We start from the raw sequence: 144179 nt of genomic DNA on the forward strand, positions 1-144179 counted from the left end.
ACACCACAAGATCAGAGCCAGAGCCTCTGCTACCTTTGGGGCTGTAATGCTGGACAGGGCCACAGCTTCAGGATAGCGGGTAACATAGTCCACCACTGTCAGGATATATTTCTTCCCCAATCGGCTGGGTTGCACCAGAGGACCTATAATGTCCACAGCAACACGTTGAAACTGTTCCTCGATGATGGGCAGGGGTTGCAATGGTGCTTTGGAATGTGCTCCCGGATGCCTCATTCGTTGGCACACGTCACAGGTACGACAGTATTGGGCCGCAGACTGTTAGATTCCAGGCCAGTAAAAGTTCTGTGTAAGTCTTTTCTCAGTCCGTTTCCTCCCTTGATGCCCAGCCAAGGGGATGTCATGGGCCAGCTCCAGTGTCAGGATTCGGCTAGCTGGAGGTGGATCCTCTGTGTCAGAGAGGGATTGGCGTGGACCGTGTCAGTGGACCGGTTCTAAGTTGCTACTGGTTTTCACCAGAGCCCGCCGCAAAGCGGGATGGTCTTGCAGCGGCGGTAGCAACCAGGTCGTATCCACCGGCAACGGCTCAACCTCTCTGACTGCTGAGATAGGCGCGGTACAAGGGATTAGGCAAGAGCAAGGTCGGACGTAGCAGAAGGTCAGGGCAGGCAGCAAGGATCGTAGTCAATAGCAATAGCAGAAGGTCTGGAACACAGGCTTTGGACAACACTATCTCTTTCTCTGGCACAAGGCAACAAGATCCGGCAAGGAAGGGAAGGGGAAGTGAGGTATATGGACAGGGAGCAGGTGGAAGCTAATTAGACTGATTGGGCCAGGCACCAATCACTGGTGCACTGGCCCTTTAAATCTCAGAGAGCTGGCGCGCGCGCGCCCTAGAGAGCGGAGCCACGCGCGCCAGAACATGACAGCCGGGGACCGGGACGGGTAAGTGGCTTGGGATGCGATTCGCGAGCGGGCGCGTCCCGCTATGCGAATCGCATCCCCCTCGTGAATGTCAGTGCAGCGCTTCCGGTCAGCGGGTCTGACCGGGGCGCTGCAGAGAGGAGAACGCCGTGAGCGCTCTGGGGAGGAGCAGGGACCCGGAGCGCTTGGCGTAACATCCAGGAGCTGTAGTCGGTACATTTGGGGGACGATATGTTGTCTGGTAGATGCTATGGGGACGCCTTTGCCACAGGCCTTCACTACATGATAGTATAATCCTTTTTTCCCTGGTTATGTTGTCCACATGCTCACCCATCTGTCCGTTTTCTGCCCTTAATCTAATGGCTGCCAGGGTAGGATCATTTTCTAGTGCCTGCTTGAATTCATCCTTGTCCCAGCTCCCTCGAAATGTAGTAGTAATGGATGCAGGGTTTACCGGTTCTGATGATGGTCCTGGGGGCGGCTGGGGTTCATCCTCTGGTATCTCCGGCTCTCTCCATGCTTGGGCGGCTTGTTGTCGGGTGATGGCTCCCACAAAGTAGCTCTTTAACTCCCCAAGGTCGTTCCCCAGCAGAATATCAGCAGGAAGGCCGCTCATGAGTCCGATCCAGCACAGCTTTTCTCCATGGCCATAGTCCAAGCGTACAGAAGCTTTTGCTATGTATTTGCGCGTACCACCAGCAAGTTCTATTGAGATACCTGGACCTTGATAAATGGCTTCTGGACGGACCACGCTGGGGTCAGCAATGGTCTGAAATGCTCCTGTGTCCCGAAAGCCTGACACCTTGTTGCCATGAATGAGGACATCCTGCAGGCGGCGCTGTCTTTGCTCGGGGTAGCTCTGGGCCAGCGGCCTTACTCCATATACCCCAGGAGGAGTTCCTGTTGTACAGGGCCCATTAATCCACTCTGGTGGGGGTGGTGGTAAGTCCTCTTCTGATGCATAGGAATGCACAAGGTGTACGGGGCGATGGCCCAGTGGCTGACGTTCTCTCCAATTCCTTGCTGGACAGGTAGACTGTAAGTGGCCAGGCTGCCCACACCCGTAACACCTCCTTTCTGTGATTACTCCAGGTCGAGGACAGGTTGTGGGGATCGCAGGTTGGTTGTAGGGGGTTGGGTTGGCCCTTTGGATGGTTTGAGGGGCTGGTGTTAATGGTGGGGGTCTTTGTGCTGGAGCAGGCTGAGGTTTGTTCTCCAGCAGTCTCTTCCATTGAGGCTTGATAGTAAGCATCTCATCCGCCAGGACTGCGGCTCTATCCAGGGAAGGTGGATTTCTCTCTTGGACCCACTCCCGTATCTCTGGGGGGCACTTGGCATAAAACTGTTCTTTCAGAATGAGTTGCAGAACATCCTCCTTGAACTCGGCCTTTTCCGCTTCCAGCCATCGCTGACAGGCGTAGGACAGCTTATAGGCATACATCCTAAAGGAACCTCCGGTAGCAGCTGGAAGATCCCGGAATTGGATGCGGTATGATTCCGGGGGGATGGCATAAAAATCCAAGATCGTTTGTTTGATGATGTCATAGTTGCGATTCGACCGCCTGTCAAGGGACCTATAAGCTTCAGCAGCCCCCCCCCCTTCCAGGAGCTGTGCCAGTACCCAAACACAGTCCGAGCAGGACACCTCCAGCAAACTGCTCAAAGTCCTTGAAGAAGCCCTCCACATCACCGGAGGCCTCATTAAACTTCTTAAAGTCCTTCGGTGAAATCCGTCTAGGTTCCTGCCTGCTCATGTTGGTATGGCATTCCCTTGCTTCCCGTGTCTCCTGCCTCCTGGATGCCCGGTCTATAGCTTTTCTCCGGTCATCTATGGTGGCTTCTGCACCCAGAACAGCCATCTCCTCTTCATACCACACCACTCATGGACTTTCAGTAGTGCGGGCCCCAGGGTTCGCCTAGGGGATATCTGGGAGGAGGTGGTCTGGGTGGCATCCTCCAGGGCTATAATTAATTGTTCCTTAGAAAGTCCTTTGTATTTCAGGCCCAATTCTCGAGCCTTCTCCTGTAGACTGTGTGTGGTCCAGTTCCTGAACTCATGCCCTGCATTGTTCTCCATGGTGCTGCGCTCTGTTGATCCCACCGCTGCCACCAGTTGTGACGGGGTTCAACACGTAAGGATTGTCACAAAATCAACAGAGCAGGAGATGGTAGAACAGCACCAGGTTTATTGGCAGGGACCACAAAACACAATCCACACGATGAGGGGTGATCCGGAGTCTGGGCAAACAATGGGCAACAGAAGGGCACAGTCACTGGGCAAACTATGGGCAACAGAAGGGAACAGTCACTGGGCAAACAATAGGCAACAGAAGGGCACAGTCACTGGGCAAACAATGGGCAACAGAAGGGCACAGTCACTGGGCAAACTATGGGCAACAGAAGGGAACAGTCACTGGGCAAACAATAGGCAACAAAAGGGCACAGTCACTGGGCAAACAATGGGCAACAGAAGGGCACAGTCACTGGGCAAACAATGGGCAACAGAAGGGCACAGTCACTGGGCAAACAATGGGCAACAGAAGGGCACAGTCACTGGGCAAACAATAGGCAACAGAAGGGCACAGTCACATAAGTCCACAGCTAAGTCCACAGATAACAGCTCCACGTCTAGTGATACCTCGAGTGTCCTGGGAGGTTCGGTCCTCACATCCGCTCCTCAGTTCTCAGGGGTCCACAGCTAAGTCCACAGCTAAGTCCACAGCTAAGTCCACCACGATTCCTTGTCCCAGAGGGCGGCCTCAGCCTCAGCTCCTCTATCCCAGCAATTCTCCAGATTCTGGGGCACAATCTCCAGGGCAGGTTGTACTGGCAGCCACTCTCACCCCAGAGATCAACACAGCAACTCCATCAGATGACTGCTCAGCTATCGGGGTACTACAGGTCCCAGCAGGCTCTGTACTAGCATCAGCTCCTGTTTCTGGGACATCACACACTATACCCAGAGTCCCCCACCCAGCTCTTCTTATCTCCCCAGATTCCTGTAGGGGGAGGGAAGGCATCTTCAGCATCTCCAAGGTGTCTGCCCCAGACCTGAGGTGGGCACCAGGAATAATTTGCATTCCTTTGGTCAATATCCCCCCCATCTTCTTGTGTCCATCCAGCCCCCACCCAGACCAGACATACACAGCAGGGTCAATCCACATTCCTCTGCTCAGCATCTCCCTGTGTCCATCTTATGTCCAGTTATATCCACCATGACAACCCCTCCACCCCCCAAACAATGTGTATGTGATATTTGATGTGACCCCTGTATGATATATATATATGTGAGGATGTGTATGTGATATATGATGTGATCCCTGTATGATATATATATAATAAGTGAGGATGTGTATGTGATATATGATGTGATCCCTGTATGATATATATAATAAGTGAGGATGTGTATGTGATATATGATGTGATCCCTGTATGATATATATAATAAGTGAGGATGTGTATGTGATATATGATGTGACCCCTGTATGATATATATATATATAATAAGTGAGGATGTGTATGTGATATATGATGTGATCCCTGTATGATATATATATAATAAGTGAGGATGTGTATGTGATATATGATGTGATCCCTGTATGATATATATAATAAGTGAGGATGTGTATGTGATATATGATGTGATCCCTGTATGATATATATATAATAAGTGAGGATGTGTATGTGATATATGATGTGATCCCTGTATGATATATATAATAAGTGAGGATGTGTATGTGATATATGATGTGATCCCTGTATGATATATATATAATAAGTGAGGATGTGTATGTGATATATGATGTGATTCCTGTATGATATATATAATAAGTGAGGATGTGTATGTGATATATGATGTGATCCCTGTATGATATATATATAATAAGTGAGGATGTGTATGTGATATGTGATGTGATGCCTGTATGATATATATATATATTATAAGTGAGGATGTGTATGTGATATATGATGTGATCCCTGTATGATATATATATAATAAGTGAGGATGTGTATGTGATATATGATGTGATCCCTGTATGATATATATATATATATAATAAGTGAGGATGTGTATGTGATATATGATGTGATCCCTGTATGATATATCACATACACATCCTCACTTATTATATATATATCATACAGGGATCACATCATATATCACATACACATCCTCACTTATAATATATATATATCATACAGGCATCACATCACATATCACATACACATCCTCACTTATTATATATATATATATATATATATATATCATACAGGGATCACATCACATATCACATACACATCCTCACTTATTATATATATATATATATATATATCATACAGGGATCACATCATATATCACATACACATCCTCACTTATAATATATATATATCATACAGGCATCACATCACATATCACATACACATCCTCACTTATTATATATATCATACAGGGATCACATCATATATCACATACACATCCTCACTTATTATATATATATTATACAGGGGTCACATCATATATCACATACACATCCTCACTTATTATATATATCATACAGGGATCACATCATATATCACATACACATCCTCACTTATTATATATATATCATACAGGGATCACATCATTTATCACATACACATCCTCACTTATTATATACGGTATATCATACAGGGGTCACATCATATATCACATACACATCCTCACTTATTATATATATCATACAGGGATCACATCATATATCACATACACATCCTCACTTATTATATATATCATACAGGAATCACATCATATATCACATACACATCCTCACTTATTATATATATATATATGATGTGATCCCTGTATGATATATATAATAAGTGAGGATGTGTATGTGATATATGATGTGATCCCTGTATGATATATATATATAATAAGTGAGGATGTGTATGTGATATATGATGTGATCCCTGTATGATATATATAATAAGTGAGGATGTGTATGTGATATATGATGTGATCCCTGTATGATATATATAAGTGAGGATGTGTATGTGATATATGTTGTGACCCCTGTATGATATATATAATAAGTGAGGATGTGTATGTGATATATGATGTGATCCCTGTATGATATATATATAATAAGTGAGGATGTGTATGTGATATATGATGTGATCCCTGTATGATATATATATATATATATATAAGTGAGGATGTGTATGTTATATATGATGTGACCCCTGTATGATATATATAATAAGTGAGGATGTGTATGTGATATATGATGTGATCCCTGTATGATATATATATAATAAGTGAGGATGTGTATGTGATATATGATGTGATCCCTGTATGATATATATATATATATAAGTGAGGATGTGTATGTTATATATGATGTGACCCCTGTATGATATATATAATAAGTGAGGATGTGTATGTGATATATGATGTGACCCCTGTATAATATATATATAATAAGTGAGGATGTGTATGTGATATATGATGTGATCCCTGTATGATATATATAATAAGTGAGGATGTGTATGTGATATATGATGTGATCCCTGTATGATATATATATAATAAGTGAGGATGTGTATGTGATATATGATGTGATCCCTGTATGATATATATATATATAATAAGTGAGGATGTGTATGTGATATATGATGTGATCCCTGTATGATATATATATATATAATAAGTGATGATGTGTATGTGATATATGATATGATCCCTGTATGATATATATATATAATAAGTGAGGATGTGTATGTGATATATGATGTGATCCCTGTATGATATATATAATAAGTGAGGATGTGTATGTGATATAAGATGTGATCCCTGTATGATATATATATATATATAATAAGTGAGGATGTGTATGTGATAAATGATGTGATCCCTGTATGATATATATATGTGAGGATGTGTATGTGATATATGATGTGATCCCTGTATGATATATATAATAAGTGAGGATGTGTATGTGATATATGATGTGATCCCTGTATGATATATATATAATAAGTGAGGATGTGTATGTGATATATGATGTGATCCCTGTATGATATATATATATATATAATAAGTGAGGATGTGTATGTGATAAATGATGTGATCCCTGTATGATATATATATAAGTGAGGATGTGTATGTGATATATGATGTGATCCCTGTATGATATATATAATAAGTGAGGATGTGTATGTGATATATGATGTGATCCCTGTATGATATATATATAATAAGTGAGGATGTGTATGTGATATATGATGTGATCCCTGTATGATATATATATATATAATAAGTGAGGATGTGTATGTGATATATGATGTGATCCCTGTATGATATATATATAATAAGTGAGGATGTGTATGTGATATATGATGTGACTCCTGTATGATATATATAATAAGTGAGGATGTGTATGTGATATATGATGTGACCCCTGTATGATATATATATATATATATATATATATATATATATATATATATATATATATAATAAGTGAGGATGTGTATGTGATATATGATGTGATCCCTGTATGATATATATATATAATAAGTGAGGATGTGTATGTGATATATGATGTGATCCCTGTATGATATATATATAATAAGTGAGGATGTGTATGTGATATAAGATGTGATCCCTGTATGATATATATATATAATAAGTGAGGATGTGTATGTGACATATGATGTGATCCCTGTATGATATATATATAATAAGTGAGGATGTGTATGTGATATATGATGTGATCCCTGTATGATATATATATAAGTGAGGATGTGTATGTGATATATGATGTGATCCCTGTATGATATATATAATAAGTGAGGATGTGTATGTGATATATGATGGGATCCCTGTATGATATATATAATAAGTGAGGATGTGTATGTGATATATGATGTGATCCCTGTATGATATATATATAATAAGTGAGGATGTGTATGTGATATATGATGTGATCCCTGTATGATATATATATAATAAGTGAGGATGTGTTTGTGATATATGATGTGATCCCTGTATGATATATATAATAAGTGAGGATGTGTATGTGATATATGATGTGATCCCTGTATGATATATATAATAAGTGAGGATGTGTATGTTATATATGATGTGACCCCTGTATGATATATATATAATAAGTGAGGATGTGTATGTGATATATGATGTGACCCCTGTATGATATATATAAGTGAGGATGTGTATGTGATATATGATGTGATCCCTGTATGATATATATATATAATAAGTGAGGATGTGTATGTGATATATGATCCCTGTATGATATATATAATAAGTGAGGATGTGTATGTGATATATGATGTGACCCCTGTATGATATATATAATAAGTGAGGATGTGTATGTGATATATGATGTGATCCCTGTATGATATATATATATAATAAGTGAGGATGTGTATGTGATATATGATGTGACCCCTGTATGATATATATATAATAAGTGAGGATGTGTATGTGATATATGATGTGATCCCTGTATGATATATATATAATAAGTGAGGATGTGTATGTGATATATGATGTGATCCCTGTATGATATATATAATAAGTGAGGATGTGTATGTGATATATGATGTGATCCCTGTATGATATATATATATATATATAAGTGAGGATGTGTATGTGATATATGATGTGATCCCTGTATGATATATATAATAAGTGAGGATGTGTATGTGATATATGATCCCTGTATGATATATATAATAAGTGAGGATGTGTATGTTATATATGATGTGACCCCTGTATGATATATATATATAATAAGTGAGGATGTGTATGTGATATATGATGTGACCCCTGTATGATATATAAGTGAGGATGTGTATGTGATATATGATGTGATCCCTGTATGATATATATAATAAGTGAGGATGTGTATGTGATATATGATGTGACCCCTGTATGATATATATATAAGTGAGGATGTGTATGTGATATATGATGTGATCCCTGTATGATATATATATATATATAATAAGTGAGGATGTGTATGTGATATATGATGTGATCCCTGTATGATATATATAATAAGTGAGGATGTGTATGTGATATATGATGTGACCCCTGTATGATATATATAATAAGTGAGGATGTGTATGTGATATATGATGTGATCCCTGTATGATATATATATATATAATAAGTGAGGATGTGTATGTGATATATGATGTGATCCCTGTATGATATATATATATATAATAAGTGAGGATGTGTATGTGATATATGATGTGATCCCTGTATGATATATATAATAAGTGAGGATGTGTATGTGATATATGATGTGATCCCTGTATGATATATATAATAAGTGAGGATGTGTATGTGATATATGTTGTGACCCCTGTATGATATATATAATAAGTGAGGATGTGTATGTGATATATGATGTGATCCCTGTATGATATATATATAATAAGTGAGGATGTGTATGTGATATATGATGTGATCCCTGTATGATATATATAATAAGTGAGGATGTGTATGTGATATATGTTGTGACCCCTGTATGATATATATAATAAGTGAGGATATGTATGTGATAAATGATGTGATCCCTGTATGATATATATATAATAAGTGAGGATGTGTATGTGATATATGATGTGATCCCTGTATGATATATATATAATAAGTGAGGATGTGTATGTGATATATGATGTGACCCCTGTATGATATATATATATAAAAAGTGATGATGTGTATGTGATATATGATATGATCCCTGTATGATATATATATAATAAGTGAGGATGTGTATGTGACATATGATGTGATCCCTGTATGATATATATAATATGTGAGGATGTGTATGTGATATATGATGTGATCCCTGTATGATATATATAATAAGTGAGGATGTGTATGTGATATATGATGTGATCCCTGTATGATATATATATAATAAGTGAGGATGTGTATGTGATATATGATATGACCCCTGTATGATATATATATAAGTGAGGATGTGTATGTGATATATGATGTGATCCCTGTATGATATATATATATATATAATGAGTGATGATGTGTATGTGATATATGATGTGATCCCTGTATGATATATATATATATATATAATAAGTGAGGATGTGTATGTGATATATGATGTGATCCCTGTATGATATATATATATATATATAATAAGTGAGGATGTGTATGTGATATATGATCCCTGTATGATATATATAATAAGTGAGGATGTGTATGTGATATATGATGTGACCCCTGTATGATATATATAATAAGTGAGGATGTGTATGTGATATATGATGTGATCCCTGTATGATATATATATATATAATAAGTGAGGATGTGTATGTGATATATGATGTGATCCCTGTATGATATATATATATATATAATAAGTGAGGATGTGTATGTGATATATGATGTGATCCCTGTATGATATATATAATAAGTGAGGATGTGTATGTGATATATGGTGTGATCCCTGTATGATATATATATAATAAGTGAGGATGTGTATGTGATATATGTTGTGACCCCTGTATGATATATATAATAAGTGAGGATGTGTATGTGATATATGATGTGATCCCTGTATGATATATATATAAGTGAGGATGTGTATGTGATATATGATGTGATCCCTGTATGATATATATATAATGAGTGAGGATGTGTATGTGATATATGATGTGATCCCTGTATGATATATATATATATATATATAAGTGAGGATGTGTATGTTATATATGATGTGACCCCTGTATGATATATATAATAAGTGAGGATGTGTATGTGATATATGATGTGACCCCTGTATGATATATATATAATAAGTGAGGATGTGTATGTGATATATGATGTGACCCCTGTATGATATATATAATAAGTGAGGATGTGTATGTGATATATGATGTGATCCCTGTATGATATATATATATATATAATAAGTGAGGATGTGTATGTGATATATGATGTGATCCCTGTATGATATATATATATATATAATAAGTGAGGATGTGTATGTGATATATGATGTGATCCCTGTATGATATATATATAATAAGTGAGGATGTGTATGTGATATATGATCCCTGTATGATATATATAATAAGTGAGGATGTGTATGTGATATATGATGTGACCCCTGTATGATATATATAATAAGTGAGGATGTGTATGTGATATATGATGTGATCCCTGTATGATATATATATATAATAAGTGAGGATGTGTATGTGATATATGATGTGATCCCTGTATGATATATATATAATAAGTGAGGATGTGTATGTGATATATGATGTGATCCCTGTATGATATATATATATATATATAAGTGAGGATGTGTATGTGATATATGATGTGATCCCTGTATGATATATATAATAAGTGAGGATGTGTATGTAATATATGATGTGATCCCTGTATGATATATATAATAAGTGAGGATGTGTATGTGATATATGTTGTGACCCCTGTATGATATATATAATAAGTGAGGATGTGTATGTGATATATGATGTGATCCCTGTATGATATATATATATATATAAGTGAGGATGTGTATGTGATATATGATGTGATCCCTGTATGATATATATATATAATAAGTGAGGATGTGTATGTGATATATGATGTGATCCCTGTATGATATATATATATATATAATAAGTGAGGATGTGTATGTGATATATGATGTGATCCCTGTATGATATATATATGTGAGGATGTGTATGTGATATATGATGTGATCCCTGTATGATATATATAATAAGTGAGGATGTGTATGTGATATATGATGTGATCCCTGTATGATATATATATATATATAATAAGTGAGGATGTGTATGTGATAAATGATGTGACCCCTGTATGATATATATATAAGTGAGGATGTGTATGTTATATATGATGTGACCCCTGTATGATATATATAATAAGTGAGGATGTGTATGTGATATATGATGTGACCCCTGTATGATATATATATATAATAAGTGAGGATGTGTATGTGATATATGATGTGATCCCTGTATGATATATATAATAAGTGAGGATGTGTATGTGATATATGATGTGATCCCTGTATGATATATATATATAATAAGTGAGGATGTGTATGTGATATATGATGTGATCCCTGTATGATATATATATATATAATAAGTGATGATGTGTATGTGACATATGATATGATCCCTGTATGATATATATATAATAAGTAAGGATGTGTATGTGACATATGATGTGATCCCTGTATGATATATATATAATAAGTGAGGATGTGTATGTGATATATGATGTGATCCCTGTATGATATATATATATATATATATATATAATAAGTGAGGATGTGTATGTGATATATGATGTGATCCCTGTATGATATATATATAATAAGTGAGGATGTGTATGTGATATATGATCCCTGTATGATATATATAATAAGTGAGGATGTGTATGTGATATATGATGTGATCCCTGTATGATATATATAATAAGTGAGGATGTGTATGTGATATATGATGTGATCCCTGTATGATATATATAATAAGTGAGGATGTGTATGTGATATATGATGTGATCCCTGTATGATATATATATAATAAGTGAGGATGTGTATGTGATATATGATGTGATCCCTGTATGATATATATAATAAGTGAGGATGTGTATGTGATATATGATGTGATCCCTGTATGATATATATATAATAAGTGAGGATGTGTATGTGATATATGATCCCTGTATGATATATATAATAAGTGAGGATGTGTATGTGATATATGATGTGATCCCTGTATGATATATATATATATAATAAGTGAGGATGTGTATGTGATATATGATGTGATTCCTGTATGATATATATAATAAGTGAGGATGTGAATGTGATATATGATGTGACCCCTGTATGATATATATATAAGTGAGGATGTGAATGTGATATATGATATGATCCCGGTATGATATATATAAGTGAGGATGTGTATGTGATATATGATGTGATCCCTGTATGATATATATAAGTGAGGATGTGTATGTGATATATGATGTGACCCCTGTATGATATATATAATCAGTGAGGATGTGTATGTGATATATGATGTGATCCCTGTATGATATATATATAATAAGTGAGGATGTGTATGTGATATATGATGTGATTCCTGTATGATATATATAATAAGTGAGGATGTGAATGTGATATATGATGTGATCCCTGTATGATATATATAATAAGTGTCACGATGCCGGCTGGCAGGTAGTGGATCCTCTGTGCCAGAGAGGGATTGGCGTGGACCGTGCTAGTGGACCGGTTCTAAGCCACTACTGGTTTTCACCAGAGCCCGCCGCAAAGCGGGATGGTCTTGCTGCGGCGGTAGTGACCAGGTCGTATCCACTAGCAACGGCTCACCTCTCTGGCTGCTGAAGATAGGCGCGGTACAAGGGAGTAGGCAAAAGCAAGGTCGGACGTAGCAGAAGGTCGGGGCAGGCAGCAAGGATCGTAGTCAGGGGCAACGGCAGAAGGTCTGGAAACACAGGCAAGGAACACACAAGGAACGCTTTCACTGGCACTAAGGCAACAAGATCCGGCAAGGGAGTGCAGGGGAAGTGAGGTGATATAGGGAAGTGCACAGGTGAACACACTAATTGGAACCACTGCGCCAATCAGCGGCGCAGTGGCCCTTTAAATCGCAGAGACCCGGCGCGCGCGCGCCCTAGGGAGCGGGGCCGCGCGCGCCGGGACAGAACAGACGGAGAGCGAGTCAGGTAGGGGAGCCGGGGTGCGCATCGCGAGCGGGCGCTACCCGCATCGCGAATCGCATCCCGGCTGGCAGCGGAATCGCAGCGCCCCGGGTCAGAGGACGTGACCGGAGCGCTGCCGCGGGGAGAGAGAAGCGAGCGCTCCGGGGAGGAGCGGGGACCCGGAGCGCTCGGCGTAACAGTACCCCCCCCCTTGGGTCTCCCCCTCTTCTTAGAGCCTGAGAACCTGAGGAGCAGACTTTTGTCTAGGATGTTGTCCTCAGGTTCCCAGGATCTCTCTTCAGGACCACAACCCTCCCAATCCACTAAAAAAAATTTTTTCCCTCTGACCTTTTTTGGCAGCTAAAATTTCTTTGACCGAGAAGATGTCCGAGGAGCCGGAAACAGGAGTGGGAGGAACAGATTTGGGAGAAAAACGGTTGAGGATGAGTGGTTTGAGAAGAGAGACGTGAAAGGCATTAGGGATACGAAGAGAGGGAGGAAGAAGAAGTTTATAAGAGACAGGATTAATTTGACACAAAATTTTGAAAGGACCAAGATAGCGTGGTCCCAACTTGTAGCTAGGGACACGGAAGCGGACATATTTAGCGGAGAGCCATACCTTGTCTCCAGGGGAAAAAACGGGGGGAGCTCTTCTTTTCTTATCCGCGAACTTCTTCATGCGTGATGAAGCCTGTAAGAGAGAATTTTGGGTCTCTCTCCATATGATGGAAAGGTCACGAGAAATTTCATCCACAGCGGGCAGACCAGAGGGCAAGGGAGTAGGGAGGGGGGGAAGAGGGTGACGGCCGTACACCACGAAAAATGGGGATTTGGAGGAAGACTCAGAGACCCTGAAGTTATACGAGAATTCGGCCCATGGGAGGAGATCTGCCCAGTCATCCTGGCGGGAGGAAACAAAATGTCGCAAATAATCACCCAAGATCTGGTTAATCCTTTCTACTTGTCCATTGGACTGGGGATGATATGCAGAAGAAAAATTTAATTTAATCTTGAGTTGTTTACAGAGAGCCCTCCAGAATTTAGACACGAATTGGACGCCTCTATCCGAGACAATCTGCGTAGGCAACCCGTGAAGACGAAAAATGTGTACAAAAAATTGTTTAGCCAACTGAGGCGCTGAAGGAAGACCAGGAAGAGGGATGAAATGTGCCATTTTGGAGAATCGATCAACGACCACCCAAATAACAGTGTTGCCACGGGAAGGGGGTAAATCAGTAATAAAATCCATACCAATCAGAGACCAAGGCTGTTCGGGGACAGGCAGAGGATGAAGAAAACCAGCGGGCTTCTGGCGAGGAGTCTTATCCCGGGCACAGATAGTGCAGGCTCGCACAAAGTCCACAACATCCGTCTCCAGAGTCGGCCACCAATAGAAGCGGGAGATGAGTTGCACAGATTTCTTGATACCCGCATGACCTGCGAGATGGGAGGAGTGACCCCATTTGAGGATTCCGAGGCGTTGGCGAGGAGAAACAAAGGTCTTTCCTGGAGGAGTCTGCCTGATGGAGGCAGGAGAAGTGGAGATCAGGCAGTCAGGTGGAATGATGTGTTGCGGAGAGAGTTCAACTTCTGAGGCATCCGAGGAACGAGAGAGAGCATCGGCCCTAATGTTCTTATCGGCAGGACGAAAGTGAATCTCAAAATTAAATCGGGCAAAGAACAGAGACCACCGGGCCTGGCGAGGATTCAGCCGTTGGGCAGACTGGAGGTAGGAGAGGTTCTTGTGGTCGGTGTAGATAATAACAGGAGAACTTGATCCCTCCAGCAGATGCCTCCATTCCTCAAGTGCTAATTTAATGGCTAGAAGCTCTCGATCCCCGATGGAGTAGTTCCTCTCCGCTGGAGAGAAGGTCCTAGAGAAAAAACCACAAGTGACAGCATGCCCGGAAGAGTTTTTTTGTAGAAGAACAGCTCCAGCTCCCACTGAGGAGGCATCAACCTCCAATAGGAAGGGTTTGGAAGGGTCAGGTCTGGAGAGGACGGGAGCCGAAGAAAAGGCAGACTTGAGTCGTTTAAAGGCGTCTTCTGCTTGAGGAGGCCAGGACTTGGGATCAGCATTTTTTTTTGGTTAAAGCCACGATAGGAGCCACAATGGTAGAAAAATGTGGAATAAATTGCCTGTAATAATTGGCGAACCCCAAAAAGCGTTGGATAGCACGGAGTCCGGAGGGGCGTGGCCAATCTAAGACGGCAGAGAGTTTGTCTGGATCCATCTGTAGTCCCTGGCCAGAGACCAAATATCCTAGAAAAGGAAGAGATTGGCATTCAAACAGACATTTCTCAATTTTGGCATAGAGTTGGTTGTCACGAAGTCTCTGAAGAACCATACGGACATGCTGGCGGTGTTCTTCTAGATTGGCAGAAAAAATTAGGATATCGTCCAGATATACAACAACACAGGAGTATAACAGATCACGAAAAATTTCATTGACAAAGTCTTGGAAGACGGCAGGGGCGTTGCACAGTCCAAAGGGCATGACCAGATACTCAAAGTGTCCATCTCTGGTGTTAAATGCCGTTTTCCACTCGTCCCCCTCTCTGATGCGGATGAGGTTATAGGCGCCTCTTAAGTCCAATTTAGTGAAGATGTGGGCACCTTGGAGGCGATCAAAGAGTTCAGAGATGAGGGGTAAGGGGTAGCGGTTCTTAACCGTGATTTTATTAAGACCGCGGTAGTCAATGCAAGGACGTAGGGAGCCATCTTTTTTGGACACAAAGAAAAATCCGGCTCCGGCAGGAGAGGAGGATTTACGGATAAAGCCCTTTTTTAGATTCTCCTGGACGTATTCGGACATGGCAAGAGTCTCTGGGGCAGAGAGAGGATAAATTCTGCCCCGGGGTGGAGTAGTGCCCGGGAGGAGGTCGATAGGGCAATCATAAGGCCTGTGAGGAGGTAGAGTCTCAGCTTGTTTTTTGCAGAAAACATCCGCGAAGTCCATATAGGCCTTAGGGAGACCGGTTACTGGAGGAACCACAGAGTTACGGCAAGGGTTACTGGGAACCGGTTTTAGACAGTTCTTGGAACAAGAGGACCCCCAACTCTTGATCTCCCCAGTGGACCAATCCAGGGTAGGGGAATGAAGTTGAAGCCAGGGAAGTCCAAGGAGAATTTCCGAGGTGCAATTGGGGAGGACCAAAAGTTCAATCCTCTCATGATGAGATCCGATGCTCATAAGAAGGGGCTCCGTGCGGAAACGTATGGTACAGTCCAATCTTTCATTATTTACACAATTGATGTAGAGGGGTCTGGCGAGACTGGTCACCGGGATGTTGAACTTGTTGACGAGAGAGGCCAAAATAAAATTTCCTGCAGATCCAGAGTCCAAGAAGGCCACTGTAGAGAAGGAGAAGGCAGAGGCAGACATCCGCACAGGCACAGTAAGACGTGGAGAAGCAGAGTAGACATCAAGGACTGTCTCACCTTTGTGCGGAGTCAGCGTACGTCTTTCCAGGCGGGGAGGACGGATAGGACAATCTCTCAGGAAGTGTTCGGTACTAGCACAGTACAGGCAGAGGTTCTCCATACGGCGTCGTGTCCTCTCTTGAGGTGTCAGGCGAGACCGGTCGACCTGCATAGCCTCCACGGCGGGAGGCACAGGAACGGATTGCAGGGAACCAGAGGAGAGAGGAGCCGAGGAGAAGAAACGCCTCGTGCGAACAGAGTCCATATCTTGGCGGAGTTCCTGACGCCTTTCGGAAAAACGCATGTCAATGCGAGTGGCTAGGTGAATAAGTTCATGTAGATTAGCAGGAATTTCTCGTGCGGCCAGAACATCTTTAATGTTGCTGGATAGGCCTTTTTTGAAGGTCGCGCAGAGGGCCTCATTATTCCAGGACAATTCTGAAGCAAGAGTACGGAATTGTACGGCATACTCGCCAACGGAAGAATTACCCTGGACCAGGTTCAACAGGGCAGTCTCAGCAGAAGAGGCTCGGGCAGGTTCCTCAAAGACACTTCGGATTTCCGAGAAGAAGGAGTGTACAGAGGCAGTGACGGGGTCATTGCGGTCCCAGAGCGGTGTGGCCCATGACAGGGCTTTTCCGGACAGAAGGTTGACTACGAAAGCCACCTTAGACCTTTCAGTGGGAAACAGGTCCGACATCATCTCCAGATGCAGGGAACATTGGGAAAGAAAGCCACGGCAAAACTTAGAGTCCCCATCAAATTTATCCGGCAAGGATAAGCGTATCCCAGGAGCGGCCACTCGCTGCGGAGGAGGTGCAGGAGCTGGCGGAGGAGATGACTGCTGAAGCTGTGGTAGTAACTGTTGTAGCATAACGGTCAGTTGAGACAGCTGTTGGCCTTGTTGCGCTATCTGTTGTGACTGCTGGGCGACCACCGTGGTGAGGTCAGCGACAACTGGCAGAGGAACTTCAGCGGGATCCATGGCCGGATCTACTGTCACGATGCCGGCTGGCAGGTAGTGGATCCTCTGTGCCAGAGAGGGATTGGCGTGGACCGTGCTAGTGGACCGGTTCTAAGCCACTACTGGTTTTCACCAGAGCCCGCCGCAAAGCGGGATGGTCTTGCTGCGGCGGTAGTGACCAGGTCGTATCCACTAGCAACGGCTCACCTCTCTGGCTGCTGAAGATAGGCGCGGTACAAGGGAGTAGGCAAAAGCAAGGTCGGACGTAGCAGAAGGTCGGGGCAGGCAGCAAGGATCGTAGTCAGGGGCAACGGCAGAAGGTCTGGAAACACAGGCAAGGAACACACAAGGAACGCTTTCACTGGCACTAAGGCAACAAGATCCGGCAAGGGAGTGCAGGGGAAGTGAGGTGATATAGGGAAGTGCACAGGTGAACACACTAATTGGAACCACTGCGCCAATCAGCGGCGCAGTGGCCCTTTAAATCGCAGAGACCCGGCGCGCGCGCGCCCTAGGGAGCGGGGCCGCGCGCGCCGGGACAGAACAGACGGAGAGCGAGTCAGGTAGGGGAGCCGGGGTGCGCATCGCGAGCGGGCGCTACCCGCATCGCGAATCGCATCCCGGCTGGCAGCGGAATCGCAGCGCCCCGGGTCAGAGGACGTGACCGGAGCGCTGCCGCGGGGAGAGAGAAGCGAGCGCTCCGGGGAGGAGCGGGGACCCGGAGCGCTCGGCGTAACAATAAGTGAGGATGTGTATGTGATATATGATGTGACCCCTGTATGATATATATAATAAGTGAGGATGTGTATGTGATATATGATGTGATCCCTGTATGATATATATATATATAATAAGTGAGGATGTGTATGTGATATATGATGTGACCCCTGTATGATACATATATAATAAGTGAGGATGTGTATGTGATATATGATGTGATCCCTGTATGATATATATATATATAATAAGTGAGGATGTGTATGTGATATATGATGTGACCCCTGTATGATACATATATAATAAGTGAGGATGTGTATGTGATATATGATGTGATCCCTGTATGATATATATAATAAGTGAGGATGTGTATGTGATATATGATGTGATCCCTGTATGATATATATATAATAAGTGAGGATGTGTATGTGATATATGATGTGATCCCTGTATGATATATATAATAAGTGAGGATGTGTATGTGAAATATGATGTGATCCCTGTATGATATATATATATAAGTGAGGATGTGTATGTGATATATGATGTGATCCCTGTATGATATATATATATATATAAGTGAGGATGTGTATGTGATATATGATGTGATCCCTGTATGATATATATAATAAGTGAGGATGTGTATGTGATATATGATATGATCCCTGTATGATATATATATGAGTGAGGATGTGTATGTGATATATGATGTGATCCCTGTATGATATATATAATAAGTGAGGATGTGTATGTGATATATGATATTATATATATATATATATATATATATATATATATATATATATCATACAGGGATCACATCATATGTCACATACACATCCTCACTTATATATATATCATACAGGGGTCACATCATATATCACATACACATCCTCACTTATTATATATATATCATACAGGGATCACATCATATATCACATACACACCCTCACTTATTATATATATATCATACAGGGATCACATCATATATCACATACACATCCTCACTTATTATATATATATCATACAGGGGTCACATCATATATCACATACACATCCTCACTTATTATATATATATCATACAGGGATCACAAGTGAGGATGTGTATGTGATACATGATGTGACCCCTGTATGATATATATAAGTGAGGATGTGTATGTGATATATGATGTGACCCCTGTATGATATATATAATAAGTGAGGATGTGTATGTGATATATGATGTGACCCCTGTATGATATATATATAATAAGTGAGGATGTATATGTGATATATGATGTGATCCCTGTATGATATATATAATAAGTGAGGATGTGTATGTGATATATGATGTGACCCCTGTATGATTTATATATAATAAGTGAGGATGTGTATGTGATATATGATGTGATCCCTGTATGATTTATATATAATAAGTGAGGATGTGTATGTGATATATGATGTGATCCCTGTATGATATATATATAATAAGTGAGGATGTGTATGTGATATATGATGTGATCCTTGTATGATATATATATAATAAGTGAGGATGTGTATGTGATATATGATGTGATCCCTGTATGAATTAGTCCCCCTCCTTCTTTTGTATCCCCCCTCCAGCTGATCCAGTTGTCTCCCCTTCCCCTCCAGCTGATCCAGTTGTCTCCTCTTCTCCTCCAGCTGATCCAGTTGTCTCCTCTTCTCCTCCAGCTGATCCAGTTGTCTCCTCTTCTCCTCCAGCTGATCCAGTTGTCTCCTCTTCTCCTCCAGCTAATCCAGTTGTCTCCTCTTCCTCCTCCAGCTGATCCAGTTGTCTCCTCTTCTCCTCCAGCTGATCCAGTTGTCTCCTCTTCCCCTCCAGCTGATCCAGTTGTCTCCTCTTCTCCTCCAGCTGATCCAGTTGTCTCCTCTTCTCCTCCAGCTGATCCAGTTGTCTCCTCTTCTCCTCCAGCTGATACAGTTGTCTCCTCTTCCCCTCCAGCTGATCCAGTTGTCTCCTCTTCCCCTCCAGCTGATCCAGTTGTCTCCTCTTCCCCTCCAGCTGATCCAGTTGTCTCCTCTTCCCCTCCAGCTGATCCAGTTGTCTCCTCTTCTCCTCTTCCCCTCCAGCTGATCCAGTTGTCTCCTCTTCCCCTCCAGCTGACCCAGTTGTCTCCTCTTCCCCTCCAGCTGACCCAGTTGTCTCCTCTTCTCCTCCAGCTGATCCAGTTGTCTCCTCTTCTCCTCCAGCTGATCCAGTTGTCTCCTCTTCTCCTCCAGCTGATCCAGTTGTCTCCTCTTCCTCCTCCAGCTGATCCAGTTGTCTCCCCTTCCCCTCCAGCTGATCCAGTTGTCTCCTCTTCTCCTCCAGCTGATCCAGTTGTCTCCTCTTCTCCTCCAGCTGATCCAGTTGTCTCCTCATCTCCTCCAGCTGATCCAGTTGTCTCCTCTTCTCCTCCAGCTGATCCAGTTGTCTCCTCTTCTCCTCCAGCTGATCCAGTTGTCTCCTCTTCCTCCTCCAGCTGATCCAGTTGTCTCCTCTTCTCCTCCAGCTTATCCAGTTGTCCCCTCTTTTCCTTCAGCTGATCCAGTTGTCCCCTCTTTTCCTTCAGCTGATCCAGTTGTCTCCTCTTCCTCCTCCAGCTGATACAGTTGTCTCTTCTTCCCCTCCAGCTTATCCAGTTGTCTCCTCTTCCTCCTCCAGCTGATACAGTTGTCTCCTCTTCCCCTCCAGCTGATCCAGTTGTCTCCTCTTCCCCTCCAGCTGATCCAGTTGTCTCCTCTTCTCTTCTTCTCCTCTTCCCCTCCAGCTGATCCAGTTGTCTCCTCTTCCCCTCCAGCTGACCCAGTTGTCTCCTCTTCCCCTCCAGCTGATCCAGTTGTCTCCTCTTCTCCTCCAGCTGATCCAGTTGTCTCCTATTTTCCTCCAGCTGATCCAGTTGTTTCCTCTTTTCTTCCAGCTGATCCAGTTGTCTCCTCTTCCTCCTCCAGCTGATCCAGTTGTCTCCTCTTCTCCTCCAGCTGATCCAGTTGTCTCCTCTTCCTCCTCCAGCTGATACAGTTGTCTCCTCTTCCCCTCCAGCTTATCCAGTTGTCTCCTCTTCCTCCTCCAGCTGATACAGTTGTCTCCTCTTCCCCTCCAGCTGATCCAGTTGTCTCCTCTTCCCCTCCAGCTGATCCAGTTGTCTCCTCTTCTCTTCTTCTCCTCTTCCCCTCCAGCTGATCCAGTTGTCTCCTCTTCCCCTCCAGCTGACCCAGTTGTCTCCTCTTCCCCTCCAGCTGATCCAGTTGTCTCCTCTTCTCCTCCAGCTGATCCAGTTGTCTCCTATTTTCCTCCAGCTGATCCAGTTGTTTCCTCTTTTCCTCCAGCTGATCCAGTTGTCACCTCTTTTCCTTCAGCTGATCCAGTTGTCCCCTCTTTTCCTTCAGCTGATCCAGTTGTCTCCTCTTCTCCTCCAGCTGATCCAGTTGTCTCCTCTTCTCCTCCAGCTGATACAGTTGTCTCCTCTTCCCCTCCAGCTGATCCAGTTGTCTCCTCTTCTCCTCCAGCTGATCCTGTTGTCAACTCGTTTCCTCCAGCTGATCCAGTTGTCTCCTCTTCCCCTCCAGCTGATCCAGTTGTCTCCTCTTCTCCTCCAGCTGATGCAGTTGTCTCCTCTTCCAGCTGATCCATTTGTCTCCTCTTCTCCTCCAGTTGATCCAGTTTTCTTCTCTACCCCTCCAGTTGTCTCCTCTTCTCCTCCAGCTGATCCAGTTGTCTTCTCTTCCCCTCCAGCTGATCCAGTTGTCTCCTCTTCCCCTCCAGCTGATCCAGTTGTCTCCTCTTCTCCTCCAGCTGATCCAGTTGTCTCCTCTTCTCCTCCAGCTGGTCCAGTTGTCTCCTCTTCTCCTCCAGCTGGTCCAGTTGTCTCCTCTTTTCCTCCAGCTGATCCAATTGTCTCCTCTTCCCCTCCAGCTGATCCAGTTGTCTCCTCTTCCGCTCCAGCTGATCCAGTTGTCTCCTCTTCCCCTCCAGCTGATCCAGTTGTCTCCTCTTCTCCTCCAGGTGATCCAGTTGTCTCCTCTTCTTTAGCTGATCCAGTTGTCTCCTCTTCCCCTCCATCTGACCCAGTTGTCTCCTCTTCCCCTCCAGCTGATCCAGTTGTATCCTCTTCCACTCCAGCTGATCCAGTTGTCTCCTCCTCCCCTCCAGCTGATCCAGTTGTGTCCTCTTCCCCTCCAGCTGATCCAGTTGTCTCCTCTTCCCCTCCAGCTGATCCAGTTGTCTCCTCTTCTTCTCCAGCTGATCCAGTTGTCTCCTCTTTTCCTCCAGCTGATCCAGTTGTCTCCTCTTCTCCTCCAGCTGATCCAGTTGTCTCCTCTTCTCCTCCAGCTGATCCAGTTGTCTCCTTTTCTCCTCCAGCTCATCCAATTGTCTCCTCTTTTCTTCCAGCTGATCCAGTTGTCTCCTCTTCTCCTCCAGCTAATCCAGTTGTCTCCTCTTTTTCTCCAGCTGATCCAGTTGTTTCCTCTTTTCCTCCAGCTGATCCAGTTGTCCCCTCTTTTCCTCCAGCTGATCCAGTTGTCTCATCTTCTCCTCCAGCTGATCCAGTTGTCTCATCTTCTCCTCCAGCTAATCCAGTTGTCTCCTTTTCTCCTCCAGCTCATCCAATTGTCTCCTCTTTTCTTCCAGCTGATCCAGTTGTCTCCTCTTCCTCCTCCAGCTGATCCAGTTGTCTCCTCTTCTCCTCCAGCTGATCCAGTTGTCTCCTCTTCTCCTCCAGCTGATCCAGTTGTCTCCTCTTCCCCTCCAGCTGATCCAGTTGTCTCCTCTTCCTCCTCCAGCTGATACAGTTGTCTCCTCTTCCCCTCCAGCTGATCCAGTTGTCTCCTCTTCCCCTCCAGCTGATCCAGTTGTCTCCTCTTCTCTTCTTCTCCTCTTCCCCTCCAGCTGATCCAGTTGTCTCCTCTTCTCCTCCAGCTGTTCCAGTTGTCTCCTCTTTTCCTCCAGCTGATCCAGTTGTCTCCTCTTCTCCTCCAGCTGATCCAGTTTTCTCCTCTTCTCCTCCAGCTCATCCAATTGTCTCCTCTTTTCTTCCAGCTGATCCAGTTGTCTCCTCTTCTCCTCCAGCTAATCCAGTTGTCTCCTCTTTTTCTCCAGCTGATCCAGTTGTTTCCTCTTTTCCTCCAGCTGATCCAGTTGTCCCCTCTTTTCCTCCAGCTGATCCAGTTGTCTCATCTTCTCCTCCAGCTGATCCAGTTGTCTCATCTTCTCCTCCAACTGATCCAGTTGTCTCCTCTTCTCCTCCAGCTGATCCAGTTGTCTCCTCTTTTTCTCCAGCTGATCCAGTTGTTTCCTCTTTTCCTCCAGCTGATCCAGTTGTCCCCTCTTTTCCTCCAGCTGATCCAGTTGTCTCATCTTCTCCTCCAGCTGATCCAGTTGTCTCCTCTTCTCCTCCAGCTGATCCAGTTGTCTCCTCTTCTCCTCCAGCTGATCCACTTGTCTCCTCTTCTCCTCCAGCTGATCCAGTTGTCTCCTCTTCCCCTCCAGCTGATCCAGTTGTCTCCTCTTCCCCTCCAGCTGATCCAGTTGTCTCCTCTTCTCCTTCAGCTGATCCAGTTGGCCCCTCTTCTCCTCCAGCTGATCCACTTGTCTCCTCTTCTCCTCCAGCTGATCCACTTGTCTCCTCTTCTCCTCCTGCTGATCCACTTGTCTCCTCTTCTCCTCCTGCTGATCCACTTGTCTCCTCTTCCCCACCAGCTTATCCAGTTGTCTCCTCTTCTCCTCCAGCTGATCCAGTTGTCTCCTCTTCTCCTCCAGCTGATCCAGTTGTCCCCTCTTCTCCTCCAGCTGATCCAGTTGTCTCCTCTTCCCCTCCAGCTGATCCAGTTGTCTCCTCTTCCCCTCCAGCTGATCCAGTTGTCTCCTCTTCCCCTCCAGCTGATCCAGTTGTCTCCTCTTCCCCTCCAGCAGATCCAGTTGTCTCCTCTTCCTCCTCCAGCTGATCCACTTGTCCCCTCTTCCCCTACAGCTGATCCAGTTGTCTCCTCTTCTCCTCCAGCTGATCCAGTTGTCTCCTCTTCTCCTCCAGCTGATCCAGTTGTTTCCTCTTCCCCTGAATGACCCCCAAGGATGGAGAAGGACAGGAATGAGATGACTAAGAGAATATTACACTTCACCTTGGAGATCCTCCACCTGCTGACCGGAGAGGTGAGGTGACCCATCTACATTTCTATCATCTTTATTGTAGGGAAGGGGAATCCATAATAGGAAGAATCCAGTGTCCTGTATAACAGCTCCCAGACCTTCCAGGTGAAGGAAAGAACCAGAAAACGGGAAGATCAGTCCCAATATGATCAGTCAGGGATCATGGGAACCAATGGGCCAATAGGAATGTTATAGGAGCAATGAGAATGGGAAGTAGGCAGGTTATACCGAGGAGGAGAAGAACAGATGGAGGAGGAGAGGAGGATCAGATGGAGAGGAGCAGGAGGATCAGATGGAGAGGAGCAGGAGGATCAGATGGAGGAGGAGGAGGAGGATCAGATGGAGGAGGAGGAGGAGCAGGAGAGGATCAGATTGAGGAGGAGGAGGAGCAGGAGGATCAGATGGAGGAGGAGGAGGAGGATCAGATGCAGGAGGATCAGATGGAAGAGGAGCAGGAGGATCAGATGGAGGAGGAGAGGAGCAGGAGGATCAGATGGAGGAGGAGAGGAGCAGGAGGATCAGATGGAGGAGGAGAGGAGCAGGAGGATCAGATGGAGGAGGAGAGGAGCAGGAGGATCAGATGGAGGAGGAGAGGAGCAGGAGGATCAGATGGAGTAGGAGAGGAGCAGGAGGATCAGATGGAGGAGGAGAGGAGCAGGAGGATCAGATGGAGGAGGAGAGGAGCAGGAGGAGGAGGATCAGATGGAGAGGAGGAGGAGGATCAGATGGAGAGGAACAGGAGGATCAGATGGAGAGGAGCAGGAGGATCAGATGGAGAGGAGCAGGAGGATCAGATGGAGAGGAGCAGGAGGATCAGATGGAGAGGAGCAGGAGGATCAGATGTAGGAGGAGCAGGAGGATCAGATGGAGGAGGAGCAGGAGGATCAGATGGAGGAGGAGCAGGAGGATCAGATGGAGGAGGAGCAGGGGGATCAGATGGAGGAGGAGAGGAGCAGGAGGATCAGATGGAGGAGGAGAGGAGCAGGAGGATCAGATGGAAGAGGAGAGGAGCAGGAGGATCAGATGGAGGAGGAGAGGAGCAGGAGGATCAGACGCAGGAGGATCAGATGGTGGAGGAGAGGAGCAGGAGGATCAGATGGAGGAGGAGAGGAGCAGGAGGATCAGATGGAGGAGGAGAGGAGCAGGAGGATCAGATGGAGGAGGAGAGGAGCAGGAGGATCAGATGGTGGAGGAGAGGAGCAGGAGGATCAGATGGAGGAGGTGAAGGAGGATCAGATGGAGAGGAGCAGGAGGATCAGATGGAGGAGGAGCAGGAGGATCAGATGGAGAGGAGCAGGAGGATCAGATGGAGGAGGAGCAGGAGGATCAGATGGAGGAGGAGCGGAGCAGGAGGATCAGATGGAGGAGGAGAGGAGGAGGAGGATCAGATGGAGGAGGAGAGGAGGAGGAGGATCAGATGGAGGAGGAGAGGAGCAGGAGGATCAGATGGAGGAGGAGAGGAGCAGGAGGATCAGATGGAGGAGGAGCAGGAGGATCAGATGGAGAGGAGCAGGAGGATCAGATGGAGGAGGAGAGGAGCAGGAGGATCAGATGGTGGAGGAGAGGAGCAGGAGGATCAGATGGAGGAGGTGAAGGAGGATCAGATGGAGAGGAGCAGGAGGATCAGATGGAGAGGAGCAGGAGGATCAGATGGAGAGGAGCAGGAGGATCAGATGGAGAGGAGCAGGAGGATCAGATGGAGGAGTAGCAGGAGGATCAGATGGAGAGGAGCAGGAGGATCTGATGGAGGAGGAGAGGAGGAGGAGGATCAGATGGAGGAGGAGGAGGAGGATCAGATGGAGGAGGAGAGGAGCAGGAGGATCAGATGGAGGAGGAGCAGGAGGATCAGATGGAGGAGGAGCAGGAGGATCAGATGGAGGAGGAGCAGGGGGATCAGATGGAGGAGGAGAGGAGCAGGAGGATCAGATGGAGGAGGAGAGGAGCAGGAGGATCAGATGGAAGAGGAGAGGAGCAGGAGGATCAGATGGAGGAGGAGAGGAGCAGGAGGATCAGACGCAGGAGGATCAGATGGTGGAGGAGAGGAGCAGGAGGATCAGATGGTGGAGGAGAGGAGCAGGAGGATCAGATGGAGGAGGTGAAGGAGGATCAGATGGAGAGGAGCAGGAGGATCAGATGGAGAGGAGCAGGAGGATCAGATGGAGAGGAGCAGGAGGATCAGATGGAGAGGAGCAGGAGGATCAGATGGAGAGGAGCAGGAGGATCAGATGGAGAGGAGCAGGAGGATCAGATGGAGGAGTAGCAGGAGGATCAGATGGAGAGGAGCAGGAGGATCTGATGGAGGAGGAGAGGAGGAGGAGGATCAGATGGAGGAGGAGGAGGAGGATCAGATGGAGGAGGAGAGGAGCAGGAGGATCAGATGGAGGAGGAGCAGGAGGATCAGATGGAGGAGGAGAGGAGCAGGAGGATCAGATGGAGGAGGAGAGGAGCAGGTGGATCAGATGAAGGAGGAGAGGAGCAGGAGGATCAGATGGAGGAGGAGAGGTACAGGAGGATCAGATGGAGGAGGAGGAGAGGAGCAGGAGGATCAGATGGAGGAGAAGAGGAGCAGGAGGATCAGATGGAGGATTAGAGGAGCAGGAGGATCAGATGGAGAGGAGAAGGAGGATCAGATGGAGAGGAGCAGGAGGATCAGATGGAGAGGAGCAGGAGGATCAGATGGAGGAGGAGAGGAGCAGGAGGATCAGATGGAGAGGAGCAGGAGGATCAGATGGAGGAGGAGAGGAGCAGGAGGATCAGATGGAGAGGAGCAGGAGGATCAGATGGAGGAGGAGAGGAGCAGGAGAATCAGATGGAGGAGGAGAGGAGCAGGAGGATCAGATGGAGGAGGAGAGGAGCAGGAGGATCAGATGGAGGAGTGTGGTCTGGAGGACATTTCCATTAGATGACATCTATATGACACTATAACATGGAGGCATCTACTACATCTAGAGGAGAGAAGGTTTCTACCCCAACATAGAAGGGATTCTTTCCTGTAAGAGCAGTGAGATTATGGAGAAGTGTAATAGTCCCGAGGGGCCGGGATGTCTTTCCTGAGTCTTGTTATATTACAAGTTATTGGAGGAGGTTTCTGGTTGTTGCTCCAGGGATTTAGTGTCTCTCTCCATACACAGGATTACACCATAGTGAAGAAGACATCGGGGGAGTGTGTGGCCCCCAGCAGCCATCTCCATGAATCAGGAGGACAATGCAGGGCCCGGGGCCCCATCACGGAGCCTCCACCTCACTCACTGATACATGAGGAGAAGATCCTAGAACTCATACACAGGATCACTGAGCTGCTTACTAGAGAGGTGACCCTGCTGGACATTATACAGTAATGGAGGGGTCTGGTGATGATTAGAGAGGTGACCCTGCTGGACATTATATAGTAATGTAGGGGTCTGGTGGTGACTGGAGAGGTGACACTGCTGGGACATTATACAGTAATGGAGGGGTCTGGTGATGATTAGAGAGGTGACACTGCTGGGACATTATACAGTAATGGAGGGGTCTGGTGATGATCAGAGAGGTGACACTGCTGGGACATTATACAGTAATGGAGGGGGTCTGGTGATGATTAGAGAGGTGACACTGCTGGGACATTATACAGTAATGGAGTGGTCTGGTGATTACTGGAGAGGTGACACTGCTGGGACATTATACAGTAATGGAGGGGTCTGGTGATGAGAGGTGACACTGCTGGGACATGTAATGGAGGGGTCTGGTGATGGTTAGAGAGGTGACACTGCTGGGACATTATATAGTAATGCAGGGGTCTGGTGATGACTGGAGAGGTGACACTGTTGGGACATGTAATGCAGGGGTCTGGAGATAGTTAGAGAGGTGACCCTGCTGGGACATTATACAGTAATGGAGGGGTCTGGTGATGACTGAAGAGGTGACACTGCTGGGACATTATACAGTAATGGAGGGGTCTGGTGATGAGAGGTGACACTGCTGGGACATTATACAGTAATGGAGGGGTCTGGTGATGATTAGAGAGGTGACCCTGCTGGGACATTATATAGTAATGGAGGGGTCTGGTGATGATTAGAGAGGTGACACTGCTGGGACATTATACAGTAATGTAGGGGTCTGTTCATTACTGGAGAGGTGACACTGCTGGGACATTATACAGTAATGGAGGGGTCTGGTGATGACTGGAGAGGTGACACTGCTGGGACATTATACAGTAATGGAGGGGTCTGGTGATGACTGGAGAGGTGACACTGCTGGGACATTATACAGTAATGGAGGGGTCTGGTGATGATTAGAGAGGTGACACTGCTGGGACATTATACAGTAATGGAGAGGTCTGGTGATGATTAGAGAGGTGACCCTGCGTGGACATTATACAGTATTGGAGGGGTCTGGTGATGATTAGAGAGGTGACACTGCTGGGACATTATACAGTAATGGAGGGGTCTGGTGATGACTGGAGAGGTGACACTGCTGGGACATTATACAGTAATGGAGGGGTCTGGTGATGATTAGAGAGGTGACACTGCTGGGACATTATACAGTAATGGAGGGGTCTGGTGATGACTGGAGAGGTGACCCTGCTGGACATTATACAGTAATGGAGGGTCTGGTGATGACTGGAGAGGTGACACTGCTGGGACATTATACAGTAATGGAGGGGTCTGGTGATGAGAGGTGACACTGCTTGGACATTATACAGTAATGGAGGGGTCTGGTCATGACTGGAGAGGTGACACTGCTGGGACATTATATAGTAATGGAGGGGTCTGGTGATGACTGGAGAGGTGACACTGCTGGGACATTATACAGTAATGGAGGGGTCTGGTGATGAGAGGTGACACTGCTTGGGCATTATACAGTAATGGAGGGGTCTGGTGATGAGAGGTGACACTGCTGGGACATTATACAGTAATGGAGGGGTTTGGTGGTGACTGGAGAGGTGACACTGCTGGGACATTATACAGTAATGGAGGGGTCTGGTGATGACTGGAGAGGTGACCCTGCTGGGACATTATACAGTAATGGAGGGGTCTGGTGATAATTAGAGAGGTGACACTGCTGGACATTATACAGTAATGGAGGGGTCTGGTGATGAGAGGTGACACTGCTGGGACATTATACAGTGATGGAGGGGTCTGGTGATGACAGGAGAGGTGACACTGCTGGACATTATACAGTAATGGAGGGGTCTGGTGATGACTGGAGAGGTGACACTGATGGACATTATACAGTAATGGAGGGGTCTGGTGATGACTGGAGAGGTGACACTGCTGGGACATTATACAGTAATGGAGGGGTCTGGTGATGATTAGAGAGGTGACACTGCTGGGACATTATACAGTAATGGAGGGGTCTGGTGATGAGAGGTGACACTGCTGGGACATGGAGGGGTCTGGTGATGACTGGAGAGGTGACACTGCTGGGACATTATATATTAATGGAGGGGTCTGGTGATGACTGGAGAGGTGACCCTGGGGGACATTATACAGTAATGGAGGGGTCTGGTGATAATTAGAGAGGTGACACTGCTTGACATTATACAGTAATGGAGGGGTCGGGTGATGAGAGGTGACACGGCTGGGACATTATACAGTAATGGAGGGGTCTGGTGATGACTGGAGAGGTGACACTGCTGGGACATTATACAGTAATGGAGGGGTCTGGTGATGAGAGGTGACACTGCTGGGACATTATACAGTAATGGAGGGGTTTGGTGGTGACTGGAGAGGTGACACTGCTGGGACATTATACAGTAATGGAGGGGTCTGGTGATGACTGGAGAGGTGACCCTGCTGGGACATTATACAGTAATGGAGGGGTCTGGTGATGACTGGAGAGGTGACCCTGTTGGGACATTATACAGTAATGGAGGGGTCTGGTGATGATTAGAGAGGTGACACTGCTGGGACATTATACAGTAATGGAGGGGTCTGGTGATGAGAGGTGACACTGCTGGACATTATACAGTAATGGAGGGGTCTGGTGATGACTGGAGAGGTGACACTGATGGACATTATACAGTAATGGAGGGGTCTGGTGATGACTGGAGAGGTGACTCTGCTGGACATTATACAGTAATGGAGGGGTCTGGTGATGACTGGAGAGGTGACCCTGCTGGACATTATACAGTAATGGAGGGGTCTGGTGATGACTGGAGAGGTGACACTGCTGGGACATTATACAGTAATGGAGGGGTCTGGTGATGACTGGAGAGGTGACACTGCTGGGACATTATATAGTAATGGAGGGGTCTGGTGATGAGAGGTGACACTGCTGGGACATTATACAGTAATGGAGGGTCTGGTGATGACTAGAGAGGTGACACTGCTGGGACATTATACAGTAATGGAGGGGTCTGGTGATGACTGGAGAGGTGACCCTGCTGGACATTATATAGTAATGGAGGGGTCTGGTGATGACTGGAGAGGGGACACTGCTGGGACATTATACAGTAATGGAGGAGTCTGGTGATCACTGGAGAGGTGACACTGCTGGGACATTATACAGTAATGGAGGGGTCTGGTGATGACTGGAGAGGTGACACTGCTGGGACATTATACAGTAATGGAGTGGTCTGGTGATAACTGGAGAGGTGACACTGCTGGGACATTATACAGTAATGGAGGGGTCTGGTGATGACTGGAGAGGTGACACTGCTGGGAATGCTGGGACATTATACAGTAAGGAAGGGGTCTGGTGATGACTGGAGAGGTGACACTGCTGGACATTATACAGTAATGGAGGGGTCTGGTGATGAGAGGTGACACTGGTGGACATTATACAGTAATGGAGGGGTCTGGTGATGACTGGAGAGGTGACACTGCTGGTACATTATACAGTAATGGAGGGGTCTGGTGATGACTGGAGAGGTGGGACATTATACAGTAATGGAGGGGTCTGGTGATGAGAGGTGTCACTGCTGGGACATTATACAGTAATGGAGGGGTCTGTTGATGACTGGAGAGGTGACACTGCTGGGACATTATACAGTAATGGAGGGGTCTGGGGATTACTGGAGAGGTGACACTGCTGGGACATTATACAGTAATGGAGGGGTCTGGTAATGATTAGAGAGGTGACACTGCTGGGACATTATACAGTAATGGAGAGGTCTGGGGATTACTGGAGAGGTGACACTGCTGGGACATTATGCAGTAATGGAGGGGTCTGGTGATGATTAGAGAGGTGACACTGCTGAACATTATACAGTAATGAAGGGGTCTGGTGGTGACTGGAGAGGTGACACTGCTGTGACATTATACAGTAATGGAAAGGTCTGGTGATGACTGGAGAGGTGACTCTGCTGGGACATTATGCAGTAATGGAGGGGTCTGGTGATGACTGGAGAGGTGACACTGCTGGGACATTATACAGTAATGGAGGGGTCTGGTGATGATTACAGAGGTGACACTGCTGGGACATTATACAGTAATGGAGGGGTCTGGTGATGATTAGAGAGGTGACTCTGCTGGGACATTATACAGTAATGGAGGGGTCTGGTGATGACTGGAGAGGTGACACTGCTGGACATTATACAGTAATGGAGGGGTCTGGTTATGACTGGAGAGGTGACACTGCTGGACATTATACAGTAATGGAGGGGTCTGGTGATGACTGGAGAGGTGACACTGCTGGACATTATACAGTAATGGAGGGGTCTGGTGATGATTATAGAGGTGACACTGCTGGGACATTATACAGTAATGGAGGGGTCTGGTGATGATTATAGAGGTGACCCTGCTGGACATTATACAGTAATGGAGGGGTCTGGTGGTGACTGGAGAGGTGACACTGCTGGGACATTATACAGTAATGGAGGGGTCTGGTGATGACTGGAGAGGTGACACTGCTGGGACATTATACAGTAATGGAGGGGTCTGGTGATGAGAGGTGACACTGCTGGGACATTATACAGTAATGGAGGGGTCTGGTGATGAGAGGTGACACTGCTGGGACATTATACAGTAATGGAGGGGTCTGGTGATGATTAGAGAGGTGACCCTGCTGGGACATTATATAGTAATGGAGGGGTCTGGTGATGATTAGAGAGGTGACACTGCTGGGACATTATACAGTAATGTAGGGGTCTGTTCATTACTGGAGAGGTGACACTGCTGGGACATTATACAGTAATGGAGGGGTCTGGTGATGACTGGAGAGGTGACACTGCTGGGACATTATACAGTAATGGAGGGGTCTGGTGATGACTGGAGAGGTGACACTGCTGGGACATTATACAGTAATGGAGGGGTCTGGTGATGATTAGAGAGGTGACACTGCTGGGACATTATACAGTAATGGAGAGGTCTGGTGATGATTAGAGAGGTGACCCTGCGTGGACATTATACAGTATTGGAGGGGTCTGGTGATGATTAGAGAGGTGACACTGCTGGGACATTATACAGTAATGGAGGGGTCTGGTGATGACTGGAGAGATGACACTGCTGGGACATTATACAGTAATGGAGGGGTCTGGTGATGATTAGAGAGGTGACACTGCTGGGACATTATACAGTAATGGAGGGGTCTGGTGATGACTGGAGAGGTGACCCTGCTGGACATTATACAGTAATGGAGGGTCTGGTGATGACTGGAGAGGTGACACTGCTGGGACATTATACAGTAATGGAGGGGTCTGGTGATGAGAGGTGACACTGCTTGGACATTATACAGTAATGGAGGGGTCTGGTCATGACTGGAGAGGTGACACTGCTGGGGACATTATATAGTAATGGAGGGGTCTGGTGATGACTGGAGAGGTGACACTGCTGGGACATTATACAGTAATGGAGGGGTCTGGTGATGAGAGGTGACACTGCTTGGGCATTATACAGTAATGGAGGGGTCTGGTGAGGAGAGGTGACACTGCTGGGACATTATACAGTAATGGAGGGGTTTGGTGGTGACTGGAGAGGTGACACTGCTGGGACATTATACAGTAATGGAGGGGTCTGGTGATGACTGGAGAGGTGACCCTGCTGGGACATTATACAGTAATGGAGGGGTCTGGTGATAATTAGGAGGTGACACTGCTGGACATTATACAGTAATGGAGGGGTCTGGTGATGAGAGGTGACACTGCTGGGACATTATACAGTGATGGAGGGGTCTGGTGATGACAGGAGAGGTGACACTGCTGGACATTATACAGTAATGGAGGGGTCTGGTGATGACTGGAGAGGTGACACTGATGGACATTATACAGTAATGGAGGGGTCTGGTGATGACTGGAGAGGTGACACTGCTGGGACATTATACAGTAATGGAGGGGTCTGGTGATGATTAGAGAGGTGACACTGCTGGGACATTATACAGTAATGGAGGGGTCTGGTGATGAGAGGTGACACTGCTGGGACATGGAGGGGTCTGGTGATGACTGGAGAGGTGACACTGCTGGGACATTATATATTAATGGAGGGGTCTGGTGATGACTGGAGAGGTGACCCTGGGGGACATTATACAGTAATGGAGGGGTCGGGTGATGAGAGGTGACACGGCTGGGACATTATACAGTAATGGAGGGGTCTGGTGATGACTGGAGAGGTGACACTGCTGGGACATTATACAGTAATGGAGGGGTCTGGTGATGAGAGGTGACACTGCTGGGACATTATACAGTAATGGAGGGGTTTGGTGGTGACTGGAGAGGTGACACTGCTGGGACATTATACAGTAATGGAGGGGTCTGGTGATGACTGGAGAGGTGACCCTGCTGGGACATTATACAGTAATGGAGGGGTCTGGTGATGACTGGAGAGGTGACCCTGTTGGGACATTATACAGTAATGGAGGGGTCTGGTGATGATTAGAGAGGTGACACTGCTGGGACATTATACAGTAATGGAGGGGTCTGGTGATGAGAGGTGACACTGCTGGACATTATACAGTAATGGAGGGGTCTGGTGATGACTGGAGAGGTGACACTGATGGACATTATACAGTAATGGAGGGGTCTGGTGATGACTGGAGAGGTGACTCTGCTGGACATTATACAGTAATGGAGGGGTCTGGTGATGACTGGAGAGGTGACCCTGCTGGACATTATACAGTAATGGAGGGGTCTGGTGATGACTGGAGAGGTGACACTGCTGGGACATTATACAGTAATGGAGGGGTCTGGTGATGACTGGAGAGGTGACACTGCTGGGACATTATATAGTAATGGAGGGGTCTGGTGATGAGAGGTGACACTGCTGGGACATTATACAGTAATGGAGGGTCTGGTGATGACTAGAGAGGTGACACTGCTGGGACATTATACAGTAATGGAGGGGTCTGGTGATGACTGGAGAGGTGACCCTGCTGGACATTATATAGTAATGGAGGGGTCTGGTGATGACTGGAGAGGGGACACTGCTGGGACATTATACAGTAATGGAGGAGTCTGGTGATCACTGGAGAGGTGACACTGCTGGGACATTATACAGTAATGGAGGGGTCTGGTGATGACTGGAGAGGTGACACTGCTGGGACATTATACAGTAATGGAGTGGTCTGGTGATAACTGGAGAGGTGACACTGCTGGGACATTATACAGTAATGGAGGGGTCTGGTGATGACTGGAGAGGTGACACTGCTGGGAATGCTGGGACATTATACAGTAATGAAGGGGTCTGGTGATGACTGGAGAGGTGACACTGCTGGTACATTATACAGTAATGGAGGGGTCTGGTGATGACTGGAGAGGTGGGACATTATACAGTAATGGAGGGGTCTGGTGATGAGAGGTGACACTGGTGGACATTATACAGTAATGGAGGGGTCTGGTGATGACTGGAGAGGTGACACTGCTGGTACATTATACAGTAATGGAGGGGTCTGGTGATGACTGGAGAGGTGGGACATTATACAGTAATGGAGGGGTCTGGTGATGAGAGGTGTCACTGCTGGGACATTATACAGTAATGGAGGGGTCTGTTGATGACTGGAGAGGTGACACTGCTGGGACATTATACAGTAATGGAGGGGTCTGGGGATTACTGGAGAGGTGACACTGCTGGGACATTATACAGTAATGGAGGGGTCTGGTGATGATTAGAGAGGTGACACTGCTGGGACATTATACAGTAATGGAGGGGTCTGGTGATTATTAGAGAGGTGACACTGCTGGGACATTATACAGTAATGGAGGGGTCTGGTAATGATTAGAGAGGTGACACTGCTGGGACATTATACAGTAATGGAGAGGTCTGGGGATTACTGGAGAGGTGACACTGCTGGGACATTATGCAGTAATGGAGGGGTCTGGTGATGATTAGAGAGGTGACACTGCTGGGACATTATACAGTAATGGAGGGGTCTGGGGATTACTGGAGAGGTGACACTGCTGGGACATTATACAGTAATGGAGGGGTCTGGTGATGATTAGAGAGGTGACACTGCTGAACATTATACAGTAATGAAGGGGTCTGGTGGTGACTGGAGAGGTGACACTGCTGTGACATTATACAGTAATGGAAAGGTCTGGTGATGACTGGAGAGGTGACTCTGCTGGGACATTATGCAGTAATGGAGGGGTCTGGTGATGACTGGAGAGGTGACACTGCTGGGACATTATACAGTAATGGAGGGGTCTGGTGATGATTACAGAGGTGACACTGCTGGGACATTATACAGTAATGGAGGGGTCTGGTGATGATTAGAGAGGTGACTCTGCTGGGACATTATACAGTAATGGAGGGGTCTGGTGATGACTGGAGAGGTGACACTGCTGGACATTATACAGTAATGGAGGGGTCTGGTGATGATTATAGAGGTGACACTGCTGGGACATTATACAGTAATGGAGGGGTCTGGTGATGATTATAGAGGTGACCCTGCTGGACATTATACAGTAATGGAGGGGTCTGGTGGTGACTGGAGAGGTGACACTGCTGGGACATTATACAGTAATGGAGGGGTCTGGTGATGACTGGAGAGGTGACACTGCTGGGACATTATACAGTAATGGAGGGGTCTGGTGATGAGAGGTGACACTGCTGGGACATTATACAGTAATGGAGGGGTCTGGTGATGACTGGAGAGGTGACACTGCTGGGACATTATATAGTAATGGAGGGGTCTAGTGATTATTAGAGAGGTGACACTGCTGGGACATTATACAGTAATGGAGGGGTCTGGTGGTGACTGGAGAGGTGACACTGCTGGACATTATACAGTAATGGAGGGGTCTGGTGATGACTGGAGAGGTGACACTGCTGGGACATTATACAGTAATGGAGGGGTCTAGTGATTATTAGAGAGGTGACACTGCTGGGACATTATATAGTAATGGAGGGGTCTAGTGATTATTAGAGAAGTGACACTGCTGGGACATTATATAGTAATGGAGGGATCTGGTGATGACTAGAGAGGTGACACTGCTGGGACATTATACAGTAATGGAGGGGTCTGGTGATGACTGGAGAGGTGACACTGCTGGACATTATACAGTAATGGAGGGGTCTGGTGATGACTGGAGAGGTGACACTGCTGGAACATTATATAGTAATGGAGGGGTCTGGTGATGATTAGAGAGGTGACACTGCTAGGACATTATATAGTAATGGAGGGGTCTGGTGATGACTGGAGAGGTGACACTGTTGGGACATTATACAGTAATGGAGGGGTCTGGTGATGATTAGAGAGGTGACACTGCTAGGACATTATACAGTAATGGAGGAGTCTGGTGATGATTAGAGAGGTGACAATGCTGGGACATTATACAGTAATGGAGGGGTCTGGTGATGATTATAGAGGTTACACTGCTGGACATTATACAGTAATGGAGGGGTCTGGTGATGACTGGAGAGGTGACACTGCTGGGACATTATACAGTAATGGAGGGGTCTGGTGATGATTAGAGATGTGACACTGCTGGACATTATACAGTAATGGAGGGGTCTGGTGATGACTGGAGAGGTGACCCTGGGGGACATTATACAGTAATGGAGGGGTCTGGTGATAATTAGAGAGGTGACACTGCTGGACATTATACAGTAATGGAGGGGTCTGGTGATGAGAGGTGACACTGCTGGACATTATACAGTAATGGAGGGGTCTGGTGATGAGAGGTGACACTGCTGGACATTATACAGTAATGGAGGGGTCTGGTGATGACTGGAGAGGTGACCCTGGGGGACATTATACAGTAATGGAGGGGTCTGGTGATAATTAGAGAGGTGACACTGCTGGACATTATACAGTAATGGAGAGGTCTGGTGATGAGAGGTGACACTGCTGGACATTATACAGTAATGGAGGGGTCTGGTGATGACTGGAGAGGTGACACTGCTGGACATTATACAGTAATGGAGGGGTCTGGTGATGACTGGAGAGGTGACCCTGCTGGACATTATACAGTAATGGAGGGGTCTGGTGATGAGAGGTGACACTGCTGGGACATTATACAGTAATGGAGGGGTCTGGTGATGATTAGAGAGGTGACACTGCTGGACATTATACAGTAATGGAGGGGTCTGGTGATGACTGGAGAGGTGACACTGCTGGGACATTATACAGTAATGGAGGGGTCTGGTGATGATTAGAGAGGTGACACTGCTGGGACATTATACAGTAATGGAGGGGTCTGGTGATGACTGGAGAGGTGACACTGCTGGGAATGCTGGGACATTATACAGTAATGAAGGGGTCTGGTGATGACTGGAGAGGTGACACTGCTGGACATTATACAGTAATGGAGGGGTCTGGTGATGATTAGAGAGGTGACCCTGCTGGGAAATTATACAGTAATGGAGGGGTCTGGTGATGACTGGAGAAGTGACACTGCTGGGACATTATATAGTAATGTAGGGGTCTGGTGATGACTGGAGAGGTGACCCTGCTGGGACATTATACAGTAATGGAGGGGTCTGGTTATGACTGGAGAGGTGACACTGGTGGACATTATACAGTAATGGAGGGGTCTGGTGATGACTGGAGAGGTGACACTGCTGGTACATTATACAGTAATGGAGGGGTCTGGTGATGACTGGAGAAGTGGGACATTATACAGTAATGGAGGGGTCTGGTGATGAGAGGTGTCACTGCTGGGAGATTATACAGTAATGGAGGGGTCTGGTGATGATTAGAGAGGTGACACTGCTGGACATTATACAGTAATGGAGGGGTCTGGTGATGACTGGAGAGGTGACACTGCTGGGACATTATACAGTAATGGAGGGGTCTGGTGATGAGAGGTGACACTGCTGGACATTATACAGTAATGGAGGGGTCTGGTGATGATTAGAGAGGTTACACTGCTGGGACATTATACAGTAATGGAGGGGTCTGGTGATGACTGGAGAGGTGACACTGCTGGGACATTATACAGTAATGGAGGGGTCTGGTGATGACTGGAGAGGTGACACTGCTGGGACATTATACAGTAATGGAGGGGTCTGGTGATTACTGGAGAGGTGACACTGCTGGGACATTATACAGTAATGGAGGGGTCTGGTGGTGACTGGAGAGGTGACACTGCTGGACATTATACAGTAATGGAGGGGTCTGGTGATGACTGGAGAGGTGACACTGCCTGACATTATACAGTAATGGAGGGGTCTGGTGATGACTGGAGAGGTGACACTGCTGGGACATTATACAGTAATGGAGGGGTCTGGTGATGACTGGAGAGGTGACACTGCTGGGACATTATACAGTAATGGAGGGGTCTGGTGATGACTGGAGAGGTGACACTGCTGGACATTATACAGTAATGGAGGGGTCTGGTGATGATTATAGAGGTGACACTGCTGGGACATTATACAGTAATGGAGGGGTCTGGTGATGATTAGAGAGGTGACACTGCTGGGACATTATACAGTAATGGAGGGGTCTGGTGATGATTAGAGAGGTGACACTGCTGGACATTATACAGTAATGGAGGGGTCTTGTGATGATTAGAGAGGTGACACTGCTGGGACATTGTACAGTAATGGAGGGGTCTGGTGATGATTATAGAGGTGACACTGCTGGGACATTATATAGTAATGGAGGGGTCTGGTGATGAGAGGTGACACTGCTGGGACATTATACAGTAATGGAGGGGTCTGGTGATGACTGGAGAGGTGACACTGCTGGGACATTATACAGTAATGGAGGGGTCTGGTGATGACTGGAGAGGTGACAATGCTGGGACATTATACAGTAATGGAGGGGTCTGGTGATGACTAGAGAGGTGACCCTGCTGGGACATTATACAGTAATGGAGGGGTCTAGTGATTATTAGAGAGGTGACACTGCTGGGACATTATATAGTAATGGGGGGTCTGGTGATGACTAGAGAGGTGACACTGCTGGGACATTATACAGTAATGGAGGGGTCTGGTGATGACTGGAGAGGTGACACTTCTGGGACATTATACAGTAATGGAGGGGTCTGGTGATGAGAGGTGACACTGCTTGGACATTATACAGTAATGGAGGGGTCTGGTGATGACTGGAGAGGTGACACTGCTGGGACATTATACAGTAATGGAGGGGTCTGGTGATGAGAGGTGACACTGCTGGGACATGGAGGGGTCTGGTGATGACTGGAGAGGTGACACTGCTGGGACATTATATATTAATGGAGGGGTCTGGTGATGACTGGAGAGGTGACCCTGGGGGACATTATACAGTAATGGAGGGGTCTGGTGATAATTAGAGAGGTGACACTGCTGGACATTATACAGTAATGGAGGGGTCGGGTGATGAGAGGTGACACTGCTGGGACATTATACAGTAATGGAGGGGTCTGGTGATGACTGGAGAGGTGACACTGCTGGGACATTATACAGTAATGGAGGGGTCTGGTGATGAGAGGTGACACTGCTGGGACATTATACAGTAATGGAGGGGTTTGGTGGTGACTGGAGAGGTGACACTGCTGGGACATTATACAGTAATGGAGGGGTCTGGTGATGACTGGAGAGGTGACCCTGCTGGGACATTATACAGTAATGGAGGGGTCTGGTGATGACTGGAGAGGTGACCCTGTTGGGACATTATACAGTAATGGAGGGGTCTGGTGATGATTAGAGAGGTGACACTGCTGGGACATTATACAGTAATGGAGGGGTCTGGTGATGAGAGGTGACACTGCTGGGACATGGAGGGGTCTGGTGATGACTGGAGAGGTGACACTGCTGGGACATTATATATTAATGGAGGGGTCTGGTGATGACTGGAGAGGTGACCCTGGGGGACATTATACAGTAATGGAGGGGTCTGGTGATAATTAGAGAGGTGACACTGCTGGACATTATACAGTAATGGAGGGGTCTGGTGATGACTGGAGAGGTGACACTGCTGGGATATTATACAGTAATGGAGGGGTCTGGTGATGAGAGGTGACACTGGCGGACATTATACAGTAATGGAGGGGTCTGGTGATGACTGGAGAGGTGACACTGATGGACATTATACAGTAATGGAGGGGTCTGGTGATGACTGGAGAGGTGACTCTGCTGGACATTATACAGTAATGGAGGGGTCTGGTGATGACTGGAGAGGTGACACTGCTGGGACATTATACAGTAATGGAGGGGTCTGGTGATGACTGGAGAGTTGACACTGCTGGGACATTATACAGTAATGGAGGGGTCTGGTGATGAGAGGTGACACTGCTGGGACATTATGCAGTAATGGAGGGGTCTGGTGATGACTGGAGAGGTGACACTGCTTGGACATTATACAGTAATGGAGGGGTCTGGTGATGACTGGAGAGGTGACACTGCTGGACATTATACAGTAATGGAGGGGTCTGGTGATGATTAGAGAGGTGACCCTGCTGGGACATTATACAGTAATGGAGGGGTCTGGTGATGACTGGAGAGGTGACACTGCTGGGACATTATACAGTAATGGAGGGGTCTGGTGATGAGAGGTGACACTGCTGGGACATTATGCAGTAATGGAGGGGTCTGGTGATGACTGGAGAGGTGACACTGCTGGGACATTATACAGTAATGGAGGGGTCTGGTGATGATTAGAGAGGTGACACTGCTGGACATTATACAGTAATGGAGGGGTCTGGTGATGATTAGAGAGGTGACACTGCTGGGACATTATACAGTAATGGAGGGGTCTGGTGATGACTGGAGAGGTGACACTGCTGGACATTATACAGTAATGGAGGGGTCTGGTGATGATTATAGAGGTGACACTGCTGGGACATTATACAGTAATGGAGGGGTCTGGTGATGATTATAGAGGTGACACTGCTGGGACATTATATAGTAATGGAGGGGTCTGGTGATGACTGGAGAGGTGACACTGCTGGTACATTATACAGTAATGGAGGGGTCTGGTGATGACTGGAGAGGTGACACTGCTGGGACATTATACAGTAATGGAGGGGTCTGGTGATGACTGGAGAGGTGACACTGCTGGGACATTATACAGTAATGGAGGGGTCTGGTGATGACTGGAGAGGTGACACTGCTGGGACATTATACAGTAATGGAGGGGTCTGGTGATGACTGAAGAGGTGACACTGCTGGGACATTATACAGTAATGGAGGGGTCTGGTGATGATTAGAGAGGTGACACTGCTGGACATTATACAGTAATGGAGGGGTCTGGTGATGAGAGGTGACACTGCTGGACATTATACAGTAATGGAGGGGTCTGGTGATGACTGGAGAGGTGACACTGCTGGACATTATACAGTAATGGAGGGGTCTGGTGATGACTGGAGAGGTGACACTGCTGGGACATTATACAGTAATGGAGGGGTCTGGGGATTACTGGAGAGGTGACACTGCTGGGACATTATACAGTAATGGAGGGGTCTGGTGATGATTAGAGAGGTGACACTGCTGGGACATTATACAGTAATGGAGAGGTCTGGGGATTACTGGAGAGGTGACACTGCTGGGACATTATGCAGTAATGGAGGGGTCTGGTGATTATTAGAGAGGTGACACTGCTGGGACATTATACAGTAATGGAGGGGTCTGGGGATTACTGGAGAGGTGACACTGCTGGGACATTATACAGTAATGGAGGGGTCTGGTGGTGATTAGAGAGGTGACACTGCTGGGACATTATACAGTAATGGAGGGGTCTGGTGATGATTAGAGAGGTGACACTGCTGGACATTATACAGTAATGGAGGGGTCTGGTGGTGACTGGAGAGGTGACACTGCTGGACATTATACAGTAATGGAGGGGTCTGGTGATGACTGGAGAGGTGACACTGCTGGGACATTATACAGTAATGGAGGGATCTGGTGATAGTTAGAGAGGTGACTCTGCTGGGACATTATACAGTAATGGAGGGGTCTGGTGATGATTAGAGAGGTGACTCTGCTGGGACATTATACAGTAATGGAGGGGTCTGGTGATGATTAGAGAGGTGACACTGCTGGACATTATACAGTAATGGAGGGGTCTGGTGATGACTGGAGAGGTGACACTGCTGGGACATTATACAGTAATGGAGGGGTCTGGTGATGACTGGAAAGGTGACACTGCTGGGACATTATACAGTAATGGAGGGGTCTGGTGATGATTATAGAGGTGACACTGCTGGACATTATACAGTAATGGAGTGGTGTGGTGATGACTGGAGAGGTGACACTGCTGGGACATTATACAGTAATGGAGGGATCTGGTGATGATTAGAGAGGTGACACTGCTGGGACATTGTACAGTAATGGAGGGGTCTGGTGATGATTATAGAGGTGACACTGCTGGGACATTATATAGTAATGGAGGGGTCTGGTGATGACTGGAGAGGTGACACTGCTGGGACATTGTACAGTAATGGAGGGGTCTGGTGATGATTATAGAGGTGACACTGCTGGGACATTATATAGTAATGGAGGGGTCTGGTGATGAGAGGTGACACTGCTGGGACATTATACAGTAATGGAGGGGTCTGGTGATGACTGGAGAGGTGACACTGCTGGACATTATACAGTAATGGAGGGGTCTGGTGATGACTGGAGAGGTGACACTGCTGGGACATTATACAGTAATGGAGGGGTCTGGTGATGATTAGAGAGGTGACCCTGCTGGGACATTATACAGTAATGGAGGGGTCTGGTGATGACTGGAGAGGTGACCCTGCTGGACATTATACAGTAATGGAGGGGTCTGGTGATGACTAGAGAGGTGACCCTGCTGGGACATTTATACAGTAATGGAGGGGTCTAGTGATTATTAGAGAGGTGACACTGCTGGGACATTATATAGTAATGGAGGGGTCTGGTGATGACTAGAGAGGTGACACTGCTGGGACATTATACAGTAATGGAGGGGTCTGGTGATCACTGGAGAGGTGACACTGCTGGGACATTATACAGTAATGGAGGGGTCTGATGATGAGAGGTGACACTGCTGGGACATTATACAGTAATGGAGGGGTCTGGTGATGACTGGAGAGGTGACCCTGCTGGGACATTATACAGTAATGGAGGGGTCTGGTGATGATTAGAGAGGTGACACTGCTGGGACATTATACAGTAATGGAGGGGTCTGGTGATGAGAGGTGACACTGCTGGGACATGGAGGGGTCTGGTGATGACTGGAGAGGTGACACTGCTGGGACATTATATATTAATGGAGGGGTCTGGTGATGACTGGAGAGGTGACCCTGGGGGACATTATACAGTAAAGGAGGGGTCTGGTGATAATTAGAGAGGTGACACTGCTGGACATTATACAGTAATGGAGGGGTCTGGTGATGAGAGGTGACACTGCTGGGACATTATACAGTAATGGAGGGGTCTGGTGATGACTGGAGAGGTGACACTGCTGGACATTATACAGTAATGGAGGGGTCTGGTGATGACTAGAGAGGTGACACTGCTGGGACATTATACAGTAATGGAGGGGTCTGGTGATGACTGGAGAGGTGACACTGCTGGAACATTATACAGTAATGGAGGGGTCTGGTGATGAGAGGTGACACTGCTGGACATTATACAGTAATGGAGGGGTCTGGTGATGATTGGAGAGGTGACACTGCTGGACATTATACAGTAATGGAGGGGTCTGGTGATGACTGGAGAGGTGACACTGCTGGGACATTATACAGTAATGGAGGGGTCTGGTGATGATTAGAGAGGTGACACTGCTGGGACATTATACAGTAATGGAGTGGTCTGGTGATGACTGGAGAAGTGACACTGCTGGGAATGCTGGGACATTATACAGTAATGAAGGGGTCTGGTGATGACTGGAGAGGTGACTTTGCTGGACATTATACAGTAATGGAGGGGTCTGGTGATGACTGGAGAGGTGACCCTGCTGGACATTATACAGTAATGGAGGGGTCTGGTGATGACTGGAGAGGTGACACTGCTGGACATTATACAGTAATGGAGGGGTCTGGTGATGAGAGGTGACACTGCTGGAACATTATACAGTAATGAAGGGGTCTGGTGATGACTAGAGAGGTGACCCTGCTGGGAAATTATACAGTAATGGAGGGGTCTAGTTATGACTGTAGAGGTGACACTGCTGGTACATTATACAGTAATGGAGGGGTCTGGTGATGACTGGAGAGGTGACACTGCTGGGACATTATACAGTAATGGAGGGGTCTGGTGATGACTGGAGAGGTGACACTGCTGGGACATTATACAGTAATGGAGGGGTCTGGTGATGACTGGAGAGGTGACACTGCTGGTACATTATACAGTAATGGAGGGGTCTGGTGATGACTGGAGAGGTGGGACATTATACAGTAATGGAGGGGTCTGGTGATGAGAGGTGTCACTGCTGGGACATTATACAGTAATGGAGGGGTCTGGTGATGATTAGAGAGGTGACACTGCTGGGACATTATACAGTAATGGAGGGGTCGGGTGATGAGAGGTGACACTGCTTGGACATTATACAGTAATGGAGGGGTCTGGTCATGACTGGAGAGGTGACACTGCTGGGACATTATATAGTAATGGAGGGGTCTGGTGATCACTGGAGAGGTGACACTGCTGGGACATTATACAGTAATGGAGGGGTCTGGTGATGACTGGAGAGGTGACCCTGCTTGGACATTATACAGTAATGGAGGGGTCTGATGATGAGAGGTGACACTGCTGGACATTATACAGTAATGGAGGGGTCTGGTGATGACTGGAGAGGTGACACTGCTGGGACATTATACAGTAATGGAGGGGTCTGGTGGTGACTGGAGAGGTGACACTGCTGGACATTATACAGTAATGGAGGGGTCTGGTGATGACTGGAGAGGTGACACTGCTGGGACATTATACAGTAATGGAGGGGTCTGGTGATGACTGGAGAGGTGACACTGCTGGGACATTATATAGTAATGGAGGGGTCTGGTGATGAGAGGTGACACTGCTGGGACATTATACAGTAATGGAAGGGTCTGGTGATGATTATAGAGGTGACACTGCTGGACATTATACAGTAATGGAGGGGTCTGGTGATGATTAGAGAGGTGACACTGCTGGGACATTATACAGTAATGGAGGGGTCTGGTGATGATTAGAGAGGTGACACTGCTGGGACATTATACAGTAATGGAGGGGTCTGGTGATGATTAGAGAGGTGACACTGCTGGGACATTGTACAGTAATGGAGGGGTCTGGTGATGATTATAGAGGTGACACTGCTGGGACATTATATAGTAATGGAGGGGTCTGGTGATGAGAGGTGACACTGCTGGGACATTATACAGTAATGGAGGGGTCTGGTGATGACTGGAGAGGTGACACTGCTGGGACATTATACAGCAATGGAGGGGTCTGGTGATGACTGGAGAGGTAACCCTGCTGGACATTATTTAGTAATGGAGGGGTCTGGTGATGACTGGAGAGGTGACACTGCTGGGACATTATATAGTAATGGAGGGGTCTGGTGATGACTGGAGAGGTGACACTGCTGGGATATTATACAGTAATGGAGGGGTCTGGTGATGACTGGAGAGGTGACACTGCTGGACATTATACAGTAATGGAGGGGTCTGGTGATGACTGGAGAGGTGACACTGCTGGGACATTATATAGTAATGGAGGGGTCTAGTGATTATTAGAGAGGTGACACTGCTGGGACATTATACAGTAATGGAGGGGTCTAGTGATTATTAGAGAGGTGACACTGCTGGGACATTATATAGTAATGGAGGGGTCTAGTGATGACTAGAGAGGTGACACTGCTGGGACATTATACAGTAATGGAGGGGTCTGGTGATGACTGGAGAGGTGACACTGCTGGACATTATACAGTAATGGAGGGGTCTGGTGATGACTAGAGAGGTGACACTGTTGGGACATTATACGGTAATGGAGGGGTCTGGTGATGATTAGAGAGGTGACACTGCTAGGACATTATACAGTAATGGAGGAGTCTGGTGATGATTAGAGAGGTGACAATGCTGGGACATTATACAGTAATGGAGGGGTCTGGTGATGATTATAGAGGTTACACTGCTGGACATTATACAGTAATGGAGGGGTCTGGTGATGACTGGAGAGGTGACACTGCTGGGACATTATACAGTAATGGAGGGGTCTGGTGATGATTAGAGATGTGACACTGCTGGACATTATACAGTAATGGAGGGGTCTGGTGATGACTGGAGAGGTGACACTGCTGGGACATTATACAGTAATGGAGGGGTCTGGTGATGACTGAAGAGGTGACACAGCTGGACATTATACAGTAATGGAGGGGTCTGGTGATGATTAGAGAGGTGACACTGCTGGGACACTATACAGTAATGGAGGGGTCTGGTGAAGAGAGGTGACACTGCTGGGACACTATACAGTAATGGAGGGGTCTGGTGAAGAGAGATGACAATGCTGGGACACTATACAGTAATGGAGGGGTCTGGTGAAGAGAAGTGACACTGCTGGGACATTATACAGTAATGGAGGGGTCTGGTGATGAGAGGTGACACTGCTGGGACATTATACAGTAATGGAGGGGTCTGGTGATGATTAGAGAGGTGACACTGCTGGGACATTATACAGTAATGGAGGGGTCTGGTGATGACTGGAGAGGTGACACTTCTGGGACATTATACAGTAATGGAGGGGTCTGGTGATGATAAAAGAGGTGACACTGCTGGGACATTATACAGTAATGGAGGGGTCTGGTGATGACTGGAGAGGTGACACTGCTGGGACATTATACAGTAATGGAGGGGTTTGGTGATGATTAGAGAGGTGACACTGCTGGACATTATATAGTAATGGAGGGGTCTGGTGATGATTAGAGAGGTGACACTGCTGGGACATTATACAGTAATGGAGGGGTCTGGTGATGATTAGAGAGGTGACACTGCTGGGACATTATACAGTAATGGAGGGGTCTGGTGATGACTGGAGAGGTGACACTGCTGGGACATTATACAGTAATGGAGGGGTCTGGTGATGATTAGAGCGGTGACACTGCTGGGACATTATACAGTAATGGAGGGGTCTGGTGATGACTGGAGAGGTGACACTGCTGGGACATTATACAGTAATGGAGGGGTCTGGTGATGATTAGAGAGGTGACACTGCTGGACATTATACAGTAATGGAGGGGTCTGGTGATGACTGGAGAGGTGACACTGCTGGGACATTATACAGTAATGGAGGGGTCTGGTGATTAGAGAGGTGACACTGCTGGAACATTATACAGTAATGGAGGGGTCTGGTGATGATTAGAGAGGTGACACTGCTGGGACATTATACAGTAATAGAGGGGTCTGGTGATGAATAGAGAGGTGACACTGCTGGGACATGTAATGGAGGGGTCTGGTGATGACGGTATCATTGTGTGTCAGGTTCCTATAAGGTGTCAGGATGTGGCGGTCTATTTCTCCATGGAGGAGTGGGAGTATGTAGAAGGACACAAGGATCTGTACCAGGACATAGTCATGATGGAGGATCACCGGCCCCTCACATCACAAGGTAAGAAGAGACATATATAAAGATAACACTCTCACTACCAAGTAACATAGAAATCTATCCAGCACTGATGTATTCATTCCCTGTGTGTTCCCCACAGGTGGAGTCATTGATAGAAATATTCCCGAGAGGTGTCCCCGCCCTCTGTATTCCCAGGACTGTTCAGAGGGAAATGTCCCAGAGAACCATCAGGTAGATGACCCTAAAGTCTCCTCAGAATATAAAGTGATTGAACCCAAGTTAATTTCACCCTTTTCTTGTCTATTTAGGGTGAAGATCTGATGGATATTAAAGTTAAGGTTATAGATGAAGAAGAGGAAGAGACGGGTGTCATGGCCGATCAGCAGTGTAAGGAGGGGGAGGAGGAGACGGGTGTCATGGCCGATCAGCAGTGTAAGGAGGGGGAGGAGGAGACGGGTGTCATGGCCGATCAGCAGTGTAAGGAGGAGGAGGAGGAGACGGGTGTCATGACCGATCAGCAGTGTAATGAGGAGGAGACGGGTGTCATGGCCGATGAGCAGCGTAAGGAGGAGGAGGAGGAGACGGTGTCATGGCCGATCAGCAGTGTAATGAGGAGGAGACGGGTGTCATGACCAATCAGCAGTGTAATGAGGAGGAGACGGGTGTCATGGCCGATGAGCAGCGTAAGGAGGAGGAGGAGGAGACGGGTGTCATGGCCGATCAGCAGTGTAAGGAGGAGGAGACGGGTGTCATGACCGATGAGCAGCGTAAGAAGGAGGAGACTTTCATTTGTTGTAATTGTTCCCCTAGATACTACTACACCCATCATCTGATCACAATCTGTTCTATCCCTGTGTGTTCTCTACAGATGGATATAGAGGAGGTGATGTATTCATTCCCTGTGTGTTCCCTACAGATGGAGTCATGGATAGAAATCCACCCGAGAGGTGTCCCCGCCCTCTGTATTCCCAGGACTTTCCAGAGGGAAATGTCCCAGAGAAGCATCAGGTAGATGAGGCTGATCCTATATCTCTATAGGGGGGTCCTGCAGTCATAGATTTTGGGGGTCTCTGTAGCTCCTCCTGTCTGCTGTATTGTAGTGAATTGTTCTATATGTCACATCAGGGGGGAGATCTGACTAATAATAAAGTGGAGGATGAAGAAGAGAGGATGAGGGGCCATCACCCGTGTATGAGGGAAGTGAAGGAGGAAATTCCAGGAGGTGTTACCCCAGGTATGTAATAATGCCAGGAGGTGTTACCCCAGGTATGTAATAATTCCAGGAGGTGTTACCTCAGGTATGTAATAATGCCAGGAGGTGTTATCCCAGGTATGTAATAATTCCAGGAGGTGTTACCTCAGGTATGTAATAATGCCAGGAGGTGTTACCCCAGGTATGTAATAATGCCAGGAGGTGTTATCCCAGGTATGTAATAATTCCAGGAGGTGTTACCCCAGGTATGTAATAATTCCAGGAGGTGTTACCCCAGGTATGTAATAATTCCAGGAGGTGTTACCCCAGGTATGGAATAATGCCAGGAGGTGTTATCCCAGGTATGTAATAATGCCAGGAGGGGTTACCCCAGGTATGTCATAATTCCAGGAGATGTTACCCCAGGTATGTAATAATTCCCAGAGGTGTTAACCCAGGTATGTAATAATTCCCAGAGGTTTTACCCCAGGTATGTAATAATGCCAGGAGGTGTTTCCCCAGGTATTTAATAATTCTAGGAGGAGTTACCCCAGGTATGTAATAATGCCAGGAGGTGTTACCCCAGGTATGTAATAATGCCAGGAGGTGTTACCTTAGGTATGTAATAATGCCAGGAGGTGTTACCCCAGGTATGTAATAATGCCAGGCGGGGTTACCCCTGGTATGTAATAATGCCAGGAGGTGTTACCCCAGGAATGTAATAATTCCAGGAGGTGTTACCCCAGGTATGTAATAATTCCAGGAGGTGTTACCCCAGGTATGTAATAATGCCAGGAGGTGTTACCCCAGGTATGTAATAATGCCAGGAGGTGTTACCCCAGGTATGTAATAATTCCAGGAGGTGTTACCCCAGGAATGTAATAATTCCAGGAGGTGTTACCCCAGGTATGTAATAATTCCAGGAGGTGTTACCCCAGGTATGTAATAATGCCAGGAGGTGTTATCCCAGGTATGTAATAATGCCAGGAGGTGTTACCCCAGATATGTAATAATTCCAGGAGGTGTTACCCCCAGGTATGTAATAATGCCAGGAGGTGTTACCCTAGATATGTAATAATTCCAGGAGGTTTTACCCCAGATATGTAATAATGCCAGGAGGTGTTACCCCAGGAATGTAATTATGCCAGGAGGTGTTACCCCAGGTATGTACTAATGCCAGGAGGTGTTACCCCAGGTAGGTAATAATTCCAGGAGGTGTTACCCCAGGTATGTAATAATTCCAGGAGGTGTTACCCCAGGAATGTAATAATGCCAGGAGGTGTTACCCCAGGAATGTAATAATGGATTACAGAGGGAATTCAGAGGTTTCTTCAGGGGAGGCTCCACCTTAGATCTACATTACATTAACCCTTCAGGCCCCAGGGATCCCCTGTGTTATGTATAGTCAGGACCTGAGGGAGGAGACTGCACATAGAGGTGACTGGGTGATGATCTCTATAGACATGACTGGATGATGATGATGATGATGATGATGATCTCTATAGACATGACTGGATGATGATGATGATGATGATGATGATCTCTATAGACATGACTGGATGATGATGATGATGATGATGATGATCTCTATAGACATGACTGGATGATGATGATGATGATGATGATGATCTCTATAGACATGACTGGATGATGATGATGATGATGATGATGATCTCTATAGACATGACTGGATGATGATGATGATGATGATGATGATCTCTATAGACATGACTGGATGATGATGATGATGATGATGATGATCTCTATAGACATGACTGGATGATGATGATGATGATGATCTCTATAGACATGACTGGATGATGATGATGATCTCTATTGACATGACTGGATGATGATGATGATCTCTATAGACATGACTGGATGATGATGATGATCTCTATTGACATGACTGGATGATGATGATGATCTCTATAGACATGACTGGATGATGATGATGATGATCTCTATTGACATGACTGGATGATGATGATGATCTCTATAGACATGACTGGATGATGATGATGATCTCTATTGACATGACTGGATGATGATGATGATCTCTATAGACATGACTGGATGATGATGATGATGATGATGATGATCTCTATAGACATGACTGGATGATGATGATGATCTCTATTGACATGACTGGATGATGATGATGATGATGATGATCTCTATAGACATGACTGGATGATGATGATGATCTCTATAGACATGACTGGATGATGATGATGATCTCTATAGACATGACTGGATGATGATGATGATCTCTATAGACATGACTGGATGATGATGATGATGATGATCTCTATAGACATGACTGGATGATGATGATGATCTCTATAGACATGACTGGATGATGATCTCTATAGACATGACTGGATGATGATGATGATGATCTCTATAGACATGACTGGATGATGATGATGATGATCTCTATAGACATGACTGGATGATGATGATGATCTCTATAGACATGACTGGATGATGATGATGATGATCTCTATAGACATGACTGGATGATGATGATGATCTCTATAGACATGACTGGATGATGATGATGATCTCTATAGACATGACTGGATGATGATGATGATCTCTATAGACATGACTGGATGATGATGATGATGATGATCTCTATAGACATGACTGGATGATGATGATGATGATGATGATCTCTATAGATATGACTGGATGATGATGATGATGATCTCTATAGACATGACTGGATGATGATGATGATGATGATCTCTATAGACATGACTGGATGATGATGATGATGATGATGATCTCTATAGACATGACTGGATGATGATGATGATGATCTCTATAGACATGACTGGATGATGATGATGATCTCTATAGACATGACTGGATGATGATGATGATGATCTCTATAGATATGACTGGATGATGATGATGATGATCTCTATAGACATGACTGGATGATGATGATGATCTCTATAGACATGACTGGATGATGATGATGATGATGATCTCTATAGACATGACTGGATGATGATGATGATCTCTATAGACATGACTGGATGATGATGATGATGATGATCTCTATAGACATGACTGGATGATGATGATGATCTCTATAGACATGACTGGATGATGATGATGATGATGATCTCTATAGACATGACTGGATGATGATGATGATTTCTATAGACATGACTGGATGATGATGATCTCTATAGACATGACTGGATGATGATGATGATGATGATCTCTATAGACATGACTGGATGATGATGATGATCTCTATAGACATGACTGGATGATGATGATGATCTCTATAGACATGACTGGATGATGATGATGATCTCTATAGACATGACTGGATGATGATGATGATCTCTATAGACATGACTGGATGATGATGATGATGATCTCTATAGACATGACTGGATGATGATGATGATGATCTCTATAGATATGACTGGATGATGATGATGATCTCTATAGACATGACTGGATGATGATGATGATGATGATGATGATCTCTATAGACATGACTGGATGATGATGATGATGATCTCTATAGACATGACTGGATGATGATGATGATCTCTATAGACATGACTGGATGATGATGATGATGATGATCTCTATAGACATGACTGGATGATGATGATGATGATGATCTCTATAGACATGACTGGATGATGATGATGATGATCTCTATAGATATGACTGGATGATGATGATGATCTCTATAGACATGACTGAATGATGATGATGATGATGATCTCTATAGACATGTCTGGATGATGATGATCTCTATAGACATGACTGGATGATGATGATCTCTATAGACATGACTGGATGATGATGATGATGATCTCTATAGACATGACTGGATGATGATGATGATGATGATCTCTATAGACATGACTGGATGATGATGATGATGATGATCTCTATAGACATGACTGGATGATGATGATGATCTCTATAGACATGACTGGATGATGATGATGATCTCTATAGACATGACTGGATGATGATGATGATGATCTCTATAGACATGACGGGATGATGATGATGATCTCTATAGACATGACTGGATGATGATGATGATCTCTATAGACATGACTGGATGATGATGATCTCTATAGACATGACTGGATGATGATGATGATGATGATCTCTATAGACATGTCTGATGATGATGATGATGATCTCTATAGACATGACGGGATGATGATGATGATCTCTATAGACATGACTGGATGATGATGATGATGATGATCTCTATAGACATGACTGGATGATGATGATCTCTATAGACATGACTGGATGATGATGATGATGATGATGATGATCTCTATAGACATGACTGGATGATGATGATGATGATCTCTATAGACATGACTGGATGATGATGATGATGATCTCTATAGACATGACTGGATGATGATGATGATGATCTCTATAGACATGACTGGATGATGATGATCTCTATAGACATGACTGGATGATGATGATGATGATCTCTATAGACATGACTGGATGATGATGATGATGATCTCTATAGACATGACTGGATGATGATGATGATGATGATCTCTATAGACATGACTGGATGATGATCTCTATAGACATGACTGGATGATGAAGATGATGATCTCTATGAACATGACTGGATGATGATGATGATGATCTCTTTAGACATGACTGGATGATGATGATCTCGATAGACATGACTGGATGATGATGATGATTTCTATAGACATGACTGGATGATGATGATGATCTCTATTGACATGACTGGATGATGATGATGATCTCTATAGACATGACTGGATGATGATGATGATCTCTATAGACATGACTGGATGATGATGATGATCTCTATAGACATGACTGGATGATGATGATGATGATGATCTCTATAGACATGACTGGATGATGATGATGATCTCTATAGACATGACTGGATGATGATCTCTATAGACATGACTGGATGATGATGATGATGATCTCTATAGACATGACTGGATGATGATGATGATGATCTCTATAGACATGACTGGATGATGATGATGATCTCTATAGACATGACTGGATGATGATGATGATCTCTATAGACATGACTGGATGATGATGATGATCTCTATAGACATGACTGGATGATGATGATGATCTCTATAGACATGACTGGATGATGATGATGATGATGATCTCTATAGACATGACTGGATGATGATGATGATGATGATCTCTATAGACATGACTGGATGATGATGATGATGATGATCTCTATAGACATGACTGGATGATGATGATGATCTCTATAGACATGACTGGATGATGATGATGATCTCTATAGACATGACTGGATGATGATGATCTCTATAGACATGACTGGATGATGATGATGATGATCTCTATAGACATGACTGGATGATGATGATGATGATCTCTATAGACATGACTGGATGATGATGATGATGATGATCTCTATAGACATGACTGGATGATGATGATGATGATCTCTATAGACATGACTGGATGATGATGATGATCTCTATAGACATGACTGGATGATGATGATGATCTCTATAGACATGACTGGATGATGATGATGATCTCTATAGACATGACTGGATGATGATGATGATGATGATCTCTATAGACATGACTGGATGATGATGATGATCTCTATAGACATGACTGGATGATGATGATGATCTCTATAGACATGACTGGATGATGATGATGATCTCTATAGACATGACTGGATGATGATGATGATCTCTATAGACATGACTGGATGATGATGATGACTGGATAGAGGATACTATGTCTCGGGGTGACGTTCCCCTTTTATTATTAATAACCGTATGTGTGATTTAAGCCTAACAGGAATGTTAAGATAAATTGTAGATTTTCCTATATTTGGTGACGGATAATATAGACAGGAGGCTCACATTGTGCTATATCTTTCTTCTACTGAAATACCAGCAGCAGAATAGTTAAATGGTAATCGTACAGAGAGAGAACTTTTACTAGGTGAAAGCTCCATAGAATAACCAATCAATACATTGATATAGTCTGATGTCCTTAGAAACTCCGCCTCTTTCATTGGATCGTAGAATAAAACATGGATACGGCTGGGTTCACACTACATTTTGGCTATATGGGGATCGGATCTCGGATCCCAGCAGGACCCGGTCCAGCATTTCATTCATTTAAATGAGCCGACCGGAATCAGATAGTGACTCTGGCTCATTTTGCCCCTATCCGGTTTTCTGGCTTCATTAATTTTCCAGTCAGAGGATGTTTGCCACTAAGGATGGATTCAAGAGGGGCATGGAAGAAAGATATATAGCTGAGCGATAAGATTGGATGACCCCAAATCCGCCAAGCAACCAGGAAGTTAATCGGATAATATGAGAGGATGAGGATTCCCGAATAGGTCTAGAAGAAGAGAAGGATGAGATGGAATGATCCGAGGAATATCTATGATCATCCCCAGAATTTGAAGGAACAAAGATTGAGCTGGCCTTCACGGGGGATGAAGACAATGGTCACTTTCTGAAACAACAGAGAACTCTGGGAATAAGAGTGGAAGAAGGAAATGCATATAGGATATCTGAGGGCCACATCTGGGACATCTACACCCAAGGCTTCTGGGTCTGGACACCAACTGAAGAAATGTTGGAGCTTTCGATTGAGATGAGAAGCAAAAAGATCCAAGTGAAGGGGACCCCAAAGAAGATTGATCCATTAAAAAATCAAAGGATCCAACCTCCAATTGCTGAAATCAGTGAAATAACGGGAATTCCAATCCTCTACTTGGTTGGAAAGTTCCGGAAGTTATTCCACCTTCAAAATGACTGATTTGTCTAGGCAGAAGTGCCAGAGTACTTTGGTAATGTTGTTTAGGGCTTTCGAGGTCATCCCTCCCAGACCATTGATATATTGGACTGCAGAAAGGTCGTCCATACGATGAAGTAGGCAACAATGTGACATGTTTTCAAAGCTAAAAAGCCAAAAGTTCTAAACCATTGATATGTAATTGAGCTTCTGTGGGGGCCATTTCCCTACTGTAGATAAAGATCCGCATCAAGCACCCCCCAACCATTGAGACTGGCGTCTGATTCTAAGACAAGTTCTGGTTTGACGTTGAATATTGTTTTGCCGTTCCATTCCTGTATGTGATGTAACCACCAAAGAAGTTCTTCTCTGGCGTCTGCAGAAAGAAGGATCTCGTCTGACTAACCCAGACCTTCTCTCAGGTCTTGGATTTTCAGTCGTTGAAGTGCCCTGTAATGTAAAGGGGCTGGAACATTTGCTTGAATTGAGCCTGAAAGAAGACCCATAATTCGAGCACTGGAACGTAGAGATATTTTTGAATTACCTTCAGTTTCTTAGGAGGAAGACTTAGTAACCCCAAGAATTCCACTGCCTGAGAAGGGTTCAAAATGGACATTTTGTGGTTGATTAAAAAACCTAACTTGGTCAGAAGAGAGAGAGAGTCCATTCCATGTGGAGTCGAGAAAGAAACATCTAATGAGCTATCGGCTAGTTATACAGTGGGGATCAAAAGTTTGGGCACCCCAGGTAACAATTAGTATTAATGTGCATAAAGAAGCCAAGGAAAGATGGAAAAATCTCCAAAAGGCATCAAATTACAGATTAGACATTCTTATAATATGTCACCAAAAGTTACATTTTATTTCCATCATTTACACTTTCAAAATAACAGAAAACAAAAAAATGGCATCTGCAAAAGTTTGTGCACCCTGCAGAGTTAATATCTTGTACTGCCCCCTTTGGTAAGTATCACAGCTTGTAAACGCTTTTTGTAGCCAACCAAGAGTCTTTCAATTCTTCTTTGAGGTATCTTTGCCCATTCTTCCTTACAAAAGTCTTTCAGTTCTTTGAGATTTCTGGGCTGTCTGTCACGCACTGCTCTTTTAAGGTCTATCCATAGATTTTATATTATGTTGAGGTCAGGAGATGGTGAAGGCCATGGCAAAACCTTCAGTTTACGCCTCTTGATGTAATCCCCCGTGGATTTCGAGGTGTGTTTAGGATCATTATCCATTTGTAGAAGCCATCCTCTCTTTAACTTCAGCTTTATCACAGATGGCATCAAGTTAGCATCCAAAATTTGCTGAAATTTTATTGAATCCATTTTTCTTTCTACTCGTGAGATGTTCCCTGTGCCGCTGGCTGCAATACAACCCCAAAGGATCTTTATATTAAATTATTTTCCCCTTCTTCTCCAAACGTACCTTTGCTCATTCCGGCCAAAAAGTTAAAATTTAACCTCATCAGTCCACAGAACTTGTTTCCAAAATGCATCAGGCTTGTCTATATGTTCATTTGCAAAGTTCAAACGCTGATTTTTGTGGTGAGGACGTAGAAGAGGTTTTCTTCTGATGACTCTTCCATGAAGACCATATTTGTACAAGTATCTCTTTATAGTGGAATAGTGTACCACAACTCCAGTGTCTGAGAGATATTTCTGGAGGGATTGTGCAGTCAAACGTGGGTTTTGAATTGTTTTTCTCACGATCCTGCGATCTATTCTTTCTGATATTTTTCTTGGTCTTCCAGATCTTGCTTTAACTTCCACTGTTCCTGATGACTGCCATTTCTTAATTACATTCTGAACAGAGGATATTGACATCTGAAAACGTTTTGCTATCTTCTTATAGCCTTCTCCAGCTTTGTGAGCATCAACTATTTTCAGTTTCAGATTTCTAGACAACTGCTTAGAAGAACCCATGGTGCTGATTGTTGGGGCAAGGTCAGATGAGTCTGGGCATTTAAAACCTTTGAGATTGACATCACGTGGTCTTCCCAGATGATGATTGAGAACAATCCATGACACTGACAGGTCTCAGCTTTGTAAAGGGGGCAGTGCATGCTATAAATTCTGCAGGGGGCACAAACTTTTGCAGATGCCATTTTTTTGTTTTCTGTTATTCTGAAAGTGTAAATGATGGAAATAAAATGTAACTTTTGGTGACATATTATAAGAATGTCTAATCTGTAATTTGATGCCTTTTGGAGATTTTTCCATCTTTCCTTGGCTTCTTTATGCACATTAATACAAATTTTTACCTGGGGGTCCAAACTTTTGATTCCCACTGTATGAGAAGACGAACACCTTGAGAACTAAGTGTAGCCACCACTGGTATTTAGAAGTTTTTTTTTAATCAATTTTGTGTTTATTTTCCATAACAAACAGACAAACAAAAAACAGTAGCAGTCACAGCTGCCATAGCCATACAAGAGTATTCCAGGAATCATCAACTAGCAACAATAAAGGTAATCGTCAGCCTTTCATCATATAAAGGGAAGGAAAGAGAAGAAAGAATAAAGAGGAGAAGTAGAGGGAGAGTAAAAGAAGCTTAGGGAGAGGAGAGATGGGGAAGGGGGTGGGGGATGGGAGAGGGCTCAGCCATTGTGACGTAAACAGCACTGTAGCGGCAAGTGGCATTCTTTACCCAAATTAATCAATATCGTGGCCACACCGGACCCTACACTCACTTTCTCTTCCAATAGTCGGACTGTAACCAGGAGTTTCATGTTTTCAAAAACTTATCATGTGTTCTCGATGACCTGTAGCACATCTCCTCAAATCTACAAATCTGACTGACCTTATCAGTCCATTCTCCCAATGTCGGGGGTTCCGTGTTAAGTCAGTGTATAGGGATAAGGGATTTTCCTGCTAATAAGAGGTGTGAGATTAAAGAGAGTCTACTCAGAATGTGATCTAAAGAGGGTAAACCTAGTAATACTGTTGCAGGTGACAATGGTGTTCTTGTTTTCAAAATAGAGTCAATAGCTTTATTAATCTCCTTCCAGTAATTTTCTATTTTCGGGCATGACCACCAAATATGTGAGTGCGTCCCAATATGCGAGTCTTACATCTCCAGCACAGGTTAGTGTCAGAAAGTTTATGATTGAATAAGAACTCTGGCGTTTTATACCATCTCGACACTACTTTGTAGTTTGTTTCTTGTAGCCGCACACACCTGGAGAAGCCATGTGAGTTACGTAATATTAGTGTTTTATCTTCGTCTAAAAGTCTAAGCCCTAGACCCTCAGCCCAGGACTCCACAAAGTGAGGGGGAGCATCACTGAGGGTAGACTGTACAAAGTGAGGGGGAGCATCACTGAGGGTAGACTGTACAAAGTGAGGGGGAGCATCACTGAGGGTAGACTGTACAAAGTGAGGGGGAGCATCACTGAGGACAGACTGTAGAAAGTGAGGGGGAGCATCACTAAGGACAGTCTGTAGAAAGTGAGGGGGAGCATCACTAAGGGTAGACTGTAGAAAGTGAGGGGGAGCATCACTAAGGGTAGACTGTAGAAAGTGAGGGGGAGCATCACTAAGGGTAGACTGTAGAAAGTGAGGGGGAGCATCACTAAGGGTAGACTGTAGAAAGTGAGGGGGAGCATCACTAAGGGTAGACTGTAGAAAGTGAGGGGGAGCATCACTAAGGGTAGACTGTAGAAAGTGAGGGGGAGCATCACTGAGGGTAGACTGTACAAAGTGAGGGGGAGCATCACTAAGGACAGACTGTAGAAAGTGAGGGGGAGCATCACTGAGGGTAGACTGTACAAAGTGAGGGGGAGCATCACTAAGGACAGACTGTAGAAAGTGAGGGAGAGCATCACTGAGGGTAGACTGTACAGAGTGAGGAGGAGCATCACTAAGGACAGACTGTACAAAGTGAGGGGGAGCATCACTGAGGGTAGACTGTAGAAAGTGAGGGGGAGCATCACTGAGGGTAGACTGTACAAAGTGAGGGGGAGCATCACTGAGGGTAGACTGTACTAAAGCTATGCAATTAGATCGTTTGCATTTGCTCGGTTGTGGGCTAAGAAGCACTTCCTCAAACTTGGTAAGTTTCCTCCTTTGATCTGATTTACCTAAACATTTAGCAACAGGCTATGAAATGTTCTATGTGTAAGAAAGAGTACCTCCTTTGTGGCAATAAGACTCTTAGCAACTCCGCGGTTGGCGCCCCTCCATCACGAAACAGCTGGGCTACAGTGGAGCCATGTAGCTTGTCCCACATCGGTTGGAAAGTCGGAGATGCCATATTCACAGCCGCAGGTACTAAGTTAGAAGGAAATAAAGGCGACAGAGGGGGGTAAGGGGATATAAGCAGAGGAGATAATTCCACCCATGTAGATATCGCACCCTGATACAAGAGGTGTTTGGAGTCCATTCTATATCTAAGCTTGGGAGGCAGCCACAAGTACTGTAATGAAGAGGGCGAATTAATACCTGCCTTGGTGTGGACATGGTCATGAAGAGGGGACAATGGAGCCACTAGGTCCATCCATTTTTGCAATTGCACCGCCTTATATAAGAGCCTGACATCAGGAAGACCTATCCCGCCCTTTGATGGTGGTTTCGTCAATTAAGAATGTGCCAGGCGTGGTCTATTTGTTTTCCATACATATCTGGAGAAAATGGTTTTGACATGATGAAAATACGTAACAGGCAACGCTATAGGCAGCATCCTCAGAAGATACAATAACTTGGGCAGGACATAGCATTTGATAAAATTTTTCCTGCCAAACCACGATATCACTGGAAGATCATAATCCCGCAATATGAGGGGGATTTCCTTCAGTAGAGGTTTATAATTTAACTGAAACACATTTGAAATTGTAGTGGGGATGTGGACTCCCAAATATTTGAGTGAGGATGCAGCCCACGAGAAGCCCGCCACGTCTTTCAATTCGGTCATTGTAGCGTCCGGGAGCGTAATGTTCAGCAATTCTGACTTGGATATGTTCACCTTGAAATTGGAGACCTGTCCGAACTCCTCAAACAGCCGAGCCAGGCAAAGCAAGTCCCCTTTGGGGTTACTAAGCGTAAATAGGAGATCGTATGCAAATGCCAACACTTTAAGCTCACCCCCTGAAGTGGAAAACCCTTGAATGCTCTCCGTCTGGCGTACCCTCTGTAGTAGGGTTTCCATAACGAGCACAAATAAAGTCGGAGATAATGGGCAGCCCTGCCTGGTTCCATTGCCTATGGAGAACGGAGGGGAAATAGGTTCGTTCACCAGTAGGGATGCAGTCGGACTAGAGTATAGCGACAATAGAGCTGTAATGAAGTCCTGTGGAAAGAGAAATTTTGCTAGCGTCGCCTTCATGAAGGACCAACTTACCCTATCAAATGCCTTCTCAGCATCTACACCGAGAAGGACTAGAGGGGAAGAAGTAGAGTGAGCCCCATGTATGCAGGTGAGTAATTTCCAAGTATTTGTACGGCCCTCCCTACCTGGCACAAATCCCGACTGCTCAACACCAATCAAATGGGGAAGGAATTTTTTAATTCGCAGTGAGAGCAATTTAGCCCATATTTTAAGGTCAAGGAGGGAGATCGGCCTATAACTGCCACATTCCTCTGGATCCTTGCCTTCCTTTGACAAAAGAGTGATATGAGCCTCCTGTGTCTGTGCAGGTAGAGTATCTCCCTGAAATAGCACTATGCAGAGCTCAGTAAGTTTTGGCAACAAGATCTCACTGAACTTTTTATAATAGGAGGGAGGAAGACTATCCGGTCCCAGGCTTTTCCCCAGAGGGAACAAATTAAGAACCCTACTCACTTCCTCCATCGTAATCGGGGAGAGGTGCTCTTGGGTCATGGTCTGTGTCAGAGTAGGCAATTGTAGCTTGGACAAGAAAGCCTCAATGAGAGAATCCCTGTCACTCCTATGCTGATCGGAATCTCCCTCTCTCAGATTATAGAGCGAGTGAAAAAAGTCTCTGAAAGAATCAGCCATTTCAAGCGATTTGGTATGAACTACTCCCCTCCCGTCTCTAATTGCATGGATGTGGCTTTTTGTTTTTGCTTTTTTCAAAAGAGTAGACATCTGCTTCCCACCTTTGTTCCCGTGTGCATAGATTTTGTGTCTGTAGTGGAGGTAATTTCTCGAAGACTTTAACTGTAAATGGTGAAGGAACTGGTCCTTCCAGCCTCTGGGAGCTGGTCCTTCAAGCCTCTCAATGAGCTCGTCCTTCAAGCCTCTCAATTTCCCCTGCACTGCCTTCGCTTGTGTGCATTTCTGTACTTTTTCCAGTTGGGAGATTTCTATTAGTAGTGTATCAATGACTTTTTGCCTTTCCTTTTTAAGTTTGGAGCCCCAGGATAAGAAGATCCCCCTAATGTAAGACTTATGAGCTTCCCAAACCACTGGGGTTGGGGGGCCTGAAACATCATTAAGCTCAAAGTACAATTGTAAATGATTGATGATGTCGTCCCTAGACTTAGCATCCTCCATTATGCTTTCATTAAGTCTCCACCGTGACGGAATTTTGGGAGAGGACAAGAGAGATAGAGAGATGAATAAAGGGGAGTGATCAAAGACAGATATCGGGTCAATACTTGCGGCTGTGAGCGTCGGCAGCAATGATGACTGGATAAAGAAGTAGTCAAGCCTTTGATATGAGCTGTGCACAGTGAAAAAATACGTGAAGTCCTTAACTGCAGGATGGAGGTAGCGCCAAGCATCTGAAAGAGAGAGATCAGATAGTTTAGATGACAATTTGGCAAGAGATCTAAACGATAAATGTGATTTACCAGTCGTGGAATCCAACAGAGGATTCAGTGTTGCCAAGTGATCTGGCCTTGGTTCGGCGCATAAATATTTATTAGCTATGGTGTATTTAGTGCCTTGTACTTGGACGTTAAGACATAGATATCTGCCTTCCGCATCGCTTAATGTGTCTAGTATTTTCCAGGAGAGTGACCTATGCAGTGCAATTGTGACCCCCTTGGTCGCTGACGAGGGGTGACAGGAGTGAAACCACCTGTCAAAGTGTCTAGTTGGAAGTTTAGGTATCTTATCCCCTTTAAAATGCATTTCTTCGTTTCCTAGTGACCTCTAAGATATGATGACGTTTATTGGGGGAATTAAATTCCCGCACGTTTAGCGAAAGTAAGGTGATGGCCGACATGAGTGATTATATAGCTGTTCCCTAAACGGGTAAGAAGTGTATCAAGCTACAAAGAGGGTGGCTGAGTGGGTCACAGGTAGTTAGGGGGGGGGAGAAGAGGTGAGGGGAGGGAGAGAAAGATAAAGGTAGGGTATTTATGGGGGGTACTGTGTTGACACCTGTGTCCTAGCCGGTGAACACACGGGCCCAGCACCTTAGTATACAAAGTCATGCGATCTGTGTCTGATCAAAGTGGGTGTCAATGGGGGGGAGGGGATAAGGAGGTGAACGGGGGAGGGAGGTACAAGGTATTCCCACTAATTAACCAACAATAGTCACATACATATTTCAGGGCATTAAAGGGGTAGTCCAGTGGTGAAAAACTTATCCCCTATCCTAAGGATAGGGGATAAGTTTGAGATCGCGGGGGGTCCGACCGCTGGGGCCCCCTGCGATCTCTCTGTACGGGGCCCCGGCTCTCCGCCGAGATAGCGGGTGTCGACCCCCGCACGAGGCGGCGGCCGACACGCCCCCTCAATACATCTCTATGGCAGAGCCGGAGATTGCCGAAGGCAGCGCTTCGGCTCTGCCATAGAGTTGTATTGAGGGGGCGTGTCGGCCGCCGCCTCGTGCGGAGGTCGACACGCCCCCTTCCCGCGGGCTGTCGGGGCTCCGTGCAGGAGATCGCAGGGGGCCCCAGCGGTCGGACCCCCCGCGATCTGCAACTTATCCCCTATCCTTAGGATAGGGGATAAGTTGCTCACCACTGAGTCACCACTGGACTACTCCTTTAATTATCACAGCGTTACATAACCTAGTGGAACTTAATTTTTAAAATCATAACCAGAGTATTCATTAACCAAATACTATCAATGAACTGCAGATCGGGACCAGCTGGGGGGGGGGGGACCCATCCCACCCACACCAGAAGCCAATGCTTCAGACCACTGAACACATTCCCATCATAATCGGCCTGCATGAGTCCAGCGAAAGTCCCGAAACAGGTTGCAGGAATACAAAGGAGGGAGTGGGGTGAATTAAAGCTACCCGTTATAAGGGAGGAATACTTAACTAACATCCCACCCTCATCCCCGGTACCATTAAGAAGAACAGGTCCAGAAGGAGCGCTTCTCAGCGAGGAGGTGGCTGTCCCCTTATCAGGTGTTTTCTTTGGCTTGTTAGCCTTCTGTCTGGAGCACTGTTTCTACTCCTCCGGTCTGTGTAGTGGGGGTAGTGAAGGCATGTCCACAACCGGTAGCCAGGAGGGGATATCTAGTGGCAGAATGTCCAGAATACTCCACAGCGCAGGTAGACACCACAAGCCGCCTGCTGTTCGCGTTGATCGATGTTCCAAACGGGAACAGCCACGCATAGGTAATATTCCGCTCTCGAAGCTTCACCAGCAGCGGTCTAAGGATTCTGCGTTTTGCCAAGGTGGTGGGAGATATGTCCTGAAATAGGGTAACTTCTGTTTCACCATATAGCAGCGTTCCGTGATCTCTTGCCGCTTGTAAGATAACCGCAGTGTCCAAATATGAGAGGAGCCCACAAATGATGTCACGAGGAGGCTCAGACTGCTTTGGCTTGGGACGAAGTCCCCGGTGAATGCGCTCAATGACAATCTGTGCTGCTCTTTCAGGGCCTAGGAGGTTTCTGAAAATATCCATGGCGACCTTCCGCAGCGACTCTGGAGCCCAGGTCTCGGGTAAGCCCTTAAATCTAATGTTTTTCCTCCGACTCCTGTTTTCTTGATCTTCTATCAAAGGAAGAGCATTATTGACAGGAGACACGAGAGTGTTCTGTCTAGCTGCCAGTTCCTCCGAATGAGCCGCTACTCCCGTGCATACAGCCTCCAGCGCCTCGGTTCTGTAGCCGATGGAGTGTACTTCTGATCTTATCTCAGCCAGGTCTGCAATAACAGGTTTCAGGGCCTCGGTGAGTGTCTTGCGCAGAAAGGTCTTGAGAAACTGCTGGGTTACCACAGCTGGTACAGCTCCATCCTCCTCACCCTCAGAGTCCTCTGCATCTGCAAAAGCCTGTAGTAGATGTGCAGCCGGCGCCATCTTGGCCCCTCTGGCCGGGGAGCCCCCGTCTTTCTTTTTGAGGAATTTGGCCAGTTCCCCTTGGCCCTTGTTCGGGCAAGGCAGATCTCCGCAGTCACAATAAGTTCCACGTCCAATTTTGCCCATAGTTGCGCTGAAGAAGTTGGAATAAAGGGTGCTGGTAGCGTGTATGGAAGGAGAGCTCCGAGCTTACGCGTCCATCTCAGTCTGTGGCTAGGCTCCGCCCCATATTAGAAGTTTTGTGAAACACCATGGGGCATATGAAAGACCGAAAGGAAAACAAATGAATTGTCACTTTTGGTCGTTCCAAATGAATTGAAGATAACTTTGGGAAGAGGGATGGATTGGTTCTGTAAGATAAGATCTTTGAGATCTTTATTAACCAATCTTCCTGTAAAAGGAGATCTCTCAAAAGATAAATGCCTTCCATCTTGAAGTGTTGATAACAAACAAAATTGTTCAGGAGTCTTTGATCACCGGCCTGTAACCTCCATCCTTCTTTTTTAATAAAAAAAACCTGGGGAGTGAAAAGGGACTGGAATAATGGCATTTATGGAATGAAGATCCTCGATTTCCTTCTTTTTTAATAAGGATTTGATCCTCTGTTGTAAAATGGATGGGAGGAGGAAGGTGAGTTTGGAAGGGAGGGGTGACAAACTATTTGATACCCCAAAACAGTGGGCCTCATTTACTAAGAGTTTCGGGTTTTTACTAGTGGGAAAAGTTGCAGGATTCCTCTCTATTCACTATTGGGAAAAGTCGGGAAAATTTTCTGACCAGCTTTTTCTAGGTCGATATTTCCAGCCATTTACCCACAGGATTTTCTGTGAATTCCATAGTAAATCGGATTTTTCAGGCGCACACTGTCGCAGACATGTCACAGACATGTCTCAGACAAAATAACCAGACAAAAACTGGTCGGTTTCAGCTTAGTAAATGAGGCCCAGTATTGTGAATGCAGTGGTCAGAAGAAATCCTGAGCCAGTTCTGGAAAAAAAATTCTGAGACTTCCGCCCACAGGAGGTCGACTTACCTGAAGGTTGTCTGTAGCGAGTAGATCCTCGCTGTCCTCGGGTTCTCTATGGGCGACCACGGTAGGGGAAGAATGGGGCTAGTTGGGTAAGAGGCATTGTGTATGTGGTCCTGTCTGATAGGAGCCTCTATGATGTGATCTAAAATGGGAGACTCTGCTCGGAAAACGGCCCATGCATTTCTCAGCCTTAGAAAAAAACTTTTAAAGAAGCCTAAGTTTTGTCAGAGGAGGAAAATAAACCCACGTATTTACTGATCTATTTTATTATTTGGTCTAAAAATAAATAAATAGGCCTTCGGTTAGTTAAGAAGGCTCAGATGTAGCAAGGGGGGACAATTGAGGGTCCAATTTCATTAAAACTGTGCATCTACGCTCAGCGCATAGGACTGCATTAGTATTGCCAAAAAGGCAAATGGCTCTTTGGGCCCAACCCCTGAGAACAGGTGGATCTATGGGTTTGCCTGTGGAGATGGCTTCTTCCGTAAGGTCCAAAATTTTTGTCTAGAAACTTGTCTGGACATGCTTTAAAAGATTGGTCAAGGCCTATCTTCTGGTTCTTGCCCGACTTCAATAAATATTTTATAAGGATGGGGTCAAACTCCGGAGTCTGAGCCGCATTAAGAGGAAGAGAAGGGGGGGCGCATTCAGCCCTGAGCTTATTCCTTGCGGATTTATCTAAACTCATTCTGAGCCAAAAGAAGAGAAATTGAGAGACATGGGGATTAGGGACCCATTCTCCTGATCTGGGATGACTTATGTGGGAGGGGGTCGAAAAAAGGTCCTCCAACAAAATCTGATATAGTGGAGTCATTGGGGTCTGTTTCAGTATCCTCTGTGTCATCTGGACAGTAAGATGGGTCGTCCTCATCAGAGGAATTTGTGACCTCAGTAGAGGATTTATCAGAGACCTCAGTAATATCAGGTTTAGACCTCTGGGACAGTTTTTGAGCCCGACCAATAAACTCTTCCTCTCGGGCAGAGGGTCGAGGGTGCGATGAGGAAGCACCAATATCATGACTGCAGGATTCCTTTAGAGGTGAGGAATGGCCATCATGTATTAAATGTCTCTTAAAAAAACTTATAAATTGTCTCTTATATCTTATATATTCGACTTAACAATAGTGATAAAATGTGGAGGTGGTCGCCTGCCCAATTATGCTGCTTAACTAAGGGTATGAATTTCCCGTATGTCATACATAAATGCATTAGAATGTATTAGTAAGCGCTATATGGGACTATATATTTTGGTATATTGCTGCGTACCTGTATATTAATGCAAGGAGATACTGCGTATTTAGTTGTGTCCAAGATAACAGGACAAGCGTTACATAGTTAGTTACATAGTTAGTATGGTTGAAAAAAGACAGACGTCCATCAAGTCCAACCAGGGGTTTGAAGGGAAGGATGTAAGGGGATAAGGGAAAGGGATGTAGTTTTATAATTCTGCATAAGCATTAATGTTATTTTGTTCCAGGAATGTATCTAACCCTGCTTTAAAGCTGTTAATTGTTCCTGCTGTGACCAGTTCCTGAGGTAGACCGTTCCATAAATTCACAGTCCTCATGGTAAAGAAGGCGTGCCGCCCCTTTAGACTAAACCTTTTCTTCTCCAGACAGAGGGAGTGCCCCCTCGTCCTTTGGGGGGGGTTTAACCTGGAACAGTTTTTCTCCATATTTTTTGTATGGGCCATTTATATACTTATATACGTTTATCATATCCCCCCCTTAAACGTCTCTTCTCAAGACTAAACAATTGTAACTCCTTTAATCGCTCCTCATAGCTAAGATGTTCCATGCCCCATATTAGTTTAGTCGCACGTCTCTGCACCCTTTCCAGCTCCGCAGTGTCCCTTTTATGGACAGGTGCCCAAAACTGATCAGCATATTCCAGGTGAGGCCGTACCAATGCTTTATAAAGGGGGAGTATTATACACTATAGACTGTACCAATGCTTTATAAAGGGGGAGTATTATACACTATAGACTGTACCAATGCTTTATAAAGGGGGAGTATTATACACTATAGACTGTACCAATGCTTTATAAAGGGGGAGTATTATGTCCCTGTCCCTGGAGTCCAGGCCTCTTTTTATACATGACAATATCCTGCTGGCTTTGGAAGCAGCAGCCTGACATTGTGCTATTCTGTAGTCTGTGATCTACAAGTACACCCAGATCCTTCTCTACCAGTGACTCTGCCAGTTTAATCCCCCCTAAGACATACGACGCATGCAGGTTATTAGTATACACAGCCCCCCTCTATATACACAGCCCCCCTCTATATACACAGCCCCCCTAAGACATACGATGCATGCAGGTTATTAGTACCCAGATGCAGAACTTTACATTTATCCACATTGAACCTCATTTGCCAAGTGGATGCCCAGACACTTAGTCTATCCAAGTCATCTTGTAACTTATGCACATCCTCTATAGACTGTACCGTGCTACAAAGCTTGGTGTCATCTGCAAAGATAGAAACAGAGCTGTTAATACCATCCTCTATATACACAGCCCCCCCTCTATATACACAGCCCCCCTCTATATACACAGTCCCCCCTCTATATACACAGCCCCCCCTCTATATACACAGCCCCCCTCTATATACAGAGCTGTTAATACCATCCTCTATATCATTGATAAATAAATTATACAACAGCGGGCCCAGTACTGAACCTTGGGGTACACCACTAATAACCGGGGACCAATCAGAGTACGAATCATTGACCACCACTCTCTGGGTACGATCCATGAGCCAGTGTTCAATCCAGTTACAAACTAAAGTTTCCAAACCCAAAGACCTTAACTTACCTGTCAGACGTCTATGAGGGACAGTATCAAATGCTTTAGGGAAATCCAGAAACACTATATACACAGCCATTCCTCTGTCAAGGCTTCTACTCACCTCTTCATAAAAGCAAATTAGATTGGTGACAACTTCTCTCCTTAGTAAACCCCTGCTGGCTATCACTTATAATACTATTATCCCCTATGTATTCCTGTATGTAATCCCTTATAAGTCCTTCAAACAATTTACCCACAATGCACGTTAGACTTACCGGTCTATAATTGCCTGGAGAAGACCTAGAGCCCTTCTTGAAGATTGGTACCACATTCGCCTTGCGCCAGTCCCTTGGCACAATACCAGACACCAGAGAATCTCTAAATATCATGAACAAGGGTACAGATATTACTGAACTTACCTCTCTTGGGTGTAGTCCATCCGGCCCTGGAGATTTGCTTACATTTCCTTTACTTAACTTACCTTGTACCATCTCTACATTAAGCCAGTTCAGTACATTACATGATGTGTTACCAGCACTGACCTGTACATGATGTGTTACCAGCACTGACCTGTACATGATGTGTTACCAGCACTAACCTGTACATGATGTGTTACCAGCACTGACCTGTACATGATGTGTTACCAGCACTGACCTGACCAATGTCAGCTCCTTCTTCCATAGTACATACATAACTAAAGAAGCCATTCAGTAGCTCCGCCTTCTCTTGATCGCCTGTGACAACCTCCCCATTATCATTATTAAGGGGTCCTACATGCTCTGTCCTTGGTTTTTTTGTATTTATATATCTAAAAAAATATTTAGGATTAGTTTTGCTTTCTTCGGCCACCTGTCTCTCATTTTGAATTTTTGCTGTTTTTATTACATTTTTACAGATTTTATTAAGCTCCTTGTATTGTTTAAATGTTATAGCTGACCCATCAGATTTGTATTTTTTGAAGGCTATTTTTTTGTTGTTTATTGCTCTTTTAACCTCATTTGTCAGCCATGTAGGATTTAGTTTTAATGGTTTATATTTGTTCCCCTTTGGTATATATTTAGCTGTATAGTTATTTAGAGTTGATATAAAGATGTCCCATTTACCTTCTGTATCAGTATTTGAGAACCCCTCCCCCCAGTCTATGTCCTGTAGTGCAGATCTCAACCCAGGGAAATTTGCCTTTTTAAAGTTATATGTTTTTGCCTTCCCCGTCTGTCTTTGTTTTCTACATTTTAAGTGAAAAGTAACTATATTGTGGTCGCTATTCCCAAGGTTTTCCCTCACAGTCACATTACCAACCAGCTCTGCGTTGTTGGAAATGATCAGATCCCACAAGGCATCACTTCTTGTTGGGTCCTCCACAAACTGGCCCATAAAATTATCCTGCAATAAATTTAGGAATTGTGGCCCCTTTGTAGTTTTAGCCAACCCCGGACCCCAATCTATATCTGGATAGTTATAATCTCCCATTATTACCACTGTACCTGCCCGGGCGGCCTCTCTATTTGTTTATACAGCCGACCTTCTATCTCTTCAGTGATATTAGGGGGTCTGTAAATTACACCAAATATTATTTTTTCAGTATTTCCCTCCTTTTGTAATTCTACCCACAGTGATTCCACCTCCTCAGAATCATCACACACTATGGCATCGTTCACACTGACTTTCATACCACTTCTTACATACAGACAGACTCCACCTCCTTTTCTGTTCATTCTATCCTTGCGAAACAATGTAAACCCCTGCAGATTAACAGCCCAGTCATGCGAGGAGTCCAGCCATGTCTCAGTGACCCCAACTATATCACCAGCCATGTCTCAGTGACCCCAACTATATCACCAGCCATGTCTCAGTGACCCCAACTATATCACCAGCCATGTCTCAGTGACCCCAACTATATCACCAGCCATGTCTCAGTGACCCCAACTATATCACCAGCCATGTCTCAGTGACCCCAACTATATCACCAGCCATGTCTCAGTGACCCCAACTATATCACCAGCCATGTCTCAGTGACCCCAACTATATCACCAGCCATGTCTCAGTGACCCCAACTATATCACCAGCCATGTCTCAGTGACCCCAACTATATCACCAGCCATGTCTCAGTGACCCCAACTATATCACCAGCCATGTCTCAGTGACCCCAACTATATCAATATGTTCCTCCAGTATCAAGGCCTCAAGCTCCCCCATTTTATTTGCTCGGCTTCTGGCATTTGTGAACATTCACTTTACATTTCCATTAAGTTTTACACATATAGTCTCACTAATGGGATTTTCAGAGTTATTGGGGTTAATGTCATTTTTTGAGTTATAAGGGCTAATTGTACTATTTAAGTTATTGGGGCTAATGGGATTTTTTGAGTTATTGGGTCTAACGTTATTATTTAAGTTATTGGGGCTAATGGGATTTTTTGCGTTATTGCGTCTAACGTTGTTATTTAAGTTATTGGGGCTAATGGTATTTTTTGAGTTATTGGGGCTTATTGTAGTTATTGGGGCTAATGGAATTTTTTGAATTATTGGGATTACAATTTTTCGGGCTACATTTATTTTTACAGCTGGTTTGTAACGCATGAATCTCCTTATCCACTGTTCTTAACCTCCCCCCACAGGACTTCTCTCCACCCGCCATTATGTCCTGACTCCTCTCTAACCTATCCATCCCACTGTCAGCTTTCTTTGCTTTATTATCCTCCCCCCACTCACCTAAGTTGTATATACTTTAGCGTTGAGACTATAAATGATAAAGATGCCGTAATTTGTACACTAAATTATATATTCATACACACAATTATTGTAGAAAGATCTACCTATATGTGCAATAAATAATGATGCTTATAAACAAGTTGAATAGGGTGTTAGAGTTGGCTGCTGATTAGGCCTTGAAGTGACTGCCGCTGTTAGTAGTATATTAGTAGTATACTGCTGAGTGTCGACACAAGAAATAAACACCAGACAAAAAGTTGGTATAAATCTCCTTCTCAGCAGAAGTTTAGCTCACACTGGCTAAAAAGCTGTCCCAAGGAGTTCTGTTTATTATACGGAAATACATTGTTTTTTACAGTTGACAAAAAGGGGAGGTTAGTTATCACATCAAAATCATCTTGTTATGTTTTGATTGGTTGTTTAAGTAAGTGCATCTGTATAATATGTAAACTTTCATTCTAAACACCGGTCGCTTCTCAATCATAGGCCACCATACTGCAACCTCCCTATTCCAACAGAAAACTCCAGATGTATCCGTCACTCTGCACTGTCTCCATATATTTCTCAGTTGTTTTGTCTCCAACTTCTTCTTTATCTTGCGTCTTTGGCCTCGTCCCAAGGTCTTCATCTTAGTTACAAATATCTCAAGGATAATAATGTTTATCTACAGCATATTAGCATATATATCTATTTATATTATATATATTGATCAGTAATCAAAATCATAATGGTCATCCTTATCAAGGTTACAATCCTGCAGTCCTTACAAATGAAGCATTTACTGGAAAAGAACAAAGTCCTATTTATACAGGTATCTGCACAGCCGACAGATCGGGAGACCGACTGATCAACAAGCGCGTGGATTTAATCCCCTGATAAAAATATTCATGATCAGGAGACTTAGTCTGTTCAGCAGACATGTTATATGTAATAATAAATAAGGGAATAAATAGAAATCTACATTCTTAAATGATTTGGTACCGTCCGCTGTTCACGGTTAGGTCTCCCAGTAGTGTCAATTACAAAAAGGAAAAATAAGGGAACCTTTAAAAATTCTCTTATTTTGTCTTCATAAAAAACTTTTAGTTCAAAACATTACAAAAATGAATAGATGACATAAATGGCCGCCACCAGTGTTTCATACCTTCTATTCTGTGACTAGTATTGTATTCATCGTCTTCGTGATCACTGTCGCATCGTTTCTAGTGGATGGATATATTCACTGTTATGTCCGTTCATATACAGTCCATCCTGCAGATATAGATGTTATGAACCAATACACATTGATCAATAGTTCTGAATTATTGATAATTGTGCGCGTGTATTTTCTAGTATTTGCACCTTTTTATTTGATTTATACAGTGCTAAATATTCCAAATATCAGATATATAGTAACGATCACTTATTGTTTTACCTTTTCGTTACAGTTTTAACGAGATCGTTTACATATAGGTCACAGTAACAGTTTTGTGATTTGAATGTGAACTGCATCTTATTTTTACCATTTCATGAACTATCTTGTACCTGTCCGGTATTTACTCACATTCCACCAGTTGTGTACTAGGTCACACTTACACTCCATACACGCGGTATTGTTACAGTCCGTGTTGTTATGGATTTGTTACTCCACCTTATTTAGTATTATACAAATATTTCATCCATACAGGTAAGTATGATTTTTACACAACAATTATACCATGTGAATGTTCATTCATACATGTTATTTAAACACACAGTACCTTCCAGTCTGCCTGTACGTTACGTGTAGTAGAGGGCCCTGGTCTGCCGTAAGTGTATGAAGCCGCTTCTATTCACGCCTCATTCACTTCCTGGGATTATGTGTGGGCATTAGTTGTCTATCACGTAACTATGTTGGATAATATTATTATCTGATTCTCGGTCCCGCATGGACTTTCCTTCACACAGTCCGTCTGTCACACTTCACAGGTGATTTCATTATTCAGCGGGTTACAGCACAGGTGTGATTACTTTTGCATGTGCCGCCAGGTCTGTTAGTTGCTTGAACCTTGTTGAGATTATATGCGGGTTACGGGTGCGTTCTTATTATACGTGTGAAATGGCTACAAGCTATATTGACTATACTATATACTATATAACAGTGAAACTGTAACCAAAAGCTGTGCATAGTCATATTTAATAACTACAATAGTAAATGGAGAATCACTTGTAAATTTTTCAACTCCCCGCACAACTAGATGTGATGCCCCGGAGTGTATGATTTATGAACAATGGGGGAGATTTATCAAAACCTGTGCAAAGGAAAAGTTGCCCAGTTGCCCATAGCAACCAATCAGATTGCTTCTTTCATTTTGCAGAGGCCTTGTTGAAAATGAAAGAAGCAATCTGATTGGTTGCTATGGGCAACTGGACAACTTTTCCTTTGCACAGGTTTTAATAAATCTCCCGTCTGTACTGGGTCATATTCATGGTAACAATATGTGCAATGACTATGTGAAGATACATGTATAATAAGAACGCACCCGTAACCTGCATATAATCTCAACAAGGTTCAAGCAACTAACAGACCTGGCGGCACATGCAAAAGTAATCACACCTGTGCTGTAACCCGCTGAATAATGAAATCACCTGTGAAGTGTGACAGACGGACTGTGTGAAGAAAAGTCCATGCGGGACCGAGAATCAGATAATAATATAATCCAACATAGTTACGTGATAGACAACTAATGCCCACACATAATCCCAGGAAGTGAATGAGGCGTGAATAGAAGCGGCTTCATACACTTACGGCAGACCAGGGCCCTCTACTACACGTAACGTACAGGCAGACTGGAAGGTACTGTGTGTTTAAATAACATGTATGAATGAACATTCACATGGTATAATTGTTGTGTAAAAATCATACTTACCTGTATGGATGAAATATTTGTATAATACTAAATAAGGTGGAGTAACAAATCCATAACAATACCGCGTGTATGGAGTGTAAGTGTGACCTAGTACACAACTGGTGGAATGTGAGTAAATACCGGACAGGTACAAGATAGTTCATGAAATGGTAAAAATAAGATGCAGTTCACATTCAAATCACAAAACTGTTACTGTGACCTATATGTAAACGATCTCGTTAAAACTGTAACGAAAAGGTAAAACAATAAGTGATCGTTACTATATATCTGATGATATTTGGAATATTTAGCACTGTATAAATCAAATAAAAAGGTGCAAATACTATAAAATCCAAGGGAACACAGTCAAAAATAAATAAGGGATCGTGCAAACAAACGCAGTGGTTCATTAACATAAAGGGAACAATACCTGTTGGCGACACGATGTGAATGAACTTCTTTATACAAGGATACTGTATATACTCGAGTATAAGCCGACCCAAATATAAGCCGAGGCCCCTAATTTCACCCCAAAAACCCAGGAAAAGTTATTGACTCGACTATAAGCCTAGGGTGGGAAATACATCATCCCCCCCATGTAATCATCCAGACCCCTGTCATCATAACCGCCTGTCAATCCCTTCATCAGTGGTCCTCAACCTGCAGACCTCCAGATGTTGCAGCCGTTGGCTGTCCGGGCATGCTGGGAGTTGTAGTTTTGCAACATCTGGAGGTCCACAGGTTGAAGACCACTGATGAAGGGATTGACAGGCGGAGAGTTCGTGCTGAAAAACTCCGCTTCTAGTCGAGTATATACGGTCATCATTCAACCCTTCTAGAGGAAAATAACGCATGAATCCAAGTGAAATCAATGTGAACACGACGAATCAATGAACTAATACCGGGATATACATCTTATACAACAAATAGAAAAATCGAGGAAGGTATTTATGGATGAATCAATAAAACACCGCGCAGACATGCAGGTAAGTGACTAGAAAATACACGCGCACAATTATCAATAATTCAGAACAATTAATCAATGTGTATTGGTTCATAACATCTATATCTGCAGGATGGACTCAGTATATGAACGGACATAACAGTGAATATATCCATCCACTAGAAACGATGCGACAGTGATCACGAAGACGATGAATACAATACTAGTCACAGAATAGAAGGTATGAAACACTGGTGGCGGCCATTTATGTCATCTATTCATAAAAAACTTTAATTCAAAACATTACAAAAATAAAGCAAAAAAGGTTCCCTTATTTTTCCTTTTAGAATATATATTCTATAATATATAAAAAAAAATATATCAAGAAGAATAATTAATTAAAATACAATAAATATATACAATGGATAGTTAGATAAAAAATAAAGGGGGGGGGGGAAACTAATGAATAATGGAGTCCAAATAATATGTGAACAAGGAAAGAAAATGACAAAAAATGATGAAGTAAAGTTAAATAGATGTAAGCTGTAATAAACAATTAGGCCACTAGGTGGCACAGGAGGACTGTCTGATGAATATATGCAGAGCAGCGTAGTCAGTGGTGTGTGAGGGGATCGCTGAGCTGGAGTGTTGCGAGACGCAGCAATTAATTGCTGCGTCACAGGAGAGAGAGAGCGCCAGTAACTGAAAGAGGGTGTCGGAGAAACCAACGAACAATCAAAATGGCGGATACAAGTAAGTGAATAGGGAAAAAAGTAATGAAGGATTAAGGGTGAAATCCGGATAAAAAATGGATGGAATACACGTTCAAAAGGGGGAAGCACCATATATCAGAGGAAATAAGGAGGAAAAAGAATATAGAATCAGAAAAAACTATAATAAATTTAAAATCATATGGGATAGATAAGGTATAAAAGGATAACCAGAATCATTGAAGACGTAAATAAGAAATGATTAAGGAATTAATAAGAATAGAAAGGAAATAAACATTGGATAGAATAATAAAGAAATAAGGAATAATAAGCAATAACAATAAAGATAATAAACAACAGATAATATAAAATAAACAAACAGCAATAATACCAAATACTAAGAATTATCCCTCTACTCTGCGGGAGCAGCAAAGAAAGAGGCGGAGTTTCTAAGGCCATCAGACTATATCTGGTAAACTCTGTATTGATTGGTTATTCTATTATATGTAGCATAGGTTGCACCTAGTAAAGTTTCTTTCTCTGTACTATTACCTTTTAACTATTTCGCTGCTGGGAATTCAGTAAAAGAAAGATAATGCACAATGTGAGCCTCCGTCTTGTAAGAAAATTCACAGCTTTATGGATAAAAAAATGATGACATTTTATTTTTAATCCTAACAGAAAATCCCAGTAAAAATCTTATGTTATGGCTAAATTATAACGTAGAAGATGAAGATATTATAGAGCACTCTAGAGAAAACGCCATCACCCTCAATGTCCATCCAGGACTCTACAAGACAGATCTGTCGTATAATCCTCCTGACCCACCACAGAGTTCTACCACAAGGACAGATCTATCATATAATCCTTACCCACCACAGAGTGCTACCACAAGGACAGATCTTTCATATAATCCTTACCCACCACAGAGTGCTACCACAAGGACAGATCTATCATATAATCCTTATCCACCACAGAGTGCTACCACAAGGACAGATCTGTCATATAATAATCCTGGCCGACCACAGAGTGCTACCACAAGGACCGATCTACCATATAATAATCCTTACCCACCACAGAGTGCTACCACAAGGACCGATCTATCATATAATCCTCCTGACCAACCACAGGGTGCTACCACAAGCACAGATCTATCATATAATCCTTACCCACCACAGAGTGCTACCACAAGGACCGATCTACCATATAACAATCCTTACCCACCACAGAGTGCTACCACAAGGACAGATCTACCATATAACAATCCTTACCCACCACAGAGTGCTACCACAAGGACAGATCCGTCATATAATCCTCCTGACCAACCACAGGGTGCTACCACAAGCACAGATCTATCATATAATCCTTACCCACCACAGAGTGCTACCACAAGGACCGATCTACCATATAACAATCCTTACCCACCACAGAGTGCTACCACAAGGACCGATCTACCATATAACAATCCTTACCCACCACAGAGTGCTATCACAAGGACAGATCTGTCATATAATAATCCTGACCGACCACAGAGTGCTACCACAAGGACAGATCTGTCATATAATAATCCTGACCGACCACAGAGTGCTACCACAAGCACAGATCTATCATATAATCCTTACCCACCACAGAGTGCTAGCACAAGGACCGATCTACCATATAATAATCCTTACCCACCACAGAGTGCTATCACAAGGACAGATCTGTCATATAATCCTCCTGACCGACCACAGAGTGCTACCACATGGACAGATCAGAAAAGGATTCAATGTGATGAATGTGGAAAAGAGTTTACTAGAAGGTCAAGTCTTTTCATACACAAACGAATTCACACAGGAGAGAAGCCCTATTCATGCTTAGTATGTGGAAAATGCTTTATTACTAAAGGCAAACTAGGCAATCATCAGAGAATTCACACAGGGGAGAAGCCATATTCATGTTCAATATGTGGGAAAAGTTTTACAAATAGATCAGATCACGTTAGACATGAGAGAGTTCACACAGGAGAGAAGCCGTATTCATGTTCAGAATGTGGAAAATGTTTTATTACTAAAGACAAACTCAAGGTTCATCAGAGAAGTCATCCAGTAGAGAAACCATTTACAGGTTCAGAATATTCTACAGAAAACTCAAGTCTTGTTTTACATGGAAGACTTCACATGACTGAGAAGCCATATTCATGTTCAGACTGTGGAAAATGTTTTTCCAAAAAATCTAATCTTCTCAGACATGGCAAAAGTCACACAGAAGAGACATTTGCATGTGCTGAATGTGGAAAATGTTTTAAAGATAACTCAAATCTTCTTAGACATGAAAGAAGTCACACAGGGGAAAATCTGTTTTCATGTTCAGAATGTGGGAAATATTTTACAGATAAAGCGCATCTTGCTAGACATGAGAGAAGTCACACAGGGGAGAAACCGTTTCCATGTTCAGAATGTGGGAAATGTTTTGTTACTAAAGACAAACTTGAAGTTCATGAGAAAATTCACACAGGAGAGAAGCCATTTGCATGTTCAGAATGTGGGAAATGTTTTATTACTAAGGACAAACTTGAGGCTCATGAGAGAATTCACACAGGAGAAAGACCGTATTCATGTTCAGTATGTGGGAAATGTTTTACTAAAAAATCTAATCTTGTTGCACACGAGAGACGTCACACCCCAAAAAAGATGCTTTGATGTTCAGAATGTGGGAGATGTTTTATTACTGAAGCCAAACATACATACTCTGAGAAGGCACATGTTACAAAGAAATTATATTTTAAAACTCGTGAGAGAATTCACAGAGAATAAATTATTCTTGTTTAGCCTATGGAAAATGATACAAAAAGTCTCTAACATCCTTTCTAACAGGTATTCACAGGATTTAACCCATTAAAGCCTGTAGTAATGGAGCACCAATAACACTGATCAATGCTGTACTATGGCAGGCTGTAGTAACGGAGCACCGATAATACTGATCAATGCTGTGCTATTGCAGCCTGTAGTAATAGAGCGTGGATAACACTGATCATTATGGCAGACTGTACTAATGGAGCAACAATAACACTGATCAATGCTGTACTATGGCAGCCTATAGTAATGGAGCACTGATAACACTGATCAATGCTGTACTATGGCAGCCTATAGTAATGGAGCATCTATAACACTGATCAATGCTGTACTTTGGCAGCCTAGAGTAATGGAGCACTGATAACACTGATCAATGCTGTACTATGGCAGTCTGTAGTAATAGAGCACTGATAATACTGATCAATGCTGTGCTATGGCAGCCTGTAGTACTGAAGCGCCGATAATACTTATCAATGCTGTACTACGGCAGGCTGTAGTAATGGAGCTCTGATAATGCTGATCAATGCTGCACTGTGGCAGCCTATAGTAATGGAGCACTGGTAATACTGAACAATGCTGTGCTATGGCAGGCTGTATTATTGGAGCACTGGTAACACTGTTCAATGCTGTGCTATGGCAGCCTGTAGTAATGGAGCGCAGATAACAATGATCAATGCTGTGCTATGGCAGCCTGTAGTAATGGAGCAACGATAACTGATCAATGCTGTGCTATGGCAGCCTATAGTAATGGAGCGCAGATAACACTGATCAATGCTGTGCTATGGCAGCCTGTAGTAATGGAGCACTGGTAATACTGATCAATGCTGTGCTATGGCAGGCTGGAGTGCCGATTATACTGAGCTATGGCAGGCTGTAGTAATGGAGCACTGATAACACTGATCAATGCTGTACTATGGCAGGCTGTAGTAATGGAGCACCGATAACACTGATCAATGCTGTGCTATGGCAGGCTGTAGCAATGGAGCGCCAATAACACTGATCAATGCTGTACTTTGGCAGGCTGTAGTAATGGAGCACTGATAACACTGATCAATGCTGTGCTATGGCAGCCTGTAATAATGGAGCGCTGATAACAATGATCAATGCTGTGCTATGGCAGGCTGTAGTAATAGAGCACTGATCATACTGATAAATGCTGTGCTATGGCAGGCTGTAGTAATGGAGCACCGATAACACTGATAAATGCTGTTCTATGGCTGGATGTAGTATTAGAGCACAGATAACACTGATCAATGCTGTACTATGGCAGGCTGTAGTAATGGAGCACACATAACACTGATCAATGCTGTGCTATAGCAGCCTGTAGTAATAGAGCGCTGATAACACTGGTCAATGCTGTGCTATGGCAGGCTGTAGTAATAGAGCATTGATAACACTCATCAATGCTGTACTATGGCAGGCTGTAGTAATAGACCACTGATAACACTGATCAATGCTGTGCTATGGCAGGCTGTAGTAATAGGGCGCTGATAACACTGATCAATGCTGTGCTATGTCAGGCTGTAGTAATGGAGCAGAGATAACAGATCAATGCTGTGCTATGGCAGGCTGTAGTAATAGGGCGCTGATAACACTGATCAGTGCTGTGCTATGGCAGGCTGTAGTAATGGAGTACTGATAACACTGGCCAATGCTGTGCTATGGCAGGCTGTAGTAATGGAGTACTGATAACACTGGCCAATGCTGTGCTATGGCAGGCTGTAGTAATAGAGCACTGATAACACTGATCAATGCTGTGCTATGGCAGGCTGTAGTAATAGAGCACTGATAACACTGATCAATGCTGTGCTATGGCAGGCTGTAGTAATAGGGCGCTGATAACACTGATCAATGCTGTGCTATGGCAAGCTGTAGTAATTAAGGACAGATAATACTGATAAATGCTGTGCTATGGCAGGCTGTAGTAATGGAGCTCCAATAACACTGATCAATGCTGTTGTTACGCTGAGCACTCCGGGCCCCCTGCTGGCCTCGGAGCGCTCACAGCGTGTGTCCCCAGGCAGCTCTCCGGCGTCACAGCGTGTGCATCCCCGCTCTCTAGGACACGCGTGCATCAGGACTCTTAAAGGACCAGTGCACAGGTGATTGGTGCCTGGTCCAAAGTGGTTCATTTAGGGTTAAGCTTTGCGAGAGGGAGTGCTGTTTGGACTTAATTAGGCCTCACCTGTGCACTGCCTATAAGTACCGTCTCTTCCCACAGCCTCCTGCCAGATCTTTGTTGCCTTTGTGCCTGCGAGAAAGCATTCCTTGTTCCTGTATTACCCTGCCTGTTGCCGTTCCTGTTGTTACTGACTTCCGCCTGTGAACCTGAGCCACCTGCCCTGACCGTTTGCTATGTCTGACTACGCCTTTGCCTGATCCTCTTGTACCTTGTCATATCTCAGCAGCCAGAGAGGTTGAGTCGCTACTGGGTGGAACGACCTGGGGGTTAGTTGCCGCAGCAAGTCCATCCCTCTTTGCGGCGGGCTCTGGTGAAAACCAGTAACTCCTTAGACTCCGTTCCCCTGGTACGGCCCACGTCATCACCTCTCTGGCACAACGGATCCATCACCAGCCTCCGCTACCAGCCCGGATCCTGACAGTAAGATCCGGCCATGGATCCCGCTGAGGTGCCTTTGCCAAGTGTCGCTGACCTTACCACCATTGTGGCCCAGCAATCTCAGCAGATCGTTCAGCAAGGTCAACTGCTGAACCAGTTGTCCACCATGACGCAGCAACTTCTGACAGCCCAGCAGCCACCATCTCCACCGCCTGCTCCTATGCCACCCACTCAGCCTGCTTCCGTTTCCAGCTCCAGATACCGCCTGTCCATGCCGGACAAATTTGATGGAGACTCCAAGCAGTGCCGTGGGATCCTGTCACAGTGTTCTCTTCACTTGGAGATGATGGCCGACCAGTTTCCTACTGAACGTGCCAAGGTGGCTTTTATAGTCAGTCTGCTTACCGGGAAGGCCCTGGCTTGGGCCACACCGCTTTGAGACCGCAACGATCCAGCCACTGCTACTGCCCAGTCCTTCTGCCAAGAATTCTGGAGTGTTTTTGAGGAACCAGCCCAGGTTGCCTCAGCAGAGACTGCCTTGTTGACCCTGAATCAGGGAAATTCTTCTGTGGGCGAATACGACATGCATTTTCGCACTCTGGCCTTGGAACTGTCCTGGAACAATGAAGCGCTCTTTGCCACGTTCAAGAAAGGTCTGTCCAGTGACATAAAATATGTTCTTGCCGCACGGGAAATGCCTTCTACCCTGAGTGACCTCATCCACTTGGCCACCAGGATTGATATGCGTTTCGCCGAGAGACGAGAGGAACTCCGTCAGGAGAAAGGTAATGTTTGTATGAGACGCTGTCAGGCCCAAGGCCTGATTATTAAAATCTTATATGTGTATTATAATTATAACTGTGTCATGTATTATCCAAGCCATGGGTGAGGGGTCATTCAGACTGTGTTTTTGTGTATTGCATTTTATTGGGGGGTTCTGGCTGTTTGTTTACATCTCCTTTGAAGTCAAAGGCTTTTTTGAAGTCATGCACTCTGTCCCATCCTATAATCAAACAGATAAGGGGCCAGGAAGAGAAAAGACCCCCTGGTGGGATCTTTCCAAAGAAAGCAGATATGATATTTAAACAATGCTAGACTAATAGTTGGTTATTCAAGGCTGTATTTCAAGCTGACAAGACCATCCTAAGAACAGCTCGACTCTCACTCACTGAAGGACTGCTATATCATCATACTGTAAGAACTTCATCTTTTGTTTTCTGAACTTGTCTTGCCAAACTCTTTTATATATTGTTATACCTGTATGTCATTTGTTTCTGTATTTTTATATAGTCAGCACTGTGATACCTTTTATCAGATTAAATGTTTAATTAATCAGCTCTGGTCTTTGATCTCTAAATATAGGAGCTCACCTTTCTGAAGGAGGCTCTGGTAAAACACGTTTATCTAAGGGTTAATTTGGTGACTTGCTGGGACTTGTAGTGGATACCCAGAGGTCTGGCGGCTTTAACCCTTGCACCATCATACTCTCTCTAATGTCTTACCTGGACCAATAGGGTGTGATCGTGACAACTGGTGGCAGCGTCGGGATATATTTAGAGATTTTTAGTGCTTGCTGGATTTTACCTATAAGGAAATCTTAGCACTAAAAAATAAATTGCATACATCCTCTTGTGAGTAAATTCCAAAGACAGAGCTCAGTGCTGGTTTAAAAGACATACAAAAAGAGTGCAAGACAGTTTTGTCCTCCCCATCTCCTGTTTTACCTCCTCTGTCTCATCTCGGAAATATGGAGGCATATCGCAAGCTGTCCAAGCCTGCACTGGAGCTAATGTGCCAAGAAAAGGACATCCCTACTGCAGGAAAGAACAAGGAACAACTTATTGCTGATCTTGTGGAGTATGATGCCCATGCAGAAGAGCTGAGTGACACGAGACAAAGTCCTACAGCTGGAACTGCCATCCAAGGACTGATATCTCCTGGGGAATATAACATTACTCCCCATCAGCACAGTACTCCACATGAGGCCTTGGAATCTTATATGCGGACTGCCTTACAACACCCTGGGAATGTGGATGCCAATATGAAACTCCAACTGCTTCTCCAGTACCAAACTGCAGAGAGAGAGGCACGAGCCGCAGAGAGAGAGGCCCAGGCACGAGCCGCAGAGAGAGAGGCACAGTTAAGAGCTGCAGAGAGAGAGGCACAAGCGGCAGAGAGAGAGGCCCAGGCACAAGCCGCAGAGAGAGAGGCGGCAGAAAGAGAGGCCAGCGAAGGCATGAACTGGAGGTTCTGAGGCTGAGAGGGGATGCTTTATCCGCACGGAGTGATGTGCAGGATCAAGGAGACCACAAACCCCACTTGGAACATTTCCTCATGTTGGAGAAAGATGGTGATCTGGATGTGTTCCTGAGGGGATTTGAAAAGGTTTGCCGGCAGTTCCATCTACCTAAGGATCAGTGGGGATGATATCTAACCCCACGGTTGCGAGGGAAAGCTCTGGATGTGTTTACTTCGCTTCCCTCTGAAAGTGACCAGGACTATGAGGCAATAAAATCTGCCCTGCTAAAAAGTTTTAATCTGACTCCAGAGGCTTATCGGAAAAGATTTAGGACTTTTCAACCAAGCGCCACAGAAAGCTGCACTGAACATGCAGGTCAGCTAAGGACTGCATTCAGGCAATGGACTGGGGGCCTACAAGTCACTACCTATGAGGCCCTGGAGGATTTGATAGTCCTGGATCAGTTTTTCCAAACACGGAGCTTTGAAGCCAGAGAGTGGATTTTGGACCGCAAGCCCAAGACAGCCATGGAAGCAGCAGAACTAGGAGATGACTTTGCCAACAACCGGGCGCAAGCAGCAAAGCGTGGATCTGCACAAGCTGGAGCAAGTACCTGAAGGGGAGCCACACAACCACAAAGCACCACCAGGTCAGCCGGGAAATTCTTGCCATCATTCCCAAAAGCAACAGGAGCCACATTGGGTCAGGGGGACACCTGCCGATGTTACAGATGCAACAATATTGGTGTTACGCCAAGCGCTCCGGGTCCCTGCTCCTCCCGGAGCGCTCGCGGCGTTCCTCTCTGCAGCGCCCCGGTCAGACCCGCTCGCGAATCGCATCCCAAGTCACTCACCTGTCCCGGCCCCCGGCTGTCATGTCCTGGCGCGCGCGGCTCCGCTCCTTAGGGCGCGCGCGCGCCAGCTCTCTAAGATTTAAAGGGCCAGTGCACCAATGATTGGTGCCTGGCCCAATTAGCCTAATTAGCTCCCACCTGCTCCCTGGCTATATTACCTCACTTCCCCTGCACTTCCTTGCCGGATCTTGTTGCCTTGTGCCAGTGAAAGCGTTTAGTGTTGTCCAAAGCCTGTCTTTCCAGATCTTCTGCTATCCACATTGACTACGAACCTTGCCGCCTGCCCTGACCTTCTGCTACGTCTGACCTTGCCTCTGCCTAGTCCTTCTGTCCCATGCCTTCTCAGCAGTCAGCGAGGTTGAGCCGTTGCCGGTGGATACGACCTGGTTGCTACCGCCGCAGCAAGACCATCCCGCTTTGCGGCAGGCTCTGGTGAATACCAGTAGCATCTTAGAACCGACACGGTCCACGCCAATCCCTCGCTGACACAGAGGATCCACATCCAGCTAGCCGAATCGTGACAGTAGATCCGGCCATGGATCCCGCTGAGGTGCCGCTGCCAAGTCTCGCTGACCTACCCACGGTGGTCGCCCAGCAATCGCAGCAAATTGCCCAACAAGGACAGCAGCTGTCGCAGCTGACCGCCACGTTACAGCAACTTCTGCCACTGCTACAGCAGCAACCATCTCCTCCGCCAGCTCCTGCACCTCCTCCGCAGCGAGTGGCCGCTCCTAGCCTCCGCTTGTCCCTGCCGGACAAGTTTGATGGGGACTCCCGACTCTGCCGTGGCTTCTTGTCTCAATGTTCCCTGCATATGGAGATGTTGTCGGACCAATTTCCTACAGAACGGTCTAAGGTGGCGTTCGTAGTGAGTCTTCTTCTGGAAAGGCCTTGTCTTGGGCCACACCGCTCTGGGACCGCAATGATCCTGCCACAGCCACAGTCCAGTCCTTCTTCGCTGAAGTCCGTAGTGTCTTCGAGGAACCAGCCCGAGCTTCTTCTGCCGAGACTGGCCTGCTGAACCTGATCCAGGGTAATTCTTCAGTGGGCGAGTACGCCATCCAATTTCGTACTCTCGCTTCCGAATTATCTTGGAATAACGAGGCTCTCTGCGCGACCATTAAAAAAGGCCTATCCAGTAACATCAAGGATATGCTGGCCGCACGAGAGATTCCTGCCAACCTGCAAGAACTTATCCATTTGGCCACCCGCATTGACATGCGTTTTTCTGAGAGACACCAGGAGCTCCGCCAGGAAAAAGACCTTGATCTCTGGGCACCTCTCCCACAGTATCCTTTGCAATCTACGCCTGTGCCTCCCGCCGAGGAGGCTATGCAAGTGGATCGGTCTCGCCTGACCCAGGAAGAGAGGACTCGCCGTAGGGAAGAAAATCTTTGTCTGTACTGCGCCAGTACCGAGCATTTCTTGGTGGATTGCCCTATTCGTCCTCCACGTCTGGGAAACGCACGCACGCACCCAGCTCACGTGGGTGTGGCGTCTCTTGGTACGAAGTCTGCTTCTCCACGTCTCACGGTGCCCGTGCGGATTTCTCCTTCTGCCAACTCCTCCCTCTCAGCCGTGGCCTGCTTGGACTCTGGTGCCTCTGGAAATTTTATTCTGGACTCTTTGGTGAATAAGTTCTGCATCCCGGTGACCCGTCTCGTCAAGCCTCTCTACATTTCCTCGGTCAACGGAGTTAAATTGGATTGCACCGTGCTTGGATTGGACCCCATCACGAAAATATTGAATTGTTTGTCCTTCCCAACTGCACCTCTGAAGTCCTCCTCGGTCTGCCATGACTCCAGCATCATTCTCCCACCCTTGACTGGACCACCGGGGAGATCAAGAATTGGGGCCCTGCTTGCCGCAAGAAATGCCTCACGTCTCCTCCCAGTCCCGTCAGGCAAGCCTCGGTGCCTCCTCCTACACCTGGTCTCCCCAAAGCCTATCAGGACTATGCTTTGCCCCCTCATAGCCCCTGTCCTGGTAACACTCTGCCCCGTGCCAAGCTTCACCCTCTGCCCTCCCTCCCCATTCCCACTCCCGCTGAACTGCCTGCATTTGATGAGGAAACCCTACAATCGCTCCCAGTGTCCTCGTCCCACGTGAAGCTATTGCCGAACAAAAAAAGGGGGAGACCTAAGGGGGGGGTACTGTTACACCGAGCGCTCTGGGTCCCTGCTCCTCCACGGAGCGCTCGCGGCGTTCTTCTCTCTGCAGTGCCCCGGTCAGACCCGCTGACTGGGAGCGCTGCACTGACATTGGCGGCGGGGATGCGATTCGCATAGCGGGACGCGCCCGCTCACGAATTGCATCCCAAGTCACTTACCTGTCCCGGCCCCCGGCTGTCATGTCCTGGCGCGTGCGGCTCCGCTCCTTAGGGCGCGCGCGCGCGCCAGCTCTCTAAGATTTAAAGGGCCAGTGCACCAATGATTGGTGCCTGGCCCAATTAGCCTAATTAGCTCCCACCTGCTCCCTGGCTATATTACCTCACTTCCCCTGCACTTCCTTGCCGGATCTTGTTGCCTTGTGCCAGTGAAAGCGTTTAGTGTTGTCCAAAGCCTGTGTTTCCAGATCTTCTGCTATCCACATTGACTACAAACCTTGCCGCCTGCCCCGACCTTCTGCTACGTCTGACCTTGCCTCTGCCTAGTCCTTCTGTCCCACGCCTTCTCAGCAGTCAGCGAGGTTGAGCCGTTGCCGGTGGATACGACCTGGTTGCTACCGCCGCAGTAAGACCATCCCGCTTTGCGGCGGGCTCTGGTGAATACCAGTAGCATCTCAGAACCGGTCCACCGACACGGTCCACGCCAATCCCTCGCTGACACAGAGGATCCACATCCAGCTAGCCGAATCGTGACAATTGGGCACCTGAGTGCCACTTGCCCCAACAAAAAGAATTCTCCACCAGTAGCTGGAGGACACACAGCCGTTCTTCTGGTGTCCAGAGCGGTGGAGAAAAGAGCGGATAACCTGCAGAGTGTAACTGTGGGTGACGGGGTTACAGTGGGTTTGCGAGATTCTGGAGTCTCATTTACCTTGGTGCAGCCTGAAGTGGTGGATACAGAGGACATCATCCCTGGAAGAACCATGGCCTTAAAAGGAATTGGAGGTGTGCGGCCTGCTGTGCCCATGGCTCGTGTGTACCTGGATTGGGGTACAGACAAGGGTTTGCGGGAGGTGGGGGTCTCTGAGGACATCCCTGTTAATGTTCTGCTGGGGAATGATTTGGGTCGGATGCTCTGTCATTATGCTCCAGAGGACACTACCTGCACACCGGATGGGCTAGGAGAGAACCCTGTTCATTCTGAGGTACTGTGCAAGACTTTGGGAGACACTGTGAAATGTGGTAACTGGGAGGGGGTGCAGGGGATTGATAATTGTTTACCTGTGACTGAACCAGTAATGTTTTCCAAAAGTGGAATGGGGTGTATTGTAAAATGTGGTGACAATGCATTGCCAATGCCAAAACCTAGGGGAGATGGGCTAGGGGGAGGGGTTGGTGTGCCCCTAGGGACATGTAAGGATGAGGGACCAGCAGTGAGTGATATGTCTCAATCCTGTGAGCCTAAGGAGGAGGAGGGAAGGAGTGATAGCCCTGTGTATGATGCCTGTATTGTTATGTCTGGAACTGAGGGGGAGGAAGGTAAACCCCAGGGAGGCATACCAATGGTGGCAGTGGTAACGCATCAGCTGCATGCCAGGGCTGCAGCTTTAACAGGAAGGGAGGATGGTGATGCAAGGGGCAAGCTGGGGGACTCAATTATTAGGGGGACAGACAGGGCAATCTGTCACAAAGACCGGGATCGCCGAACAGTGTGTTGTCTGCCTGGCGCACGAGTTCGGCACATCGTGGATCGGGTTGACAGGTTGTTGGGCGGGGCTGGAGAGGACCCAGCAGTCATGGTACATATTGGCACCAATGACAAAGTAAGAGGTAGGTGGAGTATCCTTAAAAATGATTCCAGGGACTTAGGCCGCAAGCTTAAGGCAAGGACCTCCAAGGTAGTCTTTTCTGAAATACTACCAGTACCACGAGCCGCACCAGAGAGGCAGCGGGAGATCAGGGAGGTAAACAAGTGGCTCAGAAGCTGGTGTAGGAAGGAAGGGTTTGGGTTCATGGAGAACTGGGCTGACTTCGCTGTCGGTTACCGGCTCTACCGTAGGGACGGGCTGCACCTCAATGGGGAGGGTGCAGCTTTGCTTGGGGAGAAGATGGCTAGAAGGGTGGAGGAGTGTTTAAACTAGGGACTTGGGGGGAGGGAACCTACAGCAAAGAGGGGGAAGATAGTGTAGATAGAGAGGTGGGAATTATAAATGTACCTGGGGGTGGAGCGGAGGGAGGGGTTAGAATAGTTAATAGGAATAGGCTTCATAGGAAAATAAAACTTACACCCTTGAATCCCATTAACCCCAATAACATAAAGGATGGAAATGTAAAGTGTATGTTCACAAATGCCAGAAGCCTAGCAAATAAAATGGGGGAGCTTGAGGCCTTGATACTGGAGGAACATATTGATATAGTTGGGGTCACTGAGACATGGCTGGTGATATAGTTGGGGTCACTGAGACATGGCTGGTGATATAGTTGGGGGTCACTGAGACATGGCTGGTGATAGAGTTGGGGTCACTGAGACATGGCTGGGGATATAGTTGGGGTCACTGAGACATGGCTGGTGATATAGTTGGGGTCACTGAGACATGGCTGGTGATATAGTTGGGGTCACTGAGACATGGCTGGTGATATAGTTGGGGTCACTGAGACATGGCTGGTGATATAGTTGGGGGTCACTGAGACATGGCTGGTGATATAGTTGGGGGTCACTGAGACATGGCTGGTGATATAGTTGGGGTCACTGAGACATGGCTGGTGATATAGTTGGGGTCACTGAGACATGGCTGGTGATATAGTTGGGGTCACTGAGACATGGCTGGACTCCTCGCATGACTGGGCTGTCAATCTGCAGGGGTTTACATTGTTTCGCAAGGATAGAATGAACAGAAAAGGTGGTGGAGTCTGTCTGTATGTAAGAAGTGGTATGAAAGTCAGTGTGAACGATGCCATAGTGTGTGATGATTCTGAGGATGTGGAATCATTGTGGGTAGAATTACAAAAGGAGGGAAATACTGAAAAAAATAGTATTTGGTGTAATCTACAGACCCCCTAATATCACTGAAGAGATAGAAGGTCGGCTGTATAAACAAATAGAGAGGCCGCCCGGGCAGGTACAGTGGTAATAATGGGAGATTTTAACTATCCAGATATAGATTGGGGCCGGGGTTGGCTAAAACTACAAAGGGGCGACAATTCCTAAATTTATTGCAGGATAATTTTATGGGCCAGTTTGTGGAGGACCCAACAAGAAGTGATGCCTTGTGGGATCTGATCATTTCCAACAACGCAGAGCTGGTTGGGAATGTAACTGTGCGGGAAAACCTTGGTAATAGCGACCACAATATAGTTACTTTTGACTTAAAATGTAGAAAACAAAGACAGGCAGGGAAGGCAAAAACATATAACTTTAAAAAGGCAAATTTCCCTGGGCTGAGGGCTGCACTACAGGACATAGACTGGGGGAGGGGTTCTCAAATACTGATACAGAAGGGAAATGGGACATCTTTATATCAACTCTAAATAACTATACAGCTAAATATATACCAAAGGGGAACAAATATAAACCATTAAAACTAAATCCTACATGGCTGACACATGATGTTAAAAGAGCAATAAACAACAAAAAAAAATAGCCTTCAAAAAATACAAATCTGATGGGTCAGCTATAACATTTAAACAGTACAAGGAGCTTAATAAAATCTGTAAAAATGTAATAAAAACAGCAAAAATTCAAAATGAGAGACAGGTGGCCAAAGAAAGCAAAACTAATCCTAAATATTTTTTTAGACATATAAATGCAAAAAAACCAAGGACAGAGCATGTAGGACCCCTTAATAATGATAATGGGGAGGTTGTCACAGGCGATCAAGAGAAGGCGGAGCTACTGAATGGGTTCTTTAGTTCTGTATACACTATGGAAGAAGGAGCTGACATTGGCCAGGTCAGTGCTGGTAACGCATCATGTACAGGTCAGTGCTGGTAACGCATCATGTACAGGTCAGTGCTGGTAACACATCATGTACAGGTCAGTGCTGGTAACACATCGTGTACAGGTCAGTGCTGGTAACACATCGTGTACAGGTCAGTGCTGGTAACACATCATGTACAGGTCAGTGCTGGTAACACATCATGTACAGGTCGGTGCTGGTAACACATCATGTAATGTACTGAACTGGCTTAATGTAGAGATGGTACAAGGTAAGTTAAGTGATATAAATGTAAGCAAATCCCCAGGGCCGGATGGACTACACCCAAGAGTTCTTAGAGAGGTAAGTTCAGTAATATCTGTACCCCTGTTCATGATATTTAGAGATTCTCTGGTGTCTGGTATTGTGCCAAGGGACTGGCGCAAGGCGAATGTGGTGCCAATCTTCAAAAAGGGCTCTAGGTCTTCCCCAGGAAACTATAGACCGGTAAGTTTAACGTGCATTGTGGGTAAATTGTTTGAAGGACTTATAAGGGATTACATACAGGAATACATAGGGGATAATTGTATTATAAGTGATAGCCAGCATGGGTTTACTAAGGATAGAAGTTGTCACCAATATAATTTGCTTTTATGAAGAGGTGAGTAGAAGCCTTGACAGAGGAATGGCTGTGGATATAGTGTTTCTGGATTTTGCTAAAGCATTTGATACTGTCCCTCATAGACGTCTGACAGGTAAGTTAAGGTCTTTGGGTTTGGAAATTTTAGTTTGTAACTGGATTGAACACTGGCTCATGGATCGTACCCAGAGAGTGGGGGTCAATGATTCGTACTCTGATTGGTCCCCGGTTATTAGTGGTGTACCCCAAGGTTCAGTACTGGGCCCGCTGCTGTTTAATTTATTTATTAATGATATAGAGGATGGTATTAACAGCTCTGTTTCTATCTTTGCAGATGACACCAAGCTTTGTAGCACGGTACAGTCTATAGAGGATGTGTATATAGAGGGGGGCTGTGTATATAGAGGAGGTGTCTATAGAGGGGGGCTGTGTATATAGAGGATGTGCATAAGTTACAAGATGACTTGGATAGATTAAGTGTCTGGGCATCCACTTGGCAAATGAGGTTCAATGTGGATAAATGTAAAGTTATGCATCTGGGTACTAATAACCTGCATGCATCGTATGTCTTAGGGGGGCTGTGTATATAGAGGGGGGCTGTGTATATAGAGGGGGGCTGTGTGTACTAATAATCTGCATGCATCGTATGTTTTAGGGGGGATTAAACTGGCAGAGTCACTGGTAGAGAAGGATCTGGGTGACTTGTAGATCACAGACTACAGAATAGCATGCAATGTCAGGCTGCTGCTTCCAAAGCCAGCAGGATATTGTCATGTATCAAAAGAGGCATGGACTCAAGGGACAGGGACATAATACTCCCCCTTTATAAATCATTGGTACGGCCTTACCTGGAATATGCTTTTCAGTTTTGGGCACCTGTCCATAAAAGGGACACTGCGGAGTTGGAAAGGGTGCAGAGACGCGCGACTAAACTAATATGGGGAATGGAACATCTTAGCTATGAGGAGCGATTAAAGGAGTTACAATTGTTTAGTCTTGAGAAGAGACGTTTAAGGGGGGATATGATAAACGTATATAAGTATATTAATGGCCCATACAAAAAATATGGAGAAAAACTGTTCCAGGTTAAACCCCCCCAAAGGACGAGGGGGCACTCCCTCCGTCTGGAGAAGAAAAAGTTTAGTCTCAAGGGGCGACACGCCTTCTTTACCATGAGAACTGTGAACTTATGGAACAGTCTACCTCAGGAACTGGTCACAGCAGGAACAATTAACAGCTTTAAAACAGGATTAGATACATTCCTGGAACAAAATAAGATTAATGCTTATGAAGAAATATAAAATCTCATCCCTTCCCCAATATCGCGCCACACCCCTACCCCTTAATTCCCTGGTTGAACTTGATGGACATATGTCTTTTTTCGACCGTACTAACTATGTAACTATGTAAGGGAGGATGGTGATGCAAGGGGCAAGCTGTGTGACTTGCAAGCCCCAGCAGAGGAAGGTGGAGATGCTAGTTCACCTGGGGGAAATGTGCTCCCTGATACCACGAGATGGGGGGAGGGAAATGAGCATTTCTGGGAAGCTCTGCCCAGTGACCCTTCCCTTGAAGGGCTGAGACAACGTGCTGAACATACAGGTGTTGACACACATGGGCATCGAGTATATTGGGAAAATGATATCTTGTACTGGGAGTCCCTTTCCAAAGGCATGCTAGGGGCCCAGGAGAGAGATAGGCAGTTAGTGGTTCCTAGGCAGTACAGGAAAGAGCTGGACATTTGGGAGTGGCCTATGCGGTCATAGAGAAGGAATGTCTAGCTGTGGTCTGGGCTTTGCAAAAATTACAGCCATACCTGTATAGCAGGGATTTTACTGTCATAACTGATCACAACCCTCTACATTGGTTGGACAGAGTGTCCGGTAACAATGGCACCTTGAAACTAATGCTAAAAACATTTGTAGAATCGGAGGGCAGAGACTGGGAAAAGTATTTACCCCATATGTTATTTGCTTACAGGAAGTTACCCCAAGAGCCTACAGGTTTCTCGCCCTTTGAGTTATTATATGGTCACAAAGTGCGGGGGCCCCGAGATTTAGTTAGGGAAGAATGGGAAGGGGGGCTACCTGCCCCTGAGACTTCTGTGGTGGAGTATGCTCTGAGATTCAGGGACAGGATGCAGACATTGACTGGGCTGGCACATGACAACTGCGGTCCCGAGAGACGAGAGGAACTCCATCAGGAGACAGGAAATGTTTGTATGAGACGCTATCCTTGTTCGGCTCCTGTCTTCCTGCGTCCACTGCAACCCTCTACTGGGTCTCCTGCCAAGGAAACCATGCATGTGGATCGGTCACGCCTGATCCCTCAAGAAAGGAACCGCCACAGAGACGAGAATCTGTGTCTGTTCTGTGCCAGTACACAACATTTCTTAAAAGACTATCCTCTCCGTCCGCCTCGTCCAGGAAACGCACACCTAGTTAACGTTGGAGAGGCGTTGCTAGCTGTGAACGCTACCTCTCCACGCCTTACAGTGTCTGCGAATCTGTGTCCCAGCCAAGACATCCTTCGTTGCTATTGCCTTTGTGGATTCTGGCAACTTCATTGATGCCTCACTGATAAGCAAGTTTAATATTCCAGTGGTCAGTCTTGTCAAGTCCTACTACATTACCACTGTCAATGGTGAGAGACTGGATGCTACCGTTCTCTACCGTACTGAACCCCTCCAGATGTCTGTTGGAGTACTTCATTCTGAGATATTGGAGTTTATTTTTCTTCCTCACTGTACTTCAGAGATTCTGCTAGGTCTGCCCTGGCTCCAGCGTCACAGTCCTGTCCTGGATTGGTCCTCTGGGGAGATCCGAAGTTGGGGGTCATCTTGTTTTGGCAAATGTCTCCTGCCAGTTTCTGCTAAACGTGCATCTTCTACTCCACCTCCTCCAGGCCTTCCGGAACCATGTTTGGACTTTGCAGATGTTTTCTGTAAAAAGCAAACAGAGGCTTTGCCCCCACATAGGCCTTATGATTGTCCTATAGACCTCATGCCTGGCACCACTCCACCTCGAGGAAGAATTTACCCTCTCTCTCCACCTGAGACTCAAGCCATGTCAGAGTATATTCAGGAGGACCTACAGAGGGGGTTCATCAGGAAGTCTTCCTCACCTGCTGGAGCAGGTTTCTTCTTTGTCTCTAAGAAAGACGGCTCTCTGCGACCCTGCATCGACTATCATGGTCTAAACAAAATCACCATTAAGAACCAATATCCCCTTCCACTCATTTCATAGCTCTTCGATCGACTTCGAGGTGCCAAGATCTTCATTAAATTGGATCATAGAGGTGCCTATAATTTGGTCCGAATTCGAGAAGGAGACGAGTGGAAGACTGCCTTTAACACACGGGATGGTCACTTTGAGTATTTAGTCATGCCTTGTGGCCTGTGTAATGCGTCGGCCGTCTTTCAGGAATTTAATGACCTTTTCAGAGACCTTCTCTACACTTGTGTGGTGGTGTATCTGGACGATAGCCTCATTTATTCTCCTAACCTTGAGCAACACGGTACTCATGTTCGTCTGGTTCTGTCTCGTCTGAGAATAAATCACCTTTATGCCAAGTTTGAGAAATGTCTCTTTGAACGATCTAGCCTGCCTTATCTTGGTTACATCATCTCCGCACAAGGCCTACAGATGGACCCTTCTAAACTCTAAGCAGTTCTGGATTGGCCTCGTCCCACAGGTCTACGGGGCATACAGAGGTTCCTGGGTTTTGCCAATTATTGCTGCCAATTTATTCCACATTACTCCACCCTGGTGGCTCCAATCGTGGCCCTGACTAAGAAAGGGGCTAATCCTAAGTCATGGACTCCTCAGGCCGAAGAGGCTTTTCGCACCCTGAAGTCCACCTTTGCTTCTGCACCTGTCCTCACCAGACCAGATTCCTCGAAGCCCTTCTTACTAGAGGTCGATGCCTCCTCTGTTGGAGCCGGAGCCGTACTAACCCAGAAGTCTTTAAAGGGGAGATCCGTCACCTGTGGGTTTTTCTCCAGAACCTTCTGGTCTGCTGAGAGAAACTACTCAATCGGAGACAGAGAACTTCTTGCAATCAAGTTGGTGCTGGAAGAATGGAGCCATCTCCTAGAGGGGTCTGTTCACCCTTTAAACATATTTACGGACCACAAGAATCTGTCCTATCTTCAGTCTGCTCAAAGACTTAATCCCCTCCAAGCCCGCTGGTCTCTGTTTTTCGCCAGGTTTAATTTTCTTATTCATTTCAGACCGGCTGCCAAAAACATCTGGGCTGACACTCTCTCTCGCACCTCAGATGTCACCGGAGAAGAAGTGTCACCTCAGCATATCATTCCTCCAGAGCGATTGATTGTTTCTGCTCCTGCGGATTTACGCCTTCTTCCTCCGGGCAAGACCTTCGTGCCACCTCGCCTTCGTCTTAGGGTGCTCAAGTGGGGACATTCTTCACTGGTGGCAGGCCATCCAGGTCTTCGGAAAACCCTACAACTGATCTCCAGAAGGTACTGGTGGCTATCTTTGGAGAGGGACGTTAAGGATTTCGTCCAGGCCTGTGCTGTGTGCGCCCGGGACAAGACACCCCGCCAGAGACCGGCAGGCCTGCTTCAGCCGCTGCCAGTTCCAGAGACTCCATGGTCCCACATCGCCATGGACTTTGTCACCGATCTCCCACCTTCTCATGGCAAAACTGTTATTTGGGTGGTTGTGGACCGGTTTTCCAAGATGGCGCACTTTGTCCCTATGTCTGCTCTTCCTTCTGCGCCATTGCTGGCGAAACAATTTCTTACTCACATTTTTCGTCTCCATGGTCTACCCACACACATTGTATCCGACAGAGGGGTACAGTTTGTGTCTAAGTTTTGAGAGCCCTCTGTGGTCAACTGAAGATTAAATTGGACTTCTCTTCTTCCTACCACCCCCAGTCCGACGGTCAAGTAGAGTGCATTAATCAAATGTTGGGTGACTATCTCCGGCACTTTGTCTCCTCTCGTCGGGATGATTGGGTAGACTTGCTCTCGTGGGCTGAGTTCTCCTACAACCACAAAGAGTCCTCCGCTTCTAACAAGTCTCCTTTTTTCATGGTGTATGGACATCACCCTTTGCCGCCTCTTCCGTTGCCCACCTCCTTGGAAGTACCCACTGTCGATAATCTTGTCCGGGATTTTGTATCCATCTGGCGTAAGACGCGCCAATCTCTTCTTGCATCCACCTCTCGCATGAAGACACAGGCCGATAAGAAACGTCGGGTTCCTCCAGTTTTTGCCCCAGGGGACAAAGTGTGGCTGTCTTCCAAGTACATCCGATTTAGGGTCCCAAGTTACAAATTAGGTCCCCGTTACTTGGGCCCCTACAGAATCAAGAAGAAAACTAATCCTGTGGTCTATCAGCTCCATCTCCCTTCCTCCCTCAGAATACCTAATTCTTTTCATGCCTCCCTTCTGAAGCGAGCAATCTTCAACCGTTTTTCCCCAAGGACATTTCTCCCACTCCCGTGTCTGGAACTTCAGATGGGTTCTCCGTCAAGGAGATTTTGGCATCCAAAGTGGTTAGAGGAAGAAAATTCTTTCTGGTCGACTGGGAGGGCTGCGGTCCTGAAGATAGATCTTGGGAGCCGGAAGAGAACATCCTAGACCGCGGCCTCATTCTCAAGTTCTTGGGTACCAAAAAGAGGGGGAGACCAAAAGGGGGGGGTACTGTTAGTCTGAGCGCTCCGGGCCCCCTGCTGGCCTCGGAGCGCTCACAGCGTGTGTCCCCAGGCAGCTCTCCGGCGTCACAGCGTGTGCATCCCCGCTCTCTAGGACACGCGTGCATCGGGACTCTTATATCTAAAGGACCAGTGCACAGGTGATTGGTGCCTGGTCCAAAGTGGTTCATTTAGGGTTAAGCTTTGTGAGAGGGAGTGCTGTTTGGACTTAATTAGGCCTCACCTGTGCACTGCCTATAAGTACCGTCTCCTCCCACAGCCTCCTGCCGGATCTTTGTTGCCTTTGTGCCTGCGAGAAAGCATTCCTTGTTCCTGTATTACCCTGCCTGTTGCCGTTCCCGTTGCTACTGACTTCCGCCTGTGAACCTGAGCCACCTGCCCTGACCATTTGCTACATCTGACTACGCCTTTGCCTGATCCTCTTGTACCTTGTCATATCTCAGCAGCCAGAGAGGTTGAGTCGCTACTGGGTGGAACGACCTGGGGGTTACTTGTCGCAGCAAGTCCATCCCTCTTTGCGGCTGGCTCTGGTGAAAACCAGTAACTCCTTAGACTCCGTTCCCCTGGTACGGCCCACGTCATCACCTCTCTGGCACAACGGATCCACCACCAGCCTCCGCTACCAGCCCGGATCCTGACAGCTGTACTATGGCAGGCTGTAGTAATGGAGCACCGATAACACTGATAAATGCTGTTCTATGGCTGGATGTAGTATTGGAGCACTGATAACACTGATCAATGCTGTACTATGGCAGGCTGTAGTAATGGAGCGCTGGTAACACTGATCAATGCTGTGCTATGGCAGGCTGTAGTAATAGAGCACAGATAACTGACCAAAGCTGTGCTATGACAGGCTGTAGTAATGGAGTGCTGATAACACTAATCAATGCTGTGCTATGTCAGGCTGTAGTAATAGAGTGCTGATAACACTGATCAATGCTCTGCTATGGCAAGCTGTAGTAATGGAGCGCTGATAACACTGCTCAATGCTGTGCTATAGCAAGCTGTAGTAATGGAGCGCTGATAACCCTGATCAATGCTGTGCTATGGCAGACTGTAGTAATAGAGCACAGATAACACTGATCAATGCTGTGCTATGGCAGCCTGTAGTAATAGAGAGGTGATAACACTGATCAATGCTGTACTATGGCAGGCTGTAGTAATAGAGCGCTGATAACACTGATCAATGCTGTACTATGGCAGGCTGTAGTAATGGAGCGCTGGTAACACTGATCAATGCTGTGCTATAGCAGCCTGTAGTAATGGAGCGCTGATAACACTGATCAATGCTGTGCTATGGCAGGCTGTAGTAATAGAGCACAGATAACTGACCAAAGCTGTACTATGGTAGGCTGTAGTAATAAAGCGCTGATAACACTGATCAATGCTGTGCTATGGCAGGCTGTAGTAACGGAGCGCCGATAACACTGATCAATGCTGCACTATGGCAGGCTGTAGTAATAGAGAGCTGATAACACTGATCAATGCTGTACTATGGCAGGCTGTAGTAATAGAGAGCTGATGACACTGATCAATGCTGTACTATGGAAGGCTGTAGTAATAGAGCGCTGATGACACTGATCAATGCTGCACTATGGCAGGCTGTAGTAATAGAGAGCTGATAACACTGATCAATGCTGTACTATGGCAGACTGTAGTAATAGAGAGCTGATGACACTGATCAATGCTGTACTATGGCAGGCTGTAGTAATAGAGCGCTGATAACACTGATCAATGCTGTACTATGGCAGGTTGTAGTAATAGAGAGCTGATAACACTGATCAATGCTGTACTATGGAAGGCTGTAGTAATACAGCGCTGGAAACAATGATCAATGCTGTGCTATGGCAGGCTGTAGTAATGGAGCGCTGGTAACACTGATCAATGCTGTGCTATGGCAGGCTGTAGTAATAGAGCGCTGGTAACACTGATCAATGCTGTGCTATGGCAGGCTGTAGTAATAGAGCGCTGATAACACTAATCAATGCTGTGCTATGGCAGGCTGTAGTAATAGAGCGCTGATAACACTGATCAACGCTGTGCTATGGCAGGCTGTAGTAATAGAGCGCTGATAACACTGATCAATGCTGTGCTATGGCAGGCTGTAGTAATAGAGCGCTGATAACACTGATCAATGCTGTGCTATGGCAGGCTGTAGTAATAGAGCGCTGATAACACTGATCAATGCTGTACTATGGCAGCCTGTAGTAATGGAGCGCTGATAACACTGATCAATGCTGTTCTATGGCAGCCTGTAGTAATAGAGCGCTGATAACACTGATCAATGCTGTGCTATGGCAGGCTGTAGTAATAGAGCGCTGATAACACTGATCAATGCTGTGCTATGGCAGGCTGTAGTAATGGAGTGCTGATAACACTGATCAATGCTGTGCTATGGCAGGCTGTAGTAATAGAGCGCTGATAAAATAAATAAATATATGTGGTTTTGCCACGTGCACAAATCTCCGAACTATAAAAATATAACAAACAACGGTGTAAACGTCAAAATACCTAAGTCCAGAAATCACTTCATATGAAAAGTGTTTAAGCCGGTAAAGAATGTATTTGTGGGTATATAGCGCCCCCTGTGGTTTACGGATGTGTACGGCGGCGGACATCCCGAATCTCTCACCAGTTGTCAGAGCTCCAGCGCCCGCTCATTCTCAGAGCCTCGCTGTTCCAGAGCCAACATCGCGTGGTGCGGCCCGCGGGATGCAGAAAGTGACTCTAACTGATCTTACACACTGACACACACTGATCTTACACACTGACACACACACACTAATCTTACACACTGACACACACTTACTGATCTTACACACTGACACACACACTAATCTTACACACTGACACACACTTACTGATCTTACACACTGACACACACTGATCTTACACACTGACACACACACTAATCTTACACACTGACACACACTTACTGATCTTACACACTGACACACACACTAATCTTACACACTGACACACACTTACTGATCTTACACACTGACACACACACTAATCTTACACACTGACACACACTTACGGATCTTACACACTGACACACACTTACTGATCTTACACACTGACACATACTTACTAATCTTACACACTGACACACACTAATCTTACACACTGACACACACTAATCTTACACACTGACACACACTTACTGATCTTACACACTGACACACACTTACTGATCTTACACACTGACACACACTTACTGATCTTACACACTGACACACACTTACTGATCTTACACACACTTACTGATCTTACACACTGACACACACTTACTGATCTTACACACTGACACACACTTACTGATCTTACACACTGACACACACTTACTGATCTTACACACTGACACACACTTACTGATCTTACACACTGACACACACTCTTACTGATCACACACGCTTACTGATCTTACACACTGACACACACACTTACTGATCTTACACACTGACACACACTTACTGATCTTACACACACTTACTGATCTTACACACTGACACACACTTACTGATCTTACACACTGACACACACTTACTGATCTTACACACTGACACACACTAATCTTACACACTGACACACACTAATCTTACACACTGACACACACTTACTGATCTTACACACTGACACACACTTACTAATCTTACACACTGACACACACTTACTAATCTTACACACTGACACACACTTACTAATCTTACACACTGACACACACTTACTAATCTTACACACTGACACACACTTACTAATCTTACACACTGACACACACTTACTGATCTTACACACTGACACACACTTACTGATCTTACACACTGACACACACTTACTAATCTTACACACTGACACACACTTACTGATCTTACACACTGACACACACTTACTAATCTTACACACTGACACACACTTACTGATCTTACACACTGACACACACACTTACTGATCTTACACACTGACACACACACTTACTGATCTTACACACTGACACACACTAATCTTACACACTGACACACACTTACTGATCTTACACACTGACACACACACTTACTGATCTTACACACTGACACACACTAATCTTACACACTGACACACACTTACTGATCTTACACACTGACACACACTCCTACTGATCTTACACAATGACACACACCTACTGATCTTACACACTGACACACACTTACTGATCTTACACACTGACACACACTGATTACACACTGACACACACTTACTAATCTTACACACTGACACACACACTTACTGATCTTACACACTGACACACACTTACTGATCTTACACACTGACACACACTGATCTTACACACTGACACACACTAATCTTACACACTGACACACACACTTACTGATCTTACACACTGACACACACTTACTGATCTTACACACTGACACATACTTACTAATCTTACACACTGACACACACTAATCTTACACACTGACACACACTTACTGATCTTACACACTGACACACACTTACTGATCTTACACACACTTACTGATCTTACACACTGACACACACTTACTGATCTTACACACTGACACACACTCTTACTGATCACACACGCTTACTGATCTTACACACTTACTGATCTTACACACTGACACACACACTGATCTTACACACTGACACACTAATCTTACACACTGACACACACTTACTGATCTTACACACTGACACACACACTTACTGATCTTACACACTGACACACACTTACTGATCTTACACACTGACACACACACTTACTGATCTTACACACTGACACACACACTTACTGATCTTACACACTGACACACACTTACTGATCTTACACACTGACACACACACTTACTGATCTTACACACTGACACACACTTACTGATCTTATACACTGACACACACTCTTACTGATCACACACGCTTACTGATCTTACACACTTACTGATCTTACACACTGACACACACACTTACTGATCTTACACACTGACACACACTAATCTTACACACTGACACACACTTACTGATCTTACACACTGACACACACACTTACTGATCTTACACACTGACACACACTAATCTTACACACTGACACACACTTACTGATCTGACACACTTACTAATCTTACACACTGACACACACACTTACTGATCTTACACACTGACACACACTTACTGATCTTACACACTGACACACACTTACTGATCTTACACACTGACACACACTTACTGATCTTACACACTGACACACACTAATCTTACACACTGACACACACTTACTGATCTTACACACTGACACACACTTACTGATCTTACACACTGACACACACTTACTGATCTTACACACTGACACACACTTACTGATCTTACACACTGACACACACTCTTACTGATCACACACACTGACACACACTCTTACTGATCACACACGCTTACTGATCTTACACATTTACTGATCTTACACACTGACACACACACTTACTGATCTTACACACTGACACACACTAATCTTACACACTGACACACACTTACTGATCTTACACACTGACACACACTTACTAATCTTACACACTGACACACACACTTACTGATCTTACACACTGACACACACACTTACTGATCTTACACACTGACACACACTTACTGATCTTACACACTGACACACACACTTACTGATCTTACACACTGACACACACTTACTGATCTTACACACTGACACACACTCTTACTGATCACACACGCTTACTGATCTTACACACTTACTGATCTTACACACTGACACACACACTTACTGATCTTACACACTGACACACACTAATCTTACACACTGACACACACTTACTGATCTTACACACTGACACACACACTTACTGATCTTACACACTGACACACACTGATCTTACACACTGACACACACTTACTGATCTTACACACTGACACACACTAATCTTACACACTGACACACACTTACTGATCTTACACACTGACACACACTTACTGATCTTACACACTGACACACACTTACTGATCTTACACACTGACACACACTTACTGATCTTACACACTGACACACACTCTTACTGATCACACACACTGACACACACTCTTACTGATCACACACGCTTACTGATCTTACACATTTACTGATCTTACACACTGACACACACACTTACTGATCTTACACACTGACACACACTAATCTTACACACTGACACACACTTACTGATCTTACACACTGACACACACACTTACTGATCTTACACACTGACACACACTTACTGATCTTACACACTGACACACACTTACTAATCTTACACACTGACACACACTTACTAATCTTACACACTGACACACACTTACTGATCTTACACACTGACACACACTAATCTTACACACTGACACACACTTACTAATCTTACACACTGACACACACTTACTGATCTTACACACTGACACACACACTTACTGATCTTACACACTGACACACACTTACTGATCTTACACACTGACACACACACTTACTGATCTTACACACTGACACACACACTTACTGATCTTACACACTGACACACACACTTACTGATCTTACACACTGACACACACTTACTGATCTTACACACTGACACACACTTACTAATCTTACACACTGACACACACTTACTAATCTTACACACTGACACACACTTACTGATCTTACACACTGACACACACACTTACTGATCTTACACACTGACACACACTTACTGATCTTACACACTGACACACACTTACTAATCTTACACACTGACACACACTTACTAATCTTACACACTGACACACACTTACTGATCTTACACACTGACACACACTTACTGATATTACACACTGACACACACTTACTGATCTTACACACTGACACACACTTACTGATCTTACACACTGACACACACTCTTACTGATCACACACGCTTACTGATCTTACACACTTACTGATCTTACACACACACTTACTGATCTTACACACTGACACACACACTTACTGATCTTACACACTGACACACACACTTACTGATCTTACACACTGACACACACTAATCTTACACACTGACACACACTTACTGATCTTACACACTGACACACACTAATCTTACACACTGACACACACTTACTGATCTTACACACTGACACACACACTTACTGATCTTACACACTGACACACACTAATCTTACACACTGACACACACCTACTGATCTTACACACTGACACACACTTACTGATCTTACACACTGACACACACTTACTGATTACACACTGACACACACACTTACTGATCTTACACACTGACACACACTTACTGATCTTACACACTGACACACACTTACTGATCTTACACACTGACACACACTTACTAATCTTACACACTGACACACACTTACTAATCTTACACACTGACACACACTTACTAATCTTACACACTGACACACACACTTACTGATCTTACACACTGACACACACTTACTGATCTTACACACTGACACACACTTACTGATCTTACACACTGACACACATTCTTACTGATCACACACGCTTACTGATCTTACACACTGACACACACACTTACTGATCTTACACACTGACACACACACTTACTGATCTTACACACTGACACACACTTACTGATCTTACACACTGACACACATTCTTACTGATCACACACGCTTACTGATCTTACACACTTACTGATCTTACACACTGACACACACACTTACTGATCTTACACACTGACACACACTAATCTTACACACTGACACACACTTGCTGATCTTACACACTGACACACACTCCTACTGATCTTACACACTGACACACACCTACTGATCTTACACACTGACACACTCTTACTGATCTTACACACTGACACACACACTTAGTGATCTTATACACTGACACACACTTACTGTTCACACTCTTACTGATCTTACACACTTACTGATCTTACACACTGACACACACTCTTACTGATCTTACACACTGACACACACTTACTGTTCACACACTCTTACTGATCTTACACACTTACACACACTCTTACTGATCTTACACACTGACACACACACTTAGTGATCTTACACACTGACACACACTCTTACTGATCTTACACACTGACACACACACTTAGTGATCTTATACACTGACACACACTCTTACTGATCTTACACACTGACACACACTTACTGATCTTACACACTGACGCACACCCTTACTGATCTTACACACTGATGCACACTCTTACTGATCTTACACACTGACGCACACCCTTACTGATCTTACTGACACACACTGACACACACTCTTACTGATCTTACACACTGACACACAAGTCCAGAAATCACTTCATATGAAAAGTGTTTAAGCCGGTAAAGAATGTATTTGTGGGTATATAGCGCCCCCTGTGGTTTACGGATGTGTACGGCGGCGGACATCCCGAATCTCTCACCAGTTGTCAGAGCTCCAGCGCCCGCTCATTCTCAGAGCCTCGCTGTTCCAGAGCCAACATCGCGTGGTGCGGCTCGCGGGATGCCGAAAGTGACTAACTGATCTTACACACTGACACACACACTTACTGATCTTACACACTGACACACACACTTACTGATCTTACACACTGACACACACACTTACTGATCTTACACACTGACACACACACTGACACACACACTTACTGATCTTACACACTGACACACACTAATCTTACACACTGACACACACTAATCTTACACACTGACACACACTCTTACTGATCTTACACACACTTACTGATCTTACACATTGACACACACTCTTACTGATCTTACACACTGACACACACTTAATGATCTTACACACTGACACACACTCTTACTGATCTTACACACTGACACACACTTACTGATCACACACTCTTACTGATCTTACACACTGACACACACTCTTACTGATCTTACACTGTCCTATTAGTCAACCACGTTGTGTGTTGTATTGGGGTTAGATGGCTTTGTTAGATGATCCTTCAAATTTTTACCCCTTCTGTATGTAACTTTTGGGGAATCGTGGAATGAAATTTGAGATGCTTTCATCCGATTTTAAAATATCCCAGAAGGATGTAAGAACGTTTTTAACCTCACTTGCCTTTTCGTCATACGTACCTATTATACGAATAGATGCATCCTCCTGAGCTCTTTTTTTCGGGGTAAGTAATTTGGTTCTATTACTGGATAGGGCCCTATGATATGCTCTTTTAAGATCCCTGTTTGAGTATCCTCTATTTTTTAACCTTATACGCAATTCGTTGGCTTTGATCTTGAACTCATCCATAGTGGAACAGTTACGTCTCACACGCAAATACTGCCCTACAGGAATTCCAATATTCCCCAAATTAAGGGGTTGGATGACAACTTCCCCATTGAAGTAATGTATTCGTGGCCGTTTCTTTGCGGTAGAGAGAGATAACAATTTGATTTTTGTCCCCTATGGATATTTTCAGATCAAGAAAAACCAACTCTTTTTATCAATTGTATGGGTAAATTTTAACCCTAAATGATTGCAGTTGAAATGTGCTACAAATTGGTTAAAGGACTCTTTTGTGGATGTCCAAATGAGGAAAATATCATCTATGTACCGGATCCATAAATTAATGGATCCGTTCCATAGCGACATGTCCTCAGTGAACACCCCCGTGTCCTCCCAATATCCAAGGTACAAATTGGCGTAAATGGGGCCACATGGGCTCCGCATAGCCACGCTTCTCTTTTACAAGAACGTGGTGTCTTCAAAAAGAGAATAATTCCTAGTGAGAATTAATTTTAGGAGTTCAAGAACAAACTCGTTATGTTCGGTGTATTGGATACCCCGAGTTTGCAAAAAAGATTCCACAGCCCTACAGCCCTCCCTGTGAGGGATGGATGAATAGAGGGTCTCCACGTCGAGGGAGGCCAAATAGGTGTTCTCGACATAGAGACCCTCCAACCTGTTCAGCACATACATAGTATCCCTCACAAAAGAGGGCAAGGCATACACAAAAGGTCGAAGTATTAGATCCACATATCCACATATAAGGCTTTCTATCCCCGAAACTATGGGGCGGCCTCTAAGGGGGAAGTGCCTTTATGAATTTTAGGGACGCTGTAAAATGAGGGAGGAATCTTTCTCTAAATTTAGCAGAACTTGTCTCTCCATATATGTCAAATTTTGATGTTCCACATTTCTTGTCTCTAGCTTCCTGAGGGACTTGGTTACTACCTCTACAAATGGATCAATTTTAGTATAATCCCCTATTGGGGGTGCTTTTTGTACTTTTAGGTTTAAGAGATGCAAATGGTCCTAGACCCTCAATTTGATTTGATTCTCTGGAGAAAGCGACCATGTCCCGAAACAAGGAAACATCATTTAATTCTAAACCTTGAGCCTCTGATGTTCTAGTGTTGGACACATTCAAGTATTTTCTCCACTTTAATTTATGCGCATAGATGTTAATATCTTTGACCCACAGGAAGGAATTGAACGTCGCTGTGGGTACAAAGGACAATCCCTTTCTTAGTAGACTCAGCTCTACTTTATTTTCCCTAGAGGTAAGGTTGATGATTTGGAACTCACTATCTCCCTGAGAATCTAATCCTGTTTGCGATTGCGCAGTGGGTACGGACTGTTCTTGGAAAATTCCTCCAAGAACATCTGGGTGACATAGTTAATGAACGGAATGCCCCTGCGGCTAATCATTTCAAAAAATACCATCAGAGCAATTGTTCGGGGCTAAGAGCACAGGTTTTGGAGGTAGTGAACCCCCCAAATGGGATAAACTGCTCTTACAGCGTGAAGCAGAGTGGACCTATAGATCGCATACAGTAAGGCCTCATGGTTTAAACCATTTTATATCGTATACTAGTTTTTTTTAATAAAAATGTTCCTCTTATACTAATTCCATCCACAACCAATATACATACAGTAAAAAAAAAAAATTACAATTTTGTTCCCTTGGTCTTTGTAAAATATGAAATTTTTTTCTTAAAATATAAAAAAAAAAAAAAAAAAAACGAAACTAACACAAAATAAGCATTTATTCTGTAGCTAAAGAGAAGTGAGAAACTCCACGAACATAATGAAAATAATAGTTTCTCATACTTGGCGAATAACGCAGAATCAGAATAGGTGTCTAGGAGCGCACATAGGGGGGGATTCATCAATCTATATAGAGCATTTTTAAGTGTATTATCTCACGCAAAATCTTGCGCAATGATATTTTCTGCATTCTTTTTGTGCGTTTTTTTTGGGTGTAACTTTTTCTAACGATGTCACCCTTCAGGTGTAAATGGGAAACAAAAAGGAAAACCACAAGGCGCCTAGTGAGTTATCCCAAGATATCAAAATTAAAAAGGATTATTGGTATGGTGCTCACCTTGAGCGCAATGGATTTGCGCATATCACCCCGGTGCAAGGGGTACAGACGAGTAGAGATATCCAAGGAGTGCTGCAAAGCCGTAGGGAAATGGAAGCCAATGCTGGGCTGTTCAGAATGCATACAATTAGATGAGTAGAAAAATCCCTCTTTAGGCGCTGCTTCTCCCAAAAGGATATACTCGAGTCAGAAGGTCGATTAAAAGATGTACTTTATTAACCAATGACGCGTTTCGGGTATTCACCCTTCCTCAGGTGTACCGTAGAGCCATTTTTCCCGTAGACATCGATTTATTAACTGTGTTTTTTTTTTTTTGGACGCACAAAAAGAACCCAAGTCTCATTTTTTTGTGCAACTATACACCACCTCGGAGGACACGTACGGAGCTCTCAGAAGTCAGCCTTATATTTATTTCAAGACTTTTAATACATTGCATTGGACTTATCATCCAAAATTTGGAATATCATTACATTTTATTTATTTTCATCACTGATTTTTTTCTTTTATGCACGTAATGCACACCTAAGTTGTTGACTTATACAGACCATTAGTCATTGGAAATATAATATTAGGCAATTTTGTGACTTTTAGGTACTGCAGATGAGAGATAATGATGCCCCAGATGCTGGCTTTACTTCCTAATGATGCTATCCGGATGTCTTTCTACAATTTCCCTAATTTTAACTCTGTTTGGCGATGACACCTGGAGGGCTTGCCATGTTGGCAGTAAATTTGCGAAGTTGTGTGATGGGTGTTACACTCCCTAATCATGGTTGTATTTTCTCTCTTCCCATTTACAGCATTTAAGCGGGTCCGATGTTTTGTTATTTCCAATGCTCTTGCAAAAATGTATAATACTTTTTTTCTCGGATTCCTTTCAGGACACAATTCTTAACCCTGAGGTCTGGTTAACCAACGTTTTTTCAAATCTGAATAGTGTGTTTGAAATTTAGGGACATTCTTAAACTTTTGCAACATTCCATTTACTCAGGAATAGGATTCCCCATGTTATTTTACTTTATATTTCATCTGATCAATTTACAGATCAATGTTCTCAGATCTTCCTCTCCTTGGGGGATCTTTCTCTCATGGTCAGAACCTCCAATCCTGTGCTGATCCTTCCACCTTATTTTGAATTTCCACACTCTGGGGTGATACTTCTCCAATGTTCTAATCCTCCTAAACTGAGATGATCTTTCTCACATTTTGTCTCCTCCTCCCCTGTGTAACCTTTTTTGCGAGCAAATATTTCACTTTAGCTGCGGAAACAGGCATTAGGAATTCAATTCTTTGTCACTCACACTACAAGCCTATACCAACAGCTTATGGGGTTTTTGTAGGTAAAACATAGGGTTGAGGATCCCAACATGTGATAAGGATTACACCATGATAGAATGATCAGAACATGGGAGAAGGATCTTCACAGGAGAGAAGGATCAGAACATGGGAGAAGGCTCACCCCAGTAGAGAAGGATCAGAACATGGGAGAAGGATCAACCCAGGAGAGAAGCATCAGAACATGGGAGAAGGATCAACCCAGGAGAGAAGGATCAGAACATGGGAGAAGGATCTTCACAGGAGAGAAGGATCAGAACATGGGAGAAGGATCACCCCAGGAGAGAAGGATCACAACATTGACCAAGGATCATTCTATGTATTTTCATATATAATTTTTTTTTTACATGCAAAAAAGGATTTTATTGAGAACAACAGAGAAAACAATACACAAATAAGGTGTGCAGGAAAATATCAAACAGATAAAGGTCCAGGAGCCTTGGTAGGCCATAATAGGACAAAAATATGAGCACCAATTCTGAACATCGGATAACACAACATATGGTACGGAAAATATGGTAAAGGCAATGAAAGCAGTAGGAAGAGCGACACAAACGGACCATAGGGATCATAAACAAGCCTATGATAGTAAGGAAGAGCCAACTATACGGCACTCACAGAGAGGGTCGCCTTAGTATATCAAAAGGTATTGAGTGAAATTGACACATTGCCAAGAGAGACAGAAACCAAAAAAGAAAGAGAAAAGAAAAAAAAAGGGGAGCACAACAAAGAAGAGGAAAAGGAGAGCAGAAAGAGAAAAAGGAAGAAGAAGCAACAGGAAGAAGGCATGGGAGAGAGGGACACCGGCTGGCGGGGAGCCAGGAGAGCAAGGAGGGAAAACTGCGGGGGAGTAAGACAGTCATACTGACCCGCAGGAATCACGACAGGGATCGGTATCTATCAGAGGAGCAGAATTGCGACCAGGGGAGCCAGTTTGTCTCCGTGCGGACTGCGTCCGCCGGGAGGACAGACATGAGCGCTTCCATGCACTGTATATGTGCGACCTCTGCAAACCATTCCTCCAAGGAAGGAGGGTCTGCAGACTTCCACCTCCAAGGAATGACCGTTTTTGCCGCCTGAAGCAAATGTCTTGCCAAGGACCGTTTATAACGAGCTTGCGCCATGGGAAACATGAAAAGCAAAACCGCTTCAGGAGTAGAAGGGACATGAACTCCAGACACCTTCTGGATGACTTGCAAAACCGAATGCCAAAAAGAAGCAAGTGCGGGGCAAGCCCACCATATGTGCGCCATCGTACCTACGGCAGTTCCGCACCACCAACAAGCCTCCGGAACGGAAGGATACCAGCGGTGAAGAGTCGCCGGCACCCGATACTAGCGAGACATGATTTTGTAGCAGGTTTCCTGGACTTTGGTAGCAATTGTAGACTTTGGTAGCCATGTGCGACAATATGCCGGGAGGGATAGGGACCTAGGGGACAGCAGCAAGTCATACAAAATTGAGATGGCGTGTCAAGGGCACAAGGAGGCAAGCATAGGCGCTCAAATGGTGATAGGGCGCGGTGCAACTCCAAAGACGTCGGGAGAGAAGAGTAAAAGTGGCGCAACTGAAGGTAGGCAAAGGGGGCACGACGAGAGGACGGCCTCTCCATTATCAGGGCGTCCAAGAATTTAAGCTGGTGCCCAGCTAGGACATGATGAAAACACAAGGGGTGAGATCTAGAGGCAGCAAGAAAGGGACCCTCCGAGGAGGCCCCAGGCAGGAAATCCGGGTGGTCGGTCACTGGGAGAAGGGGACCCTGGCAGTCAATTAAACTACCACCCGCTCCAGCAGAGTGTAAGGAGGCAAGAGTATGACGGGTGGAGTAAGAGGTAGGATAAGGGGAGTGAGTTGGGGAACAGGTCCAGGGCAGGGTGGCCAGGGCTTTAGGGCAAATGTCTTGGGCCAAACGTACCCACAGTTTAGAGCCAGGGTTGTGTGACTAGTCAAGAACACGAGCATGCACACACGCCAAATAATATAAGCGGCAATCTCGGATTTAGAATAATTAATCTTGAAATTGGACCAAGCGCCAAAGTCCCGAATGCGGGCCATGAGATTGGGCAGCGATACCACAGGGTCCGTAAGGTAGACTAAGAGATAATCAGCATAAGCAGAGCATTTGTATTCAGTGTCACCAACAGTGACCCCCCCGGATATTGGGATCTGCTCTCAATCCGGCCAAAAGATGCTCCATCACCAGGACGTACAGCAGAGGAGAAAGGGGCTACCTCTGACGGGTACCATTACGAATAGGGAAGGGGTTTGACAGGGGGCCATTAATTTTTTAAGCGGGCAGATGGAGAGTCATAAAGGGCCAGGACCTTAGCTACAAAGTTGGGGCCAAGGCCAGCGTGTTTTAAGGTTTGTGCCAGGGAGGGCCAGGAGATTCGATCAAACGCCTTCTCGGCATCAAGAGAAAGCACCATCAAGGGCAACTTAGCAGTGTCAGCGTAATGAAGAAGATCAATGGTCTTAATGGTGTTATCTCTGGCTTCCCTCCCGGGCACAAAACCCACTTGATCAAGATGTATCAGAGAAGGAAGGATGGAATTAAGGTGAACTGCTAGAAATTTAGAATAGATTTTAAGGTCCACGTTTAAAAGGGAAATAGGGCGATAGCTCCCACACAATTGGGGGTCTTTCCCCGGTTTGGGCAGGACCACTATATGGGTTAGCATGGAGGGGGCCGGGATGGGAGTAAAGGGAGAGATAGAATTGTAGGCTCAGAGCATGAGTGGGGACAGGGAGTCCAGGAGGGTTTTGTAAAATTTGGCCGTATACCCATCAGGGCACGGGCTCTTCCCACTCAGTAGGTCTTTAATGACTAGGGCCAATTCCTCCTCAGAGAAGGGAGCCTCCAGCTTCTCTAAGGCATCCGGGAGGACGGAAGGGTGAGGGTGGGAGCGAGGAAGGAGAAGGTATATTGTAGAGATCAGAGAAAAATGCATGGAAAGTGGAGACAATATCCGATGTGGAATGGACTATTGAGCCCGCGTGAGAGCGAATACAGGGCATATGGGTTTGGGCCAGACAGGTGTGCAGCGCCCTGGACAGCATGCGACCACTCTTGTTCCCATACTCGTAGAACCTACTGCGGCCCATTTGGAGTCAGCGACCCCAAGATTCTTCTAGCAAGCGCTTAACCTCAAGCCTAGCAAGCTGCAAATCACGAAGAACAGAGAGGGAGCGTTTTTGGGACAACTCCAGAGAGGAGACTCGGTGTAAAGCATCGCGGAGAGCCTGGGCCCGGCCCTTTTTTAGGCAGGAACCATGCTTGATGAGACCCCCCCGAAGAACACACTTGAGGGCTTCCCATTGAAAGTAAGGGGCCGTGGGGTCAGACTGGTGATCAGCTAGAAAGGAGTACTGAGAGTGCAAAAAATTGGGGCGTGGTCGGACCATAAAATATTGCCGATGGATGTGGACACGACCCAAGGCAAGGCACTATGCGGGACCAGAATGTAGTCCAGGCGACTGAACGACCCATGTGGGGGAGAGAAAAAGCTATAATCTTTGTCTGAGGGGTGCTGGATTCGCCAGGCATCAGACAGCTGCAGGAGAGCGAGGGCCCTCCTCACACGTTTAATAGCAGCATAAGATATACTGGAATGACCCGTGGAATTATCCAGGGTAGGGTCCAGAGTTAAATTGAAATCCCCACACAGGACCACAGTCCCCAAGACCACGGGCAAGACAGAGTCGACAAGGTTGACCAAAAAGTCCACCTGTCCTTGATTGGGAGCATAAGCATTTAATTAAAGTGAGTGAGGAACCCCCCAGGGAAAGGGATAAAACTATACGATGGGCCCGCGGGTCCAGAGAAACATTGAGAACCTGGTGGACAAGGGATTTATGGATTGCGATAGCAACCTCCTTCGCTCGCGAATCAGGATTATTAGCGCAAAACCATATTGGGTAGTGTCTATTCTTAAGGGCAGGGGTATGACCAGCCTTGAAGTGGGTTTCCTGAAAGCAAGCGATGTGGACTTTACGCCTATGGAGATGGTGCAGGATCTGTGTCCTCTTTGCAGGGGAGTTAAGTCCTTTCACATTGGAGGAGGCTATGTTAAGCCCCGCCATAGGAGGATGATGCGGAGCAGTGTACACCAGCCGGGTGCCCAAGAAAGAGGGAGGGGAGGAGAAAAGGGGAGAGAGAACCACAAAAAGTAGAAAAAAGAAGAAGAGACAGAGAGGAAGAGACCAGTAGGAAAGGAGAAAATTTCACAAAAAAGGTGAAAAGAGAAGAGAAAACACAGAGAAGGCAGCAGATATACCGCTGCAGCTCAGACTAACCTAGAAGTGATCACAAACCAAGGAGACAGACACCGGGCAAAGAACCCGACGGAGTCTCCACCCTAAGGGGGGGAAGTGAAAAGCAAGCTAGCAGAGGTGGGTCCAGGAGCTGCACCCCACAAGAAGCTAAAGAATCAGGCATGATAAAGAGGAGACCTTACAGCAGAGACGATGAGAGCGAAAGGAAGAAATAGAATGTAAAACAGGGCAGAAGGCAAGGGAAACACTCGACAAACCAGCAGGAGGCAGGGAAAATCTGCAAAACAAAAATTGAGAATAGCAAACATCATTAGAGCATTACAATAATCAGGTAGCAGAGGACGGCCCTGCACGGGAGGAAGAGGGGACAGATTCCCAGCATGTAATCAACCTCTGGCGGCGGGAACCCCTCGGTGGAAGTCCAGAACGGGCCTGTTTAGGGGACTTCTGGCGAGAATGGTGAAGAGGCTGCTTGGGAGCAAGGGGGGCAAGCATGGGCCAGTCAGGCAAGATGACCGTAGGCAATTCCAAGTCCCGTAAAAGTCCTGGAAGATCATCTGGAGAGCGAAGGGTAAAAGTCTTGCCATCCTTCCGCACCATGAAGGCAAACTGGAAACCCCAGCGGTATACGAGGCCCTTTTCTCTAAGCACGTCCAGCAACGACCGGAGGGCTGTTCGCTGAGCCAAAGTATGGCGGGACAGGTCAGGATAGAGTTCCACCTCAGCATCCTTGAAGAAGATCCGTCGGCGAGAGCGGGCAGCACGGAGAATATCCTCTTTAATGGCATAGAAATGGACCTGGCATATGACATCCAGGGGGCGCGCGGTCATCAGGATTAGGAGGACGAAGGGCTCTGTGGGCCCGATCCAATTCTATATGGGCATCTGCGGGGCGCTCCAGCAGGTCATTGAAGATTGACAGCAGGGTGGGATACAGATCATCAGGGCCCACTGCTTCAGGGAGGCCGCGAAGGCGGATATTGTTGCGCCTATTACGGTTCTCCACATCGTCCAAGTGTTGTTGTAAGACGAACAGCTGGTCACTGTGTTTCTGCACCGTTTCTTGGAGAGCATGGAGAGAGGTAGCAGAGGAATCTTGAGCAGAGACAACCGCGTCCATGGAGTTGAGCAAATTCCTGCTTGCATTCAGCCAACATTTGATTAGCCATGGATGAGAAGTCCTCCCTGGTAGGTAATGAAGTCAGCAAGGAACGTAAGTCTGCAAGAGTGATTGGACGGTCCAACTCTCCAGCTGAAGAGGAGGCAGCACAGGGTGGTGCCAACTGAGAGGAAGGTGATGGCAGGGAGGCAGGTGGAGAGGGGTGAAACACAGGTGGAGTGCCTCTCAGGCTCAGTGGGGGGTCCAGCAGCACATGAAGGTCCAACTCAGGACGTCCCCCCACTGGAGGTGAGGGGGGACGGTGGCCAGGAGGTGCCGCAGGAGTGGGTGAGGGCACCGCATAAAAAGCCATCACAGGTGAGGGGCAAGGAGCATGAGCAGGGGGCCACTCAGAGGGTGTGAGCTGGTGGCACTGCATAGGCCCTTGAGGGAAGGCTGCAGGGGATCCAGGAACTGAGGTACAGGGTGGCTGGTTGCACCAGCGATGAGCCCCCTGTGATTCAGAGGAAGGGACCAGAGGAGAAGCAGGGCCAGCAGGAGCAGTGGGCACCGGAGGCTGCAGAGGGGAAGAGACACAATGTGCTACTGACAGGGAGCTCACCTCCGGAGTGCAGCAACCCGGTGGAGCTTCGGCAGCAGCGTGATCCTGCGCTGCGTGCGCAGGCAGTAGAGAAGAAGCGATCCCGGCACCTTCCACCCTCGGCCCTTCAGAGGAGTCGGCAGGAGGCAGCAGGACAGTGGGGCATGTGGCAGGCAGCAGGAAGGGAGGCAGTGAGGACCCGGAAACCTCTGACAGCTGACCGGAGGATCCCAGGAGTGGCTGGTGAGTGTCCGGCAGAGAGTGCGGCCCGCCTGCAGGCCGCAGTGCAGGAAGAGGCTCGTCAGGGAAGGGAGCCGCCATTTTAGCCGGGGGCAGTGAGGAGCTGTGGTGCGGCCAGGAGCAGGTGAAATAGCCCGTTAAATTACGCTGGGGGGATGCCGGGCGGGTCAGGGTCCCCTTCTTGGACTTTTTTCGTCTGTGCCCCATAAATAGAGTGCAAGGTCTCCTCAAATAGAGGGGTGCAGGACCAGAGCTCCTCCAACAGACGTCCTCACACCAGCATAGCAGGCCACGCCCCCTTTTCATATATAATTTTATGCTACTTACATGACATTGTCTGCAAAATTTAGGAATACAATAATCGCTTTCATCAACTTTACTCTCTTTAAAAATATATTCATGACTGTTTTTAATTACATGTATCCTTCATCCGTTAGGAAAGTCCTTCTCCCAACAATGACAGTTTTCTGTTAGTTAATGTTTTTTAGTGTTTATTAAAAATTTCATTGATTTATAAAGTCATATAAATAAGTAGGCCAGACAATTTTTAGAGTTATATAATTAACAATATTTTTATTGGTCTTTTTAATCACCACAATCCAATATTTTTCCATACTGAAACATTGAGAAACTTTTTTTTTTTTTTTTGGAATCCACATAAACATAGAAAAAAATAAACAAAATAGTAAAAAATCCCATATCTTTTTTTTTATGGGATGTTTTTTGCTGATAGATATGCTTTTACAGCTTTTCATTAAAAAATGGTAGTAAAATTACCAAGCATTAAATAATAATTAAATACAAAACATCATTACAAAAACGTTTGCAGCTGACGACAACATTTTTCATATAAAGTTTTCTTTAACAATACTCGAAATAGCCATCCAACTATGGACCAAAAAGAAAAATGCATTTTTTTAAAAAATTTCAGTGATTTTATTCATCATTAGATCCAAATGTGAATGAATATTTTCCTCCATACTTTTCATCTTAAGCATCATTTTATTTTCAATATTGGCTTCAAGTTTGACCACAGCCATATCTATTATAGCGCTCAAATGCACTTTGTTCACTTTCATTAAGTACCGTATTTTTTGCCCTATAGGACGCTTCGGCATATAAGACGCACCCAATTTTAAATGAGGAAAATGGAGAATACAATGTAAAGTATAGGTCACAGTGATCTTCAACCAGCGGACCTCCAGATGTTGCAAAACTACAACTCCCAGCATGCCCGGACAGCCGTTGCAACATCTGGAGGTCTGCAGGTTGAAGACCACTGGTATAGGAGGTAATACTCACGTGTCCCCGCCGCTCCGGACCAGTCACCGCTGCCCTGGATGTCGCCCTCCATCGCTGTCGCCGCGTCCCCGGGGTGTCCGGTATCTTCTTTCTCCGTCGCCGCCATCACGTCGCTACACACGCCGCTCCTATTGGATGCCAGGACAGCGTGCACAATGATGTGATGACGATGAAGGAGAGTGCCGGCCATGCAGGGGATCCCGGCACGGAGCAGACACCGAGGAGGCAGGTAAGGTCCCTCCCGATGCAGCCGGGTTAGTGTCACTTTCGCTTCAGACACGGCGGTCAGCTTTGATCGCCGCGTCTGAAGGGTTAATACAGGGTATCACCACGATTGGTGATGTCCTGTATTAGCCTCGGGTCCCGGCCGTTGACGCCGCAGGGACCAACCCGATAGGTGTGTATTCGCCATATAAGACGCACCAACTTTTCCCCCCCAGTTTTGGGGAAGAGAAAGAGTCTTATACGGCGAAAAATACGGTAAGTCGGTACTGCAATGGTTGGTAATGGGATGCAATTCCAGAGTGATGAATTCATTTTCTGGTCTGAGCACAGCCTGTTAAGATGAGAAAAAACATTTAGTCTAGAAGCAGAGGTCACTGTATGATGATCTGCTCTATTTTACATTTTATAAAGATGCTAGGAAATAAATGAAAGAATTAATCATTTTCAATGAGAATCGTGAAATAAAAACTATGGCTAATAATATAGATGCTGACAATATATGTTTAATGTGAATTTATCAAAGTTTAACCCCTTCAGGACCAAGCTCATTTTGGCCTTAAGGACCAGAGCGTTTTTTGCAAATCTGACCACTGTCACTTTAAACATTAATAACTCTGGAATGCTTTTACTGATCATTCTGATTCCGAGATTGTTTTTTCGTGACATATTCTACTTTAACATAGTGGTAAAATTTTATGGTAACTTGCATCCTTTCTTGGTGAAAAATCCCCAAATTTGACGAAAAAATTGAAAATTTAGCATTTTTCTAACTTTGAAGCTCTCTGCTTGTAAGGAAAATGGATATTAAAAATACATTTTTTTTTTATTCACATATACAATATGTCTACTTTACGATTGCATCATAAAATTGACGAGTTTTTACTTTTGGAAGACACCAGAGGGCTTCAAAGTTCAGCAGCAATTTTCCAAATTTTCACAAAATTTTCAAACTCAATATTTTTCAGGGACCAGTTCAGGTTTGAAGTGGATTTGAATGGTCTTCATATTAGAAATACCCCACAAATGACCCCATTATAAAAACTGCACCCCCCAAAGTATTCAAAATGACATTCAGTAAGTGTTTTAACCCTTTAGGTGTTTCACAGGAATAGCAGCAAAGTGAAGGAGAAAATTCAAAATCTTCATTTTTTACACTCGCATGTTCTTGTAGACCCAATTTTTTTAATGTTTGCAAGGGGTAAAAGGAGAAAATTTTTACTTGTGTTTGTAGCCCAATTTCTCTCGAGTAAGCACATACCTCATATGTCTATGTTAATTGTTCGGCGGGCGCAGTAGAGGGCTCAGAAGCGAAGGAGCGACAAGGGGATTTTGGAGAGTATGTTTTTCTGAAATGGTTTTTGGGGGGCATGTTGCATTTAGGAAGCCCCTATGGTGCCAGAACAGCTAAAACCGCCCACATGCCATACCATTTTGGAAACTAGACCCCTTGAGGAACGTAACAAGGAATTAAGTGAGCCTTAATACCCCACAGGGGTTTCACAACTTTTTGCAAATGTAAAAAAAAAAAAAAAAAATATCTAAAATGCTTGGTTTCCCAAAAATTTGACATTTTTACAAAGGGTTAAATCAGAAAATACCCCCCAAAATTTGAAGCCCAATTTCTCCCAATTCAGAAAACACCCCATATGGGGGTGAAAAGTGCTCTGCTGGCGCACTACAGGTCCCAGAAGAGAAGGAGTCACATTTGGCTTTTTTGAAGCAAATTTTGCTCTGGGGGCATGCCTCATTTAGGAAGCCCCTATGGTGCCAGGACAGAAAAAAAAACCACATGGCATACCATTTTGGAAACTAGACCCCTTGGGGAACGTAACAAGGGGTAAAGTGAACCTTAATACCCCACAGGGGTTTCACGACTTTTGCATATGTAAAAAAATATATATATTTTTTACCTAAAATGCTTGGTTTCTCAAAAATTTTACATTTTTGCAAAGGGTTAAAGCAGAAAATGCCCCCCAAAATTTTAAGCCCAATTTCTCCCGATTCAGAAAACACCCCATATGGGGGTGAAAAGTGCTCTGCTGGCGCACTACAGGTCTCAAAAGAGAAGGAGTCACATTTGGCTTTTTGGAAGCAAATTTTGCTCTGGGGGCATGCCGCATTTAGGAAGCCCCTATGGTGCCAGGACAGCAAAAAAAAAACCACATGACATACCATTTTGGAAACTAGACCCCTTGGGGAACGTAACAAGGGGAAAAGTGAACCTTAATACCCCACAGGGGTTTCAAGACTTTTGCATATGTAAAAAAATATATATATTTTTTACCTAAAATGCTTGGTTTCTCAAAAATTTTACATTTTTACAAAGGGTTAAAGCAGAAAATACCCCCCAATATTTGAAGCCCAATTTCTCCCGATTCAGAAAACACCCCATATGGGGGTGAAAAGTGCTCTGCTGGTGCACTACATGTCTCAAAAGAGAAGGAGTCACATTTGGCTTTTTGGAAGCAAATTTTGCTCTGGGGGCATGTCGCATTTAGGAAGCCCCTATGGTGCCAGGACAGCAAAAAAAAAACACTTGACATACCATTTTGGAAACTAGACCCCTTGGGGAACGTAACAAGGGGAAAAGTGAACCTTAATACCCCACAGGGGTTTCAAGACTTTTGCATATGTAAAAAAATATATATATTTTTTACCTAAAATGCTTGGTTTCTCAAAAATTTTACATTTTTACAAAGGGTTAAAGCAGAAAATACCCCCCAATATTTGAAGCCCAATTTCTCCCGATTCAGAAAACACCCCATATGGGGGTGAAAAGTGCTCTGCTGGTGCACTACAGGTCTCAGAAGAGAAGGAGTCACATTTGGCTTTTTGGAAGCAAATTTTGCCCTGGGGGCATGCCGCATTTAGGAAGCCCCTATGGTGCCAGGACAGGAAAAAAAAACACATGACATACCATTTTGGAAACTAGACCCCTTGGGGAACGTAACAAGTGGTAAAGTGAACCTTAATACCCCACAGGGGTTTCACGACTTTTGCATATGTAAAAAAAATATATATTTTTTACCTAAAATGCTTGGTTTCTCAAAAATTTTACATTTTTACAAAGGGTTAAAGCAGAAAATACCCCCCAAAATTTGAAGCCCAATTTCTCCCGATTCAGAAAACACCCCATATGGGGGTGAAAAGTGCTCTGCTGGTGCACTACAGGTCTCAGAAGAGAAGGAGTCACATTTGGCTTTTTGGAAGCAAATTTTGCTCTGGGGGCATGCCGCATTTAGGAAGCCCCTATGGTGCCAGGACAGCAAAAAAAAAACACATGGCATACCATTTTGGAAACTAGACCCCTTGGGGAATGTAACAAGGGGTAAAGTGAACCTTAATACCCCACAGGTGTTTCACGACTTTTGCATATGTAAAAAAATATATATATTTTTTACCTAAAATGCTTGGTTTCTCAAAAATTTGACATTTTTACAAAGGGTTAAAGCAGAAAATGCCCCCCAAAATTTGAAGCCCAATTTCTCCCGATTCAGAAAACACCCCATATGGGGGTGAAAAGTGCTCTGCTGACACACTACAGGTCTCAGAAGAGAAGGAGTCACATTTTGGCTTTTTGGAAGTGCTCTGGGGGCATGCCGCATTTAGGAAGACCCTATGGTGCCAGGACAGCAAAAAAAAAAACACATGGCATACCATTTCGGAAACTAGACCCCTTGGGGAATGTAACAAGGGGTCAAGTGAACCTTAATACCCCACAGGTGTTTCACGACTTTTGCATATGTAAAAAATAAAATAAAAAAATCACTAAAATGCTTGTTTTTCCCCAAATTTTTCATTTTTACAAGGGGTTATAGCTGAAAAATTACCCCAAAATTTGTAGCCCCATTTCCCTTGAGCAAGGAAATAACCCATAAAAGCACGTAAAATGCTTTGCTGGTGAACTACAGGTCTCAGAAGGGAAGGAGCAAAATTTGGAGAGAGAATTTTTTGGGGGCATGTCGGATTTAGGAAGCCCCTATGGAGCCAGAACCCCGGGAACCTGCTGAGGTATTCATCTAGGGGTATAATGGAAATTTTTTTAAGTTTTGTTTAGGGGTTTAGCAAGATAGTGAAAATAAAACTATACCTGCCAAGGTATTCATCTAGGGGTATAATGGAATTTTTTTTTTTTGTTAAGGGTTTAGCAAAATGTTGAAAATATAAAACTATACCTGCCAAGGTATTCATCTAGGGGTATAATGGGAATTTTTAGTTTTATTAGGGGTTTGCCAATTAGATTTTTTTTAATAGTTTAGTGGAGAAAAAGGGGGAAATAAATGAATTGCTCACATGTCATTCCAAGGGTGCATTGGGTAGAGTTATCCAAAGTCATTCTAAAAATAATTAAAGGGGACAAAATTAGATATCATATGTTGTGTGATAGATTTTAAAACAGTCTTCAATGCACAGACCAGGTTTGTGGGGACATGTCTCACAGTGGTATATAGTGCATTTTCTAATGCCACGCTTGGAGCACACCCGACACCGCTTCTGTTGCCTACTCCCCGATTCTCTACGGGGAACTACCGCAGGAAAATGTTGCCCTGGAACTATTCTGTTCTCCGATCCTGTGGCTCTGCTTTCCTCCCCTTCCGGATCCCCAAACAGAAAGTCCTTAATAACATTTTTCTGGAATTGCAGGTATGTGCATGTATTTCCTGCACGTTTGTACACCACAAATGAATTGTACATGGTAATTTGGAAGAGGTGCAGTGCCAATTTTTTATACCAGGTCTTAGTTTTGCGTAGGGCAGTGTACGGCTGCAAGGCCTGATCTGACAGATCCACCCCTCCCATGAACTTATTATAGTCCTGGATACACACCGGTTTAGGGGCACTCTCTGTGGTACCACGGACTTGGACAGGGGTGGATCTGTCTGGGTGTAAGGTGGTTAGTACAAGAACATCACGCTTGTCCTGGTACTTCACAAGCATCATGTTGTCCTTGCACACAGCCTTGCTTTCCCCCTTCTTCAACTTTTGCCGTACAAAAATTTTAGGCAGATCCCTTTGATTTCGCCTGATGGTACCACAGGCCACAGTCCCCTTGGCAAACAGGCATTGTAGTAATGGGACGCTAGTGTAAAAATTATCAAGGTAGATGTTATACCCTTGATCTAGCAGGGGGTGAACTAGATCCCATACTATTTTTCCCGTTGTTTTTAGTACGGGGGGACACTCTGGGGGCTCTATTTTAGAGTCTTTCCCCTCATAGACTCTGAATTTGTGCGTATAGCCGGTTGTGCTCTCGCACAACTTATAAAGTTTTACCCCATACCTGGCCCGTTTGTTAGGCAGGTATTGCCTAAAGTGCAACCTTCCTTTGAAGTGCACAAGAGATTCGTCCACTGCAATCTCTTTTTCTGGGGTGTAAACTTCAGAAAATTTTTTATTTAAATAATTAACAAGGGGCCGAATTTTATATATGCGATCAAAATTTGGATCACTGGGAGGTGGACAATTTTCATTATTAGCATAATGTAGAAATTTGAGGAGGGCTTCAAACCGATTCCTTGGCATGACCGACCGGTACAGTGGAGTATGGTAAAGCATATCATTACTCCAATAGGAGCGAATTGTGGGCTTTTTAACTATGCCCATGTTAAACAAAAGGGCAAAAATTTTTTTGAGCTCTAGTGCATTGGTTGGCGTCCATTGATAAGGCCTAGCATGATATGCCTGTGGATTGGCCGCAATGAATTGCTCAGCATACCGGTTGGTTTCCTCCACTATCAAATTAATCAGCTCTTCTGAAAAGAAGAGCTGAAAAAAATCAGCTTCTTTCAACCCCACGGTGTCAACACGAATGCCTGCAGTGGCCACAAACTCAGGCAAATTGGGTATAAAGTTTGAAGCTGGAGCCCACTCAGAGATGGCACTAGGACCTGGCTCAATATTGGTACTAGGACTGGTACTAGGACCTGGCCTAGGGCGGTGGCGGGGAGGTTCCTCGTCAGAATCAGTGGAAGAGGAAGAAGAAGAGGGCAAATATAACAACTCTTCACCACTATCTGAACCAGAGGAAGATGCCAAGAAGGCATATGCCTCCTCAGTGCTGTACATGCGACGCCTTGACATATTGGATGACACTATAAGTGGCGAAGTGTCTCTGATGTACAACACTAGAACAATATTTTTTTTGTATTTTTATATTTTTATATATTTTTTTTACTTTTTTACTTTTTTTATAACAACGGAAAAACTGAAACAAAAAGCGCCACTAGAACTAAAAAAAAACAGCGGCGAACTGTCACTGCTGTCACTAATCAGTGACGCACCAGGAAAAAACGTAACAGGGTAGTATGGAGGTGTGCAAGGTGGTGATGGGATGAAAGGGTGACAGTCACTTCAGGGGCACTGACAGTATTTTATATTATTCTTCACTGTCACTGTTATGGTCAGTGACAGACTTCAATTTCTTCACAGCTGATGAATGAATGAATGAATGAATGAACGAATGAATGAACGAATGAATGAATGAATGAATGAACGAATGAATGAATCAGCAGCAGGATAAGGGGCACTGATGGGCACTGAAACTTTATTACTGTACTGTACTGTAGAATGTAACTATATTCAGTTACAGTTACAAGTTACAATCTTCACTGCAGCCTGTCAGATCACACAGGCTGCAGACTTCAGACAGGGAGGACAGCAATTGGAAGGGGCACTGCTGGGCACTACTGGAGACTGATGGGCACTGCTGGGCACTGATGGGCACTACTGGACACTGATGGGCACTGATGGGCACTAGACTGTCACTGTTATATTCAGTGACAGTCACTAGGATCTTCACTGCAGCCTGTCAGATCGCACAGGCTGCAGACTTAGGAGGCAGCAGATGGGCACTGGGGGGCACTGCTGGGCACTACTGGGGCACAGATTTATACAAGACTGTCACTGTTATATACAGTGACAGTCACTAGGATCTTCACTGCAGCCTGTCAGATCGGACAGGCTGCAGACTTCAGACGGCGGCAGCAGCAGCAGGGTAAGGGGCACTACAGGGGGGGTTCTTTTACTTCCACTTAAATTTTTAGCTTTTAGAAAAGCTTTTTAACACTCTTCTGTCTTCTGTCTTCTGTCCTAACACTAACACCGGCTCCGATCGCTGTTCAGAACGAACTGAAAGCTTCGGAGCCGGTGTTATTGTAACAAAGACACTGATACACTGTGATTGGTCCACAGGGACCAATCACAGGGCTCTAATCCCAGGACCAATTACAGATGGTCCTGGGATGTCAAGCAGAACTTGTCTCCCGCCGCTGGGCACGGGATTTCTGCCTGTTAACCCTTGCGCTGCTGTGCAGCGCCGGGTTAACTGCATGTCATTTATAAACGCCGGGATGCGCGAACGCACTGCACAACCCGGCGTTTATATATGACATTCTGCGCAAAGGGGTTAATAATGGCTAGATATTGCATGCAGATTATGCAACATGAGTGTAGTCATTATTAATGTTAATCGTAAACCCCAAAAACAACAGGAGGTGAGCCGCTAGGTGTAAGAAGCCATTTTGGATTTTACCAAGCATATATCTATCAGATAATGAACGGGGTGCTATCCGGCATAAGAAATGCACAATTGGAACACAGAAAAAAGACTGAAATGTCACAATGGATGCACACCCAATACTCAAATATAATGCAAAAAATATAAATATAATGCAAACAATTACAAGTTTATTAACACCATTAATGAATATCAAACAAAGACAATAAAAACATTTAAATGGCTACATAGAGCTGCACTACAACAGTGGGACCTGTAAAGATCACCACTGGACAAGGGTGAAACATTCCGGGACCCCCCTAAGCTGACCATGTGGCCTGACAATAAGATATGCAATAGCCTTCATTTACAAATGTCACCCCGACTTTTTTTGTCAGGTTGTGCGACCAAATTTGTGTCGCATAGCCCATGCAACACAAATTTGGTCGCACAACCCGACAAAAGATATCATCACTCCGAGTGTTTTTTTTTTTAAACCCGTCAAAATGGGCGTGGTCATCCCAAAAAGGGACATGTTCCTGACAAAAAAGAAAAAACACTCGGAGTATGATGAAAAACTCAGAGAAAAACCTGTGAATTTTTCTTCACTAAAACCCTAAGGAGATGTATAGCAAACTTCGAGGAGGATAGGAATTCCGGCGCTGACCAAGGAGGAGACAATAAAGCCAGGTGTGTAGCGAACAGATTTAATCCAATGCGACGCGTTTCACCGCTCTGAGCTGTCGGGAAATTACTGAAAACCGAGTGAATCCTACCCCCATCGTGGAACAGGGTCTGTTCCATGTTGGGGGTAGTAGTACAGGGGCTAAGGGGTTTATCGCATCGGGTCTCACTTCTGAGACCCGATCCGATCAAAAGTTATTAAGCAGGGGAGCGGGCGGCGTGCTCCGCTCCCCAGCGATGTACGATGCATTTTACTTTCATTTTCAAATTCCCTGCCGGGATCCTTGAATGGCCGGTACTGAGGAGCCAATCAGGGATCCCTGCGAGCTGCGGTGGGGAAAGATATATAGAATCGCTGGGGGTTTTGTATATGTCACCACAGCCTCTATATATCTTGCCCCCTGCTGCGCTATATGTCTAGTCCCCGCAACGCATGTGTACACACATATATATATATATATATATATATACCCCCGCATAGCGCTATTATATACCCCCCACAGCGCATGTGTACATATATATTGTAACAGACCATTTCAGCAGACAAGGGGTTAAAATCCGTTTAGGCGATAATTCCCTTTTCACAGACAGGCACAGCTACTGTAAAATCACCAAAACTCACGAATTGGATATAAGTGAATGCACCAAACTCCCGAACTGCATACAAGGGAATAAGGTAGCACTCCAAACTCCCGAACTGGAACCTCACGAATAGCTGCTAGCAGACGAACAGGAAAAGCTCCCAAGTGGCTTACACTCCTGGCAGTCAGTCCCCCCCCCAAGAACGAGACAAGGCTCTGTGTTGAGGGTCAAGCAGTGGTCTGACTTTAATGGGGCTACCTGCCCGGTATTTATGCAGGTCTCCACCACACACAGAGAAGAAGAGAAAGGTCTAATGACTTGAGAACCAAAATTGTGGAAAAATATCAACAATCTCATGGTTACAAGTCCATCTCCAGAGATCTAGATTTGCCTTTGTCCACAGTGCGCAACATTATCAAGACGTTTACAACCCATGGCACTGTAGATAATCTCCCGGGGCGTGGACGGAAGAGAAAAACTGATGAAAGATGTCAACGCAGGATAGTCCGGATGGTGGATAAGCAGCCCCAAACAAGTTCCAGATATATTCAAGCTGTCCTGCAGGCTCAGGGAGCATCAGTGTCAGCACAAACTATCTGTCCACATTTACATGAAATGAAACACTATGGAGGAGACCCAGGAGGACCCCACTCTGGAGGAGACCCAGGAGGACCCCACTGCTGAAACAGAGACAGAAAATAGACTATATTTTACCAAAATGAACTTGAGTAACCAAAATCCTTCTGGGAAAACGTCTTGTGGACAGATGAGACAAGATAAAGCTTTTTGGTAAAGCGCATCATTCTACTGTTTACCGAAAACGGAATGAGGCCTACAAAGAAAAGAACACAGTACCTACAGTGATATATGGTGGAGGTCAGTGATGTTTTGGGTTGTTTTGCTGCCTCTGGCACTGGGGGCCTTGAATGTGTACAAGACATCCTGAAATCTGAGGATTACCAATGGATTTTGGGTCGCACTGTACAGCCCAGTGTCAGAAAGCTGGGTTTGTGTCTGAGATCTTGGGTCTTCCAGCAGGACAATGACCCCAAACATACATCAAAAAGCCCCAGAAATGGATGACAACAAAGCGCTGGAGAGTTCTGAAGTGTCAGCAATGAGTCCAGATCTAAATCCCATTGATCACCTGTGGAGAGATCTTATAATTACTGTTGGGAAAAGGCGCCTTCCCATATGAGACCTTGAGCAGTTTGTAAAGGAAGAGTCCAACATTCCGGCTGAGAGGTGTAAGAAGCTTATTGATGCTTATAGGAAGAGTGGTCCAACATTCCGGCTGAGAGGTGTAAGAAGCTTATTGATGGTTATAGGAAGAGTGCGCCAACATTCCGGCTGAGAGGTGTAAGGAGCTTATTGATGGTTATAGTGATAGGGATGACTCTTATGTTTCTAATGACTAATTATATATATATATATTATATATTAATATTAAAATGCCATTGCTGCTGGAAAAATATCTGTTCCCTTACCCTTTAACCCATATACATCAATGCTATCTGTTCGTGACTCTGGACCGAGATCTTGCCAAGACGTCTTGCGGGAGTAAAGACAAAACATCTGATGAACAGAGAACTTCTGCCAAGAAATTAATGGACACTAAATATGCTAATATACACGGACACAATAGTTGAACAACCAATCCCAATGTAATATGCTAATTGTGATGTCATAACTATCCCGCCTTTCTTCCGATTGTAAAAACCAAATTTACTTCCTGTAATAAACAGAACTCTTTTGGGAGCAGCAGAGCTTCATGCTAAGAAAGAGTGTATACCAACATACCCTGTGTGGTGTATATCTGTCGAAGTTCCTGAAACAGAAGGAAACAGCTGTCATCGTATTACGCACTAGCGCTCGGCATCCCGTTGCGGCGTGGAAGACGCTTTGCCTGCATGTCCCAGAAATAAAGCACGAAGTTTAAGACATCTATGTGGCAAGTTGCCTGTACTTATTTCGTCTATACTGGAGTTGTATATCTTTTTGTGTCGACACTTGGCAAAGTATATAGCAGCACAGTCAATCACATTTGAAAGACCCCGCTCGGTTGATCCTTGACAGTTGGTGCCGTGACTCCTTGCCAAAACAGAGGGAGGGTGAAATTGTTCCCAGGACCACACTCGCGGGAAGACCAAGTCTGGGGGAGCGACAGCTTTAACCATCCGGAGGAATCTCGAGCTGCTCAAAGGGCTTGATCAACCCTACAGAACGTGGTAAGTCTGCTGATTTTAGAAATCTGTAGCTCTTATCAGTGTTCATTGAGCGGCTCTGAGAAGCCAAACAGATGGTCTTGTCGAACCTCTAAGACAAACCCTAGCGGTAGGGTATTTTCCCGCTGTGTGGTCTAATTTGTGAGTTCTAGCTGCATTGGTGCTTGACTGTGGCTGGTTAATAAATCTTAGAATAGAGGCAAATAGGGAGTTAAATCTGCCTGTGAGATTTTTATGCAGCCTCGTGTAAATAACCCCTCCTTTTTCTTTGGCTCATATTGTGGACGCTTATCAAGCGCACAAGGCCATGTATTTCAAAACATATGAAATGCACTGTTAATAAGGTTTCTTCTAAATTTTTTTTCACGGTAGGGAAAACCTGACATGACATAGAATAGAATACAGAGAATGTTTTGTAAGGATTTTAATTTTGATTTTTGAAACAAAAAAATAATCTGCTCAGTGGAATACGGCCAAGGGAAAAAGAAAAAAGTGCTGGAGATTTTCATTATTATCTCTGGTAATTAGGAGTGTATCTGATATCTTTTCCGCGTATGTTGTACTCCTGATAACTGAATTGAGAGAGAGAGAGACATGTGTTGTATCACTCGGGGTAACCGTATCAGATGACAAGGGCGTACTGACTGAGGGGACATGCCAACCAGTAACGGTATCAAGGCATAGCTATTGTGTAAAGTACTGCTGTCAGTCAGTCCAATAACCTCTCTATTGTATGCTTGATATATTTATAATCAGCAGGTGCTAAAAAGCTATCAGTTCAGTGTACGAGTACCAGAGATTAGCTTCAGGAGGCAAACTTTGGTTGACAAATGCACACTATTTTGTTAGTGCTGGATACCAATTTTTGTACGGCCAGTCCACTGAGAGATTTTGCTAATAGGGTAATTTGCAACCCTCACTCAACCTGAGACTTAAAAGGCTTTAAAACTGTTCAATTCCTGCACTGGTTAACTTTAAAGGGTAAAATATGAGCAGTTTGCAAGCTCTCTTCCTCCCTGGGTGTGAGGAGCCACGTGACAATGATGATGATTCTAGCTGTTTGTTGTGTCCCCATTGTGCTCTGCAAAACCTGCCCTCAGTAAAAGACTATTTCCTGTGACCAAGCCTGGCCTGTAAATGCTCCACCATGTACTGTCCCAGCACCTCCGTATACTGGAAAAAAGGAAGCCCCCCCCCCCCCCCAAAAAAAAAAAAAATGCACCCACCCTACTGTATTCTATTCAACCTCTGTATAGTGGTGGCCATGTTACTACAGTAACTTCCTGTGATGTCAGCCATATTGGAGGCCCAGGAAGTGTGGCAAAATCCATTTCCTGTGCTGTCAGCCATCTTGATTCAACAAACCTACTTACTCCGTGTAATGAGCCATCATCCAGTACACCCAAGCAGAACTTGCCAGTTGCTGGAAGGTTTCCAAATGAAACTTCCTCTAGTGCTGAAGCACTTGATCTCTTTCCAGTTACCCAAGTCAAACCCACACACTCCGGGATCAGCCTTCACTGGAAAGCTCTGTACTTCATTCTGCTAATTGCTGTGCCTCACCAAGAAGTCAGACCTCTCTACCCAGTGGAGACAGTCCTCCAGCCCAAGATGAACCCCATGCACAGTTTCAGTCTCATATCACTGATCATCATCATCATCATCATCAGTCCTCAGGAAAGATATCACTTTCACCTGTTAATACAATCACACCTACTGTGGTGCAATTTTATGTGCCTTCCAATACCTCCAACAGTAACATGTACCAAATCATTAGATCAAGTATGGTGTCTGAATCCTTTCAACCGGCCATTGGAACAAAAATCTGGAACAACACTCCGGATTGGCATGGGTTCCATGGAAACCCAGCGAGTGCAAGCTATAGTTAACCCTGCAAATCCATATCTTCAGCATAATGATGGCCTTGCAGCTGCCTTAGTGCAGGCAGGGGGGACTATTATACAGCATGACTCTGATCGGTTGGTACTACAACAAGGGCCCATTTCAACCTCCCAACTGGCCATTACAGGTCCCCGGACACTGCCCTGCAACATGATAATACATGTTGTTGGTCCCAGATATTCCTCTGCCCAACATGATGCCTGCATAAGGCAGCTTCAGTCCACAATGGACCACATTCTTGATCTAGCTGGAGAGAAGAAAATTTCCTCCCTGGCCATTCCACCCATCAGTTCTGGACTCTTTGGATTTCCTCCTAATATCTGTGCCAATGCAATAGTGTCCAGTATTAAACATCACAAGCCAATACCAACATTGCAAGAAATCAGGCTTATCTCTGAAGCATACGAAACAGTCCAAACTCTAGTGGATGCTGTCAAATTGCTCAAGAAACCTAACCTCTTGGGTAAACACCCAATGCCACGTGATGATTCAGATAATCCACAACATGGATTACCCAGATCCACGCCAACTGAACTTTTGCCCACACAGCCTGATGATTCCAGAGATCTCCTGCATAGTTTTGGTGAATCCAATTCACCGCAAACTATGCCAATACCACTTACACAGGGTGGTATTAAAGGGTCTAAAAAAAATCTCTTTCAGAAACTCTTTATGAATCTAATCTCCTAACCCAACTCCCTGACCCAGAGGAACAGCCAATGCTTTTCTACAGAAGAATTAAGCAAATTCAACAAACCTATTCATCAGTATGGAAGGATTTATATAATCTAGTCTCTATCAGAACTGGAGACGCCTTCTGGCCTATCATTTCCGCCAGCCTTGATAGCTCTGCTATTGTGAACGAGGAGACATGCTCTTCTGGAGTAGAATTCTGCCGACAACTACAAGCCTGGGCCAAAGACAGACTGGCTTCAAGCTCCAGCAATTTCTCTGATGCCTCTCAGGAACCTACAGAATCAGCTGAAGAGTTTTTCTCCAGACTACTTAATATGTTCCAGGATCAAGGTTATAACCTAGGAAGCAAATTCCATAAGAAACTCCTCATTACCACTTTTGTTACTGGCCTCCACGATGCTGAAGAAAGACTTACGGACACTAGGCCTGAATATGTGACACTTGAACCAAAACAGTTTTCACTCATGGTCGAAGCTATTGAAAAACAAAGTAGCACTTACTAAGAAGAGCTCGGATGTGTCAATCTGTCAAGATGCACCAATGATGCTTAATGCTACAGCACAATACCCAGTTCAGGATTATGCCCCTCAAAGATCACCCATCATCATCTGCTACAGACGTGGTAAAATCGGACATGTTCAGCGACACTGCAGAACCAGACCTCCTCCTTCTAACTACCGAATGGATTCAGCCACTGTAAGGCCAAGGATGTCACGAAACCGTCATAATATGGACCAATAACAATCTGGACCTCTCTCTGGACACCCAAACTACTCCTGGATGAATCAACAATGAAGACCCGACAACAGAATAACTCATGTCTCACATAGAAATTGTCAAAAATCTGGATCTGAAATGTACTCCTGAAACTCGAAGCAACCAATAAGGATAATGGGATGCACCTTGAATTAGCCTAACCACTTACACCTGAAGAACTTCGTGTCCTGCAAGACTCTTCACTGAAGGTGATGAACATCTCAACAAGACTATACCCGATGTCTATCTACAACAAATCCCAGACTGTGTCTGGTCCAAAGGCCCAGATGATATTGGACTCTTGCCTGTTCCACCTGTTAAAGTCTTCCTAAAAACCTGGAGCCAAAATACCTAGAGTACCCCAGTATCCACTCAAAACAAACCAATAAACTTCTCTTTCTGAACAAACAGCAACTCTTCTCAAGAATGGAGCCTTAATTAAATGTATTTCCCGGGAAAGAAGAAGATACCAAAAGGACAACCTGAGAAGTTCTGCACGGTACCTGACCTTCGTGCCATTAATGCTGCCCCAGTTCTGTATACTCCCATTGTTCCCAACCTACATCCAGCTCCTCAACCCTGATGCCAGCAGCCCACATACTCTGTTCAGCTCAATACAACCAGATGCCAAGTTTTTACTGTTCTGGACTTAGCCAATGTTTTTCTTCAGCGTTCCTTTTGAATCCAGACTGCCAATACCTCTTTGCTTTTACTCACCAAGGAGGACAATACACCTGGACACGCTTGTCACAGGGCGCTCAAAACTCCCCTAATCACTTTTCTCAAGCCTTATCCACCTGTCTGGATTCATGGGTCTGTGCCCATCCTAATGTGACTTTACTTCAATATGTGGATGACCTTCTACTCTGTGCCACATCACAGGATGAGTGTGCCACCACTTCAGTTGATCTGCTATATTTCCTTTCTTCAATCAACTGCAAGGTGTTCCTTGGAAAAGTTTAACGGACGCAACAAGAAGTTGTCTTCCTACAGAAGACCTGTATCTCTCAAGGTGCTTAACACCTCACAGAAGACAAAAAGCAAGGCATACAAGAGATTCCTGTACCTACAACTGTCAAGCATTTGCAAGCCTTCCTTGGTATGATCACCTACTGCCGACAATGGATTCCGGATCCCTCAGCACTGATGCAACCTCTGCATGATGCCATTCCAGCTATGACTCTGAAGCAACCACTTTCATGGGAAGCCATACAGTGTTTGAACAGCCTAAAAGACTTCATGTCGGCTCCTGCACTTGACATCCTGAACTATGAACTGCCGTTTTATCTGTTTGCCTCTGAAACAAAGGGTCATGCCTCTGGAGTCCTTGCACGAAAACATGGAGACAAACTGAGACCTTTGGGATACTATTCATGCAGACTAGATCCTGTTGCACGGACTGCACCCACCTGCCTCTGAGCTGTGATAGCAGCTAAAGACCTCTTGGACAAGACTTTGGACATCATTCTTGGAAATTCTATCATTATCCTTGCTCCGCATGACCTGAAAGATATTCTAACACAATGTCAAAGAAATCCACTTTCCCTACAAAGACAAGTGAGACTTAAATGCTCTCTCTTACTTCCGGATAATGTCACTCTTCAAAGATGCACAATCCTCAATCCAGCTACCGTGCTTCCTCTCTCGAGGGGGGGGATGATGAAGAAAAACAAATTGAACAAAATTATGGAGATCTCTCGATAACCCTAAGCATAATTGTTTAGAGGTTATGGAAATGGAGACATCACATCTACCAAGAAACACCATTGGACAATACAACCTTTACTCTCTACACAGACGGGTCCAGATATGCTGATGAAGGTGGCCATTTTCACACGGGATACTCAGTAGTTAGCCCTTTCGAAATTCTGCTGGCAAGACCACTCCGTTCCCGTGTCTCAGCACAGGAGGCGGAACTTATTGCCCTAATTGAAGCCTGCCGCATCTTGGAAGGACAAACCGCCAACATCTACACAGACTCTGCCTATGAGCAGGGAGTGGCTCTGGATTTCGGAATAAAATGGGCCCTAAGGAGGTACATGACTGCAAAAAAAGATCCCCTATAAAGAACTTTGAAACTGTCAGGACCCTGATTGAAGTCTTAAAATTGCCTAAACAAGTGGCAATCATCAAAGTCAAAACGCACAGAAGATTGGACTCTGAAGAAGCCGAAGGGAATTTCTTGGCAGACCAAGCAGCTAAAGAAACTGCAATACTGACCTTGCTCGAGAGGAATCAGGGGTATATGAGGTGACAAGAAGACAGAAGCAAGGATCATATGAACCATAAGAGGGAAAGAAGAACCCCGGACTACAACAAGAAGACAGAAGAAAGGATCAGAAGAACCAAAAGAGGAAAAAAGGAAAACCCTGAACTCAAGACACTGAAACAATTATAGATTCAAGCCTTGAACAAGGGAAAGAGAAAATAGGAGCTGAACTCAGAATGGCCTATGAAGGAAAACAAACAAGGTTTTGTCCTCACCAAACCATTTATCCGGGGGTGACTCAATATGCTCATGGGGTCACCCACAGAGGAAAAAAACAAATGATCACTTCTATCAACAAAATCCACCTTGCACCAGGAATTACAACACCAGCTGAACAATATGTCAAGGGATGTGACATTTGCAACACCTGCAACCCTGGGAGAACAGTAGTTACTCCAATGAAACACTTGGCCAAACCTTGCTACCCATTTCAGAGAATCCAGATTGACCACAAGCAATTGCCCAAAAGTGGAGAATTGGAGTATGTGCTAGTAACAGTGGACATGTTCTCAGGATGGCCAGAAGCCTACTCAGTCACTAATATTACAGCAAAGACTACTGTAAAGAAACTACTAACAGAACTGGTATGCAGATTTTAAGTCCCTGAAGTAATTGAAAGTGACCAAGGACCGGCTTTCATTGCGGATATTACAAGAAAACTATGGAGATGGTGGGAACAGACCTCGGACCCCATACTACATATCATCCCGGAGCAGTGGGAAAGCTGAACGACTAAATGGCACCCTAAAGAACAAAATCCTAACAGCCAGAACTGTCCCTTCCATGGCCAGAAGTGCTGCCCATAGCCCTGTACTCTGTTAGGGACACACCCGACAGCCAACAGGTCTAACCCCATATGAGACTTTTTTTTTTTTGGGGGGGGGGGGGGGGGGTCCCTAAGCTAGGATGTTATTACCCTCAGCTGCTAAGTGCAGGAAATAATAGTTTGGTAAAGTTTGTTATTGCATTGTGTAATGAGCTGAAAGTAACACATGAAGCAGTTTTATTCTTCCATTACAGATCCAAACGTTGAACCAGGAAGTCACAATCTGGAGAGTTTGTCCTCGTGAAAAGACACGTGAGGGGGCCACTGGAACCTAGATTTGAAGGTCCTTTTTATTACTGACAATTCGGACTTCAGTGAAACTGGAAGGAAAGTCAACATACGCCTCACACTGCAAGAGGGTTCCTACACCATGTTCCTGTTACATATCATTTTCCGTATAAGTGTAATACAAACCCAGCAACCCAATCCTACTCCACCACACTACTGGACTGACTCGACAATGACCCTGAGAGTTGTATACCACGTTTTGACAACTTTTCCAGTGCCCAAAGGACTACTTTTAAATTTGACTACTGTGACATAGTGAATTGTCCCGACGTACCAAAACAATGTCTTATGTATAGGGATGACAATTCAATATATACATGTGTTTAGTCTTGAGAAGAGACGTTTAAGGGGGGATATGATAAACATATATAAGTATATTAATGGCCCATACAAAAAATATGGAGAAAAACTGTTCCAGGTTAAACCTCCCCAAAGGACGAGGGGGCACTCCCTCCGTCTGGAGAAGAAAAAGTTTAGTCTAAAGGGGCGACACGCCTTCTTTACCGTGAGGACTGTGAATTTATGGAACGGTCTACCTCAGGAACTGGTCACAGCAGGAACAATTAACAGCTTTAAAACAGGATTAGATAAATTCATGGAACAAAATAACATTAATGCTTATGAAGAAATATAAAATCCCATCCCTTCCCCAATATCGCGCCACACCCCTACCCCTTAATTCCCTGGTTGAACATATGTCTTTTTTCGACTGTACTAACTATGTAACTATGTAACTATGTGTGACGGATGACTACTGGAGGGAACAACTGTGACCATTGGAGAGCAGTGGGATGAAACACAGGGACTGACTGGGACTATAGACCACAGAGTGACAATAGAAGAAAAGACAATACTGACAAATCTCTACTACAGAGAATGACAATTTAATGTTGTTTAGTCCCCTGTGTAAAGAAAAATAATAATCTCCACTGTAAAGGCCACATTTCAAACAGAACAATGTATGTGGATATTGAACCTACTATTTCAGCTTATCTGAACCAAATTGATACATCAGACCCAAACATGACCGAGAAAATTCCACCCATGAGAACAATTATCCTGTATGCCAATGGTGCAAGTGTATACCCAACAGAGTAGGGTAAACATAGAAGTCCCAAGTACAGGACTAGTCTGACTACAAAGGGGGGCGGTTCACAAGGGGCTGCTCGTCTCAATTCAGTGAAGCATCCCATACCCGGTTTTTTTTTCCGCCCCTGAACTTGGGACTATTAGGCAAAATGCACCATAGGGAGAGATGTCATGTACGGTAACAGATATCTTTTAGGGGGGAATTGATAGGGATGACTCTTATGTTTCTAATGACTAATATATATATATATATATATATATATATATATATATATATATTTTAATATTAAAATGCCATTGCTGCTGGAAAAATATTAACCCAATATTTAACCCATATACATCAATGCTATCTGTTCGTGACTCTGGACCGAGATCTTGCCAAGACGCCTTGCAGGAGTAAAGACAACACATCTGACAAACAGAGAACTTCTGCCAAGAAATTAATGGACACTAGATATGCTAATATACATGGACACAATAGTTGAACAACCAATCCCAATGTAATATGCTAATTGTGATGTCATAACTATCCCACCTTTCTTCCGATTGTAAAAACCAAATTTACTTCCTGTAATAAACAGAACTCTTTTGGGAGCAGCAGAGCTTCATGCTAAGAAAGAGTGTATACCAACATACCCTGTGTGGTATATATCTTCTTGTGTCAACACATGGCAAAGTATATAGCAGCACAGTCAATCACATTTGAAAGACCCCGCTCGGTCGATCCTTGACAATAGGAAGAGTGGTCCAACATTCCGGCTGAGAGGTGTAAGAAGCTTATTGATGGTTATAGGAAGAGTGGTCCAACATTCCGGCTGAGAGGTGTAAGAAGCTTATTGATGGTTATAGGAAGAGTGGTCCAACATTCCGGCTGAGAGGTGTAAGAAGCTTATTGATGGTTATAGGAAGAGTGGTCCAACATTCCGGCTGAGAGGTGTAAGAAGCTTATTGATGGTTATAGGAAGAGTGGTCCAACATTCCGGCTGAGAGGTGTAAGAAGCTTATTGATGATATAGGAAGAGTGGTCCAACATTCCGGCTGAGAGGTGTAAGAAGCTTATTGATGGTTATAGGAAGAGTGGTCCAACATTCCGGCTGAGAGGTGTAAGAAGCTTATTGATGCTAATAGGAAGAGTGGTCCAACATTCCGGCTGAGAGGTGTAAGAAGCTTATTGATGGTTATAGGAAGAGTGGTCCAACATTCCGGCTGAGAGGTGTAAGAAGCTTATTGATGCTAATAGGAAGAGTGGTCCAACATTCCGGCTGAGAGGTGTAAGAAGCTTATTGATGGTTATAGGAAGAGTGGTCCAACATTCCGGCTGAGAGGTGTAAGAAGCTTATTGATGCTAATAGGAAGAGTGGTCCAACATTCCGGCTGAGAGGTGTAAGAAGCTTATTGATGGTTATAGGAAGAGTGGTCCAACATTCCGGCTGAGAGGTGTAAGAAGCTTATTGATGCTAATAGGAAGAGTGGTCCAACATTCCGGCTGAGAGGTGTAAGAAGCTTATTGATGGTTATAGGAAGAGTGGTCCAACATTCCGGCTGAGAGGTGTAAGAAGCTTATTGATGCTTATAGGAAGAGTGGTCCAACATTCCGGCTGAGAGGTGTAAGAAGCTTATTGATGATATAGGAAGAGTGGTCCAACATTCCGGCTGAGAGGTGTAAGAAGCTTATTGATGGTTATAGGAAGAGTGGTCCAACATTCCGGCTGCGAGGTGTAAGAAGCTTATTGATGCTAATAGGAAGAGTGGTCCAACATTCCTGCTGAGAGGTGTAAGAAGCTTATTGATGCTTATAGGAAGAGTGGTCCAACATTCCGGCTGAGAGGTGTAAGAAGCTTATTGATGCTAATAGGAAGAGTGGTCCAACATTGAGAGGTGTAAGAAGCTTATTGATGGTGTGAGAGGTGTAAGAAGCTTATTGATGGTGTGAGAGGTGTAAGAAGCTTATTGATGGTTATAGGAAGAGTGGTCCAACATTCCGGCTGAAAGGTGTAAGAAGCTTATTGATGGTTATAGGAAGAGTGGTCCAACATTCCGGCTGAAAGGTGTAAGAAGCTTATTGATGCTTATAGGAAGAGTGGTCCAACATTCCGGCTGAGAGGTGTAAGAAGCTTATTGATGCTTATAGGAAGAGTGGTCCAACATTCCGGCTGAGAGGTGTAAGAAGCTTATTGATGCTTATAGGAAGAGTGGTCCAACATTCCGGCTGAGAGGTGTAAGAAGCTTATTGATGCTTATAGGAAGAGTGGTCCAACATTCCGGCTGAGAGGTGTAAGAAGCTTATTGATGCTTATAGGAAGAGTGGTCCAACATTCCGGCTGAGAGGTGTAAGAAGCTTATTGATGCTTATAGGAAGACACTGATTTCACTTAGTTTTATAAAGTGTGCAACCAAATATTAAGTTGAGGTGCCAATAATTGTGTCCAGCCCATTTTTGGAATTTGGTGACAATGGGGGAGATTTATCAAAGGATTTAGACTGGTTTTTCTTGTCTAAATTTGTCGCACAGAAAGTCGCAGTCTAAATATGGGCGACTTTTCTGCGACTTTTGCTCTAGAGGATTTTTAGAACATGATGCATGCAAGTCTATTTTTGACTGAAATGCATTGAAAAATGCATTGGTGCTGAATTTATCAAAAGCGACTTTTCAGCGACAAGTCGCATCGGCTGAAAGTACGCCGAAATGTCAGACCATGTTGGAGCAGGTTTAAATATAGACCAAAGCATAGATCATGCAGTCTGTGTGCAGAATTTATCAAGAGCTGTGCGCCATTTGATAAATTCGGTGCACAATAGACCAGATTAACCCTCTGTAGTTTGGTCTATATTGATGCGGGACATTGATAAATATTTGATAAATCTCCCCCAATATGTCCAATTTGCTTTTTTTCCTCCTTTCCTATCCAAGGTGAACAGTAACTTCACGGCTTCTATCAGGTGTGAAAGAGTGGGAGATGTTGAGGACAACCACTCTCGTAGGAGGGGGGGGGTACATGTGTCACAGTATTATGGGGACACACAGTATTATTGGGGGGGGCACAGTATTATGGGGGATAAAGTATTATGGGGGACAGTATTATGGAAGACAGTATTATGGGGGGATAAAGTATTATGGAAGACAGTATTATGGGGGAACACACAGTATTATGGGGGACAGTATTATGGAGGACAAAGTATTATGGGGGGCAGTATTATGGAAGGACACAGTATTATGGGGAGATAAAGTATTAATGGAAGTACAGTATTATGGGGGGGGTAAAGTATTATGGAGACACACACAGTATTATGGAAGGACACAGTATTATGGGGGGGGAACACAGTATTATGGGGGGGAACACACAGTATTATGAGGGGATAAAGTATTATGGGGGGACACACAGTATTATGGAAGGACACAGTATTATGGAAGGACACAGTATTATGGGGGGGGGGACACAGTATTATGGGGGGGGAACACACATTATTATGAGGGGATAAAGTATTATGGGGGGACACAGTATTATGGAAGGACACAATATAATGGGGGAACACACAGTATTATGGGGGGATAAAGTATTATGGGGGGACACACAGTATTATGGAAGGACACAGTATTATGGAAGGACACAGTATTATGGGGGGGACACAGTATTATGGGGGGGACACAGTATTATGGGGGGGGGGAACACACATTATTATGAGGGGATAAAGTATTATGGGGGGACACAGTATTATGGAAGGACACAATATAATGGGGGAACACACAGTATTATGGGGGGATAAAGTATTATGGAAGGACACAGTATTATGGGGGGGGACACAGTATTATGGGGACAGTATTATGGAAGACAAAGTATTATGGGGAGGGGGACACAGTATTATGGGGAGGGGGACACAGTATTATGGGGGGGGCGACAGTATTATGGGGGGGGCGACACAGTATTATATGGGGGGCGACAGTATTATGGGGGGGCGACACAGTATTATGGGGGGGCGACACAGTATTATGGGGGGGCGACACAGTATTACGGAATGACACAGTATTATGGAAGGACACAGTATTCTCAGGGGACACAGTATTAATGGAAGGACACAGTATTATGGGGGGGGCGACACAGTATTATGGGATGACACAGTATTATGGGGGGGGGGGCGACACAGTATTATGGAATGACACAGTATTATGGGGGGGCACAGTATTATGGGGACAGTATTATGGAAGACAAAGTATTATGGGGAGGGGGACACAGTATTATGGGGGGCGACACAGTATTATGGGGGCGACAGTATTATGGGGGGGGCGACACAGTATTATGGGGGGGCGACACAGTATTGGGGGGGGGGCGACAGTATTATGGGGGGGCGACACAGTATTATGGGGGGGGGGCGACACAGTATTATGGAATGACACAGTATTATGGGGACGCACAGTATTCTCAGGGGACACAGTATAATGGGGGGGCGACACAGTATTATGGAATGACACAGTATTATGGAATGACACAGTATTATGGGGGGACACAGTATTATGGGGGGACAGTATTAATGGAAGGACACAGTATTATGGGGGGACACAGTATTATGGGGGGGGACAGTATTAATGGAAGGACACAGTATTATGGGGGGACACAGTATTATGGGGGGGACAGTATTATGGGGGGGACACAGTATTAATGGAAGGACACAGTATTATGGGGGGACACAGTATTATGGAAGGACACAGTATTATGGGGGGACACAGTATTATGGGGGGACAGTATTAATGGAAGGACACAGTATTATGGGGGGACACAGTATTATGGGGGGACAGTATTAGTGGAAGGACACAGTATTATGGGGGGACACAGTATTAATGGAAGGACACAGTATTATGGGGGGGGACACAGTATTATGGGGGGACACAGTATTATGGGGGGACACAGTATTAATGGAAGGACACAGTATTATGGGGGGGACAGTATTATGGGGGGGCACAGTATTATGGGGGGACACAGTATTATGGGGGGGGACACAGTATTATGGGGGGGGGACACAGTATTATGGGGGGGGACAGTATTAATGGAAGGACACAGTATTAATGGAAGGACACAGTATTATGGGGGGGACAGTATTAATGGAAGGACACAGTATTAATGGAAGGACACAGTATTATGGGGGGCGGGACACAGTATTATGGGGGCGGGACACAGTATTATGGGGGGGACAGTATTAATGGAAGGACACAGTATTATGGGGGGACACAGTATTAATGGAATGACACAGTATTATGGGGGGGACAGTATTAATGGAAGGACACAGTATTAATGGAAGGACACAGTATTATGGGGGGGACACAGTATTGGGGGGGGGGACAGTATTAATGGAAGGACACAGTATTAATGGAAGGACACAGTATTAATGGAAGGACACAGTATTATGGGGGGGGACACAGTATTGGGGGGGGGACAGTATTAATGGAAGGACACAGTATTAATGGAAGGACACAGTATTATGGGGGGCGGGACACAGTATTATGGGGGGGACACAGTATTATGGGGGGACAGTATTAATGGAAGGACACAGTATTAATGGAAGGACACAGTATTATGGGGGGCGGGACACAGTATTATGGGGGGACACAGTATTATGGGGGGGACACAGTATTATGGGGGGGACACAGTATTATGGGGGGGACAGTATTAATGGAAGGACACAGTATTATGGGGGGACACAGTATTAATGGAATGACACAGTATTATGGGGGGGACAGTATTAATGGAAGGACACAGTATTAATGGAAGGACACAGTATTATGGGGGGCGGGACACAGTATTATGGGGGGCGGGACACAGTATTATAGGAACAGTATTATAGGGGGGACACAGTATTATGGGGGGACAGTATTAATGGAAGGACACAGTATTATGGGGGGACACAGTATTAATGGAATGACACAGTATTATGGGGGGCGGGACACAGTATTATGGGGGGCGGGACACAGTATTATGGGGGGACACAGTATTAATGGAATGACACAGTATTATGGGGGGCGGGACACAGTATTATGGGGGGCGGGACACAGTATTATGGGGGGACACAGTATTAATGGAATGACACAGTATTATGGGGGGCGGGACACAGTATTATGGGGGGACACAGTATTAATGGAATGACACAGTATTATGGGGGGCGGGACACAGTATTATGGGGGGCGGGACACAGTATTATGGGGGGACAGTATTAATGGAAGGACACAGTATTATGGGGGGACACAGTATTAATGGAAGGACACAGTATTATGGGGGGCGGGACACAGTATTATGGGGGGGCGGGACACAGTATTATGGGGGGCGGGACACAGTATTATGGGGGGACAGTATTAATGGAAGGACACAGTATTATGGGGGGACACAGTATTAATGGAATGACACAGTATTATGGGGGGCGGTGACACAGTATTATGGGGGGCGGGACACAGTATTATGGGGGGCGGGACACAGTATTATGGGGGGCGGGACACATGTATTATGGGGGGCGGGACACAGTATAAGCACTACAGGGATGAGACAGATCGGGCGCTGTATTACCTGCCGCCATGTTGTTTCACACCCTACAGATGAATATCTTCCCATAAGAGGAAGGTGTCCCCCAAAAACTGTTTATATAAAACTAGAGAACTACAACTCCCAGCATGTCCAGGATGTTATTATGAGAAGTCAAAGGACATTAGAGCTAGATGTAAGAGCAGAGAACTACAACTCCAGCATGTCCAGGATGTTATTATGGGAAATGTAAGGACATTAGAGCTAGATGTAAGAGAGCAGAGAACTACAACTCCCAGCATGTCCAGGATGTTATTATGGGAAATGTAAGGACATTAGAGCTAGATGTAAGAGAGCAGAGAACTACAACTCCCAGCATGTCCAGGATGTTATTATGGGAAATGTAAGGACATTAGAGCTAGATGTAAGAGAGCAGAGAACTACAACTCCCAGCATGTCCAGGATGTTATTATGGGAAATGAAAGGGACATTAGAGCTAGATGTAAGAGAGCAGAGAACTACAACTCCCAGCATGTCCAGGATGTTATGGGAAATGTAAGGACATTAGAGCTAGATGTAAGAGAGCAGAGAACTACAACTCCCAGCATGTCCAGGATGTTATTATGGGAAATGTA

At 45.0% G+C, this 144179-nt stretch overlaps 2 protein-coding genes across 4 annotated transcripts; one reads left to right on the plus strand and one right to left on the minus strand.

The window, feature by feature from the left end:
• Window positions 1-24499: 24499 nt before the first annotated feature.
• Window positions 24500-79744, plus strand: LOC130336618 (zinc finger protein 768-like). Of its 3 annotated transcripts, XM_056553921.1 has the most exons (8): window positions 24500-24895; window positions 28024-28203; window positions 48588-48714; window positions 48812-48903; window positions 48981-49059; window positions 49589-49680; window positions 49798-49906; window positions 77594-79744. In XM_056553921.1, exons 1-8 carry the CDS (start codon window positions 24818-24820, stop codon window positions 79591-79593), a joined length of 2757 nt encoding a protein of 918 aa, XP_056409896.1. In that variant the 5' UTR covers window positions 24500-24817; the 3' UTR covers window positions 79594-79744. The 3 variants fall into 3 exon arrangements, with proteins under 3 accessions (XP_056409896.1, XP_056409897.1, XP_056409898.1); XM_056553922.1 differs by lacking the exons at window positions 24500-24895; window positions 28024-28203; window positions 48588-48714; window positions 48812-48903; window positions 48981-49059 and adding an exon at window positions 49316-49439; XM_056553923.1 differs by lacking the exons at window positions 24500-24895; window positions 28024-28203; window positions 48588-48714; window positions 48812-48903; window positions 48981-49059 and adding an exon at window positions 49375-49400.
• Window positions 79745-122591: 42847 nt separating this feature from the next.
• On the minus strand, window positions 122592-124295 carry LOC130336616 (piggyBac transposable element-derived protein 4-like). Its single transcript, XM_056553920.1, has one exon. It carries the CDS (start codon window positions 124293-124295, stop codon window positions 122592-122594), a length of 1704 nt encoding a protein of 567 aa, XP_056409895.1.
• Between the last annotated feature and the right edge of the window lie 19884 nt (window positions 124296-144179).

Source organism: Hyla sarda, unplaced genomic scaffold (assembly GCF_029499605.1).
Source record: "Hyla sarda isolate aHylSar1 unplaced genomic scaffold, aHylSar1.hap1 scaffold_481, whole genome shotgun sequence".
Taxonomy (NCBI): domain Eukaryota; kingdom Metazoa; phylum Chordata; class Amphibia; order Anura; family Hylidae; genus Hyla; species Hyla sarda.

Coding starts and splice junctions, on each gene's coding strand:
- LOC130336618 (XM_056553921.1), top strand. CDS start 24,818: ATGGAGAAGGACAGGAATGAGATGACTAAGAGAATATTACACTTCACC. Junction 24,896..28,023: donor TCCACCTGCTGACCGGAGAG/GTGAGGTGACCC, acceptor CTCCATACACAG/GATTACACCATAGTGAAGAA. Junction 48,715..48,811: donor CCGGCCCCTCACATCACAAG/GTAAGAAGAGAC, acceptor TGTTCCCCACAG/GTGGAGTCATTGATAGAAAT.
- LOC130336616 (XM_056553920.1), bottom strand. CDS start 124,295: ATGTACAGCACTGAGGAGGCATATGCCTTCTTGGCATCTTCCTCTGGT.